Source organism: Phocoena sinus, chromosome 7, assembly GCF_008692025.1.
Source record: "Phocoena sinus isolate mPhoSin1 chromosome 7, mPhoSin1.pri, whole genome shotgun sequence".
Classification (NCBI taxonomy): Eukaryota; Metazoa; Chordata; class Mammalia; order Artiodactyla; family Phocoenidae; genus Phocoena; species Phocoena sinus.
The window spans coordinates 78844880-78965299 of record NC_045769.1 but is presented as its reverse complement, the minus strand read 5'-3'; the positions used below and the strand labels follow the sequence as shown (position 1 = coordinate 78965299).

At 37.8% G+C, this 120420-nt stretch overlaps 2 protein-coding genes across 13 annotated transcripts; one reads left to right on the top strand and one right to left on the bottom strand.

The window, feature by feature from the left end:
- Positions 1–4684: 4684 nt before the first annotated feature.
- On the bottom strand, positions 4685–58004 carry PRPF40A (pre-mRNA processing factor 40 homolog A). Of its 8 annotated transcripts, none has more exons than XM_032638197.1 (26): positions 57570–58004; positions 56309–56440; positions 43735–43815; positions 42536–42566; positions 40694–40710; positions 26355–26465; positions 24867–24987; positions 24576–24629; positions 22959–22983; positions 21930–22301; positions 19668–19776; positions 19109–19173; positions 18582–18746; positions 17418–17526; positions 16404–16554; positions 15290–15423; positions 10536–10650; positions 10275–10366; positions 10026–10142; positions 9551–9688; positions 9244–9339; positions 8197–8283; positions 8014–8110; positions 7869–7930; positions 7076–7207; positions 4687–5720 (listed from the first exon to the last, which is right to left on the bottom strand). In XM_032638197.1, the coding sequence occupies exons 1-26, from the start codon at positions 57969–57971 to the stop codon at positions 5628–5630; spliced, it is 3108 nt and encodes a 1035-aa protein (XP_032494088.1). In that variant the 5' UTR covers positions 57972–58004; the 3' UTR covers positions 4687–5627. The 8 variants fall into 8 exon arrangements, with proteins under 8 accessions (XP_032494091.1, XP_032494095.1, XP_032494088.1 ...); XM_032638202.1 differs by having other exon boundaries at positions 57696–58004; XM_032638196.1 differs by having other exon boundaries at positions 5353–5720; positions 10275–10378.
- ARL6IP6 (ADP ribosylation factor like GTPase 6 interacting protein 6) lies at positions 57971–114458 on the top strand. Of its 5 annotated transcripts, XR_004350813.1 has the most exons (5): positions 57971–58151; positions 59071–59371; positions 60877–60930; positions 90284–90416; positions 110843–112254. XR_004350813.1 is itself a non-coding variant. In XM_032638206.1 (4 exons), exons 1-4 carry the CDS (start codon positions 58972–58974, stop codon positions 110934–110936), a joined length of 681 nt encoding a protein of 226 aa, XP_032494097.1. In that variant the 5' UTR covers positions 57984–58971; the 3' UTR covers positions 110937–114458. The 5 variants fall into 5 exon arrangements, 4 of the variants coding, with proteins under 4 accessions (XP_032494097.1, XP_032494098.1, XP_032494096.1 ...); XM_032638206.1 differs by having other exon boundaries at positions 57984–59371; positions 110843–114458; XM_032638207.1 differs by lacking the exons at positions 57971–58151; positions 110843–112254 and adding an exon at positions 108083–108116 and having other exon boundaries at positions 58936–59371.
- Positions 114459–120420: the final 5962 nt, after the last annotated feature.

Genomic DNA, 120420 nt, shown 5'->3' with positions numbered 1-120420 from the left:
GGATACAGTTGGGTTTGGACATCTTTTATCAGTTGCACCCCCCGTTTTTGTTTGCGTCGTGTGGCTTGTGGGATCTTAGTTCCCCGCCCAGGGATTGTTTTATGAACCCAGGCCCCCTGCAGTGAAAAGCATGGAGTCCGAGTCCTAACCACTGGAGAGTAAGGGAATGCCCAGCACCCATTTTAAAAGATATTTCCTAATGACTCAGAGTTAAGCCCATTTGTTTCCCTCTCCCAGTCTTTGTGACTAAAAATATAAATCTTAACCCACTAAAAGTCACTGCAATGACACTGCAATGAATGTCCGGTGACGCTGATGACTCAACAATGCTCAGTAGGTGACGGAATTTGGTATCACTGACTTTGTTGGTTCAACGTATTGGATTTTGTAGAATTACCTAATTTTACACTGTAATAAATACTTTCATAATATTAGCTTTATAATTCACATCTATTAATTTTAAATTTGATAATGAAATTCTTAGCCCTAATATAGTTGTTTTTATCAGAAATGTGTGCACAGGTGAATATACTATCAGCCCACTTCATACCAAAGGATTAATCTTCCATTTTTTCTAAAACTAATACCCCATCTATTTCTAAGAAAAAACTTGAAGAAACAAATGTGTGAACGAAAGTTGACAAACTTTTCTTTGATCTTTTTATAGAGAAAAGCAAATATTACACTGAGAAAACAGAATGTGGGCATCTATCATCTTACAGCACAGAACTGCTGCCTATGACAGTGCTTAAAGGAAAAAGCTGACACAAATCCAACTTAGTAAGAGATGCCATTTTTTCTAATAAATTATATTTATTTACAAAAGGTCTACTTTTATGTAATTGATGTTCTTTACATCAGAACAATATATGAACATAAGAGAAAATCTGGTAATTATAAACACAAAGTAGAAACCTTGTTCCCCCTATTACTCACCTTTCAGAACAAGTCTTCAGTTTAGTTGCAGAGGTAGGCAAGAGATCAACACCTACCAAAAAAGTTTGCAGGCAGGACCAAAAAAAAAAAAGATATTTCTAAATACCACATTTAGATACCCCCAAGGAACAGCATAAAAGAAGGGCATCAAGAAATGGCTTAGTTTGAATCTGATGTGAGATTAGGCAGCCACTTTCATAGTCTGAATGAAAACTGGAGCGAGGTTAGCCAGTTCCCGTGAAATGCAAACATCAACCTTAAACCTAGGACAAATTACCATCAAATTAATAGTCAATTACCAGTCACTAACAATGAGGTGGCCTTGAACGAGATCATATTGAATCATAAGAGCAGTTTTTATATAGCAAGTTCAAAAAGCACAGGAAATCTGCAGTTAAGGAACTTAAGCCAGGTAGAGAGAAACCAAGTAATGTTTGGAGGGTTAGGGGGGAGTGTGTAGGTAACTGGAGCAAAATCTGCTCACTTCTCACCTCACCTGTTAGCTCCAAGAACACTGAAGTGCATGCCCTGTCACCATTATTCACCCCTTCTCAGAAGTTAAAATAGGAATTTTTTTTGTCCATTAGGGCCTTTAGATCAACTCTTATCTAGCTAAATGTTAGCTCCTCAAAAGTTACTACTTTTAAACTACTACTGTGGTAATAGTAGTATGAATATGATATGAAAGAAGGTATGTTTCAAATCATCACAAGGGATTGCCTTTCCTACTCAAAAACCACGTGAAAGTTTCATGTTTTCACGTAACAAGCTTTTGGACATTTCTGAAGTAACAGTTAAGATTGAGGTACAGTCACTAGAACTTATCTTTAGTGTACTTCAGTTAGTTTGGGGTTTAGTATGGTTTATTGCAACGATGCTTTTTCAAGCCCTTTAACAGATGACAAGTACCATGGATGCTGGATGAGTACGTCTGTCAACTAAGATTTTACATTCACTCAGTAAATGCCTACTATGTATGTACCAGGCACTGTTCTAACTCACAGGATAAAACAGTGAGTGAAACAAATCCCTGCCCCCAAGGAATCTGACCATCATTTACATCAAAACAATTGAAAAACTTAAGAGTAAGGTAAGAAATTAACAAGCAAGGTAAGAATTATTAGACTGCTATATGCCATTACTAGAACCATAGCATGAGATTTAGAACACAGTTCCATGAAAATTACTCATGACGTTATTTTGTTTTTCCTTTATGTAAAATGAGTCCTAGAAAATGTAAAAGAAAATTCTACCTAGTACTGAGAGAAATCCCCAAGGGAACAGAAAAAAGTCTGACTTCAGGTATAAGGAATTAACATGCTTTGCCTCATTTTGCTTTGAAATGCTTATTTAGTTCTTTGGCTTTGTGATTTACATTTAAATTACATAATATACTTAAATACCCTATAAACTCTTAAAAAAAGCATTCATTACTCTTCCCTGGGTACTCTGATTAGAAACAGCTCTCTCTTAAATAGTATCCAAGTTTTTTGGGGTTTTTTTTAGTATCCAAGTTTTAAATGAAAATCCTTAAATAAAGAAGCTACCCCTTTCTGGATGCAAAAATAAAAGTGGCTGCCTAGTCAGCACTCAGTTGACCATTAACATGCGAAGAAAACCAGGATCATCTAGGCAAATGCTTCTTAACACAAGATGCAGGCCCTTTGGTAACCGAATGAAAACTATGGACCATCCTTCCAGAAAAATGTATTTCAGATATTTCAAGAAGTTTTACAGTCTTAATGCTGTGAATTAAGACTGCTTTACTCTAGGCCAATCCCTTTCATTTTATAGCTGGATAATATGGGGCCCAATTAGCAAAAATTAAAGGATGAAATAGCTGTGATACTTCGATCATTTTCAAATTTACTGGGCATAAAAAGTATTACTCCCAAGGCATAAAAAGTATTTTTATTGTTGAAAACCATGAATAATCTATATGCTGAAGCTCCTTTGGGTAATGATAATGAAATGCCGTCACTGTGTTAAAAAAAAATGTTGGGACCATTGCTTTTATTTAGAAGTATTACGTTGTTTAAATACAGTTGGGAAAGGTGCAAAGAGTTCTTTATACTTCATTAACTTTTCATACAAATTCAATTTCCCCACACAGGAATTATGTATTGGGAGGAATAAAAACATCAAATATTTGAGGTTCTGGATTTTGACTATTAAGCATGATATTATTAAATGTATTAGTGAATTTAATCTAAGAGTTCATTAACATTAATGATTGATAGTGAGGGAAGATAAGCCCTTAACATTTACCTGAAAGTCTGAGGCTTAACTGAAAAGCAGAAATTCCCCTTATCTGAATATAAACAATACTTTCCTATTTGAACACATTTTTAACATATCTGTTCAACTCTAACCAATATTCCAAGACATTTCAACTTTTACCAGACTGAAGATTTAGAAACCTAATCAAATGGATTAAAAATATTCACACACAACTCTGTTTTAAAAAAATCTTCCCATTGCCTGTACCTTCAGGCCATAGTACCTTTCTGGCAACTAAGTATCATTTGATGGGATCACTAAGGAATTATAGCCACTTCAATTACATGTTTTATAACAAGGATGTTGTATTTTGCGTTAGAATTTGTTTATCAGTTTCGCTTTTAGGTCAAATAGTTTTCATGGATTAACCATAAGGAAACTTGAATTTGTACTGTCTTGTAGGGATCTGAGGTTGTGATAAGACAGTATCTCTGTAAGAAATAAGATATCTAATTTGAGGACATGCTAAACCACATCAATAGCTTTTTATTTAAATAGAAAAATCAAAACTTTAAAGTTGTACTTAAAAAAATCATCATTCATGGAAGTAATTAGAAGTTTTAGATTCTACATTCTCTTGTGAAACATCACTAGTATTTCTGCCAATATCATATGCAGATTTTACTCTGACTTCCATGTCAAGTGTCTGACATGATTAGCAATATTAACTATCATTACGAAGGGACCTCTGAAAATTAAGTCTAGGCAACTTCCCTGTTGCCAACCAAAGCTGTTGTTATACGTTTTGGTTCTAATATACAACAGGAGACTAACCTCAAGCAAGCACTTGGCTACTTCACATTTTCTAAAGATAGTCATTCTCACTTTCTACAAAGTCATGTCATATTTCACAGCAGAAAAATGACTTGGCAGTGAGAAAACTTCTGGCCCCCCACCCGGCCCCCCCCCCCCCCCACCAACCTGCCTTGAGCCTTTCAATAGTGGATGCTAGATTAATTGAAACAAAGCAGGCAGGGATGGACAAAGAGTCATCCTGGTCAGTCCCACTTTCAAATTAAGATGGTGAAGGAAAAATAAAATAAACTTTTTGTTCTTCTGAATCCCAACCTGAAACAGGATTGCCCAAAGTGTCCAAAATAAAAAAATACCTAAGATAATACCAAAGACTATGTGCTATAATTTACTTATTTACTTAAAAAAATCTCCTGCACTGAAGGAAAATAGTATAAATTACATTACCAACCTTCAAAAGTTAGCATGTAAAGAGTATTCTAAACTTCAAACCATTGCCTTTCTTAGAGTATTCTGTAGGAAATTTCATAGATCAAAAACAAATACAGGGGTCTCAAATGCACTGATTTATAATATTCTTAAATATTAAAAAAGGAAAGTAACTTAGCTATGTGGGTTAGCTAAAGCAAAATTTCAGGGATTTTAGTATCTTAACCCTTAAAGGATCATACAATTTTTTACAGCTGAGCAGTTTAAGTAGAAATAAATACTAGTACACACTAGAAGAGAAGATTTAATAATTGATAAAAATGTACAAAAATATTCAAATCAGAAATGCTTTAGAATGTGTACCACGAAGTCAGTACTTCTCAGTGAGGAGGGAAGATAAAAGACTTCCTCAATGAAAAAAAGCAAGAGAAAGATCGGATTTAAAAAAAAAAAAAAGACAACTGTTAAAGAAATCGTTTAAGTCAACATTGATTTGTTTTAGACAAGGATATTGCAACCATCACTTAAAGTTTGGTGGCACATTCTTTAGTAGGTCCTTAAGGCAATATATTTAAGCTAATTTACAATCTGATTTGATAACTTTTTAAACATCACCTCAAAATAATGCCCTCACAATAGCCTTTTTAAAATGTATTTAGATGTTTCATAAAAAATAATGGTGGCTTTATTATAGTAGTGCTCAATAGCACCACTATAGTTAAGGGTCTACCAGGTTTCCATTAAGAACACCTATGTCTGAGTTCACCTTAAAAGATCATATCGGCTTCAACCAGTTGGATAGTGCACAAAAAAGCAGTTTTATCAGTTGCTGGTGCTTTTTTTGTACTACTAGATATTAAAAAATTTTCATTATATCTTCAAAATCCAACTTCTATAAAGTAAATCAAATCACCTCATGACTTAGACTTTAGAACAAAGTAGAGACACCTGCAGTTATCAGTAAATTGCCACCTTTAATCCATTCTGCAGTGCCCTATGAAAGGGTCACAGAAAGACAGTTATGACTGTATGAAAATATGATTCTTGATACAGAATCAAAAGTTATTTTCAATTTCCTTTGCTTTTTATAAAGTCCACAATAACAATACTTAAATGCACTTTTTTTTCTGTGATATAATTAAAACCCAGTGTTATTTCAATTGAACTTAAAATAGAATCCCTGGTCTGAATTAGACTTTAAATCATACTGTAAACATATTTGGTATAATTTATTGATCATCATCCAGTTGCTCCAAAAGGGTCCTTCTACGCTTTTCCAATTCCCCTTCACTCAGTTCACTGCCAGAAGTATCCCAATTACCCTGAAAAGACAACGAATACAATTATATTTGTGTCAGGACTCAAAAGGTTAAGTAGTAATGAACCTTTGAAAAAAGAATCCACATCTATGTGGATTCTCTTCCACAAAAACAAATGCATCATAGGGTATGAAGACTGATCTCTTTCCTAAAAGCCTACCAATGGGTTGTTAACTAAGTACTCCTTGGTTACATTAGGGGAGACACTTAACTTAGAATGAGACTTTTATATGGTGTTTACTTTCAGTTTACATTAATATGCAGATCGGGGGAATAGTACCAGCTTTTCTTCCTCTTATACAACTGAATATGAAACATCTTGTTTCCATTTAATGGAAGCTGGGTGTTCATTTCCTAAGTATTATATTCCATGCTATTTCTTCCGATTCTAGGTTGTCCTATAAGTGTTTTATATTACATAAAAGTATCAAGCTTTAAGCATACTATTGCGCCCAGATAAGGAAACATTCCAGATTTATGAGGACAATAGTTTGGCTGGAAAAAATTTAAAACAGACAAAAAAACCAAAACAACTGTGAGAAGCAACTTTTCAAAAGTAGATTTTTCACCTATCTTCCTTCCCCCTTCAGGGATTTCATTTAACCTCCTGTGAAGAAGAAACTATTAAGTTGCTAAGTATAGAGGAAATCATCATTCCTCACCAAGGATGTGCATCAGACTCACCAGTGCAGCTTTAAAAACAAAACAAGAACAAAAAAAACCCTCCACCCTATTCCCACTGAATGAGAATATCCAGAGGGAGACCAGGGCTTACCTACACAATTTAAACTCTCAACTGGTAACTCAGAGGCATTATACTTGCTAAGCCCACAGCATTTGTGGAACGAACAGCAAGGTGAAGAAGGCTTGTGTTACTGTGCTCTGGCATACATACACAAACACACATACAGGGGAAACTGAAGACTTATTATGTAATTTAATAAAACATTAGATCTGGCTTATTGTATCCTCCTATCTACTTGCCCTCAACTCTTCCCTCCCAATGATTAAAAGCTGCTGGAAAGCTACCTTTTGAAACTGGATTTAGTAACAATGACAACTGTGGATATGGTGGAGGGAAAACCTGATTTGAATCTCTTAAAGTTTATATTCTTAAATTAGGTAGACAATGTCCATTGGTATTTCTTTGTGAGAATGTACAAAGCAGAAGAATATATCCTTTCTTAGTGGGTTAAACAACTGTTAGAGAATGCCATGTTATTTTTTTAAGGAATATAAAATTTAGGATGCTTAACTTGGGTCATTCATGATCACATACATTAGAAAACTGTGTGTGAAAAGTAGCTGACATTTTTGTACTCTGAAAATGCAGAGATGAAAGAATTCTAAACACTTACAGAATCCTTTCCAGTCTTTTTCTTAGGTGATTTGTGTTTTGACTCTGATCTTTGTCTAGTTCTGTCTTTTTCGCTTTCCCGATCTTTTTCTTTTTTATCCTTCTCCCGTTCAGCATCTGACTCTGGAGAGTCCTGTGTAAATAAAAAAACAATGTCAGCATTTTGATAAAGAAACCATTCCATTAGAAAAAAGTCCCTATATAGGTAATATTTAAGAACACCCACATATAACAGTATGTATGTGTTCCTAGAGTGGTGGAATCTGAATCGATAACCTCAAGGAATTTAAAACATTCCCAAGATTCATGAGATGAAGTTGGTCTTTCCTATGGGAAAGATGACATTCTGGTAGGGTAAAATACCACTAAAAGAGCGTCACTAAATTAAGTGTGCCTTCATCACTAAGATTAGGTGTATCTTGATGTGTACCTAAGATTAAGAGCTGAAGGTAAAGGAAAAAGTTTAAACATTTAAACTTGTGGTTCTCAACAACAGCTCTCTCTCTCTCTCTCTCTCTCTCTCTATATATATATACAATCACACACCCTTGGGTCTTTCTCTAAGATTACTATAAAAAACCAGAGTGGGAGTCTTAACACTGTGTTATTTTTTTTCAAAGTTCACCAAAAGATTTTAATGAAAGATTAAGGTGAACAACAACTATGAAACTCTTGAGTTTAGGTACATACCTAAACTCTGTTGACTGCATCGGACTAGACAGAAATTTCTACTGCCACTGAGAAAGTGAAGGGCAAAAGCCTAGGTACAGTGTAAAAATTAAGAGCTTGCTTACAGATTTATGTCTTCTCTTCTTGCTTTTCTTCTTATGTTTTTTTGATTTCTTATAACTTCTCTCTAAGCAGCACAAAAAGAAAAGTGTCAGAATTTGAGGACATCCAAGTGTCAATGATTTTAATCAAGTTAAAAGATATGTTTACCAGATTCAGCACTAGAAGAATGTTCTGAAGCAGAACGAGACTCTGATCGCTGTCTTTTTTTCTTTGAATGGCTGTCATCATCATCTGAATCTGATCCCTACACAATACAAATAATTTCATTCATAATGCTGCTAACAAATATTTCAATACACTTATGGTGCCATTTTTAATAAACTTCCTTACTGATCGAGAGCGGGAGCGTTTCCTGTGATGTTTTTTAGATTTCTTAGAGTGTTTCTTATTCTTTGAATGATGATGTTGACATTCATGCTACAGGGGCAAAAGAAAAAAATTTCAGAAGTTCACACTTCAGACAGTACATCATGGAGAATTTTTAAAAGCTTTACAAACAGGTTCTTAGAGTAAAACTGCATTCATTTTGCGTATTTAGGATGTACTCCCCCCTTGAAATGGTGCAAAGAGTTACTATCACTTAACAAGGAACAGAAGAGAACATTTTATCCTGTACCCACTCATTTGGACATCTAAATACAACGTTCAAAAGTATTAATAAAATACTTTTTTTTAGCAATGAGAATGGTGTGGGTACAGTAGGGACAATTGATACCCTCCATAAAGGTATAATCTGCAGAATAGTTACACTACTTTCAAAAACAACAAAATATTATTCATACATGGCTTTTCTGATGAACGTGGCTCAGCACTGAAATAAAGAACTACCTCAGAATCATCCATAAAGGAGGTTGGTCTCAGAAATTAAATGCAAAACCAGCTCTTTTCACCCAAGGAGCATTCCCTTCCTAGCCAAGCTTAAGATATCCAAAGGCAATCTAACTACACATGAAATCAGAAAAGGAAATGTTGTCTCTGTGGATTTTAACTCTGTCACTAAAATAATTATGAGGCTAGTAGGGAAGGAAAAACGCTGCAGTAAAAACTCCAGAAATTGGACCATTCATAATAATTATGATTCTTCATAATCAAGAAATTGATGAATTTCTGTAACACTGTATAAGTACGAAACAAATATGAAAAGTGTCCACTAAACAGATCTTTAAATTCCCATGCAAGCTTAGTTTGTTTCAATTAAAAGCAATTTCTATAGAATAAACCATTCCCTAATCATCCCAGGTAGTAAGTACATTTGTATAAAATTACTTAAAAGTATAATTTAAAAAACGTACTTTGATCATTCTAAATTCTTCAATTTTTAAAAAAATTTTATGTATTTTGTAATATTTCAGCCACTTACGATAAAACTAAAATTACCTCAAGCACATGCATAAAATCTTTAAATATTCGTTTTCTTTCAGACTCTAGAGTTATATCCTCAAATGCTGGCTCTTTTACAAATCTCTCCCGGATCTGAAAAATTCAGATATGGAATAAATATATGAATACTGAGAAGAGTATACCAATATGACTAAAAGGAATCATAGCAGCAAGTGAAAACTGTGACAGCCCAGCCCCCTCAAAGTGTTTATTTCCTTTCCTGTAGTTATCTCTGTGGCTATGACAAAGAATTTAAAAATTTTTATCTTCAGTTGTAAAGGAAAAAATTTACAAGTATACATACATCTTCCCAGACAGCATCCAATTCTATTGGAGGAGTAGCTTGTTTCAACATACTCTTAAATGCAGATTCTTTTCGTTTCATCTTCCGAGCCTCCTCTTTTTCTCTTTCGCGTTCACGGGCTTCTGCCTTTTCTAGTAACTTTTAGAAAACCAGTTATAATATAATATAGTCAGTTATAATAGTATAATATAATCTGTGTTAACTGAAATAATTCATTATAATTAATTTAAGTATTCTCCTATCATCTATAAGTTAGAGAGCCAATTATTTTTAGGAAAGGAAGCTTACCATCAGCCATCATCTAAGTACATTATATTCTGTTACCTTACCCTGGAAGAGTGTCCACTACTCTGTAAAATACTATTCCTATTCCCTTATTTCAGTAGCTTACATACAACTTAAGTATTTTTGGCCAAATATATTAAAAACTATACTACTAATCTAGTTGTTCATAACAGTAAAGATGATAACTTACACTATTGAAAGCCAACTTAATATTTCCTGCATCTAATGTGGTTGATCTTTTAGTCGAACTGATTATTGCCACAAAGTCTTCAAAAGTAGTATTTACTTCAACTACAAATCCTTTATCCTAAAAAACAGAAATCTTGTTAATATTAATAACACTAATCAAAGGAACACAGTATCACTTTAAAATATATGGCACAGATTAACAGTTAACAGCAAGTATACTAGTTAATAATACGAAGTATATACTATTTACCTTTAGAATGTCTTTTATTATCTTCTTCTCATCATGATAACGTGCTTTAAGATCCTCAACATAAAACTTGAAAAGGTCAAGTGCAGTTGATCCTAATGAAAAAACTAAAGAAGTCAAAAGCTAGCTCTAATCAAAGAGCTGCAATTACTTTTTTGTTTATAAAACAAAAGAAAGCACCCCCCATGCCCCAACACAACCATCTTTCCCTCTGGCCCATTCCAACTACTCATAACTACAAATTAGGAAAGAGAAGAATCTCACCCGGCTGACCAAGCATATTAGTGAATCTAATGTCAGAACTAATTGTTGGATACAATTCCATCCAAGATGACATAGAATGCAGTTGTCCATGTTCATGCAGTTCATCTAAAAATATCTGGGGGAAGGGAAGAACAATAACGAAACCATTATATATTGAAAAGCCATGTTTAAGGACTTTAGAAATATTGTTATAACATGAATGAAGATACATGTTAAAAACAGCTATATTTAAAACTCTTCTGCCAATGTTATCACAAATATGTTTAGGTGCAAAGCATATTTGCTCTCTGATGAAAGTAAAATCAGCTTTTAGACAAAAAACTATTTTGGACTTCAGAGAAAAGGACTGTTGAAAAGCTACATTACCTTTCCAGGCTTCAGTTTACTGTCCCTTAAGATAGATCATCATTTCCAGTTTGCAAATAACATATACAAATAAAGTCAAAACACTGGATGTTATCTCAAATGATGAGGCTAAAGAATGTGCATGCACGTTTACTGCAAAATATACTTTTTGTTTTTAAACATAACGCCTAATGTGTTCTGAGGATTTTTTAATTTAATTTTCTTTTCTAACAGGAAGATATACAATTTTACTAAAGCAACATACATATAGTGTGGGGAACTAGGACTCAACCCCCATGTCTGATTTTAAAACCTATTTCCTTTCTTCCATATTACTGTTATAACTTAAATTTTTATATGCTCACTTTACCCTTTTTTTTTTTTTTTACTATTTGCCAACTTTCAGGGCAACATAGTGGGACTTCAGTACTCAGCAATTTCCACATTTCCTATATCCTGAAATCCTTAGGGAGTTTTAATTCTATAAATGTCCCTAAATTAGGGGCCAAATTCTGCTCCTAAAATTCTTATACCTGCACTGTTCAACACCAGCAGTATATAACACACAATGATTTTGAAGGTTTATTACCAAAATAAATAAATAAATAAATAAAAATATATTGGTTGCATGTTAAAAGACAATATTTTAGATATATTGGGTGAAATAAAAGGTTACTAAAATTAAATTAGTAAGAAATTAAAATCATGTATGTGGCATACAAATTTTTATTGAGAAGCACTGTCCTGAATGACACCAGACATGTATAATACCACTTCTCTCCAAATAGGAATAAGCATGTCAATTCAGTCTCTATTTCCAAAATTTTTCCCTCAAACTTAATTTCTATCCTTTCGTCCTTACCCTTCAACATAAATGGGAGCTCAACCCTGCTGTGTGATAACCAAGGTTCTTCACCTACTCCCTTTTGAGTCCCTAAAACAGCCTAGAAACCATCTTCAATGATGCTCTCTAGGATCTTAAAATCTACTTCATCATACCTGCTTTGCTAGTATTTGTTTCACTTCTAGGTTGCTGATAAAGTCATAGAATTTCGACACTGAATCCATTTCAGTAGTGAATCTCCTAACTTGAATGAAAATTAGAAATCACCTGAGATTTTTTTAAAGAAAATATGAATTAAAATAAAGATATTTGTAATTTATTTCTTAAAACTCACCAGGTAAGTTTTATGTGAATTCAGGTTTGAAAACCATTATGCTAAAACTGTATGGCTCTTTCTCTCTTTACTAACCCCACCTTGGGAAGGGGAGGAGAAGATGGAAACCAAGTTGCTTCAAAGATGGCTGAGGCTGGTTATTTCTCCTTCCCTTAGAGGAGAAGGCTCCCAACGTTGGCACTAATGACATCTTGGAGCTCGTAAACTTTTTTGTTTTGTTTTGTTTTGGGGGGGGGGTGGTCCTGTACATTGGATGATATTCAGCAATACCTCTGGTCTCTACCCAACTAGATGCTAGTAGCAACTTCTCCCCAAATCACTACCATCAACAAAAGCACTAGTTGAACACCACTCACTGCCTCAGGCCAACTCAATAATATGTCTTTTCCCTCATCTCCTTCCTTCTTTTTGTCTCCTCATGTAAGGTCCATAATGTAACTACTCACATATGCTTGAATAAACCTTCAAAGATTTTATTTAATAACAGAATACCCCTATCCTCCAATTCTTTCTTCATCCTCTCCCTTTTTTTTTTTTTTTTTTTTGCGGTACGCGGGCCTCTCACTGTTGTGGCCTCTCCCGTTGCGGAGCACAGGCTCCAGACGTGCAGGCTCAGCGGCCATGGCTCACAGGCCCAGCCGCTCCACGGCATGTGGGATCTTCCCGGACTGGGGCACGATCCCGTGTCCCCTGCATCTGCAGGCGGACTCTCAACCACTGCGCCACCAGGGAAGCCCCATTCTCTCCCTCTTGACTGGTTCTCTCTTATCAAAGAAAAGCCACACTCTTAACCCTGAAAGTACTCTTGAACTGTCTTATCAAAACATCAGAGAAAGGTCTGATTTTGCCTCTATTTACCTTTAAACTATTTGGCAACTCTTTAACTTCCCCTAGATGTCGACAGTCACTGACCTTAAATGTTACATCTAACTATAGTTCTTTCAGTCTTATTTCATAAAGAATCAACATTTGCCACTTTTGGTAAATTACCTTAGGTGGTATCTCAATGAATCATGTGAAGAAATAGTAAAAACAAAACCACAGATTGTAGTCCCCCTCCTCATCCCAATTTGATTCATTAGGTCTCAGTGGGGTTCTAAGAGTTTGCCTTTCTAATAAGTTTCCAAGAGACAGTGATATGCTGGCCCATACTTAAGAGAACTGCCCGAGGCCATTAGCTTTCTCTGCATGATTAGGGTATGTTATCCCCATGACCACATTTCAGCTTGGAAGAAGTTGAAATGGTACTTCTTTTAAAAACCAATGATGTGGGACATCCCTGGTGGTCCAGTGGTTAAGAATCCGCCTGCCAATGCAGGGTACACGGGTTCAAGCCCTGGTCCAGGAAGACCCCACATGCCGCGGAGCAACTAAGCCCGTGCACCACAACTACTGAGCCCATGTGCCACAACTACTGAAGCCCGCGTGCCTGGAGCCCGTGCTCCGCAACAAGAGAAGCCACCGCAATAAGAAGCCCGTGCACCGCAACAAAGAGTAGCCCCCACTTGCCGCAACTAGAGAAAGCCTGCGCACAGCAACAAAGACCCAATGCAGCCAAAAATTTTTAAAAATTAATTAATTAAAAAACGATGCTGGAGTTCTACTCGTCTCCTTCACATTCAGTTGCTGAAAATTTAGTCACGTTACCACAAGCAGCTATAAACGAGGCTAGAAAACTTAGATTTTAACTAAGGAGCCATGTGCCTAGGAAGGGGAGAACAGATTTTCATGAGGTTGATTAATACTCTTCTGCAACCACTTAGCTTTAATATCGCTTATGAAGCTTTTGCAATGGTTTAAAATAAGGAGAACTAAAAAAAAAAAAAAAATGAGAACTATAAGGTAAAATATAACAAAAATAAGGAAATCTGGGTCACAGAAAATATAAGAGAAAGTACAATGTCAATACTGAAACTGGAGAACGTGGGTCAGAAATCCTAATATAAAGGCCACAAGCATCTTTTGCTAAGCCTAAAATATGGCTTTTATGTGTCTGGCATCGTTTCTGATTACTATTGATTTAACTGGTATTAGCATGTTTTGCTTCAGATATTCAGCTCAATAATTTTCCTCTGCTACTATACCTCCTTTAAACGTATATTCAAAACTTAAAAGAGACCTACTGAATCAAATTCTGGGGGTGAGGCTCAACAGTCCCTGGTTTTAACAATACTCCGAATGATCCTTTGGGAAACCACTAAGAGGAAACCACAGAGAGTAGTAAATGTTACGTTTTTATGGAATGAAGACTGCAATAATGCTATTGGCTATGGCATTTAAGATGATTAATGATCTTTGGCACCATGGGGAGTTCTCTAAAAGCCCTCTAAGTGATTCTGATGCATGCTAAGTTTTGAGAACCACTGCCTTAGGAGATGACAATGTGCTCTACCCTAAACCAAAACAACTGTTCTTTCAAGAAATAAAACCTCTTATTTAAGTCACTGTAACTTAGCACTTACCCTAATACAGTGTTTAATGAAAGAGACCCAGTAATTAAAACACAGCAAAGATTCAAAGTCTGGCTCCACTACTCAGTAGCTGAATTTGGGCAAGTCACTTCATCTCTCTAAGCCCATTTTCTTACCTATATAAATGGACATAACAAAAATAGTACCTACTATCATAAAATAAGGCTATCATAAAAAGAGGTTATAAATTTTAAATGCACAGCAATAAGCAATAACGCTAACTGCTATTATAATTATTATTGAAATGGAAATTTGGTGAAATATAAAATGCAAAAATTCATTGCTCTGTGATAGGCTCCATTGCTGAGAGACTAAAAGTGATACCTGGAGGTCAAAATAAGCCACTGGCCTATATAAAGAACATGTAATCTTAGCTCCTCTGTATAGTGTTTAAAAATTATGGCCCATCCTCAAAACCATTCTCTAGAACCTAAAAATCAATTAGTACTAATAACTCATCACACATATTTTATTTTCAGTCCCCCCTCATGATATCTATTCCTCTTTCCCAAGTGAAACCTTATCTATCAGTGCTCACTTTAAATACCAAATCTGCTATAGCCTTCCATGTTCCCCTAGCCTGAAATAGCTACTCTCCTTAAGTGGATTCATAACTAAATATAGAACTTAAGAGTTAAATTTGTGGATCCTCTGCAAAAGCCCAAGTTAATTGATCTGAGATCAAAATTGTTTACATCACTATTATAGGTCATTAACCATATTATACAATTAAGCTAGAAAACAGAGCTTTTAAAATTACCTGAAAAGATTCTCTGTTTTTACGCTGTCGTCTCCTTTCCCGAAGCAAACTCTTCTGTTTTTCTTCTTCTTCTTCCTTTTCTAAAGCCCGAATGTGTTCTTCAAAGCAAATTAACGCATCTTCTTTATCCATGTCTAGAATTTTTTTCAGTTAAAAAAAATTAAAACGTCAAATATCAGTAAAGAAAGCAGTTTACTTATTCGCATTAACTCCCTACAAAGTTCAAATTCGTTTTACCAAAATATTTATGTTTAAACTCAAATATGACTTCTAATTATCTAAATAGGAAGTGTTCAAGGAAAATTTATTCATAACTTTTTTTTTTTTTTTTTTTTGGGCCACAGTGTGCGGCTTGTGGGATCTCAGTTCCCCGATCCAGGGATCAAACCTGTTGCGCCCCCTGCAGTGGAAGTGCGGAGTCCTAACCACTGGACCGCCAGGGAATTCCCATATGAAAAATTTCAAAAAGACCTCATTAAATCATAGCCCCCGAATCCGAGGATGAAACAGAGACAACACATATGACACAAGTAATAAAACGAAAATAAAACTGCTGTGATAAATTTGTCAGCAATATCAGAATTACCCAAGGAGTTTTTCAAAGTACAGAATTCTAGGCCCTCCCTCAAACTTACTGAAGTATGGTATTCAGAAGGATAATCAAGAAAGCTGTAATTTAAAAAGCAACTAGGTAGATCAGAAAAAGACAGAACTTGGGGAAGCTTACTGTAAAATAATGCTAATCCATTTTTTGCCTTTTGCAAGCAAATCTCTAAAGTCATTACCTCGAGAGGACAGCACGAGTAAAATGTGGTTATTAATTTGGTTCCCACTAAGTCACATATAAATGGCAAGGGACAATTTCAGGCTTTACCTAATAAACATATCTGAAGAATACCTGATAAAGCTAACTTCAGATTTTGGGGAAAATATTTTGTCCTGAATCACAAAACTCAATTAGAAAGAAATATCCTATTTGGAAACAAACAAAACAGCTTTTCAGGGATGGACAATTATGTAAAATTCAGTTAGTGATCGCATAAAAAAAGTGACCATTCTTCGCTGCTGGACAACTTTTAAAAAACTGTTCCTTCCACTTAGTCATCATTCTTACTCTGTAATTCTTCATCTTCTGCAAAAGTTGGATTATCCATCAGATACTGCTGGGCTTCAGACCAAGTAGTAGAGTATGTCACGTTAGCCATGTTGTCAAGTATGTTTTTTAAGGCTTCCCAATTTCTCTTTCGCAACTGCTTTGCTTGCTCCTAAATCAAAAATATGAATATATGTTTTGAATTTCAAATAAAGTTGACATATAAACTGTAATTAGTGAAGGTTTCTTCACATTCTAACTGATGTCCAAATTTCAAATGTTACCCATTTACTTTAAATACCAACACTCTTTACCTTTCCAGTGCTCTTGCCTAACTGCCTGGCTCTTACCTTCAAAATTTTTTTTAACCTCTCGTCTAAAGCTGGAATCCCACCTCCCTCACCCCCTTGCAAAATCTCTCCTCCCACAACTATGCATTGTAGACACTGTCCAAACGAAAGTTATAAATCACACAACAGGTAAATGATAATGTGTTCAACCACTTTCAGCTATGTTCAAATTTTTGTCAATAATACTTACATTTCTGTAAGTCTCTTGGAAGACTGGACAGCATACAACTTAGTGCATAACAAAACAGACATGAGCAAAACTAAATGTATTTGTAGCATAGTATTTTAGTGTTTTAAAACACTATCCTACAAATACATTTTAATGGTAATAATTACACATTACTGCTGTTCTTGTAAAATAATCATAAATAAATGCCTTATAAGCAAAAACACTGAGCATTTTTTCAAACTAACAAGCTAACAATAAGTATTTTTTAAAGTGGGCATAAGACAGCCAATTAATGACAACCTAAGTATCAGCTGCACAAATCTCTACCTACTATGTTCACATCAGTACTTATTATTATAGGAGCTATCTATTTTTAAATGTAACTTCTAATAAATAGATCTGTTGCACCATATAAACTAAATAAACCAACAAAAATGAACATGTTATAAAGTAACTCCTAAACAGGATGAAGAAAATCTTGTTTTATCAATAAACACCAGTAAGAGTGAATAATACCTTTTCTTTTTTTGAAAGAAAGAATAAAACATCTTCATAGATTTCAAGACGATCACGTTCTGATATTGCATTCCAGACTTCCATCTCTCCAAACATTTGCTCTGCTTTTCTGTTTGTTAAAAAGATTAAATGTTACTCTATACTACACCATAAAAATTTTAAACCATTTTAATTTTATTCTAAATTTAATACCACCAAATGAACACTCTTTTCCACTCTTAAGTTCATGATTGTATTATAAGAGAAAACTTTTGTATAAATTTTGTTGATTTTGTTTCAAATAAACAAGATGTGCTTTCACTGGTTCAAAAAAAAAAAGAAAACTTTTGGATAATTAAGAAAAAGAACAAAACAGCTTAGGCCTTGATTTCTCCTTTAGAGATAGAGGAGATAATTCCAATTGAGCAATGTTTTGTAGTTAAGACTACCTGTACTTCTCAGGGTAGCGACAAAGACTACCAAACCGCTCATGGAATTAAATTACAGACTTCAATAACTGTAAGAAATTTAGTTAACAGATAAAATAGGACTATTGAAAGAAATGGAAGAGTTCTTCACTAAGGCTTTTCTGGAAAAGTGAGGAAAATAAGAAAACATATAGGGAAAATGAACGTAACAGCTTATTGCAAAGATGTTAATAATGAATTACAATTTTAAATAACAAAGCACTCCAAAAAGAAGAATGCTATATAAATGTAAATTTTCAAAAATGCTATATACATAATGAAAATAGCCTATTTCTATTCCACAAATACAAAAAAATCTGAATTCTTTTTTTTTTTTTAACATCTGTTTTGGAGTATAATTGCTTTACAATGGTGTATTAGTTTCTGCTGTAAAACAAAGTGAGTCAGCTATACATAAACATATATTCCCCTATCTCTCCCCCCACTTGCATCTTGAATTCTTATATTAAGGAGAAAGGAGTCAAGCTTTCATTATGAAATAAAGTCTTTCTCCCTTTTTTATTGTAGTCCCTAATTAAAAACTCAGTAAGTCTATGAATTCCACATTTAACTACTGATTTATCTTTTTACCTTATGAAACTGTCACATTCACAATCATTTAGCTTTAATGAACATCTGAATTAGTTACTGCACTTGGTAAAAAGTCTGACACAGAAACAGTACAGTAAACATATACCATGATCAGTAAAAATCTTACTTGTATCTAGTTGTGGAAGTCATTTTTTCATGATTTTCAAGAAAACGCTGAAAGGATTCCTTAGCCTCTTTGTATTTGGATCTTGCTTCTTCTTTTTCTTCTTTCTCTGTCTGGACTTTATAAGCATTAAAGGCCTGCTTTTTTTCACTCAACTTTGCTAAAGCACTAAATAGAAAAACATCATATAAGAGTAAATGAAGGTAAGATGATCAAGTGTTAGTGCTTTGAAAAAACAATAAATTTCATTCACAAATTAAGAAAATGTCAGTAAGTTATTAAAGACAGCAAATAATTACAGAAAATAATTTCTACTTTAAAAATAATTCTAACATCTATAGCAGGGTGCCCAGACTATATGACAAGCCTTTTAACTTTTCTGGTTCTTATCAGACATAAAGCAACTCAATTATTGGTATCCAAAATAACAGAAGACCATGGAGTGAAAAGTTGTATTATTTTACATAATTTAAATTTTCTAGGCTTGGTTTGCTCAAGATGGAAAGTAAATTAAAAAATCAAACTGTTACCTGTATCGTGGATCATTAATGATCATTTTCATAGCTTGCTCCCATGAAGCATTAGATGGTACCCGCTGAAAATCATTTAATGAAAAGTTAAAATTTCACACAAGTATAGTAAGTCATACAACAGGGAACAAAGTATAATACTCACTGCAAACATCAATCACTTCCCTTTGCAGGAGTTTGAAAAAAGGTCTAAAAAATAATTCATTGAAGCAAGCAAATCTGTGTAATGTATCTATAGACTAAAAAGAAAAACTGAAATTTAAACAGACCAAGAATACTTCTTTCTCAGACTACTGATTAGAAGACAGAACAATTTTTATGAATAAAAAACCTTATATTAAATACTGAGGTGGCATGTGCTGTGTAGTACCTTACACATTCTTTTTGGTTGAAAGTCAGTTTCTCAAAGTTAAAAAGAGAAAAAAGACAACTTTAGCTCATTTTCAGTCACAGCCGTTTATAAGATTAGTATTTTTAATAAAAGCATCAAGGTACAAACTGCACTGAAGGATAATTTCATTTATTAGATACTTAAAATAAAAATCTCTATTATAAATACCTTTTCCTTCAATAATTCTTTAAATGCTTGCTTTGCTTCCTCCTTTGTATTCCAAGTATATGTTTTTTTTGCTGGTTGGCTTTCTTCCTCCTCCTTTTTGGGAGTAAAACTAGAGAGAAATTTATACATTGTATTTTCAATTTAAATAAACATTTGCTTCATTTAGGAAAATAATATTTTATTATTATTTGTTTGCTGTTGAGGTAAACAAATTAAACTTATTTGACAAGTTTAGAATAAAGTCTCCATGAGACACATTTAATGCAACATAAAGAAATAAAAGTACTATATAGTTTTTTCCTCTAACATTTGGTTATTAAGACCTTGTACAAAGGCTAAAATAAACATTTATACTACAACACTAGTATCACTAGCCCACAAGTTAATACTTTCAAATGGCTTATAAAACTTATTCAGCATCCTCATTTTAGTGTCTTAATAATAGGATTTGGGCAAGTGTGCATAAAATATAAAAAAGATGTAGAGATCAATCTAAATCGGGATTGGCAAACTACAACCCATGGGTCAAATCCAGCCTGCTGCCAATTTCTGTAAATACAGCTTTACTGGAACATGGACCTGCTCAAGAGTTTGCATACTGATTATGGCTGACTGCGTACTACCACAGTAGAATTGAGTCATTGTGACAGACTGTATCACCAACAAAACCAAAAGTATTTACTCTTTGAAGGTTTATGAAAAAGTCTGCTAACACTGATCTCAAACAGAAAGAATTACCCAAGAATTGTCAACTGTACTTGTTTGAGGGATCTTTATGAAAAAGTTGTATAATCTTAACATTTCTTCCTTTATAGAAGAGAATGCAGGAAAAGACAAATCAAAAAACAAACCCCATCCCCCACCTTTAAGTTGAATGCATATTCTGGAATACATACTAATAAAAAATACAATTAATTCATACTCTCTGAATCAAGTAACCTTACTTTGGAGTATTTATTTAAAATCATCAAAAATATTGTAAAGAGCACAGCCAAAAGTTATGAGCTGTAAATGATCTACGTTCAAAGTAATTAAAATCAAGTTTATTATACTGACTCAAGCACTATAATAAGGAAACAAAAAAGGAAGCAGAAAACAGTTGTTAAAAATGTGAAGAACAAATTATTGTGAAAAAATACAATAGGTATGAAAAGATGTAAAACAATATTATTCTAGAAGGGCTAAATGTCTATCAGTAGGAGAATACTGAAATTAATGTATATATAAATAATATCATGTTGAATATTAATTATATAAATAATAATATTCAACACGATAGGATATGGATCTCTACTGATGTAGACATCTGATATATTTTTAAAATTTAAAATATGCACGTATTTTAAATGCACAAAAAAAGGAAGAAGGATATAATTAAAATGTTAACTCACTCTTTTATGCCTTCAAATATACTATATAGATATCTTTTTAAACTTCTAAACATCAGAAAAAATTATAAAGCTATTTTCATACTTTGGAAAATGAACATTAAAATTAAAAAAGTTTATAAAAGGGGGTAGGAAGATGAAATCAATATACTTAAATATTAAGATGGGTGATCATGTTTGGATCTTGACATGATTTTTTAATATTTTTTTAATATATGTGGATATCTTTAAAATCAAGAAGCACAGCTCAAGGTTACTTTTTATAGCTATAAAAAGCACAGCCATATGAAATATTACTAGATCATAGGGTACATACAAACTGTAAACTTAGAGATACAGCTATTTGGCCTTATTAGAAAGTTGTACCAATTTAACCTCACTAACAGTTTTCCTGTACACTGTTAAGTGTTATCTTGATTTTTGTCTACTTGATTTTTGCTTGTTTGTTCAATACTGAACTACAGCAACTTCCCTGCAGTGCTGTAGTAAGCCATATTTCAGAATGAAATAGAAAGAAAATCAATAATTCTGATCCTGTCTTTACTTAAAATTTTACTCTATTAATCAGGGGATTTTTGCATTGATTTTGATTTAAAATACTGCATTTTGATTACTAAGTTTTTGGCACCCCTTCAAATTTGTCTCTTACCCTATCACCAGCTCTGCTTCCTAAACCTGTGTGGATTAGTTTTGCAACAGTTTGAAAGCATGACCCCACAAAACTCAATCTCAAAAATTATCCATTATCTAAAGGCTTATGTTTTGATTCTCAAAAAACTTTTATTGAACACTTAATGGCCACTGACTAGATCAGCAATTTCTTATATTAATGAAGTCTGGTACTGATTTGCAGAAAACAAGTTACTAAACTTACTCAGCTACAGTTTCCTGCTTAGATGTTTCTTCTCCAGTATTACTAGACACTTCAACACTTTGATCCTGAACAGCAGGGGTACTAGTAAGTTGTGCTTGTTCTTCAGTCGAAATTGTTACTGTATTTTCATTATCTACAACAGTAGCAACAATCGAAGTAACCTCAGGCTCAGGAACAACTGGAACAGTTCCACCCACAGTACTAGAAGCAGAGGTGGAAGCACTTGCATTGGCTGCAGCAGCAGCTGCTGCTGCTGCAGCTGCTGCAGCAACAACAGCAGCTGCTGCTTCTGCAGCAGCCATGGTGCTCATTGTGGTTGGAATTTCTGTTGTAGGAACTGGGGCTGTAGACGTGGTGCACTCTTCTTGTTTACTATATATTTAAAAAAGAGAAAGCTAGTCAGTTCATTATGAATAATCACAAAGCCAAATAAAGTTAGTTTTAAATTATCATAAAATCAAATGAATAAGAGAAACTACTATAAGGGAAAAACGGCAGTGCTGCCAAACTATTAAGCCATTCAAAAAGATTAAAACCACAGTATGAAACTGAATTACTTTGATTTAATTCAGCAAACATTCATGATAATGTATGATAGGCACTCATGCAACAATCTGCATTTCCAAAAGTCCAATAACTGTTTTCATTTACAAAATGTCCTATCAGATTCTATTATGCCATAAAATTTGACCTATATCATTAATTTCATTTCACCCATTAAAAGGAAAACCTGAGTAAAGGAAGGGAGATAATACTGATACAATACTTCATCCGTTCCCAAATTAATTCAAATCAAATTTTGGACTTTTCTGTAACAGTTTTTGTTAAGGATGCTGTCCAAATTCTAATAACTGTCTAGGAAAGCATCAAGTGTGTATCTTGAGTAAACATCTCTTTCCCTACCCCAAATCCCCTGAAGACATCAAACTATCAGGCCTACCATGTTAAATACTATTTATACAGTTAAAACAAGGATGTTATAGGAGATACTAAATTTGTAAATATGTACTGATGTCCAAAACTGCTTACCTGCTTTCTTCAGCTTTGATCATTGCTATTAAAGAGAAAAAAAGAACAGTTACGTACTACATAGCTTTTAAATACAATCAATGAAAACAGACTTTAAAAGGAGATAAAAGTTCTATACAGTAAGATTTACCACCCTTAAAAAAAAAAATCACTACATTTATAGAGTAAAGGTTCTGTAAATTCCAGGGCAGCAATTAAAGAATAAAAACAAACTTTAAATAACAGCAAGTTTTAGGAAAGCTTCTTCCCACAATGCTACTTTCTCAAAGGCTGTTGGCTACTGCAAAAACTCCCTGAAAGTATCTGCATAATTCTGGAATAAAATAGTTACTTTCCCCAGGGATAAAACTACTTGTTTTTTTGTTTTTTTTAAAGATACTAAATTCAAAATGGGGTCGAATGTATGTTATGAAATTCCAGCACATATATACTAGCATTGACAGGTAGATAGATAGTTATGCACACCAACTATTTGTAATAGGGTTATATCAGAAATGAGCTTGATATTTCTTACATGAATGAACTCAGAATCTACCTATCTACAATATTATTATTAGCCAATGCTAGTATAGAAGTATAAATTGAGCTTTAAAGATCTGTACTCAGTATTTCACCTTTCATTCTAGTTAAAGTAAATTTTCCTTTACGGGTAACTAAGATATCTCATTTATTCAGCATTATTAGGGAATGAGGTGCTCCATGTAAATGATAATATAAGCTTAACTCTATGAAAATATTTTTAAAACTTATCCCCTTTTAAAGGAAATCTGTTTAGTATGGCTGACAAAACATACTAAAGGGGTTATCATTACGAATTAACAAATATTTCGGATAATGACCATCCAAGCTAATGAGATGACACAGGGAAAACGTAAATAGACGTAAGACCACAGTGCCTTTAAGAAATTTTTATTCTCACTTTCCTGTCAGAAGTTGTTATACGTTGCAGACTACTTTATTAGCCCCATTCTCCTATAATCTGTTGCTTCTAAGCCAATAGTTTATGACACCAGATTCTATTAGAAGAGTAAAAGAACTAAATTCTCAATTCCTACTCTGAATCTCTGCTATTTTAAGCCCTAGGTTTTATATTACGTAGTATTTCTAGATTCTCAGGGATATTCTGAATAGTTGAGGATGTTGGAAAATTCTCCTTTTGTAAGTGAGGCATAGTATTCTATTTACTTTAATTCTCCCATAATAAACATAAAGGCTATTCTGCAGTGTTGTGCTAAAATAAAATCAGCATTAAATGTAGAGTCTTACAATATATTAACAAAATTTTAAATGATAAGAGTTCAAGGTTCTCTGCTATCTGCTGAGTTAAGTCACATATTCCATGTGTGCACCAACACTCACAGCTGTCTTTAGAAATATCGTATATGATGTTTTTGTTCAATTTTCCGATAGTAAATGATGTTTTTTGTTTAAAAAAGAAAGTAAAAAGTACAGTGTTAAAAGCTACAAGCTCATTTATAATATAACCCTTAAATGAAAGGAATTCTTTGAATTAGAGATTTCTCACTGCAGATTTATCCAATTATGGTTAGTGAACATTCGTGACATACTCTTAAAATGTTAAATAATGACAGAAAATGAATTATCAAAGCAGCTCACCATGCAGGTTTGATTTTGTAATAAGACTTCCAGCAACAATGGTATTCTGGTATCCTAGTTTCAGTGGAATCAAATCAAATAAAAATCTATTTAAAATCTATAGAACTGAGTTCTAGAGCAACAAGAAAATAAGAGCCCATAAAACTGTTAAACCATTTAAAACGTTCTAATCACTTAATTAAAAAATATAAGGCCTTTGTTTGAACAATACTATTTATGAAGGACTGTTCCAATGTGAATGACATATATACATAAAAAAGTAACATTAAAAATTATCTTTCCCTGTTTTACCTTCAAGATCTTCAAGTTCTTTAGGTTTCGCCCAGCGGGATTCTTTCGTTTGAGAATTGTAATAGTAAGGCTTTCCAGAGTCAGATTTGTACTCCTTCCAAGGGCATTTAGATAAAAGTTGCTAAAGCAAAATAAAAACCTTCAGTTAACAGTAATATACTTAGCATCTTTCACCATTTACATCATTGTTTTTACTACATACTATCAACCCATACAATTCTAAAGCTTGCGAGATGGTGATAATATAAGCTACCAACTATAGGACACTTACTAACTAATGTTATTTGAATATATTATGTTTGTCTAAGGTAATGTACCTATTAAGGGGCAAAGACAAGATTCAAAACCCGGTCTATCTGAATTTCAAACCCTATGTGCTCTTGCCATTTACATCCCACCATAGGTAAAAATTACCATCCATATTTCACAAACAGGCTTCTCAAATACTAATACAAGTAGGAAAAACATAAAATTTGGGAGAAACCAAAGTCTGATCTGGTTATGCTTAGATTTCAGTTTCACAAACAATTTATTACAAACCTATGTGAACTACCTTATGTAAGGAAGCATTGTTATGTATGATATACTTAAAACCTAATATACAGAATCTTTTAGGGTGGAATGAGAATGCTACTGAAAACTCAAATTTAATCAGTGTCTTGGGCAAATATCTATGTCAGTATTGGGATAAATAAAAAATTTTATCATCTGCCAACTTCCCCTCCCAAGTACTGCTGTTCTATAATTAGTGTGGTGGCCTGGAAAATATTTTTACCTCCTCAAATTCTTAATTAAGAGGAGGAAAAAAAGAAAATGCTGCCTACTAGGAAAAACCTTCAAGTATAGCTTTGAAATGCCAGATCAGCTCTTACTTAGGACTCCAGAATTCCTAATTAAACCACAGGTAATATTGCTTACTTAGTTTATTCCTTCAATCTTATTTGCATATCTGTATATTTTGAATGGTAAAATTTACAACATAAAATGAAATATATATACTTGGGGGGGGGGATATTTTCCAGAGACAATTTCCCATTCTAAAAGATGGAAGTATTTGTAATTTAACTTCATCTCCATTATCCTAGCCCCACTGGAAAAATGTAAGAGCCCAGTAGACGATATCTGAAATCACTCAGGTTTGTTATAAAGAGGAAAACAAATAAAGGGCAAGCAGAGAGAGAGTACTTTTTTTCTTCCAATTTATTCTTTAAATACCTTTCTTAAATTGATACCACCTGACAAAGGTTCCTGAGCAGGGGCAAATATCAGTAAACAAAACTGGTCTGCCTATAGAAGGGAATGAATTTTATTTGTCTTTTTGCTGATTGGTGTGACTGTATAAACCCTTTTCTCCTCTGAATGCCTTTGTACCATCCTTTTCTGATATAAGCAATACTATTCTTTGGAAAGCCAAATACCCACCAAAATCCTAAAAAAAAAAAAGACCCAGTCTATTTAATCTCTAAATTCCAGTCCTCAAACTTTTACCTCAGCAGGAGTTTTAAGATCATCTGGTTTCTCCCAAGTAGACTGTTTGGTTTCAGTATTATAGTAGTAGGTCCTTCCATCAGGTGATTTATGTTCAGTCCACATTGATTTCTAAAGAAAAATAATTATAAAAAGATTTAAATTATTTAACAGTGCCACTGACAATAAGTATCAGTATCATTAGTTTCAAAGCAATATATGAAGAAATTAAAAGTATAAAATGGGCATACTTTTGACAGTTATTTAGAATAATTGATCAATGCAAGTAGGGAGGTAACTGAAAATAGAATATCTAACCCAAAGAATATTTACATCAAGTTGGACAAAGTTCTAAACTGACATGCCATAAAGATGCAGGCATCAAAATCAGAAAGGATGCCTTTGTATGACAATCAGAACTTAATAATCAACAAGATGAAATTTAACAGGGATAAATGTGAATACAAATGCCTCAACACAAGATGAGTTAGATAAAGTTTTACATGAAACTAGTTTGATACAGAATATAAATCCACTAATGGGGTCCAAAAGAACTACTAAGAAACTACTAAAAGTTGTTAGTAAGACCTCAAGTATCAACAGACATGATAGCTCAAATAAAGGTTGCTTAAGGGGCTTCCCTGGTGGTCCAGTGGTAAAGAATCCGCCTTCCAATGCAGGGGACACAGGTTCTATCTTTGGTCGGGGAACTAAGATCCCACATGCTGCAGGGCAACTAAGCCCGCAGGCCACAACTAAAGAGCCTACATGCTGCAAACTACAGAGCCCACATGCTCTGGAGCCCGCACGGCACAACTAGAGAGGCCTGCGCACTGGAACTAGAGAGAAGCCCGCGCCACAATGAAGACCTGACACAGTCAAAAAAATAAAGAAATTAAATAAATAAAAGGGTTGGTTAAGAGTTTTTATAAGGTCACCATATATATACATGTGCACAAACACAAAATAATAGTAATAATAAAAGGGGCTGGGAGGAACCTTTGAGAGATGATAGATATCTATGGTCTTGGTGATAGTTTCATGGATGTGTATTTATTCCCCGAATCACCCAGTCATACACATTTAGTATGTACAGCTTTTCATGTCAATCATACCTTAATAAAGTGGTTTTTAAAAAGCAGTTTTACAAAGAATCATGAATGGATGAATTACTGGATGAGATCAAAGGTACTATAAGCCCAATTCTGGGCACCAGGTTTTTCAGACTAAAGTATGCTCAAAAAAGGGTTATAAAAATGATCTATACCAAATTTCTTCAAATCTGAAACAAAAGATTGTTGTACATTCCTCTAAGGAAGAAAAGGTAAAATCACTGTCAAACCATCACATTTTTTATCACTCAGATTTATGTTAAACGTTTTGAAAGGCCTTATTCTTACTTATTAGACTTAGGTTTTATCCCCTATCACTCCTGTGAATACATAAAAAGGAAAAAAGGCAAATAAAATAATTAATCTATTCCTTAAACTTTACACTCAGACCCCTTATTGTATCCAAGGTGCTAATGTCCATTATATTTCCACACAATACCATCCATCCCCTGTTGCGTACCAAGAATCCTACTAATAATGCAGCATTTCTTAAAAGCAAAACGAAACAAGCCATAAAATAACTGAAAACCACTGCTACTGGTTCTTAACTTTCTCCTTACCTATTTAAAACTGGCTTACCTTTCTTCCCTCCTTATCAACTTTACTGAGTAATGGAGCAGATCTACGTTTGATTTCTGCTTTGGGAATGTGGCTAAACACATGTGATTCATCGCTTTTCCTACTCTCTCACATAATCATTTTATTCCTAGCTGATAAGAGTGTTCTGCCATTATTTCTAGGATTTTCTTGCAAACCACGGACATTCAGTCTTCTGATGTTGGCACTTTTACTGTTCAGTCATGCACAACTAGGTGATAAGTGCTGCTTGGAGAACGAAGATCATAGGACATCATGGATGATAGAATGCATTCCAATTTCAGATGTGTTAAATGTTGAAATATGCTAATTGAAAACTATATAAGGAACATTTGCAAACTGGGGGGATGGAGAACAAGAAAAGATGACTTAAGGAGGACATAAATCAATGTAATTTTAACAAAAGTAGATGAGGTAAGATGATTATTTTCTGTAATTTCTGAGAAAAGAACTAGAGTTAAGTGAAGGAATTACAGACCACCATTAGAATTCACAGAAAAGAACTTGACCAAATTTGGGTTAATACAAAACGGCCCTTCCTATAGAGATTTGTTAAGTCCATTCTGTAAAGAGTCTGACACGACCACTTACAGAATCTTAGATTTCTGAATGATGTACCAGGATGATTAGATAATTCAAAGGTGTATTTAAGTTCCTTAACTTGTTCTAGTACCTCTGCAGAATATGACAACTATAATCTCTCTGGAGCAAACATTAAATAACTGCTGAAAAATATTTAGCTTGCTGTTATTCACCTATTTTAACATCCTATAATGAAAAAGTGGTGCAGTAAGAGACATATATGGAAGCTTCTTCAATTGTATGCACAATCCTTTATTTCATAAATTAAGTGATATTAAGAGAGATAAAGAGGTCTGTATTTCTTATTAAAAATGAACTCAGTACCAACTCAGGATTGCACTAAGAAGAAATCTATTAAGTTCCAAAATTATATTTAAACTTCCCAAGTCACATTTGCTAAAGGCATCAAGGAAAGAGGAAGTTCACCAGAAATAAACATATGAGATAATGGAATGAAAAAGAAAGGGACTATGTACACTTGACCAAACACGAGAAGTATACAAACTAGTAAAAACAAATAGTAAGTAATTTAGTATTCACTATCTATTACTTTATTTGAATTTTACAACTGTACTACAAAGCAGGTAAGACCATTATCCACATTTTACAAATCAAAAAATCAAGGCTTAGGAGGGTTAACAACTTGCTCATAATGATTCAGGAAATAAATGATAAAACTAGAACAGTTCAGTAATTTCTGCCTTAAAAAAAACACATTTTACCCACACTGAAATACTGTTTCATGCTTGTATTCAGGGACAGTCTAATTATCAATAAGAACAGATGAATTCTGGCCAACTACTAAGTATTAAGCCCTGTACTAATTGCTTTGCATCAATTATCAGTTAATTCTTTTAATAACCCTATGAGACAGGTACCATTTATTATCCCTACTTTATAGAAGAGAAAATGGAGCACAAGAAAGTAAAGTAATATGACCATGGTAACACAGCTAGCTTAAGTTCATTACAACATTGTCCTAGCCCAAACTAAGGTCCTACTATGGATCAAGGCTCCAACTGTTTGCATCAACAGAAATGAAATCATTTCAGACAGGAATATAAATTCTGTACAAATGTCTTAAGCAATAATCAAATTCACTTATAAAAGTCAAGTTTGGAGTGGAAAAAGTAATTTATCTGATAAATTTTTCGCTCTTTTTCCTTAGAAATATCTGATCTGCAACTTAAAGTAAAATTATAAAATGTCTTGCTTCTGGCCAAAACTAATAATTAATATTTTAAAAGAAAAATTTAAAAACAAATGTATCTGAATGTTGAGTGTAAGATGAAGAGTGGCATAAAGAATATATCAACAACTAACAACTGGAGAGTTATCTTCATAGTATAAAATATGACCTATGCAAGTAGTTATTAAGTACTGATAGTCATATTAGCATAGTCTATTAATAAGACTCATTTTCCTACAAAATTACTATTTTTTTTTTAAACATAAGACCTCTCTAGAGCAATAAGCAAATGCTACCTATCAAAGACTTAGACTGCCTTTGCAAAACTGGGAAAAACCTAACAAAGACCTAAATGTATATTCTAAATGAGCTAAAGCCAGGACACTACTTTTAACCTTAAGGTTAGTTTCTTTGGGGCACTGCAGGAGTTATTAAGATATTCATTGCTTTGGAGCCTTAGTATTACTCTGCACTTTCATCACAGATGACACCATTCCCAAAACTATTTTCTTACTGACACACTTATTGTAATAATAAAAAACTGATGACACAAATGGCAGTCCTGGACAATCAATGGAAAGTAAACATTTTTACAAACGATAAACTGGGAGTATATATTTACAAAACAAGGGATTAAAAAATCATTGCCCTTAACATACACAACTCTGTTACCATCAATAAGAAAAGACATTCTAATGGAAATATAAACATGGCCACTAACAGAACTCAATACAGATAACATAATTGGATGTTCAACTTCATTAGTATATGAAGAAAGTGCACATTAAAATGAAACATTCTGCTCATCAGATGAATGACAAAGAGCAGCTGTACGCAATGTTAAAAGGGTGTGAAGAAAAGGGTACTCTCATGCTACTGTTGGGAACAGAATTAGTATTATTTCTCTGAAGGTCACTTTAGTAGTTCTTATCAAATCAAAAACGCAAACATAATCTCTTGATCCTGAAGTTTCACTCTACAAAATCCCATTTGTATAGCTGCAAAGACTGTACAAGGATAGTCTCTTCCAGATTACTAACAGTGGTGACAAGATAGAGATAAATCAATAACCCCCCCAATGACAGTTCAATTACGGTCCATTCATACTACAAACTCTTATACAGGTCTTTTTTTTTTTTTTTGCGGTACACGGGCCTCTCCCGTTGTGGAGCACAGGCTCTGGACACACAGGCTCAACGGCCATGGCTCACGGGCCCAGCCGTGGAGCGGCATGTGGGATCTTCCCGGACTGGGGCACGAACCCATGTCCCCTGCATCGGCAGGCGGACTCTCAACCACTGCGCCACCAGGGAAGCCCAGGTCTATTTTTAATATAATGAAAAATGTCTAAGATGCAGCACTAAATAAAAAAAGCAAAACACTAACAAATGATGTAGCAGCACAATAGATACTGAAAATATCTGAAAGGCAAAAACAAAACAAAACAAACCCCCAAAACAAAAACCTGGGGTATAAGGAAAACAAATGCACATGTATAATTATCAAGAGAGCAATTATCAAGAGAGCTAATATACTTTTCAGATTCAAAAAAGCTAGTCAACCATTGGGTTGTGAATTAATTCAGTACATTCAAACTCAAAATGTAAACATTTATACAATGTATAAGCTCAACTGAACAAAACTGAAAGAGAAAAAAATGACTAAATCCAAAGACTAAGATAGAAAAAATCCCCTCACTACTCTACTCTAAATAAGGAAAATAACCACAGACATAGAACAGATTCACAACCAATTTCAAAATTTCGAGGAAATGATTTCCTCCCAAACCACTTCACCAAAATTCACCCAGAAGAAACACGTCACACTTGAATATTCCAATTACCATAGACGCAATTGAAAGATACCAAACCAGATGATTTTACAGAACCTTATGCAACCTTTAAATAACAGAGGATTACAATATTATTTCAGATCATAGAAAGAGATGAAAAGCTCTTTATCAGTTACAAAACTCAACAGAAAAGGTATCAAAAAAAGAAAAGCAGCCAATGTTACTTATAAATATAAATGAAAGAATTTAAATAAAAGCCAAGAGAATCCTCAGTATATACACTCTGACAAAGTAGGATTTATTGTAGAAGGGCAAGGGTAGTTCAATATTGGGATATCTATAAAAGAAAGTATTTCTATTAACAAATTGAAAAAAGAAAACACACATGATCACACTAATAGACTTGGTACGATCAAATTACATCCTGAATATCATGACAATTCATAAGTCTTCAAAAAATAAAAACAAAAAAATCCTCAAATAATACAATAATAAAGAGAAAAACATTTAAATGATAGCTTATCAAAGGCCAATAAAAATTATCCTAAAGCCACTTCCATTAAAATCATGACCAAAACATAAGTCTGCAATCACTATAATTTGACAAATACACTATGGCAATAAAATTAATGACTGGTATTAAGATTGGGAAAGAGATAAATTCTCCTGCCTTTACTGCTAAAGACTCAAATAAAAAAAACAAACAAATTATCCAGTGCCTCTGGTAATCTACCTGGCTATAAGATAAACATACAAAAATTTTTGAATGACAATAACTAGCTTGTAATAAAAATGGGAAAAATATTCTGTTTACAATATAACAAGTTTTTATAAGGTAAAAAGAAATAAAAATAACTATCATAACTGTCTGTCCCACCTAAATAGAAAGAGGGACTTGTATATTGATAAAGAGTTAACAGATAAAGAACATATCCTCAACATATATGCATTTATTTGCAACTGAGCCTTGAAATACAGAGCAAAAACAGAAAAATATGGGAGAAAAAGATGACTCATCCCTTCAAGTTAAAGATTTTAATATACCCCTCTCCTTAGATGAAAGATATGTCAAGATAGAGAAAAACAAAATAACTTTAAATTATTAGCACAAAAAACTCCTAAAATTGCTGTTGACATAGAACATAAAGGAAGCTTTAATAAACTGCAAAGAATCAACATCTTATAGACTGTGCTTTCTGATCATAATGCAAAAAGGTATACCTTATAAAAAATAAGTCTCTCAAAGGCATGATCAATGAAAGAAACAATTGATAGGATGGACTTAAGTAAAATTAAAAACCTCTGCTGTGCCAAATGCAGTTAAAAGAATGCAAAAAGCCACAAACAGAAATTATTTGCAAAAGACACATCTGTTAAAGTACTGTTAACCAAAATATATAAAAACTCTTTAAACTTATCATTAAGAAAAATGAGTAGGGACTTCCCTGGTGGTGCAGTGGATAAGGGTCCGCCTGCCAATGCAGGGGACTCGGGTTCAATCCCTGGTCTGGGAGGATCCCACATGCCAGAGAGCAACTAGGCCCATGCACCACAACTGCTGAGCCTGCGCTCTAGACTCCGTGAGCCACAACTACTGAAGCCTGCGGCCTTGAGGTGGTGCTCCGCAACAGGAGAAGCCACTGCAAGGAGAGGTCCGCACAATGCAATGAAGAGTAGCCCCCGCTCAACACAACTAGAGAAAGCCTGCGTGCAGCAACGAATACCCAACGCTGCCAAAAATAAATAAAATTAAATCTGTAAAAAGAGTAAAAAATCTGGGCACCTCAACAAAAAAAGACATAGATACAAGTAAGCATATGAAAAGATGCTCAACATCATACACTACTACAGAGTTGCAAATTAAAATGAGATGCACCACACACCTATTTAAACGCCAAAAAAATCTAGAACACCAACAATACCAAATGTTAGTGAGGATGTGAAGCGACAGGAACTCTCATTCATTGCTGGTGGGAAGTCAAAATGGTACAGCCACTTTGGAAGACAGTTTGGTAGTTTCTTACAAAAGTATATATACTATTACTATATGATCAAGCAATCGTGCTCCTTTATGTTTACCCAAATGTGTTGAAAACTTAAGTCCACACAAAAACCTGTACATTTTAGCAGCTTTAGTCATAATTGCTAAAAACTAGAAGCAACCAAAATGTCTTTTAGTAGCTGAATGGATAAACAAACTGTGGCATGTCCAGACAACAAAATATTATTCACCTCTATTATAATTATTTTGTTATTCAGTGCTAAAAAGAAATGAGCTATCAAAGAAAAGAAATGGAGGAAAATTAAGTGAATGAAGCCAATCTGAAAGGGTCACATACTGTATGATTCCAACTATATGACATCAGGAAAAGGTAAAACTATGGAGACAGTAAAAAGACCAGTGGCTGCAGGGGTTGTGGGGGGAGATGGGGAGAGGGATGAAGAGACAGAGCACAGAGGACTTTTAGTGCAGCGAAACTATTCTGTATGACACTATCATGAGGGATACACGTCACCAAACATTTGTCAAACTCATAGAATGCATAACACCAAGAGTGAAACCTAATGCAAACTGGACTTTGGGTGATAATGATGTGTCAATGTATGTTCATCAACTGTAGTAAACATACCACTCTGGGGAGAGATGTTGATAGAAGGGAAGGCTGTATGTATGAGGGATAGGGGGTATTTGGGAACTCTCTACTTTGCACTCAATCTAAAATTTCTCTAGGAAAAAAAAAAGTCAATTTGGAAAAAAAAAAATCTGACATCTGGAAACCAAAAAAACCAACCACTTAATACCTAATAAAAAAAGAAATCAAATGAGGAAAAAAGAAAAGATATTGAGAGCGGAATAACAACAAAAATTCTTTATGTCAAAACTTAAGGGACTTCCCTGGAGGTGCCATGGTTAAGAATCTGCCTGCCAGGACTTCCCTGGTGGAGCAGTGGTTAAGAATCCGCCTAGCAAAGCAGGGGACACAGGTTCAATCCCTGGTCCGAGAAGATCTCACATGCCACGGAGCAACTAAGCCCGTGCGCCACAACTACTAAGCCTGCGTGCCACAACTACTGAAGCCCGTGCGCCTAGAGCCTGTGCTCCTCAGCAAGATAAGCCACTGCAATGAGAAGCCCACGCACCGCAACGCAGAGGAGCCCCCGCTGGCTGCAACTAGAGAAAGCCTGCACACAGTAGCAAAGACCCAACAGAGCCATACATACATACATACATAAATAAGTTTATTTAAAAAAAACAAAAAAAAAAACGTAAGCAGCACAGTTAAGGATGTCTGAAAACCAGTGAGCTAAGGACTCAAATTAAAATTAAAAGGACTCAAGATGCTAGAAAAAGACCAAGAGAGTAAGTAATCAAGAAGGAAGTAAAGATGACAACAGAAATTGAATAGTCACCCTCTCCCCTCTTCAAAAAAACCCAAAAAACGGACAATGATAGCAATTATGATTTCTAACTCTATGCTAAACAATTATTAAACCTCAATAACATAGATAAAAATCTGGAAAAAACATGAAATTATTAGAAGCAATTGAAAACTGGAATAGCCCAATAACCACTAAGGAAATTGAAATGGTAATGCAAAACCATTATCCTCAAAATCTATTGGAGCCAAACTAAACTTTAAAAGCTTTTGCACAGCAAAGGAAACCATTCACAAATCAAAAAGACAATCTACTGAATAGAAGAAAATATTTGCAAATGATATGACCAATGAGGGGTTAATATCCAAAATATAAACAGCTCATACAACTCAACATCAAAAACAAAAAAATGAACAAAAAAACAAAACAACAACAGAAAACAACCCAATAAAAATTGGGCAGAAGACTCGAATAGACATTTTTCCAAAGAGGAAATGCAGATGGCCAACAGGCACATGAAAAGAGATGTTCAACATCAGTAATCAATCATCAGGGAAATGCAAATCAAAATCATAATGAGATATCATCTCACACATGTCAGATGGCTATCATCAAAAAGAATGCAAATAACAAATGTTGGCAAGAACGTGGAGAAAAGGGAACTCTAGTAAATGCTGGTGGGAATGTAAACTGGTACAGCCACTGTGGAAACCAGTATGGAGGTTTCTCAAAAAACTAAAAACAGAACTACCATATGACACAGCAATTCCACTCCTGGGTATATATCCAAAGAAAATAAAAACACTAGTTTGAAAAAATACATGCACCCCTACGTTCACAGCAGCATTATTAACAATTGCCAAGATAAGAAAGGAACCTAAATGTCTATCAACAAATGAATGGATAACGAAGGTGTGATACACACACACACAATGGAATACTACTCAGCCATAAAAAAGAATGAAATTTTGCCATTTGCAGCAACATGGATGGACTTTAAGGGCATTATGCTAAGTGAAATATGTCACACAGAGAAAGACAAATACTGTATGATATCACTTACATGTGGAATCTAAAAAATACAACTAGTGAAGATAACAAAGAAGAAGCAGACTCACAGATACAGAGAACAAACTGGTGGTTACCAGTGGGGAGAGGGAAGGGGTGAGGGTCAATACAGGTGTAGGGGATTAAGCGGTGCAAAGTGTTTTGTATAAAATAAACTACAAAGATATATTGTACAACATGGGGAATACAGCCAATATTTTACAATAACTAAATGGAGTATAAATTTTAAAAACTGTAAATCACTATATTGCACACCTGTAACATATATTATTATACAGAAACTATACTTTAATTTTAAAAAAAGTGTTAGGTCCAGTCAGTTTTTAGTTGTGTTCTATCAAGCATTAAGAAATGTTACTTATTAAGTTGTTCTAAGGACCAGAAAAGAGAGATTATTCTCCAGAAACAAGCAACCTAAAAAAGATACTAGCAAACTAAATTCAGAAGAAATTAAACACACGTGTATGCACATATACATACCACTAAATACACATAATGAATAACTAGGGTTCATGTTCGTGATGTAAAGATGGCAATGTCAGAAAACTTATCCATGTACTTTCACATTAACAGAGTAGAAAGAAATATCATATGATCATCTTAGTTGACGTGGAAAAAACACTGAAGAATTTAAAAAATAAGTACATATTGAACACTATCAGCAAACCAGGAATAGAAGAAAGCTTCAACTTAACATAGACTGCATACCAAAAAACTATAGTAAACATCATATTTAATGGAGAAATTTTAAACTTATTCCCTTTAGGAGAGGAAAGAAGACAAGATGCCAGTTTATCACTGCTACCACTCACCATAGCACTAGAAGTTCTGCCTGAAACAATAATAGTAGACACAAATATGAGGACCAGAAGAGAAGGAGCCAAAACTGTCATTTGAGGGTAGTAGTATTACACAGAAAACTCACTAAGCAACAAGAGTTCAGCAAGCCTGCTGGATAAGCACATAGAAAAATGATAACATAAAGCACAACAAATTCAAAATGGCTCCAAATCTTATACAGTATCTGTAATCTAACAGAATGAAGAATGCACAGTATTTAATGGAGAATATTTAAAACTCTATCATAAAACAGACTTAAAAGAAGACTGAACTACAGCAGCTGGCCCTCCATATCAATGAATTCAACCAACCATAGATTGAAAATATTTTAAAAATTCCAGAAATCTCCAAAAAGCAAAACTTGAACTTATTGTAATCTGGCAACTTTACACATTTACATGGTATTATTGCACTTAGCTTTATTGTGTTTCGCAGATTATTGCCTTTTTAAAAAATTGAATGTTTGTGGAAACACTCTGTGAAGCAAGTCTATTAGCACCACTTTTCCAACAGCATTTGCTCACTTTGTGTCTCTGTGCTACATTTTGGTTACTGTTACAATATTTCAAACGTTTCATTATCATATTTGTAATAGTGATCTGTGATCAGTAATCTTTAGATTATGACTTGCTAAAGGCTCAGATGATTGGTTAGCATTTTCTCACAATAAAGTATTTTTAAATTAAGGTATATACATTGCTTTTTTAGACATAATGCTATTGCACACTTAATAGCCTACAGTGTAGTGTAAACATAACTTTAATATGCACTGGGAAACCAAAAAATTCGTGACTGACATTCACTTTATTGCAGTGGTCTGGAACTGAACCAATAACTGAGGTAGGCCTGTAGTGAGCACCTCAACCTGCACAGCACTGGCACCAGGTGCTATGCAGAAAAAGCTATTTCTGTTTAGAAAGCCTGTCAGAATGACTGACTAGAGAGATCCAAACAGTCAATTTCTTCTAATAAATGTCAAGGCAACTAATACCTGAATTTTTGACTCCAGAAGGCAAAAAGAATGGCGAGGACAGCAGAGGAAACCTAGGGAAGTGGCTCTCTTGGATCTGCTTGACCACAGATTAAATACACAGGAATTTCTCTTGCCAGGTACATATTCATAGCCTGAATTACATAGAATGTTCATTAGAGTTCTGGTTAGAACCATGTTTTGCTATCCTTAAACCACCACTCATTGTAAGGGAGTCTAAAAGGACGTTATAGTAATTCTGAACTAGTTCCTCATGTTTAGGAATAGAAAGCAAGTGGGACTACATCAAACTGAAAAGCTTCCACACAGTAAACAGAGTGAAAATATAACCTCTGGAATGGAAGAAAATATTTGCAAACCATAATAAGGGGTTAATATCCACAATATATAAGAAACTCCTACAAATCAACAGCAAAATACCACAAATAATCCAATTAAAGAATGGGCAAAAAAGACATACAAATGGCCAACAGGTATATAAAAAGATACTCAACATCACTAAGCATCAGAGAAACGTAAATCAAAACCATAATGAGATTTCACCTCACACTCGTCAGGATGGCCATTATCAAAAAACCAAGAAATAACCAATGTTGGCAAGGATGTGTAGAACCTGGAACCCTCCTACACTGTTGGTGGGAATGTAAATTGTATAGCCACTATGGAACAGTATGGAAGTTCCTATAAAAAGTTCATTGAAGCATCTTTTTTTTTTTGCGGTATGTGGGCCTCTCACTGTTGTGGCCTCTCCCGTTGCGGAGCACAGGCTCCGGGCGCGCAGGCTCAACGGCCATGGCTCAGGGGCCTAGCCGCTCCGCGGCATGTGGGATCTTCCCAGACCAGGGCACGAACCCGTGTCCCCTGCATCGGCAGGCAGACTCTCAACCACTGTGCCACCAGGGAAGCCCTGAAGCATCATTTTTAATAGCTAAGATATGGAAATAACCTAAGTGTACATGGATGAATGGATAAAGATATATATAAAATGCACATACACACAAGGAAAACTATTCAGCCATAAAAAAAAGAATGAATGAAATCTTGCCATTTACAACAGCATGGATGGACCTTGAAGGCATTATACTAAGTGAAATAAGCCATAGAGAGAAAGACAAGTATTGTATGATCTCACATGTAGATTCTGAAAAACGAAACAAAAAACCCAAGTTCATAGACACAGAGAACAGACTGATGATTGCCATAGGGGAGGATGGTTTGGGGGTGTGCGAGAAATGGGTGAAGAGGGTCAAAATCTACAAACTTTTAGCTATAAAATAAGTAGGTCATGAGGGATAAAATGTACAGCATGGTGACTATAGTTAGTAATACTGTATTACATCTTTGAAGAGTAAAGTCCTCCTCACACACACATACACACACAATTTTGTTACTATGTGTGGTGATGGGTTAACTACTTATTTTTGGTAAGCATTTTGTAATGTATACAAATATTGAACCACTGCATTATATACCTGATACTAATACTGTATGTCAATTATAAAATAAGGATGAAGATCAAGAAAAAACACACAAAAAAGCTACACAAAAAAATTTCATAAGCTTTTCCCAATATATGTGTCTTAGGACATATATCCAAGTAAGCACCTACTGGGGAGGGTGGACTGGAGTAAAGGGAAAAAGAATAAAGGGAAGAATAAAGGGAAAAAATATGAGAGAACCGCCATGGATCAACAATAATGACCATAGCCTGAAAAGCACAAGTAACTGAAATTTGTGTACCTGAAATCAAAAAAGAATAAAACAACAGCAAGTTTTCAATTAAATACACAATATTTTTGGATGGGAAAGTCTAATTGAAAAGTATGAATATGTCAGTTCTCTTAAAATGGAAAGAATTAAATTAATCCCAGATAAAAACACAATTTTTGCCTTTTGAGCATGTCTCTGTGTGTGTATTTAAAGACTGCTTTTCGTGGGGGACAGGGAAATTCATATGCTAATATCTGAAAACAGCAAAGGACATAATGAAAAGAGAAACCATAAAAGACTTGCCTTATTAAATATTAAATCTACTCTCATCAGAAAATGGTGTAATATTGAATTAGAATGGAAAAGAAAACCCAGAAATGGATGTAAGAATATGTGAGAATTTAATAGATGACAAAAAAGATGTTTCAATTAAGTGAGAAAAAAACATAGTTTGACAGACAACTGACACAACCAAAATATTAATCATGGTGGTTCCCTCATGGTAGAAAAACTTAGGGTAATTTACTTTCTTCTTTTTAACTTAAGTCTGCTTCATTTTCCTCCCAGTGAGCCCATATTATTTAAGTAAGCAGGAAAAACATGAAGCTATTATTAGTCAAAAACAAAAAAAGACACTTACAATGGAAGAATACCAAATGGATATTTTATAACTATTCAATTTTAAAGCAAAAGATAAAAGTTTGAAATATTTAAATACAGGTCACAATTAAAAGTCTTTCACCCCAAATTTAAAATACTAACATACTTAAAATTCATTCACAGATTTCTGCATTTTCTCAACCATATGAGAATAACAGCTACCTCTCAGGACTACTGTTTAGATGAAATTAGATTACACACATAAACTCTTCACCGAGCTTTAAGGAATTAAAAAAAAAAACCTTGGTGATTCCCATATCTCTGATTAAGTCCCACAAAAATCAGATTTTAAAATAGATTATTCAAACAAATTTTCAACCATTGGCACAGAAAATAAAGGAAAAGGGATCAACTTAGTAGATAATCTTCAAAACAGAAATAAGCATCAACGTAGTAGGCTAAAGAAGTATAATGAAATAAATATATTCCAAAGGTACTTACTGCACCGGATGTTGTACCTAAAAAAAAATTTTTTGGAACAATATTACAATGTGATAAATCATGCTCTCCTTAGGTTAACAGTGTTAAAATATTTATTCATACTATTTTTTCCTCCTCATCCCATCAGACTAAATATCCTAAGACTGTCCCATATCACCTATGTACGCTCTCTTTCCCACAAGAAAAACATCGATAGTGCAAAGCACTTTCAGAATTAAGTTGGCACTTTGAACTTTCAATGTGCAAACTCACTTGGGAGCTGTTTGAGCAGTATTCACACCCTTGCCTTTTGTTTCTCCTTTTCTTGCTAAATAGGTGTTTATCTTAACTAATTCCTGTTTCTCTGCTATACTGCTGAAGTACAGTAATGTGTCAGAACTCTGATTCTATGCTTTAGATTTCTGACAAGTTTAATTATCTAGGTTCCAAACACATGCTGTACAATACAGAATCCTTTAGCCACCACGTATGCCTGTTTAACATTTAAATTAATTAAGATTAAATAAAATTTTAAAATTCAGTTCCTCCTTTGCACTAGCCACATTTCAAGTACTCAATAATTACATGTGGCTGTGTTTACTGTATACAACACTACAGATTACAGAACATTTCTACACTTACAGAAAGTTCTATTAGATGGTACTGTCCTAAACTACTATCAAAGCCATCTTAAGACAAAAGGGGAAATCCCTATTAGTCACAAAGTTCATATGAATAATCTTTAATTTAGGAAACTAGTAGCTTAAAACTATATGTAAAAAAAACAAGAGACTGTAAAAAGGAAACAACTAAGTACATATATACTGAGAGCAATAAAAAAAAAAGCTAGTATGGACCATCAATAATAGAGTCAAAGCATTTAAAAGTAACTAAAAAAAAAACTTTAAGGTAATTTTCCAGGATTATTTAGGGTAATAGTAACCACCTCTAGATATCTAAATAAGCTAAAATACTATTCTAAGGTATTGATATATCAGGGGTATTGATATATCAGAACATCATCACAGCTTAAATAATGAAATCTGTGAAACATCTTAAAACGATCAGTTATGGCCCATATAAACCTCCAGGAAAGCACGTAGTGCATTTTAAACATATTTCGACCCATAATGTTCAAAAAAAAAAGTTTTGGCATAATCATGGGACAAAGTTCACCATCTGGAATATTAAATTACATGGAACATTACTTACTCATGTATAACTGAAGCATTATTATATGTTAAAGTCACACTAATCATAATAAACACTTATTGGTAACCAGCTGAAAAAAATATATTATCACAGGGCTTACAAACTGCAATGACTATAAGGACCAAGCAGGTATCAGAAAAATGACTGAAGTAGTCCAGAAGTCTGAGAGCACATGCTCGATATCTGAAGTATGGAGTTGCTACCCATTCCACAATGTTTGCTGACTGCAAATATGGACTCAATCAGAATTTTCCATTCAAATATTCTCTGAGTATCTACTGTGTTGAGAAAGACCACTGTAAATAATAAAAGTTCAGATCATCCAACTTTTCAAGATAAATTAAATTTTTGTATGGAATGATAAATTCAATCTTTATGTAAGCCTGCAGACTTTAAATGTCAGCAACTAATTATAAAATTTAAAAACATCCCGTGGGCCAAAGTATATCTGAAGACCAAATCTGGTCTCAGAACTCCAATATCTAAAATTGTGATAATTTCTTATGGATTTCCATTTTCCATTGCTTAAAAAAAAAAAAGAATCAGGAGCTGATTATAGTGCCCAAGAGACACTGTTTTATTCCTCACTGTAACACGGTTGCTACTGTCCAAATTAAGTCTAATATATATCACCATAAATGGTATACATACCTGCTGCTACATCCATATTATTTACTCCTGGCTGTAAGAATAAAAATGAAATTAGTAACATTCACCTTGCTTAAACTGTATTTTATATACGATTCTCTTAAAGCATAATCAGTCCCCTCTATGTATCAATTCTCTAGCCACCGACTCAAAGATTCTTGGTTAAGTTTTAGTGATCTCAGTTCCCTGAGCTTGCTATAAATTGTAAAAAAACAAAAAACAAAAAACATTGCAGTAATCTGGGACTACTGAAGCACTTTAATCTTAAGTGTTTTATTTATATAATTATCGGTTATATAAAGATCCACAACCCTTTACCCACAATTCTAAGATCCAAAAACCTCTGAAAAACAAGCTTTGTTTTTTTTTTTTAGTTTGGCACCAAAACTCATCAGTGGCAAAACCTATCCTGAATGATATGAACTGTTTACAGTCTTATTTATCCCACATCAGAATGAGTATCTTTAAGTTCTGCTTTAGAAATATTGTGTTAGAAATTAAAGTGCACTGCCCAAGATCCCGTGGGAAATTTTTACATAATTATTATATACTATATGCAATGTATTACTTTATAATATAAAAAAAATTTTGAAATGTATCTGGCCCTAGGGGTTTTGGATACGACACTGAAAGCCTACCCCAGTGGAGTATGCCACATCTGTTCATTATAACTAAGTCATGCTAACTTGAATATCATAATGATTTCTATATTGCTATACCACCCAATAAGGGTGATAAGAGTATTCAAAGATTTTCTAAGTAATGTGCCACAGCTGAAGTCTCATGAAATGTGGATTTCAAATGAAATCTTCTGATTTCTAAATTTAGGATCTAGTATTAAATCACATCCTATCAATTTTTAATTAGTATATGGTAAAGCAAATGTCTGCTCTTTAAGATTAGAACGCTACAAGAGCAATAAAGTGCTTCTGGCTAACGAATTATGCTTTTTAGAATTCTAGACTTGTTTAATGTAGAATTAATTTAATAACTAAGGATGTACAACAATTATAATATAAATATAGGAAAAAATGTAAATGCCTGGATTCAAGAAACTAAAAATAAAAGTTCATGTAATTCCCATCGTGTAGTACTTGGGAGGCACTTAAAAAGCTAACATGATTGCCTACAACATACGTATGTTATCTCATAGACAAAAGAAATCAAAACATCACAGAAAACAGTTACTTTCACAAGATTACCGGTAAGGCAGGCTGCATGGAAGCCTGAGACATATGAGACATCATCATTCCAGGCATTACTGAAGACATCATTCCAGGCATCTAGAACAAAAGTAAAAAAAGATTACTATATAAGACCAAAGCACCTAACAGGATTTTAAGAATCTATCTGGTTATTAAAACTAATATGTACAACTTAGGATTAAAACCCAGTGAATACTATACTACATGAATAGTATGCTTAGTAAGTGCTTGTTGAATGAATGAAGTATTTTTTAATGACCTATTTTAATACTTACGTCATTATTTATATGTATTGTCATAATTATTTTAATACATTTAAAAGTTTAGACTATTGTATGTTATTTGTAACTTTAAATTTAAGAATATTAATTTCCTTTTAATTTTAACTCAACACCCATGTTTTTCTCTTCTTTGGAGCAAGGCAAAAAAAATTTTCAGTGTTTCTCACCTTTGATTTTTAATATCTGATTAAATAATTTTTATAGCCATCTGGTCTTTTTAAAATTTCTAGCTCAAAGGTGCTTATAATTCAGTGACTTTAAACAAATACATAAAAAAACAGACTTTTCAAAAAAAAAAAAAAAAAAAAAAACAGACTTTTCTAACTCAAGTCATCTATGCTCTCTCTTATAAAGAAAAACTTAATAAAGCACATACACACATGCATATCTGGGGAAAGAATATATTAGTTTGGGGGCTTAAACTCATCTACCAATAACTGTTATCCAAATCTATGAATCAATCTTCACTACTTAGTATGAATAAAAATCATTAAGATTAACATAAATTTCCAAAGGATTCTGACGCAATGTTCACATATATTAGTATAATCTCACATCATAACTTTAATCTTAATATGAACGAATGTAAGGAAAACATGAAGGGAGATAAAATTATACAAAACAATCATAGGTCCTGGAACAAGGTAACCAGTTATTCAACAGTTTTAAATTAAATGAACAATCTGAGAAACAAGAACAACAAAAAAGAAATAAGCATATTGGTCAACAGGAATATATAAAGCCTACTTAAGGTAGAAAACACTTGAACACTGACGTTTATTATTTTTGAAAGTCAACTCATGAAGCAAAACCAGGCTAAATGATCATTAAAATGAAGTAGCATGGTACTAATGGATGAAAAAACCAAAAAGCCTTTTTGTTCCACAAAACATTCAATAAATTGTTTAAACATCACTAAACAAGAACTTGACTAGAAGTGTGACTAGAACCTGAAATACAGGTCAAATAATAGTTGACAAAAATAAAGTGCAGAATTTGAAAACAAAGCAGTGACAAGCCTCTACAACTCAGACTAACAGAATGAGAACTAGGCTTTTTCCCCTTCCCCCCTCAACAGATATACCCTCACAATTAATTCTGCTTTAGGCTAATAGCAAATATGTTTGAATTCTTTTAAGAACTAAGTAATTATGGGGGGAAGCACGGTGGGCAACAGAGAGAAATGGCCTGCTATTAAAATGGTCTGCATATAAAATCAGAAGCTAATAACATGTCCAAAAACTAGACTTCTAATCTAAATGGAGAACCTGAAATTTGAAAACTTAAGAGAAAAATGAATCAAAGTATTTTCTCATAAGAATTAAAAACTGTGGGGGGAAGGATAAACTGGCAGTATGGGATTAACAGATGCACTCCACCATACATAAAATAGATAAACAATAAGGATTTACTGTATAGCACAGGGAACTATATTCAGTATCTTGTAATAAACTATGAGAAAGAATCCAAAAAAAGAATATAGATACATACATATATATGTATAACAATCACTTTGCTGTACACCTGAAACTAACATAATATTGTAAATCAACTATACTCCAATTAAAAGAAAAGAAAAAGAAATTCCACATTAAGCAAATATCAAAACTATGACTACAAGGACTTTGTGGCAACATGAAAAATGCTTCTGACTCCATGTTAAGAGAAAAAAGTCACAATCAAAATTGTGTGTACAGGGCTTCCCTGGTGGCGCAGTGGTTGAGAGTCCGCCTGCCAATGCAGGGGACACGGGTTCGTGCCCCGGCCCGGAAAGATCCCACGTGCTGCAGAGTGACTGGGCCCGTGAGCCTTGGCCGCTGAGCCTGTGCGTCCGGAACCTGTGCTCTGCAACGGGAGAGGCCGCGACAGTGAGAGGCCCGCGTACCGCAAAAAAAAAAAAAAAAAAAAAAAAAAAAAAATTGTGTGTACACTACGATTAAAATTTTTAAACAGAGATGTACATACAATAAAATTTGGAATAAAATATACCAAAAATGATAATAGTTACATTAGGGAGATGGAATATGGGTTATTTATTTTTCATTCTACTTTTCAAACTTTCTGGAATGATGTATTTAAAACTAAACATGTAAATTAAAAGAATTCTGTGCTAAATCTTAAAAAAAGAATTAAAGACATTTAAAAAGGGGGTAAAATCTCCATCAGGCAACACAGCATTTCCACACGATAGCAGTACAAATGACTGTACAAATAAATGTAATTTCAAATTAAAGTACTTTACGTCATAAGAGACACAGTGATCAAAGCCCATCCAAAACCAAAGCACAAAAGAGCTTACATATAACAAATGTTTACTAGACCAGGCAATGACACAGCAAACAATATTTGAAAATCATTAAAGAACAGAATTTGACAGAGTTCTCTCAATTGTTCTTCTTCCCACACTTCAAATTTTAAAACATCTCAAAAATTTGCCTTTAGACTAGAACTCATGGTATCGGTTATATAATGAGATTTAATGTCAAATAAAAAGCTAAATTCTCCCTCTGTATCTCTGTAAATTCTGAGGGGTAGCAACTAGTTAAGCTTGTTCAACCTGACGAAAATTGGCAAGATTCTTAAATTTATGTACAACTGAATATTCTAAAAGTAAATAGATAATTCTAAAGCAAAACTGTGATGTTATTAACATGAAACCAAAGAACAAAAATATAAATATGCAAAATACTATGTTTTTATGAAAAGCTATTACAAGAATTTGGCCTGTTTCCCAAAGCCTGAGGAATCTATTTTGTGGAAATGTTATGATTTCCATTTTTCATTAATTCTAGGATACACCTAATATGGAGATGCATGTGTCAACCCGTCTGATTGAAGTTGAATTCTTTCAGAGGATCTGTGTTCACTTCAGCCAGTCACTTGGCAGCATCATCATCCTGAGACCATTAAAAATTTCTAAGTTATTTATTTACTTGTTTTAACACCACATTGATAATGGGAATATAGGCTGCAAGCTTATGAGAGAATTGGCGTGTGGTTTAAATCCTGATCAGAAGTGATTTTTCCCTCCTTTTGCCCAATAAACAAAGTTGAGACATTCAAGTTACTTTGCTGTCCTTTTTTCCATAGCAGATTTACTTCTTGCTTCACACGGAGGGAATAGCCCTTTGGCATCCCAGCTTTATTCGTAGACTTCTCATTTGTTTTTTTCTCACGCAGGGCACCTAATATAATGGAGTGTCTCATCAATGATGACATCTTAAATTCAATGAAAACAGGATGTTGGTTCAAAATGGTTACAGGGACAAATTCTTAACATAGTTGCTACAGTAATGCCACAACAAATTTCACAAGGCAGATCATTCTTAAGGCTACAAAGTGGTAGCTCATACTAAGCTTATTGTGAAGCACGCTATAGAATTACAATAACCTTGTAGAGCTTCATAAATTTCCATTTAAGCTACTTTGGCAAATACATTAAGTGCTGTAATTAAGCATTTCAGTTGTTAGGAGACAGAGAAAGAATGGTTAAGGGTGAAAGACATATATGTGAGATGTAAGCTAAATTGCCTAAAATATTAAACATCTAAATTTAATGGACACTTTGGCACCTTTAAAAAGTAACTCAGATATACAACTTGATATGCTTTATTCAAAGTGGCCAACGATTTGTGTGATGTTTCTATTTCTCTTCTTTTAATGATAAAAGTTAAATCAAGAAGAATCTCTTGAAAATTCTAAGAATCACCCATTTGAAGAAAATTAAAAATGAGTAAAAACTAGGGAGCACCACACAATCCACTCAGTCATTCTTAGCATCCCAGTTTAGAAAATGTCTAATGTTAGATAAAAACAAGCATGATTCATTGATCACTCTAGATATTTGAATTATAAAAAAAGGTACAGTAATAAAAGTAATCCTATCAGTGCTAGAGCAAATTATACAAAATGTAAATTAGCCCAATTTTATTAGGATATGAAAACAAAAGTGTACATCTTCATGTGGGCACCTCAAAAGTTCTTTTCTTCATAATTATTTCCTGAAGTTTTTCCTGCTGGAAAGAAATCACACAATCTAACCTATTTTTTGTCTAAATATTAACTCTTGAATTTGGTTGATTTTTAAAAATCACTCTTGCTGCCAACCTGTAGCTACAAACTGATTACCTAAAAAGTTTGATTCTTGCCTTTATACTTGTTCCTTTTAAATGTGCTAAAGTCAATTCCACAAATACACTCTACAGAGGCTATTAACATTAAGCACACAGTATTTTAAAACAACTATTCCCTACACCACTAACTTACCTTATAAACAAATATATAAATGAATGAAAAAAATTAAGTTTTGAATAAATGCAAAAACTACATCTTTGAATGTAACTAAATATTCATTCAATTGGAAATACCTGTTTAAGGCATGTCCTTAACAACCCAAAGTGGCTGGATTTTGGGACAATCATTTAACCTTACTTCCTCTTCATCTACAGTTATATATAAACTCAAAACATGTCATTTTCTTATATAAGAAACATTTAGATAAAAAATAGACATTATTTGTACAAACTGCTCCCACAGGGAGTAGAACCTTACCATTTAATAAATCAACTGCCAGTATTCAAAATTATTTAGTTTGCTAAATTCTCTCAACCTGGAGACTTTAGAATTCACTGAAGTATACACTATTCCTTCAAATTCTAAGGAGGTGTAACATGGCATAATCTCATACTGCTATATAGGGAAGCAGCCTAGTACAACTATTGAGTATACTCTGGATTCAGACTGCCAGAATTCTTACCCCAGTTGGCCACTCACCAGTTATGTGATCTTGGGCAACTTTACTTAACCCTCAATTTCCTCACCTGCAACACGGGGGAAAAATAGTACTCATCTGATAGGACTGTTGTAGGGATTAAATGGAATGATACATGAATACACACAGGCACTTAGAACAGCGCTCAATAAATGAAAGCTGTTTTATTACCACTGCTCTCCTTCAGCTCATGTAATGAAAGTATCTCTCATGTTGCCCCTTCTCTCATCTATTCCCTAGCTATCTGTTAGTTAGGCACTTTGGTTCTTTAAAGGCATCTAGTAAATACTGTAAAACCATCACCTTCAGTAGGAATCAACACACGTAATGAGAAGTCAATCCCAGATTAAGGATCACATTTAGTGCTGGCTCTTCAATGTCGCTTTACAATTCACTCAACTCTCTAGGCCTTCCTATTCCTATCTATAAACTGGACATCTATCTAGCCAATCCACTTTTCAGTCAGGAGGATCAAATTCAATAGGGTATATGAATCAGTTATATACAAACATGCTGATAAAAATTATAATTCTAACACAGATTAGGTATCACAGTTCTATTCCCTGAAACCTTATAAAACAAAACTATGTGAAAAAAAGGCAAGTAAATAGTTTAAATTATTTAGTCCACTGTCTCTTGCTAAACCCCAAACTTCTTAAATGACGGTACAGAAAATATAAAAAGAAAATCAGTGGGTGTTGATATGTGACACAAAAACTTAGAAAAGGAGCTAAATAAAAATGAATTGTATCACTTGATTTTTAAAAAGCTCTAAACATACTGTGGATACACACACAAATTGTGGTGTCTCAAGTCATATAGAATCAAAGATTTTATAAAACTTACTCTAAAAATCATCTAAACCTCCTTTTGGACATGAGCCCTCCAGAACACAAGTACAGAGGAACACAAGACTATTACTATCTTCTTCCCCAATTCCTTTAAACTAGATTCAGTATTATATCTAGCTAAATCATTAAATATTTGTCCATATGAAAATTTTTAGCTCCTTCTCAATTGTGGGCACCTTTAGGACAAAGAGCATGTTTAATTTATGTAAGTATTACTCGTACAGAAGAGAGTTACATAGACATAGCAGAGACTCAAACACTTGTAGTAGACAACTTCATGACTAGCCCTTATTTCTGTATAAGGAAAGAGAGGGTAATTTTCTATTATATTCAACAAATATATGATCATAAATATGTAATGATCTTAAAAGTACTAAAAAAAATCATCTTTCAGAGAATTAACAACTTTCTTGATACCCAATGACCAAAGAAAGTATACCAAGCCCACGTTCTCAAACAGAAACTTAATGCTCATTCATTAATCAAAAGGTAATTTAAAAATTCTTAACCCAAACAGATCAGGAGCTAATAAATAAGATTTGAGAATTTTGTTAAAAAAAAAAGTCTAAGATAAATGAGATGAAAATTTTGTTTAAAAAAAAAAATGAAAGCCTAAGATAAAGCAAACTATATTTCAAAGTTCTCACTTGCTGGCATGTTTAGTCCTTTAAGAGACACGGCTAACAGCAACACTCAGATTTGGAGAAGATTCAGATTTCCACTTTGAGTGTAGTGCCCCAAATAAGAAGAAGCAGATAGAGGATTTTCTTTCAAGCCTGTCATACAAAATACCACATCTTTAGTAACCGCTAACTATACTTAACTTTTTTTAATAAGAAGAAACATGATGACTTGACCAGGGAGAAAAAGAAAACAAATATAAAAGATTCATCTCCACTAAATATTCGAATGTCTACAAGTATCGTGACAGTCAAATCAGCAGTTAAAAGATGAGAAAACAGTGTGGCCAGGCACCTGAGTGATACCTGTAAGTTCCCTGAGTGCATGGTATATATACAGTGTTCACCTTTGTACTAAAACACAGTCAAGAAGAGGCTTAAATGTCTATTGACGAAAATGGGCAAAGTCTATTGGCTAAATTGACCTGACAATGGAAATATGAAGATATGGAAATAGGAAATAAGAACGAAAGACTAATGACAACTTTAAATGAGACAGTGTATATCTACTCATTCCAACTTAGAAACCTTCAACACTTAGGCCAATTCTTTCTCTAGGTAAAAAAACAAACAAAAACTCTAGTGCATAGCTATGGATATAAGTAGATGCCAAATGTGCACTATCTACTGATATACCACTTGATAATGACTGGAAGTCATGTCATCAACATTTCTAACAAACCCAATCAAAACCCAACAGGTTAACCCACTGAGATCTTTTGTTTTTTTTTTGACCAGGCTGCGCAGCATGCAGGATCTTAGTTCCTCCACCAGGGATGGAACCCGTGCCCCCGAGTGGTGTCTTAACCACTGGACTGCCAGGGAAGCCCCCCTTTTTTTCTTTCCTTTCTGATTCCACCATTAATGAATACATTTGTTGCACTCTACAACTCTATGAGCTGCTACATTTATGTGTGTTAATACTGATTTCCACATTGCCCTTTTATCCTGAAGAGCAGACTAAATGGGTAAGTGATCCCAATTCAGCTTTTCTCGCAAAATGTTAATTACAGGCAGTGTTAGTTCTATGCAATGTGCTAGACAAAGCAAAATAAACAGATAACAGGGGGGCAAGGGAGACTGTGGAAGTGGGGGAGAGGAAGATGGCCAACTAAAACGGAAAAATACTAAGTAAAAAGTTTTAAAAGGCTTCTGCAAGACTTCTTAGCATCTTTAGAAAATACTGCACCCTGAGAATCTCAAAGGGGTGGAGGGGTACAGTTCATTCTTCCAAGTAATCCCGATATACTCAGAAATACTACTCTAGTTGAAGTTTTTGAATAGATGAGTTCATATTTAAATGAGTTGTTATCTAAAGATAATGAAACTAAAACCTATCAAAATCTAACCATATACACAGCCCAAAAGTTATACCAACACAGTAGGTATGGGTCAATCTATGTTTTAAAATGCACTCACCTAGGTAATATAAATACATAAAGAAAGTTACCTAGATTCAACAATTTACGAGCAGATAAGCTAAAAAAAAAATCTTTTTCACTGGCTAATGTTCAATTCAATGGCAAGAACCCTGTAACACCCAAAAGTGAGGATAACTCACAAGCAACAACAGCATAACAATTTATCAAGTCAGTCAGATAAATCTAAGACACCAATGAATATATTGGATTTCTCTGGAAGGCCTATATTCCAAATCATCATTTCTCCCGAGGGTATGGAAAAATCTGGTAAAACTTAAAGAGATGATCACCAATGAAGTCATACAGACAGAAATACATTTGCCTGTAATTTAAAGTAAATGGAAGTTCTTTAGTTTTATTCACCAAACAAAAATTACTTATTTCATCTTATTTATCTTCCATTTTTGTCAAATGAAAAATCAACAGTAGAGGCAGACCCTAAAAACAAGAATAAGTGGTAACAGTGTGAAGTCATAAGTAACCACTGAAAAGTCACATGTAACACTGACTAACTTTCTGGCTTATATTGTAGGAAAGAGTATCTGCGTTTGTTTCATTCATTCAACAAGTAATTTACTGAGCACCCATGATGTGCCAAGAACTGTGCTCAGCACCTATAGACTTCTTAAAAGTTCAGAACATAGCCCCTGCCCGCTAAGAGCTTACAACTGTTGGAAAGGCAAAGCAAATAAACCATAATAAAACAAAACAAGTGCTAAAATAAGTGAAATAGTAAGAGTTATGGGCGGATTATGTAGGATTTTATTTTAATAATCTGAAGGGGAGGTATATGCTGGGAATATTTATTGCTGAGGACCTCTTGGAGAAGGCAGGACTTGAAATGGCAGAATTTAGGTAAATAAAGGAAAGCTCATGGTAGTAGAGAGCTGGGGGGCAGGAGAGCAAGAAAAACAGCACAACCTTGGTCATGAACTAATATAGTTACTCAAAATACCATGAAAAGACCAGCCCGCATTCATATTAGGGAATGTGAAGACATGCAGCTCAGAATCGTGCTCTGAATTATATACTATGGGAGATAACTGAAAGTTAAATTGTGGAACGTAGACATTACGCTATAGGCACAGAAAAACAGTGGAAGTTCTAGGGCAAGGAGGTAACTCATTGAAATCTAAAAAGAGTCTTTTGGGGGACAAGCTTGAAGCAAGAAAACCAGCTCAAAAGTTGTAAAGAGTATCTTAAGCATGAGAGTGTAATGACTTAAGCTCAGATAGCAGCAGGAATAGAAATAAGGTCTATAAAAACCTGCCTTACTCAGTAGGAGAACATGAAAATCCGACTTATTTTTAAAGAGGAATTATTCATTTATCAGTTTATTGAACAAAGGCAACAAGAAAAAAATACTGAATAATTAGAATTAGGGGGGCATTACTAAAAGAATTTCCTATTTTTACTTGCATATCAACCCATAAAATCTTATACATATCACCTATCCTTATCAAATGATCTAAATTGAATCATAGGTTGTTAGAGCTGAAAGGGACCTTAATTCTTTTACTCTACTCTTCTCATTAAAAGAAGAGGAAAATTAAGAAAGAAGACAAAGTCAGGCAGGAAGACTCTTGGGCTTAAGTGAAGGCCAAATCGCCTGTGATAAGGATGGTTTATGTTGTAGAAAAGACAACAAAAGAATAAGACGTGAAAATATTTTAAAGCAAAACATTATTTACAATACAGAGAAAGAAGACAGCTTCATACATAATTATATCTTAATACAAATCTCTACTGCCACCAAGCAGGAAAATTATTTTATCATCAACATTTATAAACTTGTAAGGTCCCTTCCAACTGTAAGATCCTATAACTCTGTAAAAGTAGAAGCACAACTCTCCCATCTGAAGTTAATGTACAATAAGAAAGGCAAGTTTAACCTACAGGATAAACTTTAAAGAATATTATTAAGACCTATTTGATAATTTCCAAATATCTATTACTACTAATAGATTCATCCTAAATTCTAAAAAGGCATTCTAGGTTATCTCCTGAACTAAAACAAAACATGCTACTCCTCTAATCTAAATCATTTGCTGCATTTCAAAAAGTACAAACTCTGGCTTCTGTACACTGTTATGTCCAGTCTGCATATTATTTTACAAACAAGTTTTAAAATTTCATGTCATGTTCAGTAACATCCCAAAGACCACAATCACTTAGCAAGTTAAGACTGCCACCAATTTTAGTCCTCAGCTGGACCCAGAATGAGATCTTAATGTGAACTAGGCAATATACATGAAGGTTCCATAACCTTCAATTGCAAAGTCTGAAGAATTTGTGAATTAACTTTTTAAAATTTGATGACAGAACCCTACCAACTTTGTGTCACTGCAGTGAGCTTATATAGGCACCCTGCTTCTTCTCATTATCTTCTGACCACTTACTGCTCACTTATACTTCTGAGGGCGGGTAGACAGAAGACATGATGCAGAAAAAAGGATCAAGTTTGAGAATTATCAACTTTTATTTTAAGGTAGTTGTTTATAGGGCTTTAAATTAGATTTCTGAATACATGACTGTTTATATTATCCACACCCTCCCACTGTTATCAAAGCTAAAACAAGAATTTGTTTTACCAAGACTTGGGCCCCATATTTGTTAGATATCAAGAGGAAAAAAAGGAATAATCTAAGGGAAAAAAAAATGGGGATTCTCTTGAGTTCCTCAGAGCTGGGTTCTTAAGTCATTCAATCGTTATCCTAACAGGAGCCAACAGAGAGAGACTTCTAAACATCTAAACAGTCAGGTACGCTTAAAGGCACATGGCATATACTGGTCTAGGAAAGAAGCAGAAGAAAACCACAAGGTAAAATTCAGAGTATTTGAATGGATGTGTACCAAGTAGCAAATAACCTTACTAGGAAGATGGTCACTACAGAGCTAAAGAGAAAGGGCCATAAAGCAAACTGTGACCAGCTTATGTCAATGAGATACATGAGTACTTAAAAAATAAAATCTGCATTTTACTCAAAATGACTAGCTGGTATCTTGGTTTTGGTAGTGCAACAGCACCAATACAGCAAGGGCAAGCAGGTCAATCCCTTGCAAAACTTACCTTGATTGGCCCAATGGAAACAGAAGGCCCCAGAAAAGAGAGAAGCATCTGGCAGTAGCAAATTGTTTTATTTTATCTTTCTGTGGAAAGAAACTAATTTTAAATAAGAACCAGAGCATTTAAAGAATAAATATTTTTTAAAGCTCATTATCTAGTTAGAGCAGCTCTACTGAGAAAACAAGAAGAGCTCCTTGCTGCTTAGAGATGGAAAGAAACAGAAGAGGAATCAGAGTTGTTTCTCCATCACCTAGGGAGTTTTAAAACTTGTGTTATCCTAGAGTAACAGAATAAATAGTTCTTTTATTTAAAGAACTCCTACAGGCAGAATATTTTGGGCCTGGTGCCTCTGAATAAAGCTTTTTATACAAAATTAAGGGCTATACTCTTAAATACCTTAAATAAAAAAGAAGAAAACCACTTGACATTAAGCTCTTCTATTCTTAAGAAAAAACAAAACAAAAACACACACAAAGCGAGCTCCTTTCTCCACTACAATTTCACCAATAATTCAAACCATCAAGGCTTAAATGATTATCAAAGCAAATAATGCCCCCAACTGGCAGAAAGATCATACCTAATTGACTGGCTTTCCAAAATATTTTGTTAGCCTAAATACGTGATGATTTATTGAAACACTAAATGGAAAGAACCCAGCCACCAAAGGATATGTGTATTATAGAACCTAACAGGGGGCATAAAATTATTTACGGTAACTGAACCTGTTCCTTTCTTGGATGCTTTTCTAGGAATTAAGTTCTATTGAACTCATTGAGTCAGCATTAAAACCTTTTGGTCCAAATCACTCCCACAAAATGTTTACAATTTATGCTGGAGATGGAAGGGACAGCTCAAAAGCAGAAGTGCAGAAGCAAAAATCATTAAAAAAAAAACCGAAAAAACAAAATAGTATAAGTGGAAAATAAACTACCTATTTGGCACCGTCCTATGAAGAACCAAATCAGAGTAGAACCTTCCCACCTCCACTCCCATTGCGCGCACGCACACGCGCACGCGCGCACACACACACACACACACACACACACACACACAGACACACCAGGAAGCTTTTTCAGGAATAAAATTAATCCTAAGCCAAAGGCCTAAACAACTGCTGTTTTCAGATTCTATGCATGTACAAGGTCCACCAACAAAAATTATATTGACATAGCATATTTACTTCAATTGACATACTTGGGGGGAAAGTCATTACACTAAAAAGCCTACATGTACTTTGCTACTTTTAAATTTAAAAAAACAAACCAAAACAAAAACAACTCAATTTTGTTGCTGTAGAAAGTAAATCTCTTATACAGATTTTTCATTACACTCAAAATTTGGTTACTGTCATGATTATACAACATTTCACTTAAAAACATTATTCTGGCATAAACTGAAACTTAAACAGCTGTTAAGTATTGACCCAGATTTTGAAATTCTTTGACACAAGAATACCATGGGCAAAAGTAAACAAAGAAATACAAAACAAAACATTCTTACTTGTCCCATTGGTGGTCCTCCCATTGGGGGCATCATTTGCGGCATCATTCCATGAGGTACAGGAGGCATATTCGCTCTCTGACCCATAGGATGCATTCCCATTGGGGCATAATGCATGCCAGGGTGCCCCATCTGAAAAAGAGGGACAATTTAAAAATTAGTAAGTACCAATAAATGCTTCTCAAAAATCTGATTTCTACAAATCAGTTATATGCACGACATAGTATCTGGCTAATGTGTGATTCAATTACTTAGTTTATACTTTCTTGTCTTAAATAAAATGTACACCAGTATTTATGAGCTTGCACCTGACCAAATTTCAGAAAATGGAAAAAATTAAAATCATCACTGGACACCTAATTCGTAGTTGTTGTTGTTTTTAAGCATGCTGATTTAATCAGTTACCAACTGGCTTGGTAAACTGGGAGGAAATGCATGTGAAGGCCAACTTAACTGTTATGGTGAAAACCACAACTTTGTCCTACTTCACACAGATATCAGCTAATCAACTATTTTTATTTTATAACTTCATTTATTCTTAAATTCATTTCTAAGATGATTTTAAGCTTTAAAACGCTGAATTTACCCAATTAACTCAGATGAGGGCTGGTCTTACACAAAACAAACAGTATTGGATACCCGGGGACACTTCCCTCCTAACAAGCAAACATATTATTTCCTAAGAGAATCTCTAACACAGCTAAAATTACTCCTGCAAAAAACAAAACAAAAAACCCAAAGAATGAGGTCTGTCACTCACGGACACTAAATGCAAACAACTAATTCATCCATCTTAACGCGCTTTTATAAGACAACTACTTTCTTTACTTGTGTGTCCATTGTTACAGGTCTTAAAAGCAGGAAATTATCTCCTGCCAATTCTCCCAGCTGTCCCCCCGCTGCAGACAACACTACTACTAGTGAAGAAATTCTGGCAGCCTCTATTAAAGTCTACCGAATCAAGTCTCCGCCTTCCCCCCGCCTGCTTAATCGGGCCTACCTCTCCAAAACGCTCACCCCGCCTAGGGCCCAGCACCTCTACCGCGCATCTGCCTAGGCCAAACCCACTGGGAACTTCCACGGTCCCACTTCCTTTCCTTTGTGCATCCCCGCCCTCCCATTTCTCTCCCTCGGAACATATCCCACCATCTCGAGCTCTTCCTTCGTCCACTCTCATCTTCTCCTCCTTCTGGAGAAAGCTTCCTGTCTCTGACTCCGTTTTTCATTGTGCCGCTTTCCCCCTGCCCCACCGATCCCTTACCGAGGGCCGTCTCCTCAGGAAGCCGTCAGCAGAGACCCAAGAGCTGGAGCAGAGGCTTGAGCCGGACAATCTCCGCTCCCCGTCCCCGGGACCCCGCGAGGGAGGATGGCTCTCCATTTCACTCACCATGAGGCCTCCACGCTCGGCTCCCGTCCCCGGCCTCATCGTCGGACTCAGACTGCTCCGCCGGCGGCCACTGCCGCTACACATACCAACAAGAAGCGACCTGAGTGGCTGGCGCCCACTGGGGCTAAAGGTTAAAGGCTGCCCTGCGCTACGGGGCGGGATCAGCGGGGCCAATAAACTGACAGGCTTCCCCGCTGTCCAATCAGACTGCGCTGCCGACACGCAGCTCTTCGGCGATTCGCCCCCAGCCTCAGCCTCACTCGGCGTCGCCTGCATGGAGGGGGGAATAGGGGGACGGAGGAAGTTTCTGCGCCGACTCCTCTGCCGGGAAAACTCCACCAACTCCCCCCGGGGAAGGGAAGACAACTGTATCCCAGCTTCCCGAGCTTAGACAGCCTCACCCCGTAGGGGGTGGGGCAGTGGGGGCCTGCCACCTTCAACCCCCGCCCGAGTCACGTACGCCCCGCAAACCTGAGGCCGCCGGGGGTGGGGTAGGGTGGGGTGGGGGTGGAGGAAGTAGCTTCTAGCGTTAGCGGTGGCTGGGGCTGGATGCGCGCGCGCGGGGCTCGAGGTGGAGGGAGGGGGCGGGGAAGGCGGGAGGAGGGGTCGTGAGGAGCGGGTTCGAGCTCAGTACGCACCAGCTGGCGAGCGCGCGCCGGGGTGGGGGGAGGAGGCGTGCCGAGCGGTGTGGAGGGAAGTTGTGGTAGGGGCGGGGAGAACAATGCGACAGGGAAGGAGGAAAGGGCAGTTAAGGGAGGCGAGGGCGTGGCGAGCTGAGCTGCCGTTAATGAGGGAAGCCGGGGCTAGTGCAGGCGTAGAGGGGAAGAAGGGAGAAAGCGAATAGGTTCGGGAATGTGTATTAGAGGGTCATGGGCGGGCGCTAGGACCGAGCGTCGGGGAGGTGCGGCTTTGGGGCTGCCGGGGCGCGAGCTTGCATGGAGGTGACGCGGCGGTGGCGGAGATCGCTGGCCCGGACTAAGCACTGCAGGGAGAGGACACTCGGCTGCCTTGGGCCTCGGCTTGTCTCTCCCCGCGCACTTCACTGCGCGCCTTCCTTCGTACTACTTGAGGGTCATGCTCTGGTCCGGGGGCGCCCAGCCTTTTCTCGGGCCCCACGGCACTTTCCTCGCCCAGCCACGCACCCTTGTGCACCCCTGCGCGCCGGGGCCAGGTGGTGGAGGCCGTGGAGGGCCTGGCCGTTGATTGGCTGCTGCGACCGCGGGGCGGGGCAGGTGGGCGACGCCTGACCTCTGCGGACCTGATTGTCTTTCCCGCCATGTCGTTCGTGGAGAGTGGGAGGCGACCAGCCCCTTCTCGCCGCCGTCTAGGCACTGCTGTCCCGTTTGCTCAACCGGCGTTTTCCGCTTTCACTCAGGGAGACAGCTGGGGTGAGGGTGAAGTCGACGAGGAGGAGGGATGCAACCGAGTGGCCCGTGACCTGCGGGCGGAGTTCTCGGCCGGGGCGTCATCGGAACCTAGAAAGGACTCGCTACTCCGGCCAGATGGGGACGGGTCTCCCGCCCTGCCCGATAAACGCAATGGTATTTTCTCGGCGGATGCGGGCGGCAGAGCCCAAGCCCGGCGCTGGCCGGTCCAGGTCCTCTCAGTTCTCTGTTCGCTGCTGTTTGCCATCCTCCTCGCCTTCCTTCTCGCTATCACCTACCTGATCGTAAAAGGTACGGAATGAAGCCCGGGTCTTGAAAGTGTGTCCAGAGTTTACTTTAGTTGAGCCTGGACGTGGCTCTCCCCTTCGTCGCCCTCGCTCCATCAAAGGCCGGCAAGCTGGTAGCCGCTTTCATCCAGAGTCCTCGTCCGCACCTTTCTTTGATCTTCTCCCTTGTCTTCTCGTTTCATAAAGGTAGAGGACCTTGGTCCGTGATCAGGAGACCCATTTTAAGAAAGGGTCTTGATAAGTGGGTAGTCTTGAAGAAAAAATATCTTAAAGTCGGTGAACACTTGCGGTAAAATATTGGCAAAATCAAGCAAAATGCATAACAACCGTCATTAAAGGAAGACGGTGCAAAGTGTAATTATTAAGCTCTACATGTTCAAAGAGTTTAATCCACAAATGGTTAAAGATGTACAATCCACTGATTCTTCTGTACACGTTAAATTGCTGAAGGACAAGGATTTCCATCCCACAACCCAAATTTATACTTGCATAGGTAAAATAGACACTCTTGGGTTTTGAATTAGGTTTGCAACCCAGTGTAGTGGTGAAGTTCTGTTGCAGGAGCAAGATAGTAGGTTCTTTCTCTGATTAATGGTGTTATTTTCCGTGTCTTAAGTTGAAATATTGGCCAGGTTGGAATAGAAAGAGATGTGCCTTGAAAGGTTTTCCAAAGCTTATACAGATGTATTATGTGGTTGGATATTTTATGTTGCAGTGGAAAGAGTCAGACGTCAGTTTAAATTTCAGTTCTCAGTGGTGTGTGACTTTGGTTAAGTTACTAAAAAAGAAAAATTAAAACAAGAAAAAATAGTTTGTTGTATGGAAAGCACCCAACACATTGCCACTCAAGTATTTTATTTCACTAAGTAGAATTAAATCTATTTAATTCCAGTTTTTACTTTTCCTCATTGCTTCCAAGCCCCTAGTGGGGTGTAGATGGCATCTAACACTTTACCATGCTTGATTTTCATGCACAAGACAGATTGGCAAGTTAATATGAGAGTTTTACCTCTTCATACAATGATACTGGGTGTAAATTGTCAATGTTAAATATTTGGGTGCCAATGTTTCATTCCTCTATCACTTCCCTCCCCCATTTTTTCAAAGCAGCTCAGAGTTTTGTCTTGTAGGTAGTTTAATTCTTTTGCTCTGAGAGATTGCCTTTGTTCATAAAGTCACAAAACCTGATAAGTTGAAGTACATTGCAGAACACATTGAGCTGTGCTTATTTTGGAGGATGGAGAAAGGAGCTGAACTCAAAACCTAGTAATTCGCATTACATAAAATGTCTAGGGAATAAAAATTCCCATTTTATATACATGGCAGTTGACTCATAAAGACATCTTATTTGCTTACTGAAGGTCACTTAGCTAGTAAATGGAATCAGAATTTGAACCCAGTTGTTTCGGGCTCCAGAGTGCTTTCCACAACTCCACAATGTCTTTCCTTTGAGCTACTTTTCAAATTATAAAATTGTCTTTTTTACCCAAGCCCTTTTTGTACTTACAGAGTTACATGCTGAAAATTTGAAGAATGAAGATGATGTACACACTGGACTGTTAGGTATGGACTTTATTGTCACTTAATTTGATTTTTGAGCTCACTTTTGTTTTTCTAGATTATGCTTAAACTATACAGAATTTTGGTTAAATACTTAATATATTCCCTGTGCAGTTTGGTTTTACTCTTTTTCACTTGCATTTGTGTGTGGTAACTTTTATTAGATTTTCTTTTTACATGTGTATGGGGGTATCTCCGTGTGTATATGTATGTATACCAGACATACTAGGAATGCATTTTGAATACAACTGTATGTAACAAAGACTCAGAGAATACTTAACGTTTCTTAGTTACCTTTTGGAAAAGTCTCTCTACACTTCTTCCCAGGAATTAAAAACAAACAAAAAAACCTTACCTCACAAACTTAAAGATAACATCTTAAGCAGACCTCATGAGAAGTTTAAGTTCAGATCCCCTTATAAGCAACTTGGTTTTTCAAAAAATATGAAAAGCATTGGGCATACTTACACAGGTTAATCATGACTAGGAAAGAGTCAACCTGAGTTTCTATAGTATGTCTGTAGAATGCTGCAGTTTGCAGGTTGGTAGTGAAAAATTCAGTTGTCATTTATCTTTATTTCTCTCTGCGCCAAAATGATTATGAAGACTTCAGAACTTGACTTGTCTGGCGTGTTTTGCTCCTGTTTGCTGTAATTTCTTTGGCTGACCACTCTGAATTGGGGTGGGGCGGGTGGGAAATGGTTGCCATCCTAGGCCGCATGTTGCTCCCTCCTCCAATCTTAGCTAACCTATTTAAACTGCCTCCTCAAGGCTAAGGTCCTCGTGGTGATACAAGGTATAGTTCACCTGATTTTGCAGAAGGGGAACCTTTATCTTCAAATTACAAACAACGTAGTTTGCTTGTCCCATGAAAACTTGTCTATGCTTGTCTCAACTTCTTGCATGAGAAAACTGTAAGGAACGGCACCAAGAAACGGAGGAGAGCTTAAGCAAGCTGTATTTGGGAACGCTCCCAGGCGAGGTTCACTGGTCTGAGAGAAAGGGGCCAGGGAAGTCGCCCCGGGTGCAGGCACGAGCGAAATTTATAGGGGTGGACGCAGGGGAGGTGCTTGCTGTGTGAAGCAGCCCCTTTTTTGGTAATCTCTCGGGTGTTGTGGCAATGTCGGGTACCGGTTGCATCAGCCTTAGAGCCGTTGGTTCCGCCCCTCGGGGAGCGGGAAATCGGGGAGTAGGAAAGCCGTAGAGCCATTGCTTTCGCCCCTTGGGGAGCGCGAAAGCCGGGGTCAAGTGGAAAGTCACGGGTCTGTTTCCTGGGCAGGTGGAAAGTCCCGGGCTGATGCCACTTGTGGGTCGGCTGCATCAACCACCTCGGTGGGGGTTCCGTCTGGGTCCCTGGGCCCCTCCCCGGACCTGCTGGCCTTACATCCCGACTTCTTTGGTGTAATGGGGCGACGTTTGTTCTCTGGCTACTTCCTGCTGTATGGGGGCGCCGGAGGGGAGTCGGGCGGCCAACAGTCCGGAGATTAGGGGAGGGCGGCAGCGGGGGGTTCTGTGGGTAGTAAGGTATATGGGTGGAGTAGCATCTGATTCACCGCCACCCGAGATACTTCTTGTATGCGATTGCGGAGAAACCTGAGGAAACAGGGGACAAGCATGAATAGGATGCAGATAAGGATTAAGGGGCCTAGGATTGGTGTCAGCCAGGACCGCCACCAGTCTGGGATGGGGGAGGTGGATTGTCGCTGCCTGTGTTGGAGTTCTTTTAAGCGTCGGAGAGCATCCACATTGTCCTCAACGACCCCTATCTCGTTGATATAGTAGCAGCATTCTTCTTGTAGGAAGAGGCAGGTACCTCCTTTGTCGGCTGTCAGAAGGTCCAGGGCGCGTCGGTTTTGGAAGGCAACTCGGGCTACTGAGGTGATCTGGCGCTGGAGGGAGGTGTTGGAGGCGGCAGAGGCCTCAATGGCTAGCTGGAGTTTCTGTTCTAGGTTGCGGGATGTTGAGACACTGTGTGTCAGGGCTCCTCTCCCGATGCCTGCAGCAACGAGGGAGGAGGCGAGGGAAATGCCTGCTACCATAGGGAGAAAGATGGCCCTTTTCTGTCGGCTGAAGAGTTGTGTGGTAAGTGAGAGAAATTCGGCTTCACCATAAAATGTGAGCTGTGGAACAAGGGTGACGGGGATACATGGAAAGGGGGAGGAAGAGTTGATCTCTTTTGTAAGGGAGCCATTACACCAAAAGAACAGACCTGGTGGGGCCCCCATTGGCATAGTTACAGGGAGGGATGAGTTGCAAGGGAGTGCATCATTAGTTAAGTTTGGTCGGCTGCCATAGCAAATTGTGAGGTTCTTTTTTTCTAAATCAAGGAATATGGGGACTCTTAAAGGGGGAAAAGGTAAGTTCTGGGAGGAATTAAGGAGGGTAGAGGTGAAGGGCTGGTCGAGTGGGACAGCAGTTAATGGTGGTCGGCCAAGTGAGGCACATAGAAAGCAGTCAGAGATGTTGCCTATTCCGGTGTGATTAAGCATTTGCACCCCTTGGCGGACGAGGGCCAACCAAGAAAAAGCGTCCGTCTTATGGTCAGGGTTGGGTAATTGGCGTTCTAGGGCCTGTTCCGTCTCCTGGACCATGGTGGCCTGCTCGCTCAAGTGCTGGATAATTTCAGGGATCACTCTGACGTATGAGTGGAAGACCCTAATAGAGCCCACAGGGTAGGCATCAGTTGCCCACCGGTAGATTTTTCCTTGTACCCCTTTTACCCATCTTGTGTCCCAGGGATCTTTGATGTTGATGAATAATTGACCCTTGCCATTTGTGGTGAGCAGGTGGGATTGTCAGAGCGAGCTCCTGGTATCTAGTTTTGCCACATGGATGTTACATGAGTGATAGGGGCACCCCCCATAGGTCTCATCCCACCATTGACAGTAGTCTCTGGTCTGATCGTAAGTGAAGCAGACAGCGGGGGTGGACCAACCCAGGGGAACACCTTCTGTGTTAGAGATGGGGATCTGGACTGTCACCAGGGCCTGGCACCCATCTGGTTGGCAGTCCCCTGTGCCCAAGACTCGAGCGTGGGTCTGACCTTTAGCTTGCCATGTCCCATGGACATGGAAGCGCCATAGGGACATCTGGTGAGTCCTGGGTGGCAGGAGGAGCAGCAGGAGGAGAGACAGGGTGACGGACAAGCCGTAGTCTCGTGGAACCCAGCGGTTGGGCCGTCCAAGTCTCTGGAGTTGGGGCCATTTTAAGGCGGGAGACATGGTACCAGGAGGGGTGTCCCAAGAGTTTGGCTGCCGTAGGAGTGGTGAGGATCACCGTATGGGGGCCTGTCCACCGTGGCTTGAGAGATTGGGGGTGTAATTCTTTGAGGAGGATGCTATTGCCAGGTTGTAGAGGGAGAGGGGAAGTTTCAGAGGCAGTGACCGTTGGCAGGTTGTGGTCAGCATGTTCACGGAGAAGGTGGCAGAGCAGAGACAGGTAGGGGAAGTAGGAAGCTAGGGGTGGGTTTTGGGTTGGTAGGTTATGGAGGAGAAAAGGGCGGCCATAGAGCAGTTCGAATGGATTGAGACCAGTAGGGGTCCGAGGTGAGGCTCAGATTCGGGTAAGGGCAAGAGGGAGCAAATCGGGCCACGAGATACGGACCTCAAGGGACAGCTTGGTGAGGTGGTCCTTCAAGATCCCGTTGGCACATTCAACCTTACCAGATGACTGGGGGTGGAAAGGGATATGGGTCTCCAGGTGATCTGAAGAGCCTCGGATACCTGCTGAACCACCTGAGAGATGAAGGCGGGTCCGTTGTCCAACTGGATGGAGATAGGCAGGCCAAACCGTGGGACGATATGTTGGAGAAGAATGGTGGCGACCGTATCTGCCGTTTCTCGGGCCGTTGGGAAGGCCTCGATCCAACCTGAAAGGGTGTCAACGAGAGTGAGCAAATATCGGAAGCGTTTACAGCGAGGCATATGGGTGAAGTCAATCTGCCAGTCCTCGCCAGGTTGGTGTCCGCGCATCTGGTGAGTAGGAATTTGGGGCCGTAGGCCTCCTTGTGGAGAGACGGACGCACAAGTCTGGCAAGCCGCGTGAGTTTTTGAGATGGCATCTCTGAGTCCAGGCATATAAAAGAGGGGATGTAGGAAACGGAACATCGCCTTTGGGCCAGTGTGTAGGGACTTGTGGATATCTTATAGGAGGCTGGCTGCTTGAGCTGAAGGGAGGGCAACTTTGTTGTCCATAAAAATCCATCCTTTGTTGTCCTTGTGGACCCCTTTGGATAGTAGTGCTGTCTCTTCGTGGGGGTCATATGCGGGTCAGATTGAGGTGGTGAGGAACAAGATCGGAGCTGGAGGGGCCCCTTTGGTGAGCTCGCGGGCCACGGAGTCGGCCTTTGAGTTACATTGTGCTATTGGGTTACAGGGAGACTGGTGGCCCCTGCAGTGGATGATTGCTACCTCCTCAGGCAGTTGGAGGGCATCCAGGAATTTTGCGATGAGGGAGGCGTTGACCACCGGGGAGCCCTTGGTGGTCAAAAATCCACACTCCCTCCAAAGAGCTGAATGGCTGTGTGCAATCAGGAAGGCATATTTAGAATCTGTATAGATATTGACCCTTTGGCCCTTAGAGAGGTCAAGGGCCCGCGTGAGTGCGATCAGTTCAGCCCGTTGAGAGGTTGTCCCTTCTGGGAGGTGGTTGGCCTCAATAATGGTTGAGATGGTTACTACCGCGTAGGTCGCCCGGCGGCGTCCATCAGGGCTGAGTATTGAGCTGCCATCTACGAAGAGGATGCGGTCCGGGTTTAACAGTGGAGTATCAAAGAGTCCTTCCCTCGGCGGGCTGAGGGCCTCTACAACTTGGGGGCAAGAGTGGGAAGGGGAGGTCCCCGTGTCAGAAATGGGCAAGAGGGAGGCTGTGTTTAGGCGGGGGGAGAGGTCAAGGGAGATAGCAGGGTTTTCGATGAACAGCAGGTGGAATTCCTGGATGCCAGAGGGGCCCGAGAGAGAGAGACTTATGGCCGAGGAGGTCGGCCAGTCGGTGAGAGGAAAATACAGTCAGCGGGTGGGCCAGGGTCAGTTTGAGTGTTTGTTTGGTCAGCTCAGCTGCTGATGCCAAAGCTCGGAGGCGTGGTTGCCATCCCCAAATGGTTGGGTCAAGTTATTTGGAGAGGTAGGCCACGGGGCGATGGGAAGGCCCTACGGGTTGGGCAAGGAGTCCAGTAGCTATTTCGACCCATTCATCTACAAAGAGGTGGAAAGGACGATCTGGGTTAGGCAGAGACAGGGGAGGGGAGGATATCAGGGTGTCTCTGAGGGTGAGAAAGGCCCGTTGAACAGTGGAGGGAGAGGTAAGGGGTCCTTGGGGGGTTTCTTTAGCAGCTAAATATAGGGGTTTAGCAAGAAGAGCAAAGTTAGGGATCCAGTGTTGGAAAAATCCTATTAGGCCCAGAAAGGAGAGAATCTGGTCAGCTGTCTCTGGAGGTTGGAGGTTGGGGATGGCCTGGGTGCGGTCGGCTGTCAGGCTCTTTGTTGTGGGGGTAAAGTGGATTCCCAGGTAGGTTACTGAGGGTGTAGACAGTTGGGTCTTGGCTGGAGAGACCCGATAGCCGCAAGAGCCGAGATAATTGAGGAGGTCAGCAGTATGCTGTTCTGAGAGGCTGAGAGATGGGCTACAGAGGAGGAGGTCATCCACGTATTGGAGGACTATACTGGGGGTGAGAGGGCAGGAAGCGAGGTCCCGTGCCAGAGCCTGGCCAAAGAGGTGGGGGCTGTCGCGGAAGCCCTGGGGAAGAACCGTCCAGGTGAGCTGGCGGGAAGCCTGGGTATCCGGATCTGTCCAGGTGAAAGCAAAAAGGAAATAGGAATCAGGGTGTAGGGGGATTGAAAAGAAGGCGTCTTTGAGAACTAGGACCGTAAAATGAGTGGTGGACAGGGAAATATGGGAGAGCAAAGTGTATGGGTTTGGCACGACTGGGTGGAGGGGAATTATTGCCTCATTGATCAGTTGGAGGTCCTAGACCAGGCGGTAATCTCCTGAGGCCTTGCGGACAGGCAGGATGGGGGTGTTGCAGGGAGAGTCTGTGGGGACGAGGAGCCCCTGATCTAAGAGTCTGGTGATAATAGGTCGCAAGCCCCTTAGATGAGTCTCAGAAATGGGGAATTGGGGCCTGGATGGAAACTTGGAGGGATCTTTAAGACAGATTAGGACAGGGGGGTGGTGGGTCGCTATTATGTGTTTTGAAGTATCCCAGACCTGGGGGTCTATCAGGTTGGGGAGGATGGGAGAAGAGAGAGAGGAGGGAGAGGGTTCCGCTGCCAGACCGAGGAGGGGGAGCAGGAGTTGAGAGGAGGGGGCCTTAGGGTCAAGTCTGGCAAGTTGGAGAGAGGCCCCTAATTGGAAGGGAACATCATAACCTAGCAGAGGAACCGGGCAGGACGGTATGACTAAGAAAGAATGAGTAAAAGGGAGCCTCTCGAAGTAACATGAAAGGGGGCCGGTCTGGAAGGGGAAGGATGGCTTACCGTCGATGCCCATAACCGAGACCTGGGAAGGAAAAACTGGCCCGGAATATGTAGGCAAGACCGAATAGGTAGCCCCCGTGTCCACCAGGAATGAGGTGAACTTACCCGCTACCTGTAGCGTTACTCTGTGCTCGGCGAGGGTGTTGGGGGTCTTCGAGTCCGGGTGTTGTCAATCGTCAGCCAATCCCAGGAGTTCGAGAGGTAGGGCCATTGGGTCGGTTCGCCCTCCGCGTGGAGGCGCTGAGGGAGGGCCAGCCGTAGGGCAGTCACTCTTCCAATGGCCTGTTAGCCCGCAGCCAGGGCAGGGCTTGGAAGGAGGCCGGGGATTGGGACATTGGCGAGCCCAGTGTCCCTCTTTTCCACACTTAAATCAGGCCCCTGGTGGGGTTGCCTTTGGTGGGTCCCGTGGATGTTGTCCATGGGAGATGGCCGGCCACAGGGCGGCTACGAGGGCTTGGGTCTGGAGGGCCACCTTTTGGTGCATCCGAACCTGTCGGCTGGATTCTGCCAAATCCTCACAGGCATTATAGACTTTAAAGGCCATTTATACCAGGTCTCGGATGGGAGTCTGGGGGCCGTCTTCTGCCCGCTTAAGTTTTTTTCTGATATCAGGGGCTGATTGGGTGATAAAGTGGGTGGCCAAGACCGTTGCGCCTGCGGGGGTGTCAGGGTCCAAGCGGGTGTAGAGAGTTAGGGCCTCTGTAAGGCGGTTGAGGAAGATGGCCGGATTTTTATTGGGCTCTTGGGTTATCTCTTTTAGTTTTTCGAAGTTGACAATCTTGTGGGAGGCAGCCTGCATACCAGCCAAGAGGCATTGGATCATTAGATCGCGTTTGCGGCGACCGTCTTGGCCGTCCTGATAACTCCAGCCCGGATCGGTGCCAGGAACGGCAGTGGCTTCGACGGGCATAGAGTTATCAGGGAGGTGGACCTGATCTGCGTGGTTTCGGGCAGCAGTTTGAATTCTTTCCCACTCGTCGGGGGTCAGAGTAGAAGATAGGCTCACAAAGATGTTGTGCCAGGTTAGATCGTAAGCTTGAGAGAGGTAGCGAAATTCTTTGATGTAGCGGGAAGAGTCGGCAGAAAAAGGAGCCTAACTGCTTTTATATTTGAGAGAGATCTTGGAGGGAAAAGGGAACATGAACTCTAACTAATCCTTCCGCTCCGGCCACCTCTCTTATGGGACAGAGAAGGTTTGGGTCCTGGGAGTCGTGGTGGTGAGAGCGGGTGTGTGAGCTCACTGGCGAGGAGAGTGGTGATGGGAGAGCGACGGAGGGAGAGGAAGCGGGGGAAGGCGGGGCTAAGGGGGAGGTTGCCTGGTGCGGGGGAGCGGTGGGGGGGCGCTGGAGTGAGCGGGAGGGAGAGGAGCCGGTCCAGGGTAGGGTGGGGGTTGGAGAGGAGCTCTGGAGGGGGGAGAGGTGAGAGATTCGGGTGGGTCGGCTAGTGGAGAGGGGTCATCGTCAAAGGAAATTAGGGGTTAGGATGTAGGAGATGTCTGTTTGGCAAGAAGGATCTGGGAAGTGGAACAATCGACGCATAGGGAAGGGCGGGAGCGTAAATACCAGAAGGCCTGGACATAGGGGACCTCGGACCATTTGCCCGTCCTGCGGCAGTAGTTGTCTAAATCCCGGAGGATGTTGAAATCGAAAGTCCCTTCAGGAGGTCATTTAGACTGATTGTCTAGAGGGTACTGTGGCCAGGCCTCGGTGGAATAGAATAGCTGCCTGCGGCGGAGGTCTTGAGAAAAGCCGAGTTTTGTAAAGTTGGCCAGGAGACACCCCAGGGGTGTCTTAGGATCTGGTTTAGATTCTGAGGTCCCCATGACCTCCGGTCTGTCCCCGGGTGAACAGAGAAAGAGAGAGACGTCTCTGGTCTCAATCTCTGGTCAGAGCAGATCGGAGAGCAGTCAGGCGGTTGGGACGTCTCCACAACCGCCCGAGGCTTGGAGGGAGGATGGAGGACTCCCTGACTCGGCCAAGGCTAAGGACAGGGAGTCCGGTAGGTAGGGACCCCGGGGGTCGAGGGGAAAGAAGGAGGGACTTACCCCGCTTCTGCCGGATCGGGTGGGTGAGCAGAGGTCCCCGGTCGTCCCCTAGGGGGGGTGAGGGGTGGCCCCGCGGTAATTTGTGGGGCTGGGTACCCCTCCCGGGTTTCGGCACCAAATGTAAGGAAAGGCACCAAGAAACGGAGGAGAACTTAAGCAAGCTTTATTTGGGACCGCTCCCGGGCGAGGTTCATTGGTCCGAGAGAAAGGGGCCAGGGAAGTCGCCCTGGGTGCAGGCACGAACGAAATTTATAGGGGTGGACGCCGGGGAGGTGCTTGCTGTGTGAAGCAGCCCCTTTTTTGGTAATCTCTCGGGTGTTGTGGCAATGTCGGGTGCTGGTTGCGTTGGTTCCGCCCCTCGGGGAGCGGGAAATCGGGGAGCGGGAAAGCCGTAGAGCCGTTGGTTCCGCCCCTCGGGGAGCGCGAAAGCCGGGGCCGAGTAGAAAGTACCGGGTCTGTTTCCTGGGCAGGTGGAAAGTCCCGGGCTGATGCCACTTGTGGGTCAGCTGCATCAACCACCTTAGTGGGGGTTCCGTCTGGGTCCCTGGGCCCTTCCCCGGACCTGCTGGCCTTCCAAAAACACGTACTTTTTAGTTACCCATTTTGTCAGTGTGTGTTGTTAAACTGTTTCATCTCTAAAAAACAACCAAGATTTTAAGGCTTTTCATAGCATTTATTGATCTGTCAACTCTTGCTGCAGTAGAAACTGAATCTTAAGAACTAGACATGAATTCTAACTTGCTATTTAATAGTTGGCAAGATTACCAAATTACAGCTGAGGAAATGCCTATAAAATTGTATCCTTACGTTTTTACAATTGATGTAAAAGTTTTCACATGAATCCAGAATCTGTAATAAACATTGTTGTTGAAGTCATCCATTCAGAAAAATCAGAATGTAGCCTTTTATCAGATGATACTGATTTTTTTTTTACTGTTGTATTTCAATGTATTTATTTTGTCTTGTTTACTAGGAACCTCATAGCTAAATGTAATGTTGATTGTGTATTACCTTTCTTTGATCATAGTACTGTCTATACATGTTGTTATCTTTATATTTCAGTGACTAATGTTTAAATTTTAATGCATACACTGTCTCAATTCTTGTTTGAAAGTGGGTTGGTTTTTTAGAAACAAATGTGAGCTCAGTAACTACTCTCCATGAAACAGTTTTCTTTCTAGACAGACTGATAAAAATTTTGCACACTACAAATATTTTTTATTGCAGTTTAATCCTAGTCCAAGGTTGGCATAGCTCAGTAAGAGCAGATTATAGCGGTGATTCTCATTTTGGTATGTGTAAGAATCACCAGACTTTCTTTTAAAAATCATCTCTAGACTTTGTTTCAGTCCCAGGGTAGGACCTAAGAATCCTCATTTTTTTTACAAGTTCTGATAAATCACTGTTTGAGAAATACTTTTGCAGGGCCAGAATCGCAGTTTTTAAAAATGTATTCAAAAGTAGTTAAAAGTTCTTGAGAGTTGACTAAGGAATAACAGGCTAACAGGAAACAATATATAAGCCTAAATGCCTGTTTGTTTTTTTTTTTGTTTGTTTTTTTAACATCTTTATTGGGGTATAATTGCTTTACAATGGTGTGTTAGTTTCTGATTTATAACAAAGTGAATCAGCTATACATATACATGTGCTCCCATGTGTCTTCCCTCTTGCGTCTCCCTCCCTCCCACTCTCCCCCTCCCACCCCTCCAGGCTGTCCCAAAGCACCGAGCTTATATCCCTGTGCCTTGCGGCTGCTTCCCCCTAGCTATCTACCTTACTACGTTTGTTAGTGTGTATATGTCCATGACTCTCTCTCGCCCTGTCAAAACTCACCCTTCCCCCTCCCCATATCCTCAAGTCCGTTCTCCAGTAGGTCTGCGCCTCTATTCCTGTCTTAACCCTAGGTTCTTCATGATATTTTTTCCCCTTAAATTCCATATATATGTGTTAGCATACGGTATTTGTCTTTGTCTTTCTGACTTACTTCACTCTGTATGACAGACTCTAGGTCTATCCATCTCATTACAAATATCTCAATTTCATTTCTTTTTAAGGCTGAGTAATATTCCATTGTGTATATGTGCCACATCTTCTTTATCCATTCGTCCGATGATGGGCGCTTAGGTTCTTTCCATCTCCGGGCTATTGTAAATAGAGCTGCAATGAACATTTTGGTACATGACTCTTTTTGAATTTTGGTTTTCTCAGGGTATATGCCCAGTAGTGGGATTGCTGGGTCATATGGTAATTCTATTTGTAGTTTTTTAAGGAACCTCCATACTGTTCTCCATAGTGGCTGAACCAATTCACATTCCCACCAGCAGTGCAAGAGTGTCCCCTTTTCTCCACACCCTCTCCAGCATTTATTGTTTCTAGATTTTTTGATGATGGCCATTCTGACTGGTGTGAGATGATATCTCATTGTAGTTTTGATTTGCATTTCTCTAATGATTAATGATGTTGAGCATTCTTTCATGTGTTTGTTGGCATTCTGTATATCTTCTTTGGAGAAATGTCTGTTTAGGTCTTCTGCCCATTTTTGGATGGGGTTGTTTGTTTTTTTGTTATTGAGCTGCATGAGCTGCTTGTAAATTTTGGAGATTAATCCTTTGTCAGTTGCTTCATTTGCAAATGTTTTCTCCCATTCTGAGGGTTGTCTTTTGGTCTTGATTATGGTTTCCTTTGCTGTGCAAAAGCTTTGAAGTTTCATTAGGTCCCATTTGTTTATTTTTGTTTTTATTTCCATTACTCTAGGAGGTGGGTCAGAAAGGATCTTGCTGTGATTTATGTCATAGAGTGTTCTTCCTATGTTTTCCTCTAAGAGTTTGATAGTTTCTGGCCTTACATTTAGGTCTTTAATCCATTTTGAGCTTATTTTTGTGTATGGTGTTAGGGAGTGATCTAATCTCATACTTTTACATGTACCTGTCCAGTTTTCCCAGCACCATTTATTGAAGAGGCTGTCCTTTCTCCACTGTACATTCCTGCCTCCTTTATCAAAGATAAGGTGTCCATATGTGCGTGGGTTTATCTCTGGGCTTTCTACCCTGTTCCACTGATCTATCTTTCTGTTTTTGTGCCAGTACCATACTGTCTTGATTACTGTTGCTTTGTAGTATAGTCTGAAGTCAGGGAGCCTGATTCCTCCAGCTCCTTTATTCGTTCTCAAGATTGCTTTGGCTATTCGGGGTCTTTTGTGTTTCCATACAAATTGCGAAATTTTTTGTTCTAGTTCTGTGAAAAATGCCAGTGGTAGTTTGATAGGGATTGCATTGAATCTGTAGATTGCTTTGGGTAGTAGAGTCATTTTCACAATGTTGATTCTTCCCATCCAAGAACATGGTATATCTCTCCATCTATTTGTATCATCTTTAATTTCTTTCATCAGTGTCTTATAATTTTCTGCATACAGGTCTTTCGTATCCTTAGGTAGGTTTATTCCTAGATATTTTATTCTTTTTGTTGCAATGGTAAATGGGAGTGTTTTCTTGATTTCATTTTCAGATTTTTCATCATTAGTATATAGGAATGCCAGAGATTTCTGTGCATTAATTTTGTATCCTGCTACTTTACCAAATTCATTGATTAGCTCTAGTAGTTTTCTGGTAGCATCTTTAGGATTCTCTATGTATAGTATCATGTCATCTGCAAACAGTGACAGCTTTACTTCTTCTTTTCCGATGTAGATTCCTTTTATTTCCTTTTCTTCTCTGATTGCTGTGGCTAAAACTTCCAAAACTATGTTGAATAAGAGTGGTGAGAGTGGGCAACCTTGTCTTGTTCCTGATCTTAGTGGAAATGCTTTCAGTTTTTCACCATTGAGGATGATGTTTGCTGTGGGCTTGTCATATATGGCCTTTATTATGTTGAGGAAAGTTCCCTCTATGCCTACTTTCTGGAGGGTTTTTATCATAAATGGGTGTTGAATTTTGTCAAAAGCTTTCTCTGCATCTATTGAGATGATCATATGGTTTTTCTCCTTCAGTTTGTTAATATGGTTTATCACATTGATAGATTTGCGTATATTGAAGAATCCTTGCGTTCCTGGAATAAACCCCACTTGATCATGGTGTATGATCCTTTTAATGTGCTGTTGGATTCTGTTTGCTAGTATTTTGTTGAGGATTTTTGCATCTATGTTCATCAGTGATATTGGCCTGTAGTTTTCTTTCTTTGTGACATCCTTGTCTGGTTTTGGTATCAAGGTGATGGTGGCCTCGTAGAAGGAATTTGGGAGTGTTCCTCCCTCTGCTATATTTTGGAAGAGTTCGAGAAGGATAGGTGTTAGCTCTTCTCTAAACGTTTGATAGAATTCACCTGTGAAGCCATCTGGTCCTGGGCTTTTGTTTTTTGGAAGATTTTTAATCACAGTTTCAATTTCAGTGCTTGTGATTGGTCTGTTCATATTTTCTATTTCTTCCTGATTCAGTCTTGGCAGGTTGTGCATTTCTAAGAATTTGTCCATTTCTTCCAGATTGTCCATTTTATTGGCATAGAGTTGCTTGTAGTAATCTCTCATGATTTTTTTTATTTCTGCAGTGTCAGTTGTTATTTCTCCTTTCTCATTTCTAATTCTATTGATTTGAGTCTTCTCCCTTTTTTTCTTGATGAGTCTGGCTAGTGGTTTATCTATTTTGTTTATCTTCTCAAAGAACCAGCTTTTAGTTTTATTGATCTTTGCTATCGTTTCCTTCATTTCTTTTTCATTTATTTCTGATCTGATTTTTATGATTTCTTTCCTTCTGCTAGCTTTGGGGCTTTTTTGTTCTTCTTTCTCTAATTGCTTGAGGTGCAAGGTTAGGTTGTTTATTCGAGATGTTTCCTGCTTCTTAAGGTGGGCTTGTATTGCTATAAACTTCCCCCTTAGAACTGCTTTTGCTGCATCCCATAGGTTTTGGGTCGTTGTGTCTCCATTGTCATTTGTTTCTAGGTATTTTTTTATTTCCTCTTTGATTTCTTCAGTGATCACTTCATTATTAAGTAGTGTATTGTTTAGCCTCCATGTGTTTGTATATTTTACAGATCTTTTCCTGTAATTGAAACCTAGTCTCATGGCGTTGTGGTCAGAAAAGATACTTGATACAATTTCAATTTTCTTAAATTTACCAAGGCTTGATTTGTGACCCAAGATATGATCTATCCTGGAGAATGTTCCATGAGCACTTGAGAAAAATGTGTATTCTGTTGTTTTTGGATGGAGTGTCCTATAAATATCAATTAAGTCCATCTTGTTTAATGTATCATTTAAAGCTTGTGTTTCCTTATTTATTTTCATTTTGGATGATCTGTCCATGGGTGAAAGTGGGGTGTTAAAGTCCCCTACTATGAATGTGTTACTGTCAATTTCCCCTTTTATGGCTGTTAGTATTTGCCTTACGTATTGAGGTGCTCCTATGTTGGGTGCATAAATATTTACAATTGTTATATCTTCTTCTTGGATTGATCCCTTGATCATTATGTAGTGTCCTTCTTTATCCCTTTTAATAGTCCTTATTTTAAAGTCTATTTTGTCTGATATGAGAATTGCTACTCCAGCTTTCTTTTGGTTTCCATTTGCATGGAATATCTTTTTCCATCCCCTTACTTTCAGTCTGTATGTGTCTCTAGGTCTGAGGTGGGTCTCTTGTAGACAGCATATATAAGGGTCTTGTTTTTGTATCCATTCAGCCAATCTGTGTCTTTTGGTGGGAGCATTTAGTCCATTTACATTTAAGGTAATTATCGATATGTATGTTCCTATTCCCATTTTCTATATTGTTTTGGGTTCGTTATTATAGGTCGTTTCCTTCTTTTGCATTTCTTATCTAGAGAAGTTCCTTTAGCATTTGTTGTAAAGCTGGTTTGGTGGTGCTGAACTCTCTCAGCTTTTGCTTGTCTGTAAAGGTTTTAATTTCTCCATCAAATCTGAATGAGATCCTTGCTGGGTAGAGTAGTCTTGGTTGAAGGTTTTTCTCCTTCATCACTTTCAGTATGTCCTGCCACTCCCTTCTGGCTTGTAGGGTTTCTGCTGAGAGATCAGCTGTTAACCTTATGGGGATTCCCTTGTGTGTTATTTGTTGTTTTTCCCTTGCTGCTTTTAATATGCTTTCTTTGTATTTAATTTTTGATAGTTTGATTAATATGTGTCTTGGCGTATTTCTCCTTGTATTTATCCTGTATGGGACTCTCTGTGCTTCCTGGACTTGATTAACTATTTCCTTTCCCATATTAGGGAAGTTTTCAACTATAATCTCTTCAAATATTTTCTCAGTCCCTTTCTTTTTTTCTTCTTCTTCTGGAACCCCTATAATTCGAATGTTGGTGCGTTTAATGTTGTCCCAGAGCTCTCTGAGACTGTCCTCAGTTCTTTTCATTCTTTTTTCTTTATTCTGCTCTGCAGTAGTTATTCCCACTATCTTATCTTCCAGGTCACTTATCCGTTCTTCTGCCTCAGTTATTCTGCTATTGATCCTATCTAGAGTACTTTTAATTTCATTTATTGCGTTGTTCATCGTTGCTTGTGTCATCTTTAGTTCTTGTAGGTCCTTGTTAACTGTTTCTTGCATTTTGTCCATTCTACTTCCAAGATTTCGGATCATCCTTACTATCATTATTCTGAATTCTTTTTCAGGTAGATTGCCTATTTCCTCTTCATTTGTTAGGTCTGGTGGGTTTTTATCTTGCTCCTTCATCTGCTGTGTGTTTTTCTGTCTTCTCATTTTGCTTATCTTACTGTGTTTGGGGTCTCCTTTTTCAGGCTGCACGTTCGTAGTTCCCGTTGTTTTTGATGTCTGTCTCCAGTGGCTAAGGTTGTTTCAGCGGGTTGTGTAGGCTTCCTGGTGGAGGGGACTAGTGCCTGTGTTGTGCTGGATGAGGCTGGATCTTGTCTCTCTAGTGGGCAGGTTCACGTCTGGTGGTGTGTTTTGGGGTGTCTGTGGCCTTGTTATGATTTTAGGCAGCCTCTCTGCTAATGGGTGGGGTTGTGTTCCTGTTTTGCTAGTTGTTTGGCATAGGTTGTCCAGCACTGTGGCTTGCTGGTCGTTGAGTGAAGCTGGGTGCTGGTGTTAAGATGGAGGTCTCTGGGAGATTTCCACCGTTTAATATTATGTGGAGCTGGGAGGTCTCTTGTTGATCAGTGTCCTGAAGTTGGCTCTCCTACCTCAGAGGCAGAGCCCTGCCTCCTGGGCTGGAGCACCAAGAGCCTTTCATCCACACGGCTCAGAATAAAAGGGAGGAAAAGTAGAGAGAATTATTAGAAGTATGAGGAAAGAAAGAAGGAGAGGAGGAAAGGAAGGAAGGAAGAAAGAAGCAAAGAAGGAAAGAAAGGAGGGAGGGAGGAAGGAAGGAAGGAAGGAGGGAAAGAAGGAGAAAATGTAGAGAGAATTAGTAGAAGTATGAGGAAAGAAAGAGGGAAAGGAGGAAAGGAAGGAAGGAAGAAAGAAGCAAAGAAGGAAAGAAAGGAGGGAGGGAGGGAGGAAGGAAGGAAAGAAGGAGGGAAAGAAGGAGAAAATGTAGAGAGAATTAGTAGAAGTTTGAGGAAAGAGAGAAGGAAAGGAGGAAAGGAAGGAAGGAAGGAAGAAGCAAAGAAGGAAAGAAAGGAGGGAGGGAGGGAGGAAGGAAGGAAAGTAGGAGGGAAAGAAGGAGAAAATGTAGAGAGAATTAGTAGAAGTATGAGGAAAGAAAGAAGGAAAGGAGGAAAGGAAGGAAGGAAGAAAGAAGCAAAGAAGGAAAGAAAGGGAGGGAGGGGAGAAGGAAGGAAGGAAGGAGGGAAAGAAGGAGAAAATGTAGAGAGAATTAGTAGAAGTTTGAGGAAAGAAAGAAGGAAAGGAGGAAAGGAGGAAAGGAAGGAAGGAAGAAAGAAGCAAAGAAGGAAAGAAAGGAGGGAGGGAGGGAGGGAGGAAGGAAGGAGGGAAAGAAGGAAAAAAGACAGAAAGAAAGAAGATACAGTAAAAATAAAATAAAGTATAATATAGTTATTGTACTAAAAAATATTTAGAAAGAAAGAAAAAAAAAAAAGAATAGATAGAACCCTAGGACAAATGTTGGAAACAAAGCTATACAGAGAAAATCTTACACGGAAGCATACACATACATGTTCACAAAGAGAGGCAAAGGGGGAAAAATCATAAATCCTGCTCCCAGAGACCACCTCCTCAACCTGGGGTGATTCGCTGTCTAAAGGAGGGAAGGAAGGAAGGAAAGAAAGAAAGAACGAAGGTAAAGTACAATAAAGTTATTACAATTAATTATTAAGAAAAAAAAATTTTTTTTTAAAAAAAACCATGGACGGATAGAGCCCTAGGACAAATGTTGGAAGCAAAGCTATACAGAGAAAATCTTACACAGAAGCATACACATACACGTTCACAAAGAGAGGCAAAAGGGGGAAAAATCATAAATCCTGCTCCCAGAGACCACCTCCTCAACCTGGGGTGATTCGCTGTCTAAAAGAGGGAAGGAAGGAAAGAAAGAAAGAACGAAGGTAAAGTACAATAAAGTTATTACAATTAAAATTAATTATTAAGAAAAAAAAATTTATTTTTAAAAAAACCATGGACGGATAGAGCCCTAGGACAAATGTTGGAAGCAAAGCTATACAAAGAAAATCTTACACAGAAGCATACACATACACGTTCACAAAGAGAGGCAAAGGGGGAAAAATCATAAATCCTGCTCCCAGAGACCACCTCCTCAATTTGGGGTGATTTGTTGTCTAAAGGAGGGAAGGAAGGAAGGAAAGAAAGAAAGAAAGAACGAAGGTAAAGTACAATAAAGTTATTACAATTAATATTAATTATTAAGAAAAAAAAAATTTTTTTAAAAAAAAACCATGGACGGATAGAGCCCTAAGACAACTGTTGGGAGCAAAGCTATACAGAGAAAATCTTACACAGAAGCATACACATACACGTTCACAAAGAGAGGCAAAGGGGGAAAAATCATAAATCCTGCTCCCAGAGACCACCCCCTCAACCTGGGATGATTCGCTGTCTAAAGGAGGGAAGGAGGGAAGGAAAGAAAGAAAGAACGAAGGTAAAGTTCAATAAAGTTATTACAATTAAAATTAATTATTAAAAAAAAATTTTTTTTTTTTAAAAAAACCATGGACGGATAGAGTCCTAGGACAAATGGTGGAAGCAAGAGTATACAGACAAGATCTCACACAGAAGCATACACGCACACATTCACAAAAAGAGGAAAAGGGAAAAAAATCACAGATCTCGCTCCTAAATTCCCCCTCTTCAATTTGGGATCACTCCCTGTCTATTCAGGTATTCCACAATGCAGGGCACATCAAGTTGATCGTGGAGCTTCAATCCTCCGCCTCCGCGGCTGCCGGGAGAGACCTCCCCCTCTCCTCCCTGCTCTCACAGCTCACAGGAGCTCAGCTTTGTACCCGGCCCTGCCCCTGCGCGCAGATCGCTGGAGGGCGTCTGTTTTTTTGCTCAGACAGGACGGGGTTAAAGGAGCCGTTGATTCGGGAGCTCCGGCTCACTCAGGCCGGGGGTTGGGGGATGGGGGAAGGAGGGGCACTGCGTGCGGGGCGGGCCTGCGGCAGCAGAGGCGGCGTGACGCTGCGGCAGAGGCCGGCGTGACGCTGCACCAGCCTGAGACCCGCCGTGCGTACTCCCGGGGAAGTTGTCCCTGGATCCCGGGAACCTGGCAATGGCGGCCTGCACAGGCTCCGCGGAAGAGGGGCGCGGAGAGTGTCCTGTGCTCGCACACAGCCCCCCTGGTGGCGGCAGCAGCAGCCCCAGCGTCTCCCGCCCGTCTCTGGGGTCCGCGGTTTCAGCCGCGGCTCGCGCCCGTCTCTGGGGCTCGCGCTTCCCGCCGCGGCTCGCGCCCGTCTCGGGGGCTCGCACCCTCAGCCGCGGCTCGCGCCCGTCTCTGGGGTTCGCGCTTTTAGCCGCGGCTCGCGCCCGTCTCTGGAGTTCCTTTAAGCAGCGCTCTTAAACCCCTCTCCTCGCGCACCAGGAAACAAAGAGGGAAGAAAAAGTCTCTTGCCTCTTCGGCAGGTGCAGGCTTTTCCCCGGACTCCCTCCCGGCTAGCCGTGGTGCACTAACCCCCTGCAGGCTGTGTTCAAGCCACCAACCCCAGTCCTCTCCCTGCGCTCCGTCCAAAACCGAAACCCGAGCCTCAGCTCGCAGCCCCGCCCGCCCCGGCAGGTGAGCAGACAAGCCTCTCGGGTTGGTGAGTGCCGGTCGGCACCGATCGTCTGTGCAGGAATCTCCCCGCTTTGCCCTCCACACCCGTCGCTGTGCACCACTCCGCGGTCCCGAAGCTCCCCCCTCCGCCTCCCGCAGTCTCCGCCCGCGGAGGGGCTTCCTAGTGTGTGGAAACTTTTCCTCCTTCACAGCTCCCTCCCACTGGTGCAGGTGCCGTCCTTATTCTTTTGTCTCTGTTTTTTCTTTTTTCTTTTGCCCTACCCAGGTACGTGGGGAGTTTCTTGCCTTTTGGGAGGTCTGAGGTCTTCTGCCAGCCTTCAGTAGGTGTTCTGTAGGAGTTGTTCCACGTGTAGATGTATTTCTGGTGTATCCGTGAGGAGGAAGGCGATCTCCACGTCTTACTCTTCCGCCATCTTCCCGCCGACCTCTCCTAAATGCCTGTTAAGAAAACTTAAGGACCTGAGACACTGCTATTCTCTTGTCATCCTTGTTTCTCTGAAAGAAATATTCATAGGAAGACCTGTTTATAGTTTTTCAAAAAGGGTTTGTGATGAGCATTGTATAAGTGCCTTTGGAGAGTTAATTGATCCTAATGGCTAACAGGATTCGGCTGTCACAGTGTTCATCTTCACTAGTGAAGTAGTCCAGCCAGGGAGGTGTGATTAATACTATCAGCTGATTTTGGAACTCATCTCCCCAAATCTTCCCTGGGTGGCATTAGAGTCACACTGCAGAGTTCTTAGGGCTTCCCTTTTATAATTATCCTGCAAACCATCCACTACTGTAAGCCTGTTTTTCAGGGAGATTAATAAAATAAAACTTCTGATTATTTAGTTAAAATCACATTCCACTCATTCCTCCTTGAAGTTATTTTCCGGCCAAGTGGATTGCACTAATCATATACGACATTGAGTTGTTTCTTTTTTGCACATTGGCTTTTGTATCTGTCACATTTTCCCAAATTTTATCACATTTCACACAGTCCTGTTTCCAATTTTTGCGTTTTTTTCTTAGTCAATATAAAGTATGATAAAATGACCTTTTATTTGAGGCAAACTTGAAATAAGTACATAAGAAAAATAGAAGGAATTGCCTTTAGCAGAAAGTACTTAATCTAAGAATATTGTTATCAAGTTTAATGTAGGCCTAGTACTTTTATAAACATTGTAAATAGCATCATACAGAAATTGTAATCAGATTTGATGGAGTTTCTTCAATGTCTAAAAAGCTTTTAAACTTGATCTTTGGTGCCTGTCATTTCTTGACACCTACTGGTTAATAGTTACCTTTAAGTCCCTTTTGTGGCTAGGAGCAGATTCCTAGCATCTTGCAGTGTCAAGGGCTATCCTTATTTTTTAGCTGCCCATTTACTGCCTGTTTTATGCCTGAGATGTTTCCAGGCTTCTACACATTTACAGAGATGACTGACATATACTGAGTTCAATCAAAGATGAAGCCAGCTCATTTAAAGAGTTGATGATTTATTACTTTTCTTCTGCAGAGTGATGAGACTTTACCATCATAATTTCATTATACAGAAAATTAGAAATATGGTAAAAATTTCCAAGAGAAAGGATGTGTTGCAAAATGACCCATTCTCTTAGAAAGGCACAAGTTGGGAGCAACTCACTCAGTTTTCTTCCTTGCAGTGAAAGATGATTGTAACCATGAACTTGAGCTTTTTAGGGAATGTACGAACCTTGTAATTTGAGCCCACAGTCTATTAAGGAAATGATACAGTGCTATCTGCAGCTGGGTGGAGTAACTCTAATATTTAATTTAAAAATTTACAAATATGTTATCCTATTCTGCAGCACAGTCTTTGTAAAATTGTGTATATTGCTTACTCATATCAGTAAAAGAACCAAGGCAAAAAAGAAGAGAAAAACAAAAGCCCCAAAAGACTAGAAGGATACAACCAAAATGGGTTTTGGAATAATAGTTTTTTTTTAATCTCTTTTTAGTCTTTATAATGAATGACTGTAACTCCCAATGAGAAAAACTTTGTTTAAAAAGAAAGCACAAGTTTATGGAAGTGTGAATAACACGTTCAACAATTAACAACACTGTTGAACTTTTACAGTATGCCAGAAACGTGTTGTTTCACCTGGTATTCCCAACTATCCTGCATCCATCAGTATGAAATATTCCCTTCTAAACCATGAGATAGTTTAGGCATGGTAGCAAGGCAGAAGCAGTACAGGTTATTAGCAAGAATTATCAGTGTGCAGCTAAATTATTAGTCATGAAATCATTGCAAATCTCCTCTTAACACGTAAAAGCAGTAATGCGAACCAGACATTAGGACTTCTAAATCTCAAGAAATTGGTTTGTTATTGTTCGTGTGATACTGCCTGGCCCAACTTTGGTGATCAGGAGGGATGTTTCTGAGGCTAACAAAGCCAGACTTTAGCTAGCATCAGAATCACCTGGAAAACTTGTTAAAACTCATTTTACTGGGCTGCACTGGGTCCAGAGTTTCTGATTCAGTAGGTATGGGGTAGAGCCCAGAAATTTGCATTCCTAATAAGTTTCTAGGTTATGCTGATGCTGCTAGTTTACAAGAACCACTGGTCTAGTAGTTCCCATCCCCCAGGCGTATCAGCAACAACAAACAAAAACCTGAAGATTTTCTTTTTTTTGCATTTATAAAATTTCAGACCCTATCCTTATCTCCTGAATCAAAGTTAAAGTCACTTAATTGGCTGCATGTTCAGTATGCCATCAGGGTCCATTGGACCCAGTCTTCATTTTTAAATTTTCTTGAGCAGTTCTATTTGTAAGAATTGTTATTTCATGTCATTTACTTTTTCTTAGGGGACCTTCCAGAAAATAAAGAGAAAATTGAGTGATATTTTTTTCTATAGAATAAAGCATATTTGATTTTGAAATTACCATATTGGTGTATTGGCCCCTTTTATAAACCTAAGATACATTATAAGATTTTAATGACCTAATTTTCCTGTATCTGGAAACATTTTGCTGTTTCATTATTTTAGGAATCATCTAATATTACTCATCAATTATTCTCAACTATGCTAAAAAGAATAACATGATGGAATCCTCCAGAGCAGAGGTCAGCAAACTGTGGCCCCTGGGCCAAATCTGATCTGCTACCTGTTTTTGTACATTAAGTTTTATCGTAGCATAGCCTTGCCTCTTGTTTTATATATTGACTATGGCTGCTTTCATGCTACAATGGCAGAGTTGAGTAGTTGTGAAAGAAACCTCATGGCAGGTGAAGCTGAAGATATTTTACTATCTGATTCTTTTCAGAAAACTATAGTATTCTCATCCAGTTAGTCATTCAACAGAAAGGACTTCAGGCAAAAACATGAACCAACTCCTTTTGCTAAAAGAATGTATAACAGTCTTCATCTTTTATGAATCTGTGCATGCTAATTTATTTGATACTGTTTGTAAGTGGAGAAATGCTAATGGAAGGTGACTGGAAAGGAATGGAAAAAAATCATTGGATTGAGTATTCAAATTGTTTATAAATCTAAAAGTGAAAATGTTATACAAATTATGGAGCAAAGATGGTTGTCTTCCATGTCTTATAAGCCATGAAAGATTTTAAAAATTCCTTCAAGCAGTGTGTTTTGATGATGCAAGTGCATAAAGAAAAAGCAAAACTAATAATAAGCTATAACCAATTAGAGATGTATCTGAAGTCTAAAATCAGTATTTACAGGATGGTTATGTTCCAGATACATGCATGAAGATAGTAAGCAGTTATTTGCACTTAGAGGAAATGCCCATTTATAGTGTGTTTATTTGTTTGTTTTTAAATCAGGGAAACTCAGAATAAAAATTTGGGTTTACTATATCTTATTAAAATTTCTAACAGTTTTTTTCAGGCTTTTTATTCTTTTGTAAATTGTTCATTAAATGATTAAAAATAAGGGAAAATAGATCGCGAGAAGCCTCCACGAAGCTGGCTCATGCACTTACTCCCTCTCTAGACCTTACCCCCTCTGTACAGTGGGACCTAAGCGGTTTCAGAGAACCTTCCCATTTGTACAGTGCGTGGGGGGAGGGCCTTTGGGGAGACTGCCCTCACCCATGAGTCTTTCAAGCCCAGCTTGGCCGCCAGCTTCTTGCGGTTGGGATTGTTTATGTACTTCTGCTTCTGGAACATCTTATCCAGCGCCTTGCACTGCACGTCAGAGGACACGTCTGTGCAGCATGCCCCAACGAGGCTTGCCGCGGGCGGCCAGTGGCCAGGAGAAAGTCCCGGGCTGGGCACGACACTGGAGGATGCTGCAGAGGCCAGGGGTGTGAGGACTGCTCTTGCTAGGATCTACCTTTGGCAGGTTCTTTGTGTGTTTTGACCAACCATCCATCCATGTCAGGTTCCTCACTCTCTATCACCCAGCATCCTCCTAGCCTCAGGGTACCTGTGGTCCCAAGCAGACACCGCAGCCCCAGGTCTGCCTCAAGACCTTTCTGCTCAGCTCTAGCAGCTGCTGTCTTGTTCTTGTTCCGAAAAGAAGAATCTGGATTAGCACAGCTCAGTTTTGCTGACAAATTTTTTAATCATAAGTCACAGCTTACTGGACAGGCTGCTCTCCAGTCCAAGGCCACATCAGTTCACCTCAGCTGAGGCATAGAGCAGTGTGAGAAGCACCTGGTGGAGAACACAGCTCTTCAGAGCAGTGAGGACTGTAGCTCTTGCTGGGCTTGTCTGCACTCGGTTCTAACCTAGGTTGTGTCTAGGACTGCTCCACGTTCACTGTCTTCTTAGCCAACAAGAATAAATGCTACAGGACTTCCCTGGTGGCACAGTGGTTAAGAATCTGCCTGTCAATGCAGCTGGGGACAGGGGTTCGAGCCCTGGTCCAGGAAGATCCCACATGCTGTGGAGCAACTAAGCCTGTGCGCCACAACTACTGAGCCTGTGCTCTGGAGCCCGCAAACCACAGCTACTGAGCCCATGCGCTGCGACAAGAGAAGCCCGTGCACCGCAATGAAGAGTAGCCCCCGGTCGGCGCAACTAGAGAAAGGCCGCGTGCAGCAACGAAGACCCAACACAGCCAAATTAATTAATTATTTAATTGATTGATTTTTTTTAAAGAAAAGAATAAATGCTAGCCTCCTTAGCCATGCATTCAAGGCTGCACCCTCTGAAATGTGCCCAGTTTGCTGATCGTGCCTCCCACTCTCACCCTCTTTGCCAGACTATTTACTGCAAAACCCAACATAGATATTTCCACCTCCAGGCCTTGGTCACGCTGTGCCTACCTTCCCTCCCCCACGCCTGCCATCCTTCAAAGGCCAGCTGAAGTTATTCTTCCTTTATACCAATAACAGCCACTCTTTGTTGAACATCTGCCATGAACCAGGTATTCTCCCAGATACTTTACATACATAACCTCATTTAATCCTTTCTACTTACCTTTCAAAGTAGGTATCATTATTCCCATTCTACAGGAGGCTTGGAGAAGTTAAAGTACTTACCCAAATTCATGGAGGGAGTAAATGTCAAAGTTGGAATTCTGGCCCCAGAGTCTGATGCAGAGTCTGTACTTTTTCTTAAACCATGCTTAATCGTGAAGAATTTCCTGATGAGTTGTAACCCCAGTTTTCTTGCCCTTTTTTGAATAGTACTTGATGTCTAGTCTGCATGACTGATTTGACATTTAACAAATGACTACTTATGATACAATTGTCTTTTTTAAAATAAATTTATTTATTTTAAAAAAATAACGGAAAAGGTATGTTGGAACAAGATGATAGTGATAACTGTTTTTCCTAGTATACTGAAAATTATAGGCTTCAGGGGAAAATACAGGTTTAACAAGATTTGCCATGAGTTAATTGTTGCAAGGTGAGTGATGGGTATATGGGGTTTCATTGTATTCTTCTTTCTACTTTTGTGTATGTTTGAAATTGTCCATAATAAAAAAGTTTAAAGTTTCCCATGTGAATATGATGATTTAACATGGTTGGAAACTCCAGATGTTACTTAGTTTTCAAGTTTCACCAGGTCCAGTCAGAATGTCCCCTTCTACTCTTTACCCTTTTTAGTAGGAAGGGGAGTGGAATTGCTACAAGCTGAGTGGCAGGTGGACAGGCAGTTGGGTGGGGACCTTTATCAATGTAGCTGCTATACGCCAACTGTGTGTTCAGGTGGCACTGGTAGGGGAGGAAGATCCCTTTCCTCTGCTCCTGTACTTGGAAATAATAAGTTTGAAGATCCAAGGCTGTCTAGCTTTCTGATAAAGTTGCAAAAATTTGCTTAGATAAAATTTTTAAAAGTTGTTGATTAGTTTTATGCATGAGTACGTCAAAACTTTTATTAGTAGCCAGCTGGTTATAGCTTTTACAACTCATAAAATGACCTATTTAATTTTCATTTTTAATTTTATAAGTTAGTTATGTAAGTTATAATATAGTCTCACTACAAAAAAAATTCCGACAATTAAACAAAGGTTACCACTAATCTACTTGTACACAATATACAAGTATACAATATACTTGTGTATATTTTCAGGTCTTTTTCTATATATGGTATATAGAAGTATGAATATATATGATAATTTAAAATGTGGTTTTGTCAATGTAGAAAAAACAGTTGGAATCATGCATATGCTGTAGCTTTATTAAAGTATCTTGAAGTTCATTCTGTATCAGTATATATAGATCTACCTCATTTTTTATTACTGCATTGTATTTCATAGTATACTACTTTGTTTAAACATTTCAAATGTCAAACTGTAAAACAGTCCTTGAAATGAGCAATGTGCTGTCACATTTCGTCCCATTGTTTATTTATGGCAGGAATACATCTTATGAAGAACGTGTAATTGATTGTTTAACATTGTTTTAATAAGAAACCTTTCCCAGTATGGGAATATGGGAGGGTTTTGTTTTTCTGTTTTTTTCTGCTTACATGTAACATGTGCTGACCACCTTCCACATCTCTGACTTCATAAAACTTCTAAAAGTCATCTCATCACTGTAAGTCTGAAACTGCTAAATAACATTAAAATATTTAGAACATATCATAATCTTTCTTTGCTAGAAGCTTTTATAGAAATACACAAAGCTGCTACCATATTTTTAGAAAAGTAACTACACTTTGAAACAAAAATCATATATTTTGAAAAATGATCTCTCCAATTAGATAAGTGAATATACAACTCCAGTAAAGGGATTAGAATAGGAGTTTCCCACGTACCCTTTTTTAAAAAAATAAATTTATTTATTTTTGGCTGCATTGGGTCTTCCTTGCTGCACGTGGGCTTTCTCTAGTTGCAGCAAGCGGGGACTACTCTTCGTTGTGGTGCGTGGGCTTCTCATTGCGGTGGCTTCTCTTGTTGCAGAACGTGGGCTATAGGTGCGTGGGCTTCAGTAGTTGTGGCTCATGAGCTGTAGAGCACAGGCTCAATAGTTGTGGCACACGGGCTTAGTTGCTCCGCAGCATGTGGGATCTTCCTGCACCAGGGCTCGAACCTGTGTCCCTGCATTGGCAGGTGGATTCTTAACCACTGCACCACCAGGGAAGTCCCTCCCACCTACCTTTATGTTTGCTTTAGGTGAAAATATTGAGTCCAAGAGGATGGAAGAGATAAATTCCCATCATATCATCAACTGATGAAAATTGAACTGTAGAGAAGAAAGAAGGATGTGTGTTTATTTAAAAGACCTATATCCTTTGACACAGCAGTTCTTCAGAAATTTGTTACAGATATCCTTGTGTAACTATAGTTAAGTACAATAATGTTACTTGCAGTATTGTTTTTAATAGTGAAAAAGTGGAATAATAAAAATATTCAATGGGGACTTCCCTGGTGGCACAGTGGTTAAGAATCCACCTGCCAGTGCAGGGGACACACGTTCGAGCCCTGGTCTGGGAAGATCCCACATGCCGTGGAGCAATGAAGCCCATGCGCCACTACTGAGCCTGCACTCGAGAGCCCACGAGCCACAACTGCTGAGCCCCTGTGCCACAACTACTGAAGCCCGTGCGCCTGGATCCCGTGCTCCACAACAAAGAGAAGCCACCGCAGTGAGAAGCCTGTGCACTGCAATGAAGAGCAGCCCCTGCTCGCCTCAACTAGAGAAAAGCTGCACGCAGCAACAAAGACCCAACAGCCAAAATTAATTAATTAATTAATTTAAAAATATGCAGTGGAACTGTGGCTATGTGTAGTGATGTGAAAGGTCTCCAAAATTGTTGTGTGAAAAAGTTCAGGACAGTTTTTCTGATGAGAATCTCATTTGCGGAAAATAAACTGAGAAAATATATACATAGTATACATTCTTGTATATAACTGGCCCCATTCTTGTACATGACTGTCTACATTACCTATAAATTTACAAAAGATGAACAATAAACTCTTAAATCATTGCTTTCAGGAATGGAGTTGGTAAATTGGGGAAGGGAAACTAGCTTCATTTTTAGGTGCCTTTTAAAAATTATGTTAACACTTGGTAAAATGGGTTTACAAAACATAAGTTATCAAATTTGTAGCTTCAGGATTCTGAAGGTAGGGCCTCGTTAAAAATTTAGTTGCAAATTGCCAACTTCTGTGGCTTTTCTGCTTGTTCATGCATGAATTGAGTAATTTCAGAAGCATAAGCACTTCTAGACCACAATATTGCAATGTACTTTTTTAGCCCTGTCCTTGTGACCTGAGTTTTATTAGGGATATAACTGTTGATTAATTCAAAATGAATATAAAATAACTAAAATGTCCAAAGTAAGGCAAGCACTTAGATCATGGAATAGTAGTCATTTCTGAAAACTCAAGAATATTTTTGTACTAAATTTGGCAAGTGTTCTGTTAAAGCACCTATGTGAAAAAATTTGATGGGCTTTAGGGAACCTCACATTTTGTTATTTTGGGTTATTTTGTGTCTTTCTCACGTTTTTAGATACTGAGAAGTTTCCATCATTCCACAGCAGTCCCCAAACATATAGTCTCTGGGTTGGCAGGAAGGTTGCACCTCAGTCTTTACTAAGGTTCTCTCTACTCAGTCACAGGTTGGGCAAGGTTCTAGAATCTGTGCAAGGATATTGGGATAGGAGTGCAATCTAGTCCTCAAGACGTTTGCTCAAATGAGTTACTGCTGAAACATTTTGCATTCTGGTCAGGATGGCCTTTCAGGTGTAGCACCTTCCAGGCACATGACCATCTGCTGTTTCTATGCCCCATCTTAGAGGCATCTGCAAGCTTGGCTCTGGGTCCATCTGCCAGGATACTGTACACCGCTCCAATTCCTCTCTGGTGTTGTGTGGCTTGATGGCTCCACCAGGAAGCCCCAGCAGCACTACCGACTCCCCATATACACACACAAGTGCAAACACACACACATAACACTCTTCAAAATGGAATCTTTCTCACCTGTAGATAAAACCCTTTCTCTCCCTGTTCTACACAAATGTTTTTTCTACACCCAGTCAATTGATTATCCTTGCATCTATTCAGGACGTTTTGTCTTTATCTACCCTCCTCCTGCTTCTATCTATCCTACTAGTTCCCTTAATTATTTTGCAACATGAAAACCAAAGAGGTACTGGGCTGCTTCTCCTTTCTTTGCCACAACTTTCTTCTGGGGCAGTGAACACAAAGTCCATTATCTTTTTAAAAGGGGGTAAGGGAAGGGGTCTACCAGGAAAAAAAAAATTAGGTTCATCTTTCAAAAATACTTTGCTATAGTTTTTTGTTTGGCTTGGTTTTTTAATACTTCATTCCTCTGAGTTTATCTTTTAGCAGCTCAGTCTGTTACTGAGCTTCAAATGGTTTACAGACGGTCCAATGCACATATTTCTTTCCTGCTTCTTGCTAAAATAAAGCTATCTTTGGTTGTGCATTTTGTGCAACCAGTAAATCTGATAATTCGTAAGCCATTCTCTACTGTAGTCTTCTCAACCTTCCTTCCTCTGTGTACTACTGAGGCCTGGGACACACACACTTACCAGTAGTAGTGTCTTAGTAAACTGTCTTAAGGAGGCAGTTTGAATGTGTATCTAAAATCCTTCAAATTAAATTGTTCCCTCTATTGTCACTTTGTTTATTCCCCATATTCTTCCATTTCTTAACCCTTTTCTCTCGCAGCTCCTGTAGTACTGTGCTTTTGACTTGATATCCCTTACAAAATGCAGCTCCAGTGTGACTGAAAATAAAATCTAGGATCCCAACTCATTTATAAATTGGACATTAACTTTTGTTCATATACTGAGCAAGGTTAAATAATCAGAATTGGTTTGTAATGTTTATAGGAAAGCTATAAAGAGTAGACACTAAAATTGATTCATATGTCAATAGTGCTTGGTATGGAAAGGGATCGCTTAGTACTAAGTAATAAAAGGCAGCAAGCTATAATCACAACATTAAATGAAAAAGGGCAAGCCATTTTAACAGTGAAGTGTTTTGCCATTTTTTCCACAGTTGAATTTTATAAAACTGAAGCTAAAAGTTACATTTTTAATTTGAATTTGTACTCTTTTCCACATAGTAAATTATAATTGAATTAAAATATTCAATGATATGACTTCCAGTTGTGCTTTAATATTTTACACTTCCACATGGGAGAGCTTCTACTAAGCTCGTATCTCTTTTATCACTTACATATAATTTAGAAGATCAGAAATACGTGTGATCTTCTGAACATGATCTACTGGGTTAATTTAAATTGCTTTGGTGTTAATAATTCAAGTTTTCCCCTTTCTTTTCCCATTAAGGATTCTGGACTCTACTTATAATATCCCTAACTGCCGGATTCTCCTGCTGCAGCTTTTCTTGGACCGTGACTTATTTTGATTCTTTTGAACCAGGAATGTTTCCTCCTACTCCTCTTTCACCTGCCAGGTTCAAGTAAGTATTCCTGTTTCTTCTTTTTTTTTTCCCAACCCATTCTGCTGAAACCCACTAAAATAGAAGCAAGAGGCTGCTTGCTTGTGAGATAATACTTTGAGGCCCCAGTCTTTAATCTATAAAATACAAATGACTCAAAGTTTTCAGCTTGGCTCAGCCTTTAGATAAGTGGAGAAGAATATTTTAAACTCTGTATGTAGATAATTCAGTGGTGGTCTAAAAAAATTAATTCAAGGAATAATCTAATAAGTAAGAAACTTTGATGGCTGTTTGTCCTTTGGGGATGGAATTTCATTTAAAACAGTATATGAAGGCTGAATTAATGTTAGCAGTATGAAAGTTTTACAAGATTCATGCGTAGATAGTCAGACTTGTAACAGCTTAATAATTGGATTGAAATTTTCCTCAGATTTAAACTTCGTATAATAATTAGCAAGCATTTATGGCACCCAGTTTATATCTCTAGACCAGATTAGATGCGTTTCATATTTCTTTGTTCTATATTTTCTGTTTCAAAGAGTTCCAGAAAATTCAGTAATCAGCATTCTAATCTAGTTTATTTATATTGGGAAGACTCAGGTTTTATAAATTGCCAAATAAAAGCATCTAAGACCTCTAGTTTATTCTACAAACTAAGGGTGGAAGGAGTGGGGGGAGAGAATGAAGAGTAGAAAATAAATTCTGTTAATGATATGTATGTTATCAAGAGTATTATAGTTGTTACTGTTGTTGTTACTACCAGTTCCAGCCCACCCCATGGACAACTCGTGGAGATAAAATAAAATCTATTTGAGGGACTCTGTAAATAAGTTTAATCACTTCAAATTAAATGCATAAGTGTATTTTAAACATCTTAATAAATCCCTATCTGTAAATGTAACATAAATCACATACCTGCCTATACATTTATGTGTATTTTGAGTGGATAATGATTAATTAATAATCTAAATTGACTAAATTATACCTAACGGTGCAGTACCATCCCATAGTTTACATGGGTACCATTCAGTTGGAAAGTTAATTTTGCTCTCAGTTCAAATTTATATTCTATTGCTGCTCATTGACATCAATTAGTTACTTTAATAGGGGGTATGAGTCTAATATAGATGACATAATGAGACTACTTTCATAAGTCACAAAAACCCTTAATTTTATTTTTTTTCTTTTACTTATTTATGTCTCACTTCTCCCCTGAATTCTAGTCGTACATTTCCAGGTATTAAGTAGATTTTGCAACCTGGATTCAGAAAGCACCTGGCACTTAGAATTGTTAAAGCTTCAATTTGTCTTAAAGACATAAGTATCCACTCACTTATCAAGGCTTGAAACCCTTTTTCACTGTATTTATATCCCTTCGCCAAGTCTAGTCATTCTTGCCTTTTGAGGTGTTATTGGAATATTTGTCTTAGCACCCACAGTGTTTTTGCTCTATTTCAGATCTTGGCTAGGGTACTTCACTCCTTGATGTCCCCTACTACAAGCTTTCACTCATTTGTCCTGTATATTATAACCTTTCTAAAAACAGATCTTAGTCACAGCTCTCCCTGGTTTAAAAGTATTCAGCAGCTTTCCCATTGCCTTCAAAATAAAGTCTGTGCTCCCAAGTATAGCCTAACAGTCCTTCCCCAAGTGACCTTACTCTACTTTTCCACCTTACTCTACTTTTCCAACTTTATCTTCAGCTATTTCTCCAGTGTACCTTCTCCTGTAGCCACATATCAGATTATTCTGACATCCCCCAAATAAGCTATGAACTTTGAGATGCCATGGCTTTACTCTTGCTGTTCTCTCTTCCTGGAATGTCATTTTCCCTCTCGGCTTCTCTTCCACTACTACCAGAATTCCTAAGACTCATATGTTAGACGCTTTTGGAGTTAGAGAAAAGCATTTCTGTTCTCTTAAGGATCTGGAATTCTGAGGATATTTAACTAATTTCTTAAAAATTATCTTTGTGTTTTTTATTAGACTAGAACCAGATGGGCCTCAGTTTTCAACGTCTTTATTAGTCATTAAAATTTAATATGAGATGGTATCAGATGAGAGACTTACATATTTGTTAATACAATCCAAAAAATGCAGTTTTGAAATAGGTACATTGTGTGTACATATATATTTGAATTCCTTTCAGTATGTAAGTAGAGATAAGTTAATTTTATATATGATAAATAAGCTATTAAATATCTCATGGGAGTCAGAAATTTAAAATGATCATATGCTTAATAGAAGTACAGTCTGAAAAAGACATATAATAAATACAATGATATTTGATCACATATTAACAGAAACCACAGACCCAGAAAGGCATATATGATAGTGATAATTGGTACAGTTGTTTTATAGTGAAAACCCTGCCTTCTAGTGTTTGTAGAAAATAATGCAATTACTTCAGAAATGGCAGAATATAAGTATTCTCTATGTCACCAGTAGAGTGAGTGCTTGTACAGGGAAACAACTTCTCTACCTTTTGAGAAAGTTGAAATCTTCAGACTGTATTTTCTTAGAAATCAGATTGATATATTTTATTATTTTGCAATATCACACTTTTATAAAAATATCTTTATAATAGGTTATGTATTCTTTTGTTATCTAAAATAAAGTGATGTTAATATAAATATTTTCTTTGATTATATAAAAGTAATATAAGTTCTTTGTTGAAAATTCAAAAGACAAAAAGAAAAATAATGGAAAAACACATAATTAGAGAAAGTGACACAACATTTTAATGTATCTTTCCATTCTTAGCATATTTTTAAAAATTAAAACTGGGATCACAATATACATGTTTGTAATCCATTTTTTATTTAACATTTTGTTGGAACATTTTCTATTCTATTGGAATATTTCTATTCTCTTTCTATTGGAATATTTCTTTGGAATTTTCAATGTTTTAAATATATTTTAAAGACCAATCATTATATATATATCTATCTTTTAAGGGAAATCTAATATAAATGATGGCTAAATTCTAAGATAATTTATTAACGGGTCTGCTTAACTAATTAGAAACTAAAGAAAGGCAAGATAATTGAGACATAAAATGAAGAGACTTCTCTTTACTTTTTTTTTTTTTTGCCGTATGCGGGCCTCTCACTGTTGTGGCCTCTCCCGTTGCGGAGCACAGGCTCCGGACGTGCAGGCCCAGCTGCTCCGCGGCATGTGGGATCTTCCCAGACTGGGGCACGAACCCGTGTCCCCTGCATTGGCAGGCGGACTCCCAACCACTGCGCCACCAGGGAAGCCCTTTACTTTTTCTTTTTACGATTAGGATTATTATTTAAAATACTCCCTGTTTCTAACTACATGAATATAAGGCATGAAGGGAATAAAATAATCAGGTCTAACTGGTTTGTTAAAAAAAAGTCATTTGTTCTCCTTTGCAGATTAAAATACAAGGGCATTTTTAAAAACTAATTAGTAGAAGTGGGAAAAAAATTTGAGAAGACCATGTTTACTATGGCTATCAATTAGTTGTACTTCCCTGGGAACATAAACTCCTCAAGGGAAGAAAATAATAATCTTTATTGATATGTAGTAAATATTAGATGAGACATTTAATGAAATCACAATTTGGATCAATAATTCATTAGGGGAGTTAAGAAATAAAACCTTTGGAGCTTCCCTGGTGGCACAGTGGTTAAGAATCCACCTGCCAATGCAGGGGACAGGGGTTCGAGCCCTGGTCTGAGAAGTTCCCACATGCCGCGGAGCAATGAAGCCCATGCGGCACAACTACTGAGCCTGCGCTGTAGAGCCTGCGAGCCACAACTACTGAAGCCCGCGTTCCTAGAACCCGTGCTCCGCAACAAGAGAAGTCACCGCGATGAGAAGCCCGCGCACCGCAACGAAGAGTAGCCCCCACTTCCCGCAACTAGAGAAAGCCCACGTGCAGCAACGAAGACCCAACGCAGCCAAAAATAAATTAATTAATTTTTTTAAAAAGAGGTCTTGCCTGGTGGCGCAGTGGTTGGGAGTCCGCCTGCCGATGCAGAGCACGCAGGTTCGTGCCCCAGTCCGGGAGGATCCTGCGTGCCGCAGAGCGGCTGGGCCCCTGAGCCATGGCCGCTGGGCCTGCTCGTCCAGAGCCTGTGCTCCTCAGTGGGAGGGGCCGCGGCGGTGGGAGGGGCCGCGGCGGTGGGAGGGGCCGCGGCGGTGGGGGGGGCCGCGGCGGTGAGAGGCCCGCGTACCGCAGAAAAAAAAAAAAAAGAGAAATAAAACCTTTGTACTCATTTAAAAAGTTTTTTTATTTACTGTTTCATATTTGTTAGATATTATCTTAGTTCAGGCTGCTGTAACAAAGTACCATAAACTGGGTGGCTTATAAACAACAGAAATTTATTTCTCACAGTTCTGGAGATTGGAATTCTAAGATCAGGCTGCCAGCATGGTCAGTTTCCGGTGAGGTCCATCTTCTGTGTTGCACATGGCCTCCACCTTGTTGTATCCTCACAAGGCAGAGAGCAGAGAGAGGAAGCAAGCTCTCTTGTGACTCTTTTAACAGCACTCATCCCAAATCCCATTCATGAGGGCTTCACTCTCATGACTTCATCTAATCCTAATTACCTTCCAAAGGCCCCAAATTCTAATACCATCACATTGGGGAATAGGTTTTGACATGAATTTGATGGTAAGGAGATGGACACAAACATAATCCATAACAGATACAGCTTAGAAACTTTCACTTTTACGTAGGCACAGACCTTTAGGAAATAACAAGATGGTTAAAGAAGTTTGCAAGGTGTATTTTCAGTCAGGTACTTAATGGGCTTCAAAGGCGTATTTTAAGAAAGATGGATGTCATGCTCACTTTGCAAAACTTTTCTGGGTTAGAAGGTATACTGCAATGTCAAATATGCAAACTCCATTAGGATGCAGTTACTTTGTGGAAAAGAAAATTTGGGTCAATTGTACTTTTAAATTATTTTCTTAGTTGTTTCTGAAAATCTGTTAAAGTGTTAATAACAAGAGGCAGAGGCAGTAACTTTAGATTCCTTGGAGTATCTATATAGGCATTGCCTACTTCTTGCTACTTTATAATTCATTATCCTGTTTTCCTACACTATTTAATCAACATCTGTAGTTCGCTTCTCATTAGTTTTCCCTGTTTACTCATTGGGTGTTGTTAGTGATTTCCAAGCAGGCAAATTTAGCAGTGTATATGTAATCAATATTTCACATTATGGTGATCTGCTTTAATTATAGTTTCCAGGAGTTAATGCATATAAATATGTGACCTACCCATGTAAAGATACTGCATTCAGAGAGGACCCAGAGCTTGAAAGAATCTTTGGGTTCTTTCCAGGCTGGGCCGATGGCAGCACCAGAACTTTTTTTTTTTAATATATATATATTAAATATATATTATAGTTTTTAATAAATTTATTTTGTTTATTTTTGGCTGTGTTGTGTCTTCGTTGCTGGTATGGGCTTTCTCTAGTTGCGGTGAATGGGGGGCTACTCTTCGTTGCGGTGTGCAGGCTTCTCATTGCGATGGCTTCTTTTGTTGCAGAGCACAGGCTCTAGGCGCACAGGCTTCAGTAGCTGTGGCTCGTGGGCTCTAGAGCATAGGCTCAGTAGTTGTGGCACACGGGCTGGGCTTAGTTACTCCGAGGCACGTGGGATCTTCCCAGACCAGGGCTCGAACACGTGTCCCTTGCATTGGCAGGCGAATTCTTAACCACTGCGCCACCAGGGAAGCCCAGCACCAGAACTTTTATTTAAGTCCTCCTGGTTGGGGATGAAGATAGGTATGGATAGGAGATGTGCCCCAAAGTTGCGTTTTTCCTAACAAGTACAACTTTTTAATGAATACTCTAGGATTGCTAGGGATGTCTTAGACATTCCTATTAAAGATTATGGGAGAACTGAGTCTCTGCTAAGTCATCCTTAGGGGTTATCATTTTTATTAACAGATGAAGAAGCTGAGTCCCAAGGAATTTAAGTACCTTGCACAAAGCCAAATAATTTGCATGTGTCATAGCTAGCACCTAACTCTATGTTTATTGTTTTTGTTTGCCCACCTCCTTTTTATTATGAAAAGAACAGGAGGAATTTCACTAATTGAAACAGCATCATTTTATTGACAATTAAAGGCACTTGCTGTGGGCCTTTGCTCTATGACATTTTTGCCAATGCGATATTGCCAAATGCAATTAAAATCTGTTCTTAAAATCTCACTCTTTGTTCTCTCCTTCAGTTTTCTCTCAGTGATCAGAGTTCTCCACTTCAGAATGACTGCTCTTGCATTTCACATTACGTGTGCACAAGCCCCATCTAGTGGTGCAGTGATGTGGCTGCAGGTTTATAATTATCAGCTTGCTAATAAATAACTCAATGATTATAATAGGTCCAGGCTAGGGTAAAAATGTTACTTTATAGTCTAAAAATAAATTTATTGGGGAAATGATAATATATATGGTGGGTCTAGCAAAAAGCACAATGTAGACAGCTCATTAGTTTTGTAATTGAGTCAAAAAAAGTGATATGAAAAATAGTTAAATAAATCATTAAGTTTGTCTATCTTATAGTACTTTTACGTAGAGTCAGAGTTCAAGGACCAAATTTTTTAAGGGCCAGTATTCTTAAATAAGTTAAGGGTGTTACTTCATTATAGGGATAGGACTATTATTTTGTGCTGGTAATACCCACAGAGACTCATTTCCAAGGAGGAAAAACCAATGCTTGTATTTCAAATTATTAAGGATATAGGAACACTTGTTAAAGGAAAAAGTAGACATCATTTTAAGTTTTCTTAGATAGCTTTAAAAGAGACCAAAACCCTCAAAATTATCCCTGAAGTAGCCATTTTGAATTATCAGAAATAAGCAAAATACTGTATTTTTTTATAATTAGACTCAAAATCAAAGTTAGTGTTTGTCTTTTGAGTGCCTCTGAGATGGTCACATCTGTGTATTTCTTAAAATGAGGCAGATAGGAAGGCATAGTTGGATGTTCGTTTTATAGAACTAAGAGCATAAATTCACTTTTATATTGGTAGAGAAGTTTGGTATTTGCTTTTAAATGTATTATTGCTTGTATTTATGACTTATTTGATGTGGGACTTATGGTCAAAATGCAGGGAACCTTTACAATTACTGGTTATTATGTCATGATTTCTAGGGATGTGCTAAGGTAGAGAGTAGTGTCTTCACTAAAGCCTGCTTAAAATATAATTTATAGAATTTGATTGGCAATCTACAGTGTTTCATAGTAAATATACAAACCAGGGGCTACTGCTGATGCTCTTGGTCTTTTTGTCTAGATCACTCTGAATTATTCACCTTTATGTTTCTTCTTCCAACCCCTAATGGTATTTGGTAAATATCAGGACACTCACTGTCAATAAACACATGCTTTTACTTCAGTTTAAATTTATTTTTATGCAGCTTTTTTTTTAAATTGTATTTTCTTACAGTGGTATTCGGTATTTGCAAAGTAAATTTGAAGTAAGAAAGAAATGGGAACAGTTGATTTTCATTCGAATTGCTTTTTGGTAAACTGTTTTTGGTAACTATTTTACAGAATAAAAATTAACACATGTGATCTGATACTGTTTCATGTGTTATTTTCTGTGTAAAGTTCTGGATGTAATCAAATGCTGAAATATTTAAATCTCCATTACATTTGTATATGAATGTGTTTGTTGTTACTATTGTAGGAGGGAAGCAGATTCAGGATTTAGGATTGCCATTGCTGTATTATAATAATACCCTTTCTACTCAACATTAAGTTTATTTTTCTATGTTATTAAAGGGTCTTCTCTGACTTCTTGCTCTTCTTGACATTAGGGGCCTTAATTATTGGGGGTTAAAATACAGTACAAAACAGAATAGTAAAATCATAATAGAAGAGGTGTTGTGGGTTCTTGGGCAGTAATGTAAGTCTTGAAGGTCAGGAAAAGTGGGTGATTTAGTATTTAAATTAGAAGTTTCTTTTCTAAGCACACTAGATTTAACATTGAGCACAATAAATTGATGCTATGACTCTTTCATACAGACTTTGGAGGGCTGCCTCTTTGTCAGATCAGATTCTTTATCGCCATGGACTGATGAAACAGATATCAGATGGCTAATTGCAGTAGGAGAGGAAAAACTACTGACAAAAGAGATAGATCAAGAACTTGGCCTTGATATTTGAGTATCGTGAAGTTTCATTATCTAGGGACTGTTTGGAGCCATCAGTTGTAATGCTGTCACTATTAATGAATGTATTGATGGCACCACACTGTGGCTTATTGAAGTGAAGGGTTAAAATATATGCGTGTCTTATAAAATGTATTCCATTAAAGTTCTGAATGGAGACTTAAATAGATGTAACAAAATCTTATAATAACTCATTAAATATTCTTGGTTTCTTTGTTATTTTCATAAAGCAATATAGCTAGTAAGTGTTTGCACCTGTTTGCTATGGCTTTTGCTTATGCTAATTTACAATGTGTTACGTTTGGGCTGCTGAAAAGATACGGGTATCCATATGTACAGAATAGCACTGATAAGAAATACATAAGAGATAGCACGTGGCAGTGTTGAACTTGGAACCCTTTCTGTGTGTTCAACAATCTTTATAAATTACTAGGCAGTCTGGTATATTAAAAAGGGCTTATAGGTCAGGAAGTGACTTCCAAATGCAGGCTATACCATATACTGCCAGAAGAGCTTTTGAGAAAGTCAGCTGGTGTCTCTGAGCCTTAATTTCCTCTCTCCAAAATGGGTTAAAAACAATGATGCCTACCCTCATAGGCAATAAGTATAACTTTACTAGTTAAAGCAACAGATACATCAGATGATAAAGCAGATACGTCCCAAAGCTTTTCTTTCCTTTCCTTGAGATTTTTCAAGCTGGATATCTGACTGTGGCCTACCACTGGTTGCCAATTATCTTTTGTTGAGTAATTGTTATTTATCTTGAGATCTTTATCCTTTTGGTTTTTCTCCTTTTTATTCTTTTGATAATAAGATGCTCTTTCTTGTACGAAATTATGCTGATAGTAGATTGTAGTGGTTTTCAAACCTGTTCCTGGCAAAACAAGTTTGACAACAAAACATGGAGTCAGTTACTTCCTTTTTAAAAAAAAAAAAATCATTTTTAAACTGACTCATGAAATCTAAAGGCTTGGGAATCCCATTTTTCTTGTACTTTTTGTACTGTTTGGCCTGACTTTCTAATGAATAAGGACTTTGTCTAACCAAGGTAGTGTCCAGGACAGATAGATATCCTAAGGCATTTTGCTACCTTGATATACTGGTGAATAAAGTTAACATGTCTGACATAATTCAATTTGCAACCAAGTAGACTGCTGCATATAAGTAAAGTAGACTGTAGGCTGGTATGCAGTTTCATCCAACCAGATATACATTTATTTCTCTCTGACTGATTTTCAGGGAGTTGTAGTACAATGAGAGATATCTTAAATGTATACATTTTAATTCCATGTTAAGGAACTTTGTTCATTGTTAGGATCTTTCAGAGCCTGTACGTTATTAAGTTAGTTAATATCACACCAGCAAAGCATAGGGTTGTGATTCAATTAAAAGTTCTAGTTGGCAAAATTCTAGATGAAGAACTTCAGTGTATATATGGAGGCATAATTATTGCAGAATTGAGATCCAGAAGGGATTAAAGAGATCATAAAGACTAACCTTATGCTTGAGAAGCAGAAGTAGGACCAGAGCCGTTGGCAGTATAGCTAGGAAACTTATTGCTAAGGAAAAGAAAGCCTTTTAAAAATGAGGAAACCCTTCATGCATTGTTGGTGGGAATGTAAATTGATACAGTCACTATGGAGAACAGTATGGAGGTTCCTTTAAAAACTAAAAATAGAACTGCCATATGACCCAGCAATCCCACTACTGGGATATACCCAGAGAAAACCAGAATTCAAAAAGACACATGCACCCCATTCTTAATTGCAGCACTATGTATAATAGCCAGGACATAGAAACAACCTAAATGTCCATCAGCAGACGAATGGAAGAAGAAGATGTGGTACATATATACAATGGAATATTACTCAGCCATAAAAAGGAATGAAATTGGGTCATTTGTAGAGACATGAATGGACCTAGAGACTGTCATACAGAGTGAAGTAAGTCAGAAAGAGAAAAACAAATATCATATATTAACACATATATATGGAATCTGAAAAAACTGGTATAGACAATCTTATTTACAAAGCAGAAATAGAGACACACATGTAGAGAACAAACGTATGGATACCAAGGGGGAAAGGGGGGGTAGGATGAATTGGGAGATTGGGATTGACATATAAACACTATTGATACTATGTATAAGATAGATAACTAATGAGAACCTACTGTATAGAACAGGGAACTCTATTCAGTGCTCTGTGGTGACCTAAATGGGAAGGAAATCAAAAGAGAAGGGATATATGTATACGTATTGCTGATTCACTTTGCTGTACAGTAGAAACTAACACACTTTATATTGTAAAGCAACTACAATAAAAATTTAAAAAAAAAAGAAATTAAAGAGGGGACATCACTACAGATCCCATGGACATTAAAAGGATAATAAAGGAGTATATGGGGAAAACAAAATAAAAATGAGATAATCCTTAAAGCTGAAATTTTGCATTCCATTATAACATATTGTGTAGATTGATAAATCAACTTGCTCCATTAAAATGGTGGCTACTTTATAACTGATACTTATTCATAATGCACATCATTAGCCTAATTACAGGGCTAATGAGGCAATGGAGTAAATGCTCAAAATGTTCAACATCAGTTTCTAGGTATTAAGAATGATACATTATAGCTCAACATTAAGTGTATACATTTATACTTTTTTCCTCACTTTTTACATCTTTTAAGTATATGTTTCTCCAGATAGTCTTTACCTCAGATTTATCATGAAACCTTGAAGCCAGTAGTCATTTTTCTAACAACTTATATATATATATTTTTTTTTTTTTTTTTTTTTTTTTAATTTTGTTTTTTGCGGCACGCGGGCCTCTCACTGTTGTGGCCTCTCCCGTTGCGGAGCACAGGCTCTGGACGCGCAGGCTCAGCGGTCATGGCCCACGGGCCTAGCCGCTCCGCGGCATGTGGTGTCTTCCCGGACCGGGGCACGAACCCGTGTCCCCTGCATCGGCAGGCGGACTCTCAACCACTGCACCACCAGGGAAGCCCACGACTTTATATTTTAATAGCATTTTCTATTTTAAATAATAATTGAGAAATTTATTTGCTAGGACAGTGACTGATTTAAAATTTCCCCTTACTGTTTTTTTTTAATGATTACAGAATTAATACATGCATCACAGAATTATATAACTCAGAAAGTTAAAGGCTGCAAAATCTTATTTTAAATAACTCTGAACTAACGAGTGTTAACAGACTGGGGATTATACCTCAGATTTTTAAAAAATCTACACATGCAAATACTTCTGTTTTTATAATAGTATAATCATATCACACATATTTTTAAAATAATTCTATTTGTAGTCTTGATTACTAAAACCTTATGACTGTGTTTGTGTGTATATATATATATATATATATATACACACACACACATATGTATGTGTGTATATGGTTTGTGTGGTGTATGCATTTGAAATACATCACTCCACCCAAATATAACTATACCTTAAAATCTGGTAAACTAGCTAACATGATAGTTTTAGTCTTATTCTCTGGTACTTGATTCTAAAAAATATTTTGCTGTATTTTATCCTGACAGGTTACTTTGAAATACAAATGTATTAAAAAAAAAGAAATACAAATGTATATATGCATACACACTTATACAATATGTCCAATGTGTAGCCACTGTCCTAGCAAGGTAAATATATACAAAAAGAAGAGAGGGACAAATGGGAGAACTTTTTTTTTTAATTCCTGCATAGTCTTACCTGATTTCTTACTTGAGTTATCTGTCATATAACATTTTAAAGAAGTCAAAATCTGTATGGGAACATGATGATACAATGAAACAAACAAGTTTTTAAAGTGTTTGTTCAACTTATAGTTTTTTTTGTTTAAAACTATAGTAGCTTTTGAAATTTTCATGTAGAAGGCAATTGGGATAGATTTTTCAAGTGATGATCTCCTGGGAAATCTCTTTGCTAATTTATATATTTCCAGATAGTGGTAGTATTCACTTTGAGGATCTTAGAATCACCAGAAGTTCTAGCTGAAGAGAGATTCTGATTCAGCATGTCTGGCGTGCGGTCTGAGATTCTGAATTTCTAAGAAAGTCCCAGGCAATGCCAATATATTGCTGATCTCTGGAGTACACTTTGAAGAGGAAGGCTTTAGGACAAAACTTGGCAAACTTTTTCTGTAAGGGTCCAAGTGGTATTTTTGGCTTTGTGGGCCATGTGGTCCCTGTTACAACTCTTCAACTCTGCCATTGTAGCACCAGAGCAGCCAAAGACAATACTTAAAGGAATGAGTGAGACTATGTTCCAATAAAAAGAAATAGGTGGCAGGATAGGTGTACCTTAGCTTGCCAAGCCCTCCTTTAGGAGACGACTCTGAAATTAGATATTGCTTATAAAAAATTTCTAATTTTTGGTTAAAAAGTATATATATGTTTATATATATTCAATGTAAGATGGAGTGGGCTTGTTTGTTCAGGTTAGTTTTATAGTTGTTAGGATGTAACACACATTTCTAAAAATCTCATTTTACACTAATTTATACTAACTTATAATAATTACTGCACACCTAAATGGTAAACATAATAACTTTTCCTGAATATCTGAGTTGTAATGAATAAATGATGATGATGAAGTAGTGATGAAAGGTCGGCTAAAGGCTGTTAGAACGAACAGGAAAGCTTACAATTTGAATATGTTTAAAATTATAACAAAATAAATGAGACAGTTATTAAAAAACCCATTGTATTAATTTTAGTCACTTCTTTTAGATTGCGAGTCTACAAGTTACTTCCTTGCTAAGAATGGGAAGAATTTTTCAGGGTTAAGAAATAGACTAGGAACTGTAAGTAAAACTAGCTTCCTTTTACCAGGCCTTGTACAGAGAAGGAAGGATGAAGTGCCTGCCCTGTAAAATTGCAAAGTTATAGAGGTCAAAGAAAGGTCAGGTAGGAGAGAGCCTGGAACTAACGAAATGTTAAAATAGCAGAAGACCTCAAATCCATTCTAAAGTAGGCCAAGGGCTGTGATGTTCCATATAAAATGGATCAAGAGGCAGAGTCGAATCATCCAAAGTAAGATCTGAATAACTAGAGTTCACAACCTTTGTAGTCTGAACTAGAATCGTATTAGCTAGCACTATCCATCATCCATCCGTCTATCTTACATCCCTTTCCCATTTTTTTCTGTAGCTATTCCAAATCTTCACTTTGCATTTTAGTTTTCAGTGGACTTCACTTCCAGTTTCATGAAAGGTCATCATGAGAGTACTTCTTCCTTCCCTCCCCCTTTCATGATTACGAACTTAAATTTACATCCACTTTCATCATACCACCCATTCCTTTTATCTCAGAATAAAGTGTTCTTCTCCCAATTGTACTTAATTTGTTGTAGATCCACCGCCCCCCCTTCCCACTGCACCTCCCCTTTTCATATATCTTCAGCCTTTCCTTTTATATCCAATATTCTTGTTAGGATATTTTTTAAACATTCAAGTTTCTCCTGTGTTAGAGAAAAAAATCCTCATGCCCAGATCTCTCCATAGCTAAATATCTTATAAGACTAGAGAAGAGATAGTCCCTGTTTCACAGTGACTGTAGGTGCTACCACGTGTGTCGTGTGTTCACTCCTACACTACAATTTTTCTCCTTGAATTGCCTGCAGAACTCTTAATTACAAAATTTAACTTTCATTTTCAATCCCTTATTTGAAATGGTTTATCATTCCTTTTCGAAATGCCTTTCTTTCTTAATTTCTCTGGCATCACTCCCTCCTGTTTTGTTTTGTTTTCTGTCCAGCTTTCTGATCACTATTTCTCACTTGTGGAATCCTGCTTCATAAGCTACTACTTTAAGTAGCAGAAGTCTGGCCAAAGATTTCTGAGTCTGTCTAGCCTGTCTTGAGCCTCTGTCCTGAGAATCTTCCTTTTGGTTTTCATTTGTATTTCCTGTTGCTTACTGGGAGTTTTTACTTCAGTGTCCCACAGGTATTTGCAGTTTAGCACATCTAAAATTGACTTCATTATTTCCCACTTCCCACCGACCTGTATCTTCTTTTGGGTTCCCTATCATGGTGAACGGTGTTTCATCCAGCCAGTAACTCAAATGAGAAACCTGGCATCACCTTCAGTTCTTCCTTCTCCCCCAGTACCTCCAGCCAGTCAAGGATAAAAAATAATGGTTGACATTTATTGTGTTTATGATCGTGTGCTCAGTAAATGGGAGGCACTGCAACAAGTGCTTGTTAATAGTAACTCATTTAGTCTTCACAGGAACACTAAAGAGAGGAATTATTAACTTTATTTTAAAGATGGGGAATTAGATCTCCAGGTAGGCTAAAGTAGTCCTGTAAATAATAGAGCCATGTTTAAACACCCTGTGGAATGAAAGTTAGCTTTCCAAGTCTTTCACTCTCACCATACCAAACTATTAACCATTTCCTGCATTCTCCATTGTGTGTTGCTTCTGCACATATTGTATTTGTTTAGAACTCTAAATTAGTCATACTCAGTTTTAGCTCAGGTGTTGACTCTTCTTTAAAATCTCTCCCCTTCTACAAATCAAATGGCTCCTTTGTCTTCCAGGTAATGCTGTCTACAGAACTTTACTTAGCGCACTGTGTGACTAGACACATCTTTGAGGACAACATTGATTCTTGCTTACTTCTCTGTCTCCCATATATAATGCCTGATATAGGAAATTCATACTGTAAATTTTGGTGAAGTAAAATAATGGAAAGTTAAGAAAATTATAAAATAAAGAACTTTAGAGTATAAAGGGTGAATGTAATATATGTTGTTTTTTTCTAAATGAGAGACATAGCATTTCCTCAGTGAAGAAAGCTTTCTCTTTGAAATTCTAACCCTTATTTCTTATATAACACTGGTAAAGTTATTTGGAATACACACAGTTCCCCAGCAATTTCTGTAAGTAATTTGTTGTATCATTTTGTGTTTCTGAAAGAAACATAAAAAATGCTTGGTAAGTGATTGAAATATGGTGAGGTTTAGTATTTTCTTTCAGATTTTGGGTTTGGGTTAAGAACTTTTGACTCCAGATAAAGAACTGATAGTTACTCCAACCAAGCTCACACAGCTTAAAATTCTTTAGGAATTAGAGATTTCTTGGCTAAGTATAGAATGAGAAATAAAAGGCAGCTCAGATGTGTGAAGAAGGAATAGATTAGTACCAGCTAGTTCATCCTGTCTCCTACTGAGCCAGTCAGACACAGAAACAAATAGCCAGCTGGTTCTTAATGTAGGACTTTAATATAATTTCCTATTCTGACAAGCAGAGAGCTTTCTGCTTAGAGCAAAATCAGTTGGCAGTGATGCTACTGTATTAAATTGCAGGAGTTCTGTCATAAAAACATGTCTGAAATGTGGGAATATATGTGAGGGAAAGGAAATACAGGAATTAATATGGTAAGGAATGAAGATTTCAAGAACGTGGAGTCTAGTATGTAGTACAGAGATTCAGTTTGGAGTCAGCCAAACCAAGGCTAGAGTAAAAACAATAAACAACATGAAATGAAAAAAGAGCTGCTAATCTGTTTGGTCTCTCTCTTAAATAAACAAAGGTAATTTATATGAAACTTTTGACAGTGGCTTATTTAGTGCTTTTATTTGTGGTTCAAAAGTAAGAGCATAGTCACTTAAATTGCCAGAATCATTGAATTAATTTGAATCTTAAATTTGACATGTATTCCATTCCTGAATAAATGAAAATAATTAAGGAATATGATGATTTACTCACTTTACAAGTTTCTGTTAAATATAAATATATTGCTAGAAAGTACATTTCCAGACTACAAAATCTAGATATAAATAGTGGAAGTCTGAGTTCTCTAGTGAATTATAAAGGGAGGAGTGATTATGAACTCATAGGAAGAGGGTAATACCAAGCAGAAATGCACACAAACCTATAATTCTTCAGTCTCATTCTTCCCTCCACCTCCTGAGTCTGCTTGTATGTTATTGTTTTTTTCTCTGTTTTGGATTGGGGATGGGTCTAGATTTAGGTGTTTTACTTAGAAGGAAGGAAGAGTTGAAGTAGAAGACGAAAAGAATTTTTAAAAATCTCATCTGTAGCGAAGCTTTCTTTTCTGTACTAGATAGTGGCTAACATTTATTGATCATTTGGTATGTGCCAGACACCTGATTCTCATAACAACTTTATAAGGGTAGATTTTATTTTCATTTCCATTTTGGGAAATTGAGGCTCAGAGGTCAAACAATTCTGGCTTCATACCCCTTGTAAGTGGCAAAGCTTGGCCCTCAAACCATCTCTGTTTAGCTACAGAGCTCGAACTCTTAACCACTAATAGGAACCACATAAGTACTTTTTTGTAGGATTCTTTATTCTTAGAAGGGAATTCTTTAGAACTAAAACAAAATAGTACCTTTTTATAACTAATCTTTTAGGATATGGAAATAGTTCTATTATAATGAGCCTTTCTTTGTAACCATGTTTTCTCTAGTAATTTTTTTTTTATTGAACAATATCTCCCATTTCCATATTGATTTCAGAAATGTATTGCAGTGGACTAGAACTTTATCTCAGGATAATAAAATTCACATTTAGGAATCCTAACATTTACTTTGGGAAACATTCTGGTTTTGTCATTGAGTTCTCTGTGTATTTTTCTGCCTATTTTTAAATGGTCAACTGAATAGTCAGGTCTTAAAATTTTGGATTAGTATGTTAAATGAGGTCATATATTAATTTTCATTATATTTGTGTGTCTCCTTGATTGATTCTTTGGGACTAAAATATTTATGTATTGATAGTTATACTCCCTACATCAGTTTCAGTTTAAGCACAGGTAATGTTGATGAATTAACCAATTTTAATAGGTTCCTACCTACTAAAACTACATAATCTCATTCAAGTGTTATTACTTATTCTGTGTTTGCTACTTGAATAGTCATAGAAATTTAAAACTGTAAGGGATCTTAAGTTTATCTGATCCAGTCCTTTACTTGATAACCATGAAATCTTAAGTGTGTAAGTTCACTTCTCCTGGTTTTGTCCTTTTCCCTTTATACCACAGTATCTCATTTGCTAGTCCATTGCCACATCTTTGAAAATTGACATCAAGGAAAGTTGACCTTGTTAACTCTGTTATTTGCTCTGCTCTCTTGTATTTTATATCCAGTTGACAAAAAAGGATTTTGAGCAAAGGGGTATTTTAGGGAAATTAATCTGTACAATATGTTTTAGGTATAAGGAGAGAATGACTTGGAAAGAATTTCATCATGAATTTATTTTCTCGGTCACATTTATATATGAAATAATAATTGGGCAGTAAATACATTAGTTATGAGAAAAATAACTGTTAAAACCACAACAACAAAATCTGTAGGTCCATTAAAATTAAAAAAGACTGACAATACTAAATGTTGGTGACACTGTGGAGTAACTGAAACTCTCATAGGTTGTTGGTAGAAGTGTAAAGTAATCAACTATTTGGGGGAAATGTTTGATGCTTTCTACTAAAGCCACATTTATCATACATCTACCTTATAACCCAGCAATTGCATTCCTAGGACTTCCCAAGAGGAATGAGTGCAGATGCTTACCACCCACCACAGGTGTGTACATAGTATCATGTTCATAGTAGCTCTCTTTATAGGAGCGCCAAATTGGAAACAACCTGAATTCCCAGTAGTAGAATGGATAAATAAATTTTGGTATTTTTATACAATGGAGTACTAAACTGTAATACAGAAGAACACACCAGTGCTACTACAGCACCATGGATGAATTTCACAAACACTACTGAGAGAAAGAATGCAGACACAAAAGAATACATCATGATGCCATGTAAATGGAGTTTCAACAGCAGGTGAAACAAGTCATCATGATAGCAGACAGTGTGGTAGTTATCTGAGGGTTTGAGTGAGGGAAGGTGGATATTGACAGGGAAGAGGAACAAAGGAGCTTTCTCTGGTGCTAGAAATGTTCTGTATTTGATCTGGATGGTAGGTACATGAGGGTATACCATAATAAAGATTCATTGATCTGTATATATGTTAGGCATTTGCACTTTGCTGTGTATATTTTATTTTTTTTATTTTTTATTTTTTTTGCGGTACACGGGCCTCTCACTGTTGTGGCCTCTCCCGTTGCGGAGCACAGGCTCCGGACGCGCAGGCTCAGTGGCCATGGCTCACGGGCCCAGTCGCTCCGCGGCATGTGGGATGTTTCCGGACCAGGGCACGAACCCGTGTCCCCTGCATCAGCAGGCGGACTCTCAACCACTGCGCCACCAGGGAAGCCCTAGTGTGTATACTTTAAAAAGTAAAATGCATATATATAAAGAGAGATTGAGTAAAATAGGCACCATACTTAGTCATAATTTTTCAATTCAAAATGTGCCCTCTACAAGAAATAAATGAAAGGCTTTGACAAAGGGGAATCAAGATACCTTCAGCTTTTTACAGGACTTCAAAGATCACAAGAGGCATAGGAGGGAAGACTTACCAGGAGTTCTCTGTATCTTCCTCGGGAGGAAAATCATGGTGGGTGTTTGAAAAGGAGCTTTAAATCAAGCGATTTGTCAAAGATTTTTAGTCCCTTGCCTGGCAGTACATGTGTGACAATGGCTACAACGTTCCCAGTGGGAGTATGGTGCGTTTGAGATGGTAGAAAGACTAAGAATCACTGCTCTGGAGTATTTCTTCATTGCCATTAGATTTCCTTGTTGTGCCTGGTTTGTGACGGTCACTAAGCATTTGAGCTTGTATATCTCAGTAAAGTTCAATTATATCAACATTGTAGTTACTATAATTTCCTAAAGTTCAGTAAACTGTACTTTAGAGATTCTTCTATTTTTGTGGGAATGCAGGTTCTCAAACTAGTAGAAAAGAACAATTAACTCCTGAAATTCTGTTCCATGATTAACTTTGTTAGTATGAATTTAAATGTTCTCAGGTCAGTAGTATTTTTTTTTTTACAGTGAATGATAATGCTGATAGTTATGATTAGATTTCTTTTTACTAATCAATTTTTGGAGGAATTCTTTTTTTAAAAGGAGCAAAGCATTTAGTGTATCTATTTTACTTTACCGTACAGTAGGTAATACAGCTAGGTAGATTAGCCCTTAATGGCACATGAGAAGCATCTTAAACTAGTCGCAGTTGAGTAAGATTGAGTGGAGAGAGTAAATAATAACTCCCATGGACCAAAACAGGGGGCCATCAGGATACATCAGGGTCTTCTATAGTCTCAGGTGAATGCAACGGGGTTGTTCTTCGAAGAGAGTATCTTCTATACTCTCTGCCACTGATCTTACTGGACTGGAAATCATTATAATGAGGTGTCTTCGGATGTTAATGTTGATCTAAGTATTTCCCTGTCTTTGATCTGTGCTTAGGAAAGAAGAGGACAAGGGAAATGATAACCCTTCTCAGCCCAGGGCCCTTATTACTTAGGACTTTCCATTCTTAGTACTGCTGGTGTGTACCTCCTCATATGTCCTTAATTTGGATTGCTCCCGTGTGAAGATTCTTTTCTGTCTCTGACACCAACTGGACCCTACCTTCTATTCTTTTTAGTATGTCTCATCCTTATTAGGATAAGCAAAGAGTATTATTGCAATACAATTAGTGCAAGGAGTGTTAAGAAAATGTAGTAAAATTGCTGCTTGATAGAGGGAACAAATGTCACATGAGCTATTTGGCTCTCATAGTAACCATTAAACAGTGTCTTTGCTGACACCTAGGAACTCATTGAAAGCCACTTAAGTAACCTATTAAGTTGAGAAATGAAATGTCTATAAAAGACATAATCTGATTTATGACTCACATATGGACAAGTGCTGTTTTTAGTGCTCAAAGAAAAAGTAGAATTCCTTCATGTAATCTAAAAAAATGGTACAAACAGGACAAATACTTGAAATAATATGTATTTTAAGTTATAAGTGAGAACAAGAGAGTGGGGAAACACAATGCTAATTTAAATGAAAGAACATGCTTGTAGTGTAACAAGATATGTACCTTAGAATTAGGTGATGGTACACACATGTGACTATGAGGCACAGTAAAGAAGTTATAGGGATCAAAGTGAGCATTTTGCTCTAAGTAATGAAATTGAAAAAATTACATTTGATAACCAAGACTTATATTTGACAGATCTATTACTAATTCTGAAGATGTCTAATACTCTTTTTTAACTTGTATATTAATGTATAAAAGATATTTGGGAAACATGTTTCCAGATTCTAAGCATATTTGATAAAAACTGATGGTGTTTTTGTTATACCAAATTACATTTTCCTTTTTTCGTTTGTTTTTTTCTCCCCCTAGGAAACTGACTGGACATTCTTTCCACATGGGCTATAGTATGGCAATTTTGAATGGCATTGTAGCTGCTCTTACTGTAGCTTGGTGCCTCATGTAAACCCACACTGAAGCAATATTCTTGACAAAACTTAGTCACGATTGCGTTGTAATAACAGGGAAGAACATCATTGCCTACTCAGAAGACCAAGAAACCTGCTGCTCATTATGTGCTTCAGATACATGTCATATCATCATCATTATGGATGACTTTTTAAGCATCGTTCTAGAGCCTAGGCATTGGGAATATCTAAGTATTAAGTTTCAAGTAATGCTTAAAAGTGTAAGACGTTTACCTCATCTTTTTACTTTTGTGTGCATTGTCCTTATAAGTTGTAGAAAACATTTTAATGGAACTCAAACCCGAAAACTTGGATGCAGAATATCCTGTATCAATGCCTGCCTTTCCATGTATGTGTATATACTACATTTTTGCTAAGAAATACTGATAGTACTGTTTGAGATAGAAATATTTCTTATTTATTCATTATATTAGGAAAGCAAACAATGCCTACTACTTTGACATTTTACAGAAGCTACTTTTAAATCAGAATATTTAGTTTTCGATATATAGAAGGTACATTTATATTTTTTAATGGGCTATGGTTCTTTATGTGTTTTTTTTACATATTTTCCTACTATATCTTGAATTTGTATGTTTTTAAATTGTTACATCTAGGCAAATGTAAATGTTATTTTTTAGCTCGTGCAAACCTTAATACCTACCGTTTTTAATAAGTATTTTGTCTTTTAAGAAAAGCACACTGGCCTGAGTTTAAAACTAAGTAAACTTATTTTAAAAAAAACAACAAAAAAGTTTAATTATTTAAGCCATGAAAATATTCAGGAAATTTAAAGCTATTCACTATTTCCATTTTCACAATTCCAAATATTTACCATGGTGTATATATGATTACTTCAACAAAACTGATATTATCTTGTTTTTAATAAATATAAACCTGAAGTTTTTATGTTTAGAAATGCTTGAACTAGTTTGTTTTTAATCTCCAAAATTTGGTTACCAAAATAGAAAAGGTATTTTGATACAGTGTGTACATGTATAATTTTTTAATGTATAGTTTCCTTATTTTCCTATTTAAATGTTCTTTTGTAATTGTGCTGTTTTGTTTTTTCATAGTAATTAAGACTTAATTGTTCCCACTTCCTTTCTAAATACCTGTTTAGAATAGTCACTTCAATTTTAGAAAGATGGACTATTTTAAATACTGTTTTCCCTGGCCACAGAAAAACCTACATTAGGATAGCATTGTGTAGCAAAACTGCTTATTCAGGCCAAATGGGAAATGAGTATCTGCAGTGTGTTCCTGTTATCTGCTGATTGTTGTTACTGAGTAAATGATTTAATAATGTTTCTAAAAGTCTTAACATTATTTTACTATTCAAAAACCTTTTATTGGAAATGCCAAATGCTGCTCTAATTTAAATTATCTGAAGTGTTTAGATTAATATGGGGGGAGGTGTAAGATATACACACATACATATACACAAATCCCATGGCTTAAGTATTCCTTCCAGAGCGGTTGTCATATGAACCTATTTTCACTTCCTGCCTTCCTCGCCCAACCTCCTCCTTTCCCCCTAACCTTGGCTCTGAAGGGATCTTCTCTCCACCTCCCAAGTCGTCCCCCCTCCCCCACCCCATCATCAAATTTGGATAGCTTCTTCCAGATCTTTCTGTCTTATGACTAAGAAAAATATAGTAGACCCTTTACATGCAAATATCTGTAAGACATTATATCTATATATAATATAGATATATATCTGTAAGATACTTCTTCCGGAGCTCTGTTTCTTTTGGACTAGCACTCCTCTTTCTTGGGAAATTTCTCTCTCCAGTCTAACATAGAATCCAGATATAAACTATCCTGCTTCATTAGCAGAGTGATTGAGGATAAGTACCTAACCAAAGCTGGGCCAATTCTAGTTTCTTATCTTTTCTGGCCACAGTGATTTCAACAGGAATAGAGACATGACTTAAATTAGGCCAGTCCCTTCCCGGGATTTTTCAAGTTGAAATTAAGGTAAATTAAGCTGGGAAGATACAAGCCCAGGAGATGCTGGCAGCCAGGGTTTAGCCAAACTCAGTGGGAAAGAATAAGGCTGACACTGATGCTACTGATGACATTCCTCTAGTCCCTGAAGCCCAGTGGTGACCCTGCCATTCTTGAAATTGGTTTTCTCACAGTTTTGAAAGCTGGAAGTCCAAGAATAGGGTGCCCGCATGGTTGGGTTCTAGTGAAGATAGCTGTCTTCTCATTGTATCCTACTTGGGTGGGGAGAGAGAGGGCTAGCTCTCTTCCTCTTAGAAAGATTCTAAACCCACCTTGGGGGCTTTACCATGCATAACCTAATTACCTCCCAAAGGCCCCACCTCCTAATACCATCCTGTGGGGAATTAGTTTCAACAAATGAACTTGGTGGGATTTGGGGGGCACAAACGTGGAGTCCACAACAATATCCAGTACCAAAAGTGGGGTCTTTGAAAAGATAAGATAGACTTGGACTTCCCTGGTGGCACAGTGGTTAAGAATCCACCTGCCAGTGCAGGAGACATGGGTTCGAGCCCTGGTCTGGGAAGATCCCACATGCTGCGGAGCAACTAAGTCCCTGCACCACAACTACGGAGCATGAGCTCTAGAGCCCACGAGCCACAACTACTGAACCCGTGTGCCACAGCTACTGAAGCCTGTGTGCCTAGAGCCCGTGCTCTGCAACGAGAAGTCACTGCATTGAGAAGCCCGCGCACCACAACGTAGTGTAGCCCCTGCTCGCCGCAACTAGAGAAAGCCCACGTTCAGCATCGAAGACCCAACACAGCCAAAAATAAAAATAAATTTAAAAAAAATTTTTTTCAGGTTCTAAAACACCAAGATAATTACTTATTTTAAAAAAAAGACTTCCAGTGAAACATCTTAAAAGAAATTTTTCCATATTTTTCCGTTTCTCCATTTCTGTTTACTTCATTATATCAGGACCCTAAGGAAAAGGAATTTATTGGAAGGATATCCAGTGACTCTCAGAACTGGTAGGCAGGAATCAAAAAAGTATTAGAGGGTCAAGAAGGAGGAAGCAAGGGGACTATTTGTTAGTGGAAAAGCCTGGTCAGGATGATAAAATGAATCCTTGTCATTTGTTATTGTTCCTTGCAAGATCAGCTCAAGGTTCAGACAGCATCAAAAGTCAATTGTTGGATAAAAATATACACTACATCCAGAAAGACCCCAACTTTATTTTTTTTAATTAATTAATTTTCATTGATGTATAGTTGATTTACAATATTAGCTTCAGGTATAAAACATAGTGATTCAAAATTTTTTATAGATTATACTCCATTTAAAGTTATGAAATGCTGTATTCCCTGTGCTGCACAATATATCCTTGTGGCTTATTTTGTACAAAGTAATTTGCACCTCTTAATCCCTTACTCCTATCCCTATCTTGCCACTCCCTGCTACCCTCTCCCCATTGGTAACCACTAGTTCTCTGTATCTATGAGTCTTCTTCTTCCTGTTATATTCATTTATTTATGTTTTAGGTTCCACAAATAAATGATAACATAGTATTTGATAGTATTTGTCTTTCTTCATGTGAGTTATTTCACTAAACATAATACCCTCCAGGTCCATCCATGTTGTTGCAAATGGCAATATTCCATTCCTTTTTGTGGCTGAGTATTCCATTTATATATTTATATATATATATATATGTAAAACACTTCTTTATACATTCATCCATTGATGGACACCTGGGTTGCTTCCATATCTTGGCAATTGTAAATAATGCTACTGTGAACATTAGGGTGCATTTACCTTTTTGAATTAGTGTTTTTGTTTTCTTTGCATATATACCCAGGAATGGAATTGCTGGATCATATATGGTAGTTTTAGTTTTTCGAGAAACTGCTGTACTGTTTTCCACAGTGGCTGTACCAGTTTACATTCCCACCAACAGTGTACTAGGATTCCCTTTTCTCTACACCCTTGTCAATATTTGTTATTTGTGTTCTTTTTGATGGTAGTCATTCTGACAGGTGTGAGGTGATATCTCGTGGTTTTGATTTGTATTTCTCTAATGATTAGCAATAATAAGCATCTTTTCATGTGCCTGTTGGCCATCTGTATATCTTTTTTGGAAAAATGTCTATTCAGTTCTTCTGCCCGCCCCCCCCCTTTTTAAGATTTTTATTGGAGTATAATTGCTTTACTGAGTTGTGTTTCTGCTGTATAACAAAGTGAATCAGCCATATGTATACATATATCCCCATATCCACTCCCTCTTGCATCTCCCTCCCACCCTACCTATCCCACCTCTAGGTGGTCACAAAGCACTGAGCTGATCTCCCTGTGCTATGCAGCTGCTTCCCACTACCTATCTGTTTTACATTTGGTCGTGTATATATGTCAGTGCTACTCTCTCACTTCGTCCTAGTTTACCCTTACCCCTCCCCGTGTCCTCAAGTCCATTCTCTACATCTGCATCTTTATTCCTGTCCTGCCCCTAGGTTCATCAGAATCATTTTTTTTTTTTAGATTCCATATATATGTGTTAACATACGGTACTTGTTTTTCTCTTTCTGACTTAACTTCACTCTGTATGACAAAGACCCCAACTTTAAATGTTGTGTCTCAACTGGCTTCATACCAGTCTTCAATAGATTATCCCAATGTTCAGAAACAGCAGCTAATGGGAATTCCCTGGCGGTCCAGTGGTTAGGACTCAGCGCTTTCACTGCTGGGGCCCAGGTTCGATCCCTGGTAGGGGAACTAAAAAACAACCAGCAGCTGATAAGCGATAGGTTAACAAAACAAGAATTAAGTACATTATCTGACCTCTTCTGTGTAGTAAGTTCTTTTGACTAGAGCAGTGTTGTGTGAGAATCCATGATAATGTATACACTATTCAGTAAATCCATAAATGATGGTGCTGCTAGAAGTATCATAGACAAGAAAAGCAAATCTAAGACCATAATATGTCTACCAATGAGGACAAAACTGCTAAAATGTTACCCCTTCTAATGCAGTTAGTTGGCTACCAGGTTGCAGGGCTGACCCCCCAGTATATGATACCATAAAAGGGCTCTTGGTAAAGTGGGGGTATGGGAGTGAAGATGGGGAGGGGATGTGAGAGTAGCCAGGAAAGCCTCTGAAAGTGCAGCTCTATCTGTAGACTCCATCCTTGCACTTTGTTTATCCTCCCATTAAGCACTGGCTTGACAGAAGGAGACTAACATTTACAGAATATGTTATCTTGTCTACCTGATTATTCAGAGCTTCTTTCACAGTGAGGGCTTTGCTGTGAGCATTAACATAGCTCAGATGTATTCTCACATTCTGGATCCATTTTAAGAGATCCATCTGTATACCCCTTCCCAACCTTTCTTAAGTTGGCACCAGTTCTTTTCTAAGCCCCTGACAATCCAGCCAAACTGCTAGTTCATGCTCCATGAATATGCATAATCCTTATTTCATAGCATATCTCTTCAGGCCAAGGAGACAACAATATGAACTGCTTGAAGTCTTACTCCCTAGGAGGATTTTCCTCCCCTGTTCTTCACTGCCACCCATTAACAGGGGGTTTAATGCCCTCTACCACCTCATTTTTGACTGGTAGTAACATAATATCCAAACCACCTATGAGTCAAGCTTGGGTTTTTTTCCGAATCAGTCAGTTATCCATAAGGAACTCTCATGAGGCCATAGTTTTTTGGGGGGTTTTTTGTTTTTTGTTTTTGCGGTACGCGGGCCTCTCACTGTTGTGGCCTCTCCTGTTGCGGAGCACAGGCTCCGGACGCGCAGGCTCAGCGGCCATGGCTCACGGGCCCAGCCGTTGCGTGGCATGTGGGATCTTCTGCGACCGGGGCACTAACCCGTGTCCCCTGCATCGGCAGACAGACTCTCAACCACTGAGCCACCAGGGAAGCCCGAGGCCATAGTTTTGAGTTGAATGAAAAGAGGCAGTGTGACAGGAGAATGCATACTGGGAATGTGACCATACAACTACTCAGGCCTTTAGGACTAGTTCTCCTGAATGAAGGAATTCAAAATATGGCCTAAGGCAGTAGTTCTCAACTGAGGGCAATTTTGCCTTCCAGGGGCAAAATTTAGCAATTTAGCTAAATATTTAGCAGTGTTTAGAGACATTTTTTATTGTCATAATTGGGGGATGCCACTGGCAGCTAGCTGATAGAGGCCAGAGATGCTGCTGAACATCTGTAATGCCTGGGACAGCTCCCCACTAGAAAGAATAATCAGCCAAAATGTCAGTAGTGCCGAGGCTGAGAAACCATGATGTATATTCATGACTAAGTGAATCAGATAATATCCTGTTCAGAATGGATAGCTGGAGTCATAGGGTATTTGGAGTTCAAGATCAGGTGTTCATTCTCCGAAAAGGACAAATACAAAGAGCCTATTTCTCAGAAGGAAGTTATTAGCCTAAGAGAACTTGTCTCTGTGCCAGAACCCTGTGGACCTCTGATTGGCAAGGTCTGTCACAGACACCAGTCATTAACTACTATGGCCTTGTATATTATTAAAGATTCCCCACATGATACTACTCCTGGTCAAAGAATTCAGTTCATAAAAAAACCTACCCACAAAACATTTTCTTCCTATCTCCGTATGCTGCCTATTGTGCTCAAGGGAGAAATGCTTCCACAGATGTTATGTACAACAATGCCTATTGTTGAGTTGGAAGCTGAGAACATATTTGGCCATTTAAAATTCCTTAAGCACTGGGCACACAGGCAAAATGGATGTTAAGGTACTGACTGGAGTGACAGAACCCACCAAGGGGAAACTGAGTTACTGCTACACAGAGGGAGGCAGGAGGAGTATGGACAAAACCCCAAAGGCCCCGAGTTGCTTCCTTGTTAGACTCTCATATTAAGTTAGTGGAATATCACAACAGCCTTACACAGGCAGAGCCTCAAATCCCTCAAGAATGACGTTTTGGTCACACCACTGGATTGAAAACCTACACATGTTGAGAGTTCTGGATGAAAGCAAGGGAACATGAAATAGATATTAGACAAAGTAATACCAGCTAGGTATTATTTTGGGTCTCACAACCAGTTTCAGAAACAAAAAGCTAGAGCCTTCACCCGTATTTCTTTCTTTCCTGTGGCATGCGTGTATTTTAACTAACTTCCTTTTTATTTTTTTTCTTTGTTTCTCCCATTATTGTATGAAAGATTTTGACAATGGCTGTAACTACAATGCAGGGCATTGTTTGCAGAATATATTGTGATGGGATTACAGTAGGATTGGGGAGGAATGGACATTCCCTGCTATCCTGGATATGGAACTAAATATAGTAACCTGTGAGACTTTTAATTATCTTCCTGTGAAGAAAGATCAGTGCATTCTGAATTGAATGAGCAATGGTTGTACATTATGGTAGATGAGATAATTTTTTGAAGTGTAATCATGTGAAGTAGTTAGTATGTGTATATTGGGCAGGAAAAGGAGTGGACTTTAGTGGGTATTTTGTCATTTATTGACTACTAAACCCCAAAACCCATTTTTATTTTGGGAGAATGTGTCTGTTAGAAGGCAAGCCTCCATGTTGCATTAGAAAAGGCTAAGAGAGTAGATATTTTCTTTCTCCCAAACCGATTGCTAATATGTAATCTTGGTGTCACCAATTGTACTGCTCCTGCCTGAGTTTTGAGTTGTGAATGGATGGCACCATAACTAACAGAAAACTTAGAATTCATTCATAGTTGTGCCATTCTGTGGCATTGACAATGGTTTCTAGCAGCGTTCTGCTGTGATTGGGCCAGTAATAGATTCCTAATCAGGCTGTTTTGACGCATGACTTTTGCTGTCTCTGCTACCAGGCTTTCCTTGGTTTCTGTCATTTTATGATCCTGGTTTTCTGATCTTTTCTTCAATTCTGTGAGCTACTCCCAACCTTATAATAAAATTATTTTCTTCCTAGCCAGCTAAAATTAGATTCTGATGTTTAAAATCAAGTACTGAGAATTCATATATCAACTTTACATCACTGCCTGTCCATGAAGCTTCTTGAAAAAACTTTATTCCACCGTGATTTCAGCCACCTAGACTCATTTCTTTTACTAATTTAAAAAATTATCATATGCTATCCAGCCTTATTATTCTTTAATGACTCATCTTCCTCTACCATCTTCCTCTAAAAAGAGTCTTTTAGACTCTTTTTAAATGTATACAGTACTTAGGCTGAAGCTTACATACAGCAGGTGCTCAGTAATTGTATATGACATGTTTTTTTTTTTTTTCTTTTTTGCGGTACACAGGCCTCTCACTGTTGTGGCCTCTCCCGTTGCAGAGCACAGGCTCCGGACGCGCAGGCTCAGTGGCCATGGCTCACAGGCCTAGCCGCTCCGTGGCATGTGGGATCTTCCCTGACCGGGGCACGAACCCTCGTCCCCTGCATCGGCAGGCGGACTCTCACCCACTGCGCCACCAGGGAAGCCCTGTATGACATGTTTTGAACACAATTTGTGCATAGAATTACAAAGTGGTAAAGGAAAAAAAAAATTTTTAATTTTGGAAGAAATGACTTCAGATCTTACATATCTTATAAATACATAAATTGACAATAAGAAAACTTACTACAAACAAATAAGTGTTCCTTATACTAGTACAAATATCTTTTTATACAAGGCTAAAATGTTTTCAAAAATACAAAGGAAGGTAATAGGAATGTATAAATAGCGTGATATTTGAAATAAAACATACCCTTGGATTTCCTTTAGGTCTAACCATTTGCAGTGACACAGGACTGAGCAGACAAGTGGTATAATTAAAGGAAAATCAGAATGCAATTAGATTTTCGTAAATTCATGTATCAGAACCAGCCTCCACAGTAAATTAGTCTTAAATATTAAGTCACTGGGATAAAGACCTGAATTGTACAGAACTACAGGTCACTTCTCTGAGTAAAGATGTAGCCAGCAACATAAGATGGTTAGTCAGCCATCAGTGCTTAGAATGATAATGTTTTTACTTATAATCTGAAAAAGTTGTATACAAAAAAACACCCAAATTTATGACACTAAGCTCCCCTAGATACTGGAATTTGGAAAAACTACAAGAATATCCCAGAAAGATGTACAAGTGGGCAGAAAAATGACAGATGTTTAACAGTGGACACCCTGGTAACATGGCAGGGGTGGGGGGAAATCCAATGTGTTCATAAAGGACCACCAGGAAAAGTGTTAGAAACAAATCGAAATACATACATTGAGCTAAAGTAGCCTCTGCTACTCAAGAAAAAGAAATGTTTCAAACCCATGCTGAAAAGATGGACCAAAATTTTAAGTTGAAGAGCATGTTTTGGGAGGGGAGGGGTCTGGGGGGGGAGTAGTCACTAGTGGTTTATTAAAACATCATAAAAGAAATGAATAGAATTAAAATGGACATGGGCAAATTCCCAATATATATATGAAATAATAAAGGATCCTTAGAGCTTGTAAGTGGTAGTGTTAGAAGAAAAATCCTCAGTGCATTGCAAAGTTATGATAGTTTCTACCTATAGTT

Coding starts and splice junctions, on each gene's coding strand:
- PRPF40A (XM_032638196.1), bottom strand. CDS start 57,971: ATGCAGGCGACGCCGAGTGAGGCTGAGGCTGGGGGCGAATCGCCGAAG. Junction 42,567..43,734: donor CCATGCAGCCTGCCTTACCG/GTAATCTTGTGA, acceptor TTATTCTTACAG/CCAGGAGTAAATAATATGGA. Junction 17,527..18,581: donor ACTTCCACAACTAGATACAA/GTAAGATTTTTA, acceptor TTTAACAAACAG/AAAAGCAGAGCAAATGTTTG.
- ARL6IP6 (XM_032638205.1), top strand. CDS start 58,972: ATGTCGTTCGTGGAGAGTGGGAGGCGACCAGCCCCTTCTCGCCGCCGT. Junction 59,372..60,876: donor CACCTACCTGATCGTAAAAG/GTACGGAATGAA, acceptor TTGTACTTACAG/AGTTACATGCTGAAAATTTG. Junction 90,417..96,609: donor CTTTCACCTGCCAGGTTCAA/GTAAGTATTCCT, acceptor TCTCTCCTTCAG/TTTTCTCTCAGTGATCAGAG.